The sequence below is a fragment of the Eucyclogobius newberryi genome, unplaced genomic scaffold, assembly GCF_026437365.1.
Source record: "Eucyclogobius newberryi isolate DKJ021-1_F unplaced genomic scaffold, fEucNew1.0.hap1 SCAF_8, whole genome shotgun sequence".
Taxonomy (NCBI): domain Eukaryota; kingdom Metazoa; phylum Chordata; class Actinopteri; order Gobiiformes; family Gobiidae; genus Eucyclogobius; species Eucyclogobius newberryi.
Genome location: NW_027316500.1, coordinates 20,947,699 through 21,088,192, shown reverse-complemented (window position 1 = coordinate 21,088,192; position 140,494 = coordinate 20,947,699). Strand labels below are relative to the sequence as shown.

At 40.8% G+C, this 140,494-nt stretch overlaps 11 protein-coding genes across 18 annotated transcripts in view; 2 read left to right on the top strand and 9 right to left on the bottom strand.

Annotated features, from left to right (window-relative positions):
- The window catches only part of chrm3a (cholinergic receptor, muscarinic 3a), a 120,188-nt gene extending 108,927 nt beyond the window's left edge, over positions 1-11,261 (bottom strand). For all 3 annotated transcript variants that reach the window (XM_072436700.1, XM_072436701.1, XM_072436702.1), the window contains exon 1: positions 11,088-11,261. The gene's annotated coding sequence lies outside the window, so the exon portion shown is untranslated. The remainder of the gene's footprint in view (positions 1-11,087) is intronic.
- Positions 11,262-42,933: 31,672 nt separating this feature from the next.
- Positions 42,934-76,927, bottom strand: ryr2b (ryanodine receptor 2b (cardiac)). Its single transcript, XM_072436960.1, has 104 exons — positions 76,813-76,927; positions 75,779-75,898; positions 75,585-75,689; positions 75,282-75,356; positions 75,127-75,205; positions 74,825-74,937; positions 74,565-74,682; positions 74,383-74,479; positions 74,242-74,316; positions 73,978-74,134; positions 73,743-73,904; positions 73,576-73,684; positions 73,314-73,507; positions 73,126-73,243; positions 72,950-73,045; positions 72,706-72,824; positions 72,447-72,580; positions 72,115-72,356; positions 71,834-72,026; positions 71,536-71,752; positions 70,437-70,541; positions 70,245-70,348; positions 70,023-70,106; positions 69,707-69,866; positions 69,413-69,560; positions 69,101-69,309; positions 67,565-67,742; positions 67,202-67,410; positions 66,870-67,056; positions 66,421-66,556; positions 66,218-66,341; positions 65,983-66,143; positions 65,742-65,901; positions 65,579-65,665; positions 65,257-65,483; positions 64,953-65,166; positions 64,314-64,877; positions 64,043-64,243; positions 63,842-63,956; positions 63,625-63,762; positions 63,267-63,543; positions 63,079-63,193; positions 62,867-62,999; positions 62,067-62,170; positions 61,853-61,988; positions 61,534-61,720; positions 61,261-61,366; positions 61,057-61,177; positions 60,796-60,965; positions 60,504-60,724; positions 60,301-60,391; positions 60,094-60,228; positions 59,856-60,013; positions 59,706-59,784; positions 59,548-59,637; positions 59,208-59,342; positions 59,013-59,090; positions 58,844-58,919; positions 58,655-58,775; positions 58,481-58,593; positions 58,263-58,339; positions 57,870-57,988; positions 57,666-57,715; positions 57,530-57,590; positions 57,210-57,457; positions 56,905-56,986; positions 56,689-56,819; positions 56,315-56,617; positions 56,011-56,248; positions 55,829-55,916; positions 55,660-55,740; positions 55,432-55,593; positions 55,301-55,363; positions 55,065-55,193; positions 54,092-54,204; positions 53,894-53,990; positions 53,412-53,536; positions 53,279-53,321; positions 53,149-53,202; positions 52,980-53,079; positions 52,077-52,156; positions 51,832-51,908; positions 51,669-51,742; positions 51,494-51,574; positions 51,322-51,410; positions 51,001-51,129; positions 50,818-50,922; positions 50,610-50,691; positions 49,281-50,545; positions 49,152-49,201; positions 48,647-48,773; positions 48,469-48,555; positions 48,218-48,406; positions 47,974-48,104; positions 47,855-47,897; positions 47,377-47,507; positions 47,016-47,076; positions 46,602-46,748; positions 45,780-45,914; positions 44,714-44,870; positions 44,540-44,604; positions 44,058-44,158; positions 43,253-43,304; positions 42,934-43,098 (listed from the first exon to the last, which is right to left on the bottom strand). The coding sequence occupies exons 1-104, from the start codon at positions 76,858-76,860 to the stop codon at positions 43,003-43,005; spliced, it is 14,646 nt and encodes a 4,881-aa protein (XP_072293061.1). The 5' UTR covers positions 76,861-76,927; the 3' UTR covers positions 42,934-43,002.
- A 460-nt stretch (positions 76,928-77,387) lies between these two features.
- actn2b (actinin, alpha 2b) lies at positions 77,388-90,929 on the bottom strand. The gene is made up of 21 exons (XM_072436955.1): positions 90,783-90,929; positions 87,528-87,642; positions 87,326-87,445; positions 87,171-87,257; positions 87,000-87,087; positions 86,798-86,876; positions 84,319-84,400; positions 83,910-83,995; positions 83,733-83,825; positions 83,200-83,430; positions 82,785-82,932; positions 82,528-82,678; positions 80,498-80,606; positions 79,637-79,777; positions 79,177-79,359; positions 78,959-79,093; positions 78,700-78,879; positions 78,482-78,628; positions 78,338-78,403; positions 78,093-78,251; positions 77,388-78,002 (listed from the first exon to the last, which is right to left on the bottom strand). The coding sequence occupies exons 1-21, from the start codon at positions 90,912-90,914 to the stop codon at positions 77,844-77,846; spliced, it is 2,691 nt and encodes an 896-aa protein (XP_072293056.1). The 5' UTR covers positions 90,915-90,929; the 3' UTR covers positions 77,388-77,843.
- A 286-nt stretch (positions 90,930-91,215) lies between these two features.
- On the bottom strand, positions 91,216-100,795 carry p4ha1b (prolyl 4-hydroxylase, alpha polypeptide I b). Of its 3 annotated transcripts, XM_072436959.1 has the most exons (16): positions 100,555-100,795; positions 96,313-96,389; positions 96,072-96,168; positions 95,817-95,968; positions 94,970-95,107; positions 94,657-94,896; positions 94,327-94,544; positions 94,071-94,247; positions 93,825-93,895; positions 93,389-93,454; positions 92,706-92,805; positions 92,567-92,620; positions 92,431-92,496; positions 92,205-92,273; positions 91,989-92,085; positions 91,216-91,894 (listed from the first exon to the last, which is right to left on the bottom strand). In XM_072436959.1, exons 1-16 carry the CDS (start codon positions 100,575-100,577, stop codon positions 91,824-91,826), a joined length of 1,716 nt encoding a protein of 571 aa, XP_072293060.1. In that variant the 5' UTR covers positions 100,578-100,795; the 3' UTR covers positions 91,216-91,823. The 3 variants fall into 3 exon arrangements, with proteins under 3 accessions (XP_072293060.1, XP_072293059.1, XP_072293057.1); XM_072436958.1 differs by lacking the exon at positions 93,825-93,895 and having other exon boundaries at positions 93,389-93,459; XM_072436956.1 differs by lacking the exon at positions 93,389-93,454 and having other exon boundaries at positions 100,555-100,793.
- Positions 100,796-101,759: 964 nt separating this feature from the next.
- LOC140351519 (serine/threonine/tyrosine-interacting-like protein 1) lies at positions 101,760-103,375 on the bottom strand. Its single transcript, XM_072437370.1, has 4 exons — positions 103,246-103,375; positions 102,944-103,115; positions 102,585-102,721; positions 101,760-102,499 (listed from the first exon to the last, which is right to left on the bottom strand). Exons 1-4 carry the CDS (start codon positions 103,373-103,375, stop codon positions 101,847-101,849), a joined length of 1,092 nt encoding a protein of 363 aa, XP_072293471.1. The 3' UTR covers positions 101,760-101,846.
- A 1,480-nt stretch (positions 103,376-104,855) lies between these two features.
- LOC140351098 (uncharacterized) lies at positions 104,856-107,294 on the top strand. The gene is made up of 5 exons (XM_072436762.1): positions 104,856-104,979; positions 105,051-105,106; positions 105,287-105,488; positions 106,143-106,443; positions 106,526-107,294. The coding sequence occupies exons 1-5, from the start codon at positions 104,962-104,964 to the stop codon at positions 106,930-106,932; spliced, it is 984 nt and encodes a 327-aa protein (XP_072292863.1). The 5' UTR covers positions 104,856-104,961; the 3' UTR covers positions 106,933-107,294.
- Positions 107,295-108,377: 1,083 nt separating this feature from the next.
- On the bottom strand, positions 108,378-111,612 carry ecd (ecdysoneless homolog (Drosophila)). Its single transcript, XM_072437064.1, has 13 exons — positions 111,296-111,612; positions 111,100-111,217; positions 110,877-110,964; positions 110,591-110,769; positions 110,321-110,513; positions 110,111-110,239; positions 109,901-110,026; positions 109,738-109,823; positions 109,556-109,659; positions 109,175-109,403; positions 109,013-109,074; positions 108,757-108,929; positions 108,378-108,667 (listed from the first exon to the last, which is right to left on the bottom strand). Exons 1-13 carry the CDS (start codon positions 111,492-111,494, stop codon positions 108,434-108,436), a joined length of 1,920 nt encoding a protein of 639 aa, XP_072293165.1. The 5' UTR covers positions 111,495-111,612; the 3' UTR covers positions 108,378-108,433.
- Positions 111,613-111,852: 240 nt separating this feature from the next.
- Positions 111,853-118,068, top strand: fam149b1 (family with sequence similarity 149 member B1). 4 transcript variants are annotated; one of them, XM_072436499.1, is made up of 16 exons: positions 111,853-112,422; positions 112,496-112,609; positions 113,317-113,461; positions 113,804-113,952; positions 114,076-114,219; positions 114,590-114,751; positions 114,833-115,014; positions 115,097-115,236; positions 115,592-115,660; positions 116,026-116,135; positions 116,242-116,463; positions 116,584-116,698; positions 116,777-116,902; positions 117,058-117,139; positions 117,218-117,355; positions 117,440-118,068. In XM_072436499.1, the coding sequence occupies exons 1-16, from the start codon at positions 112,376-112,378 to the stop codon at positions 117,517-117,519; spliced, it is 2,025 nt and encodes a 674-aa protein (XP_072292600.1). In that variant the 5' UTR covers positions 111,853-112,375; the 3' UTR covers positions 117,520-118,068. The 4 variants fall into 4 exon arrangements, with proteins under 4 accessions (XP_072292600.1, XP_072292602.1, XP_072292599.1 ...); XM_072436498.1 differs by having other exon boundaries at positions 111,855-112,422; positions 115,094-115,236; XM_072436501.1 differs by lacking the exon at positions 115,592-115,660 and having other exon boundaries at positions 111,854-112,422.
- Positions 118,069-118,123: 55 nt separating this feature from the next.
- Positions 118,124-120,165, bottom strand: dnajc9 (DnaJ (Hsp40) homolog, subfamily C, member 9). Its single transcript, XM_072436502.1, has 5 exons — positions 119,823-120,165; positions 119,014-119,154; positions 118,634-118,888; positions 118,469-118,555; positions 118,124-118,393 (listed from the first exon to the last, which is right to left on the bottom strand). Exons 1-5 carry the CDS (start codon positions 119,994-119,996, stop codon positions 118,292-118,294), a joined length of 759 nt encoding a protein of 252 aa, XP_072292603.1. The 5' UTR covers positions 119,997-120,165; the 3' UTR covers positions 118,124-118,291.
- Positions 120,166-120,627: 462 nt separating this feature from the next.
- Positions 120,628-125,605, bottom strand: ndnfl (neuron-derived neurotrophic factor, like). The gene is made up of 3 exons (XM_072437087.1): positions 125,379-125,605; positions 123,363-123,487; positions 120,628-122,681 (listed from the first exon to the last, which is right to left on the bottom strand). The coding sequence occupies exons 1-3, from the start codon at positions 125,555-125,557 to the stop codon at positions 121,270-121,272; spliced, it is 1,716 nt and encodes a 571-aa protein (XP_072293188.1). The 5' UTR covers positions 125,558-125,605; the 3' UTR covers positions 120,628-121,269.
- A 6,040-nt stretch (positions 125,606-131,645) lies between these two features.
- sparcl2 (SPARC-like 2) lies at positions 131,646-137,159 on the bottom strand. The gene is made up of 9 exons (XM_072436921.1): positions 136,978-137,159; positions 136,578-136,650; positions 135,379-135,451; positions 134,641-134,752; positions 134,420-134,538; positions 134,186-134,340; positions 133,076-133,188; positions 132,292-132,386; positions 131,646-131,959 (listed from the first exon to the last, which is right to left on the bottom strand). The coding sequence occupies exons 1-9, from the start codon at positions 137,019-137,021 to the stop codon at positions 131,898-131,900; spliced, it is 846 nt and encodes a 281-aa protein (XP_072293022.1). The 5' UTR covers positions 137,022-137,159; the 3' UTR covers positions 131,646-131,897.
- Between the last annotated feature and the right edge of the window lie 3,335 nt (positions 137,160-140,494).

The window sequence follows — 140,494 nt, the reverse complement described above, 5'->3', positions numbered from 1 at the left end:
TTCTGAGTGTTCATGGTCTTCAGTGTACTCTAACATAAACACTACCTGTGTGGCAACCAATGTGATTTAAACTCCCAATGAGGAACAGAAACACCCCCAAATAAACTTTAGAATCAAACAACAGACAAAAGAAATATGTAAGTCTGTGACTGTTGTAAAGCTTTCTGTACCGTTGGCTTAGACGGTGCGGCTGTGGGACTAAAGCCGCGACAGAGCGAACTGCACCTCGGTCTGTGTAAACACATCATCAGCTGTGCCACTTCTCCAAAGTTCTGTTTAAAGAAGCTCCTAAACAAGCTCTCGCACGGCTAACATGGCGCCTCCCCCAGAGCCCTGCCACTTCTGCACCTTTCCTTTGCCACTTTCTTTTATACCAGTGATTCATATTCCATAAATCAAGCCTTGTATTTTCGTATGCTTACACTGTACACTACAACGCCTAAACGACAACCCTGACCAGCCATTTGGATGTATATGTAATAAATATGTCTAGTGTAGGTTATGGTTACACGGACAGAGAGCCAATAAACAGTTTCCTATTGGACCAGCTTTCTCCTGCCAAAAACTGTGATATGGAGACGTACCAGGCATCCATCTTTCTACTTTGTTTCTGGCCTGCGTTTCATCCCAGGAACAACTCGACTGCTTGTAATAGTCACTCTAGCTGCTCCGCCCTATCTCCTTCTTGTTCCTGCAGAATCACGCACTCCGCTGTGTCCGTGTTGATTTAAATTGAACGCGAAGCCACGAAAGCGCTCGCACAACGTTCCTGTTGAGAAGCCGTCTCGATAAGGCGTCCCCGCTGTTTGTTTTTTGCACAGGGCTTGCGACGCTGATAAGGAGGGACCCAAAACCTACCTCGCACCGGTCATGCTACTGAATCACCTTTGTGTTTTTGCGAAGCCACACTTTGCACGCATTCCTGAGACGAGCGCCAGATGATTATCGCTCAGCTAAATGGAATTAATCCCGCGGGAACTGTTAGAACTCACACCAATTCATTTCCCAAACTCTTCAGGCCAGGAGAAGGCGTGAGTCCAGGAATTACCGTTTGTTTGGATGTTGGAGTGGTTTTAAATTTGAATGTTGTGGCACATGCTGAGATGAAGTATTTTCGAATATCACAGCCAAGCTACAGTACATGATTTGTTGTGTATTATACTATTTTAAATAATAAATAGGGAGGCAATGGTGTCAATGCTGTTCCTTCTACTGCAGGCTACTGTGTATTGATGTGTGATTTGTATACATGTGTCAGCATTATTATCAGAGTAGTAGGATTTTAATTTGCTATATCAAATTGTGTTCCGTCATTGATTGGCTGACACTTCTATTCTGTCGTCCTTTGTTGATACAAAACTAGAATGTCCTCCAGAACTGGTGTGATTGGAGAGGTCAATGAGGGCGGAGTGTCCAGCAGGAACAGAATAACATTTATTTGTAGATGTATTATTTTTATTTATCTATTTATTAACCTTTATTTAAACAGGTTGAAAAAAACAACAACACCGAGCTCGTTTTTCAAAGGTCTGGATTATTAATTACTGTTTTCATGGCTGATGCAGATTTTTTTTTTAGAACTGACAGCCAATATGTATACACAGTTGAATTATAAATGAGTGTAAACTCAGTCACCGCCTATACAGTACACCGTTGTTTATGCGAAAACTATAATAATACTAGTAATACTAATACTAAAAAAAATACAATGTCTATAGCGACAACCACTGCCCTGGTTCATCAAAGAAAGCATCGTAGACATATTTATTGCTGGCCTCTCTGTGCACTGAAGTGTTCAAATAAAGCTTCATGCATTTCTGTCAGTCAGGTGTTCTGCCTAATACTACATAAATAAATACAGCTCTATGTATGCCTGAGCTTGAAGGCCAGTACAGTCAAAAGTGCAAATATCTCTAATCGCTTCGCAAACATAACATTTATAGTACTGTAGTCACGTTATATACAACTCACTGAGCAGAATTACAAAAACATGATACATTTTTCAGTACATTCTTTCTTTACTCCTGACACTATGTAATAATGACTCTTACACACACAGTACAGGTTGTGAATCATCCGTCACATCGTCATACCGACCTGCTGATTCAATTCCATTCCTGACACACATTCTGTATCTTGATTGTAACCGTCTTATTGTCTGTGTTTGCTGCTCCCAATTTGGAAATGTTACAAAATCCCAAAGGAGCGTCTGCCTCTGTTTTGGATTTGAACCTGAGCCGGTAAACATCCAAAGTAATGAACCCGACTCTTGTTTAGAGGTTTGCGGCCAGGATTGCAAATTGGTGCAAACCCGTATTTCCATGGCGCCTGAGCTGCCTTATCTGGAGCCGTGTTATGTCAGTGGAGCAACCTGACTCCTGGCCCGCGGCTCTGTGCCTCATTGACATGGATTAATTTTCTTCGTCAGAGTTTAGCCAGAGGGGCCGACTTCTACATCGCACTCTGGGCCAGTACAAGTTCCACCACTCTCAGACTCCTTCTCAAATGTCAATCACTGTGAAAAAAGTGGGAAATACTCACAGACGGGTGCTGCTTTAAAGTGCCTTTGACAAGTTGGGCAAGTCGTTGAACTAAAATGCAGTTCAGATAAATATATTTTGAATTTTGCTAAAAAAAAAAATATCCCAGCATAGCTCATTTCTTAAGGTTTATGATTTCACTTCCTGTTTGTAATTAATGACATCACACAAGGAAATGACCCTACACTGGGCAAAAACTTTTTTTTTTTGACAAATAAACATATATGAGAGCACCTTTATCAGTTTTATTTGTATTATTGAATTAAGACTTAGACAGGAGGGTGAAACAAGTTGTTCCTTTGTGTAAATGATGCATAAACTTTGACTAGAATGTGTGTGATGTCACTTCCTGTCATTTTTCTAAGGATTTTTTGACTTTGCTCCACAAATATTAATTTGATTAGTGTAATACTATAAATCATGTGTACAACAGGTATAAATACACCAAATAAAGTCAAAATTAGAGACTCATAAAAACCTGTCACACGCACTTTAAACTGCCGAAAAGCACTAAAGTGTCACGCTTTGCACCTGTTCCCAGAAAAGAAACGTCAAAATGCAAATGTGAGGGGATGTTCCACTTGGATGACTTGTAAGCATAGCTGTTCATCTTACTTTGGTGTTTGACATTGTGTTTGTGATATTTTTACAGTGATGAGAGAGGTGCAAAGAGGGGATTACAAAGGAAAGGTGTAACGTAAACGCGCACTAAAGCAGACAAATATGACACGTGAATGGACTTATAATGAAGCACGGCTGTGTCAATAAATACAAACCACAGGACAAACCACAACTGCTGATTGCACTGCAGAGTATACAGTAAAAGCAGAATCTAATGCAATATTCATTTACAATTTACATCAGCTTTTTGGTAAATGGCCCGAGTATGACTGACGCTAATGCAAACCCAGACACAGAGGGGTCGTTAAAAGTATTGAAAAAACAGATATTAATCATTACTGAAACAAGCTTCGATATTAGATACTCATTTGAGAAAGTAAAATTACAAAATCAGGACAAAATGTATCCTTTCCTGAACTGTTTTGAGCGTTAACAGAGCGTTAACAGCCTCCTCTACCCCACTGACTACACTTCTTCCCCCTGTTACATCCCCATAATTTTCTTTCTACTTCTTCTGTCTTGTTTATTTTATCTGTACATTATTGTGTATTGTACGTGTTGTCCCCCCCTGTCTGTAAATACCCCCCCCCCCTTTTTGTATATGTCAAAGCGTCTTTGGGTCCCTGAAAAGCGCTATATAAATTTAATTTTTTTTTTTTAATAAAATAAAAAGATTTAACTAGTACAAGACCATGTGGTGACATATAGACAGTACTATTATTTGTGTTTAAATATACACACAATTATCTAAAAGAAAGTATTAAGTCTATTGAGTTTAATTTATTTCTCTTTCCGCAACTGCAACGTGCCAGAAAACAATGCAAACAATAGCAATCTAATTCTGAATATTTTTGCTGAGGTCGGGCGGTCTTACTCTGAGGAGGGTGAGGACCTACGTATGAAACAGAATAATAATAACAGTGAAGTGAAAAGGAATATTTATTTACGAGGGCGTTCCTTGCAGTACCGAAAACAAAATTCGATCAACTTGTTGTGTGGCCATTAATAAATGATTCTGATTGTGGTGGAGTGAATGTGTGTTTTGGCAGTTCCTCCGTTGTGCCCTCTAAATGACCAAAGCAAAAGCAGATCACTACAAAGAATCCAATAACATTTTCTAAAACATCAAGCAGAATGAAAACTGAATCATGATGCAATTCCTGTGTCGCCAAGGTTTTCATTATGTTTGAACTGCATCTTATTATTAAAAGTTTTTGACAAAAGGGCTGAAATACCAAGAGATGAATCCCATATATTTCTGAATATGTTTGTAAAGATCCAAACAAGCTGTTTTTTTTATGCAGAATAAGACAGGATACAGTATTTTGTTGTTTGTGGAGGAAATTGTGATTCCAGCCTTCTCGATTTGCAAATTACGTCAATACTTTTTCTCTTGAATCTGCTCAAATTGCCTATAAATGTCTTGTTGAGGCTCAAGTATCGTACAAAAAGTGAAAACGAACTACAAGTAGTGCTGAAATATCACTTAAACCCGTGTTTGGAAGATTACACACAACATTTGTATCTCTTTTTGAGCTCATAATAAAAGTTTGAATTATAGTTTTTAATTGTAGACATATCTATAGTCCATATTCTAATTTTGCAGTTCTTCAAAACAAAACAAAACAACAAACATATGATACATTTTTCAATATACACCGCTCACTTTTAAATGTATCGTGATAAAATTGAAATCGAGATCCGACTTTTCTGACCAGCCTTACGCTACTAATGGTATTGCTTTGGAGAGAATGTTCCACAATATTGCTTGAAACCTTTCTGTCTCCATGGTGACAAACAGGTGACACCATCAGACCAGGTTCAATGTCGGATCTGAGGAGAATGTTTTCTCAAGGCATTTGTGAGCAATAAACTCGGCCGCAATGAAATAAAATGTGGAAAATCTCCATAGAGACAAGCAGGTAAACAGAGAAGTTACCAAGCCTCGAAATAACGGGCCGGATACGGTCAATGACCGGCGCAAAAATCAGTTTTGACCGACTCCAAAATCAACGCTCCGGACACAATGACCGACGCCAATTTTTCGCCGTAATATATATTTGTAATAGGCAAAAACAGCGCGGTGAACATGCCCAAAGCGATTCCTCTGCACAAACTCGGGCGCGCTGTACTACAGACCACGATTATTGCTGTAGTTATACAGCGGAGGAAGGCAGCGGAGCGCATGTGCGCGCGCATTTCTGTCGCTTAAGTTTCGTTTTGACAGACATGCCACTTCGCAGTCTTCTCGCTTCTCATTGGCCGAACGGTGTCCGTGATCTAATGTCGATGAAAGCGGGAATCTGATTGGCCGCTGCGTTCGGTTGTACTCGGAAATGCCCGGTCTAATTTTGCGCCACAAGTGATATCGAGGTTGGCGGGCGTCAATCTCCTCAGTTCGCAATTCAGTCTTTTTAAAGTTGTTTGCAACAAAAGCTGTAATTTTGCACATTAGGGACAATGTCTGTAAATACCCCCCCTTTTTTATATATGTTCAGCGTCTTTGGGTCACTGAAAAGCGCTATATAAATAAAAGTTATTATTATTATTATTAATGTCAATTTGGAAGTATCCAAGGGCCCCAAGGGCCAATGTGTATATGTTAGTAGTTTATTTTGTAGGCTGTGATTTTATATATTCCACAATATACTCCTTTTGTCAAATGCTGTAAACAGTATTTATTTTGTATCTAAGAAACAATATTATATTAAATTAAACAGTATTAAAGATCATGATCTCTGGTTTATATGATTCAGTATTTGTGCTCTTCATATCAAATAACAGATAAAGTACTTTAAATTGTTTTACATGCTAATAACCAGGGTTAAAACAACACATTTATCTTGTTCTTATGACACCGCGATGCCGCGCGCGCTTGTGGGCCCCTGAAATTGCTGGGGGGCCCCTAACTTTTTCAGGTAGGGGGCCCCCCTGGCCCCTAACTTTGAAAATCTATTTCTCAGCCTGTAAATGATAAAGAGACATGTTAATAAAAGTTCATTTTTCATTAATTATGTTATTCTGTTTTCCTTTCCTTGTGACCGATTCAGAATTAGCCATGACAGGGACGTAAAAATAATTATTTCAAGGCTTGAGTTACACAGTGCACTTTTTTACATGGGATGCAGTAAAGACACCCCCAGAAACTTTAATTGCTAATATTGCAAAACGGCGTTGACGTTTTGCAATCAAACTAATGAGTAACTAATCATATCTACATTTACAACTGTCCAGACACCATCACCGGAGCGATAGACCTTTCGAGGTGAAAACAAACATTAAACCTCGCAGCACGATTATGAGCAGAACGTTAATTTACCGATCACTGGAGTCAATCACACCCATGAAACTAATCAATCTCACTGCTACATATCAGCGCTTTTATGTAAATTACCAACTTGTCTCAGTAGACGTGCCCGACACAGCGCGCAGGTTACATCTTACACACGCCGTTTTGTACAGAAACTTCAGACAAATCTCATCAAAAACCCAGCTGGCTGCTACTCCGCACTGAAAATACCTCAACAGGTTGGCACAGCAGCTAATCAACACCTCTAAGCAGCATGGAAACCCTAACGTCCCTTTGTCTGTACCCCTGAAATGATCCTTTTAACAAAATCTGATGAGACGGTTCAAAACATTCGAGAGGCGCAAAGAGATCTGCTTTTTTGAGAGATGCTGGCCTGAGTTAGAGTTACATACATGAGTATAAAAGCTTCAAAACTACACTTTCGTTAGCGTGCGAGCTTAAAAGACAATCGACTGACTTTGAAACGCACTTGATGAGACGCTCTTCAAACGGGAAAGGGTCGACAGACTGAAGCAAACAAGTTAAAAGAGGCGGGAGACATTTTTCAGCTGCAATGAGCCAAACACTTCCTGACATGATTTTAAAAGGAATAGCGTACAGACAAAATGTTCAGAGAGCCATTATGACAGGGCTATAATCATAAAGTAGTTGCTATTATAATCAGTCAGTGAGTGGACTTCAAACAGTTTCCATTTAGGATTTAAATTATAACAAACACTTGGCGTAGCACACGACGACAGACTGCTTCAGCCCTTTTTGAGTTTTTGCTGATAATGAGTAATACGTACTCAAGCGATCCAAGACATTTACCACAACCTGATCACTTTAGTGGAAGCAGCCTGCAAATGAAGATGCCTACATCATCCAAAAGACTTCCCATCATGCATAGGGATTACCTTTAAGTAATCATTTTGTATTCAGCGCATGCAGCATATCACCTTGAAAGTATTGCACTAATATATGAGTGTCACTGTGTTATTTTAAAAACGCATACAGCAGCACAGCGAGAGGCAACGTGATTTTAGGCCCAACTTACCCCGCTGACACTTTTACGACATCCACATCTAAAGACACGGTTTTCTCTTTATATTGAGGTGTTTGTTCTCACGAAAATATGGGCAATGTTTACCGAATGCATAGTTTCAATATGTTGTAAGACAGAGAGCCCTCCTCCAGTCGTTTTTTTACGCAAGGCTTAAGGTGTAATCGGACAGGCTAAGTGAAAGCACCTGGACGAGGAGCAACAAGATGGAAATGATAAAAATGTGCCCGGGGAGTCTGGAAGCACAAAAGAGAAATCCCAAAAATCCCATCATGTTTGGCTACTGTTCACCCAAATGATTAAGATGTCTGAAACGAAGCAAGAAAGTACGATATTATTAGACGATAATGAGGATCCGTGATTGATCGATAGGCCAGAAGTTTCATTTCCCAAGCATATTTACTGAATCAATACTATGCTATACGCTAATAACATATGCATGCTATAATTATTTGCACACAGCTTGTGAAAACTCCTGGCAGATTTTTTTCTTTCAGATGTGCAGAAATAAAATGCTACAGATTCACTTTCTTTCAGCTGTATTTTTTGACCTGAAGAGGAAATACATATTCCAGAGGCGCACACTATCACTTTTTTTTCCCGTCTTCCGTTCTCCGCGGACAGCATCGCTCTCCTTTACCTTGAAACGCTCCCAGAGGACGTCCAGCGAGGATGAGAGGCCAACTCGTTACTGATACACCTGAACTGAGAGAGCACCAGCGACTCGTATACAAGCCATGAATCAAGAGTTGTCAGGCTTATTTATTCTGTATGACAAAGAAACACTCATAAGAAATTCAGTTGCAATGGCACAGCGAGAAAATGCAGAACATGCAATGGTGTGGATGGATATACTCCTGCGGGCGAGTGAAACAGCTGACACACTGCGCCTGGTGTGAACCTTTGTAGTTATCGCCGTTGACCTCCTCGCTGCCTCCCAATCACCTCTCCTTCCCCGCTCATTATCCGACCTTTGAACTGTCGCCACATTATCTCGATTCCTGTGAGTGCACGTGTCCGCGCCGCTGTGTGCTGGACATACACAATATCCTACGGCAAACACGCTCGGGCAGCGACGAGCACCTTGTTGCTCCCAATAAGGCACAGCTCCCAGCCAAGACTGACAACGAAAGGTTAGTGACTGATGACTGCAGGGTTTACGCAGGTTATGTCGGCTGTTAAAGAGACGTGATTGCCTCCACATGACAGAAAAAAACGTCCCGCAGTGGAACAAAATGTAGCAACATCAACAGTGATTTGCATAAAAGCAGTAACAAAACATTTTTTTCGCTGCTTTCCATGTCTGAACAACAACCGCATGACAATCGTTCTCAGTGTATCCAAGCAGCGTGTGAGGCCAGTGAGGCGTGTCAGTTTGTCTTTTCACACTCTCAGTGACGCTAAACAGACGCTACAAATGAGGAATGACAACGCCAAGCCCCAACAGCGGACGGGGAGACAATGACAAACAGCCGAGGCACTCACCTCATAAGACTTTGCAGTAATCGCACCTCAGGCAGTGGGCTTCAATCAAATTCAGTCCGAAATGCGTCGGAGCTGAGGTGGGCCGACTCTCCGGACGCTAATTGACTCTATCCGGTGTCTCCGTTACCGTCACACAATCACCCTGCTATAGGAAGAGCGTTTAACATGAGACAGTTCGAGCACAACAACAGGGAATCGGTGTAGTTGTTTTGATTAGTGAACATGAATGGAAAAGTTGTAACCCGCACGCTTCTCTAAAGATAGAAGGGGTCTGCTTTCCTCTCATGTGGTCGTTATGCCTGTGGAAGTGGATTAAAGTAGCTTTAAACATCAAGACGACCTTTAATGAAACCCAATGGAGGAGTTAGCCCGTCTGTTTGGCCAGCTGACTCCCGTAAAATCCCTATCCATGTCTCCTATTGCCGGCACTAAAAGTAGCCTGGTAAAGCCTGCCCCTGCACGCTGTCGGCCCGGGGGCTGGGGTCGTAAAACAACTCTCTTTCAATCACTGCAGGCTGCCGTGTTTTCTTTTTACAGCTGTTTGTTTGTAGATACATTATTTATGGTTGTATCTGCAAGACTGGTGGACAGGAAGCCAGATAACCAAGACCTGGTTGAAAATGTGCAACATGGTCAAATTTCACATGAGTGGAAGCGTAATAATGTTAACTGAAATAAACTGCGGCGCTTAGAAATTTCACAATATTATGCTCTATTCTGTTTTTGTTTTGCCTCTTGAATTCCCGAAACATCTGTCGCACGCACACAAACAAAACCAAAAAGGCACAATTTGATAAAAAGTTAAAATGGCCCTAAGCGGGTTTGATTTCAGCCATCTGGACACTTTTGCAACACTTAGATAGAAGAGATAGTAAATTGTAATAACCAAGAGCTGAAACAACAGTACGGTATATTTCCATTGAACATTTTAGTATCTGACATCTGCAGTGGTCAACGGCGCAGCGCCCTCCAACCACAGACCGTTTGGGAAAGTCACCGCGATGATCAATAAGAGGGGCAGCATCATGCATAACACAGCCATCTATCACGCCAGCAAAAACATGAAGAGAAACATTACTCAAGTGATATTGACTGGGGCTGAAACAATACATCACACTCAAGGGTAAAGGCTGCTGTTCACCTTCCTGCTCGGGTCTCTGCTTCCTCGCCTGTAGGAGCGCTCCACTGAGAACCAGCAATGGAAAGTCATAATCACCTTAACACACTCCTTCTCACCAAACAATGCAGTGCAATCACCACGACGATGCCTCTGCGCTTGGACAATGGCTTTGTTGATATATTGACGTTAAGATATGTTACATTGTTGAAATATGCAACAGAATCAAACGTTAAACTTTAAATAGTTTTGTATTCAAAGTAACTAGCACTCTGAAGGCTATTTGCAAAATTTGTATGATGAATAACTGGTCAGGGGCTGAAGGAAAAATATTTGCACCATGGCACAGATGCCATTTGCTCTGCTTTAACTCATTATCCAGTACAATGTCAAAGTACCCCGAGGTCACGGAGAGGGAACATTCCTTCACAGAGCCTTCTAGGGACATCATAAATAATCACTCTTCTCCGTTCATGACAGCACGACACTGCCATGTACGGCCGTCTGTAACAATGACAAACACTTCATATCTGATCAGCCAAATAATCACGAGGAGACGCGTGAGTGCGCTGCCGCTTTGACCAATGCCTTTTTGTTTTTTTTATCTTTTCACTAAATTAACTTTCTAATTATTCTGGTTATACACGAGAGGGCCATTGGTCGATTTTAATTAACTTTAAGATGCAGTGCTGTTTGGCAGAGCGAGCAGCACGCGGGCGGCGCAGTGGAATGGTGCAGACAGAAGCTGTGAAAGGTGATGCTGAGGGAAACCCCAGCAGCTCCAGATACTCACACTCTCTCCAAATGTGGTGCTTCAAACCAAGAACAATGGAGCTTTCTATAGAAAATCTGCTCATAGCCAATTGCAATTAAGAAGAGTTATTCCGAGTGCGTAAAACAAAGTGCGTAAAGTAAGAGTGTCACGAGTTTATCGACAGATTCTACGCATAAAACTTTGCATTATTCTCTTACCTTGATATTTGGAGATGCGTATGTCAGGAGCCGTCTTCAAGTAGAACGACAGAACGGAGCAATCCACTCCAACTTGTCACCGGTCCGTGTTTGGCACAGCAGCGGACAAGTCCATCCAGTCAGATGTAAAAGGCTTTAGTTTAGGATGTAGCTCACGCAGTCCGCCACGTTCTGCCGCCACGAGCCGCAGATTGAGCAGAGTCGGGTGCGAGCGGGCGCGAGGCGCAGCGGGAGCTCCAAGGGCGCATCGGTCCCTGCGCCACGATTGGCCAGAGCGCGTGACGCACCGGCAGGTGGCACAACCCGCTGGATGAAACACACGCAATTCAACCAGTGCGAGTGCCGACGGGAGAGAAGAGACTTAGAGAAGTCATAGAAGAGTAGAAAGTGTCATGATGAGAGCAGGTGTTTTGCCTGACGACATCCTGTTGTCCCACTTTGCGCCTCGCTCCCCACAGACTCAACACATGCGGCTTTTCCGTTTTAATAAGGAGCTGCAACTACTAAGACATCAAGCTGTTTCGTTTTGGCACAACAGATTGAGGCATTCATTTGGCAGGAGAAAGTTGTCTTCATTATCTCTCAACATCTGCGGTCCTTAAAGATTTTTGGACCAAAAACTACCTCTAAAAATAATTTGCCTTTCACGTAACGGACTGATTTACCTGATCATCTGTTCCCTAAGCTACATTGTCTAGTGTCTTAATTGGCTTACAACAAAAAAGTGAAAACTAAAAGTTGTAGACAACCTATTTACTCTAGCAAAAAAGTGGATTTTCATGCTACAAAAAGACAGAAGTCAGCATGGGGTCGTAAAGACCACGCCCAACAACGGGCCACAGCGTAAACCACGTGTTCCAAGTAACGTTGTTTACTGTCCAACATCAAAATAGGAGAGAAGAAAAATATATTTTCACATTGTGATAAGTAAACAGTTTCAACAGGATTTGGATGATATTCTCAATTGTTTTTAAAGAAACTAAACTGAGGTGTAAATGTTTGTTTGTCCCTCTTAAAGGGGAGACATTAGGTGCCTTTGGGGTAAGCAAGACCTGACTGATACATCAAGGACATTTGACATTCCGGTTTAACCCTGTTTTGGTCTCATTGGACACTTCAACTTTTGTCGACCATCCAGAGCTAAATACAAATGCGCCTATTCTGGTGTTCCCTTATTAGTTCACTCAGATAATTCCTGTTTTCACCTACTTCCTACATCTGCCCACTTCCCTGTACTGACTTGTGTTTAGTCGTAAACTCCAGGTTATACACAAGAATGTTGTGTGACCCTTTTCCAAATATCAAGGCAAGTGAATAAATGATGGTGAAAAAAACAATGACATTTCGGGCTTATTAGTTATGCATTTTTAAACAGGAAGTCAATGATACATTTAGCAGATTATGAACAAAACGTAAAATAAGTAGTTTTTTTTGAAGACATAATATGTGTCCTTCAAACCCATAAAGGTGTGAGATAAAAGATTTAGAGAACCCAAGCAAACGTTTTATATTTTTACCAACATAAATAAGGAGTAAGTGGAAATTCCTCATGGACTGTCTCTGAGCCAATTACAGGTTGCTGTGGAGACTTGTGGAGCCTGTGCGTCCCGTGCAGGCCATCCAGCAGCCACATCTCTCCACTGCAATACATCTATATGAATATATGGAGCTCTCATGGACAGAAATAGGATGTTGAGCCTAGCTTCCTCTGACATTTATAGCACTCTCATCAGCGTAATGCCTAGAAGCTGATTTGACTCTTCATCTGGACGTGTTGCCCAATTAGAAGCTGGCTGACATCCTGTGATTAAGGCGTAAATGCTTCATCTTTCGCAGGTGTTCTCGAGATGTGTGAAATTCAACCTCCGTATGAGTTTTCATAATGATGCTATAGCGCAATAAGGTTTTTTGTTGTATGCAGGGGAAGCACGGGCAGATGCTGATGTATTTCCTGGGTCATGGAGATTGTGCTGGGCGTGCGGTATCAGCTAATCTAGGCTATAAAAACAAATGTGCAAAGGTAGCATTGATTCAAAGGTGATGCAGATAAATCAAAATAGAATAAAGGCAAATATTGACTTGAAATCCAATTTATTTTTAATGAGGATATGCTGATTGAGCAAACATGTCAAATTAGGCTTGGAAATTGTGTGTGGGACGCTGGGGGAAACTCAAAATGTATTATCATAGGTTATGTAGAGTAAACAGCATGGCCAGGGTTGAATAAAATATAAAGCTTTTAAAATGACTGTGTAAGACATTCCAGTGTAAATAGCCAAACTGGTGTAGGAATGTATATTTCAGATTATGAATAATAAAAACTGAAGTAGAAGCAGGTTTCTAGTTCAGCTGTGTTGCATACAATAAATACACGCTCAGTGTCAGGCCTTAGCATTCAACTTTCTGCAATTTCACACTGTCTGACTCCTGGAGAAGTGCATGAACACACCGATAACTGAGCCACTATAGCCTACTGGGCCACGCAGACACTTTTCACTTAATAATAACCTTCCCAACCAGTGCCATCTCAGGAGTGACAGCAAAACAGCGTGATTACGGCTCAAGCAGCAAGTTAGCAATACATTCTTCTCCAATGCTTTGAAATTTGCAAAATACTGTGTCTGTTTATATAATGAGATCCAGGAGAGAAGCTAATAAGGACAACCACTGTTCAGGAATACGTTTTTAAAGCTGCAATAGCAAATTCAAATGTTGCAGCCTCGAGCAACACAGTAAAAATAAAGTATTTGTGTCAACTTAAGAAATGTTTAGCATGAAAGCATTATTTGACTGCTCAGTGTTTTTGTGCATGCTTTGGGCGTAAAAGTCAGTTGTGGATTTTTGAGAGGAAGGTCTCTTCAACCACCCAAAAAAGGGGTCAATATGTGCGGTGCAAGGGAGCAGCCAAAGTATCAGGTAAAGGAGCTGTTTTTATTCTTTATCTGTCTCAGATTGTCCACAAGGGCTCCGCGTGAAATCTCCTGGCACCACTGCGTCGAATCAGGGAATCAGAACTGGGGTGGATTCCAGAAGGTATTCCCATCTTGCAAATATCCCCAGGTTTGCAACGAGGCATTTTTGGAGATGATTACAGCCTTTGAATCCCGAGTTATGGAAATATTAGTGGAAAACTCACAATCCAACTACGCCAAAAGAAAAAAAAAATCAGATTTCAGCACGGCTCGCTGTGTAAAATTATACATAATGCAAACCAGGAAATAAAATGAAAAGAAATAAAGAGAAGCATAGACTTATTTGAGTTTCTTTACAATTCAAAACGTTTTTTCTCCTCAAAAATAATTACGACTAGTAACCTCAGGGTAATTACTGCTTGTGTATGACTCTGGAGCGTGTCCTTCTGTTGACGTGTGTGATGACAGTTTACGAGCTGAATATCACCATCAATATGTCTTTTCTTCAATAGTTCGCTTTCCTCCCACCTTTCTGCTTAATAATATGACTTTTTTCCATTTATAGGCAGGCACTCATCCTTTCTCTTCACTGAAATGAGTAAATCCTTTCCCCGCGTCCAAGGAAATCCCACGTTTTAGCATTGACCTTGATCGCAGTGAGACTTGACATACCTGCTGTCGTTTCCCAGACTTTTGCCAGCTGTTTGCAGAATATATATAAGGAGGACGTGCACTGCTCTGTTGCCCACATGTGGCATAAGGCCTGTCACCAGGACTTTTAGGCTTTTTGCCTTGTGACTGGGAAGGATTTCAAAGCCTTGATTGATACAGAGAAGTATCTCTATCGGCTGCTGGCTGCAAAGTTCTCATTAGCAAGAGGGGGAAAAACAACTGAGGGCAATTGTCGAGTGCATGAAAATGTTTCCAAACCTGCTGAAGTTTGGATTGGATGTTAGAGTCAGAGGGGATGTGTGAAGGGCAATCAGGTGGTAATCATTCAAGAGGTCAACAGCCTGTGGTGAGCGCCCCGGCCGTGTTGTGTGACAAAGAGTAATAACAGTCAAATTGGTTTAAGCAGAGACAGTGTGCAGCGCTCAGCACAGGCGCGCTAACACAACTGATGAATAGTTAGAGCCAGACTACGATCCACTTAGCTCCAATACAGTCCCCGATGCTTGGCTTTAATTAAAACTAAGGACAGAAAGCGTGGTCCAAACGAGCCAAGATTAGATCCAGGACGTGTTTGTAATGAGAAGTAGAAGTGATATACTTAAAGCTCACTAGATTACTCTCAAAGGTGAAGAAATCCCACTGCAATTCTTTCATTCAAATTCTTATCTGAACTTCAATGAGTTGGGAGACTGTTTTTTTTCATGGCCATATGTTTTGTTTGTAAATGTAAATAGTATTAACAAAAAGAGAAGTAAACAGATAAAGGAATGTGAAACATATTGAATAGATAAAAGTTGTCACCTAGAACAAGGCCAGTGGAGATGAGTGTGAAAAATACCTTCAGTAGATTGAGAGTCCTTTTTGCAGTCGAAATCTTGCATTTTCTTATTGTATTGCTTTCAAAAAGGATACAGTATGTTTTAAAATGTGAGATTTTTTTGGGTGGAAAAACATTGGTAGAATATTTTGTTGTTTATTGTCTGTAATCATTATTCCTCAAAGAAAAAAAAAAGAAATACAAATCTTGGAGGAGGAATCACGACAGAGACAGTGCTGAATCATCTCACGTTGAGTGTGATGAAGTTACATATTACGCAGAGCAAATAGCATTATTGACAGCGCTGTAATGGAAGGTCTTCAACACTGAACCTGCTGCATAGAATAATCAGTTTCATTCGGGATTTGGCTGACACAAGCACAGGTTTTACTTTTTCTCTTTTGTTTTTTCATAACGAGATGTATTGATCAACAGAGATTATTATCATTTTTGAATACTTGTCCAGCTGCCCCTTTTTGCAGCATCTTTGAAAACATTTTGAGCACTTAAAAATGGTCGATGTAATTATGTCTTTGTTCAACCGTAATGGCTACATGCAAAATAACAAGTAGCGTCAGCAAATAACACAATTACCGTATTTTCCGCACTATAAGGCGCACTTAAAAGCCTTTAATTTTGCTTGTGCTTACTGACCTCGAAGCGATTTTGTGTGGTACACGTTTTGTTTCACTCAAAGCACTTTATATATGAAAAATTATTGAAAATAGACCATTCATTAACAATGCGCCTTATAATCCAGTGTGCCTTATAGTGGGGAAAATACGGTACTTGCCTCATACTTCGCCCACATCTCCCTACCGTCTCATCTGTCACTATTGCCGTCAACTATTCATTCATAACAACAGTCAGATCAGAGAGCGTTTTAAATACCCAAAAGGCAAAGCTAATTAATTATCGCTATCACTGTTATGGAATAAGTTGTGAGAAAAAGCTTTCGATCTGATGTCTTTCCTAAGCTCACGGGCACAACGAGCACGCTCCGAGACACAAATATTCTGCAAATGTGTCACTTGTGCCAGCAATTCTTATTCATCCATTGTCTTAGCCACACACAGGGGATAGAGTGCAGCTTCTCCATGCCTCAGATAACTCAGCAACATGGCTCATAGCCCCGGAAGGCCCAGCTGGACTAATTCCTCAATTGCATCCCCAAAACGGGGATTTTCTCTCAATAACATGCAACAACCACCGAGGCTCCCTGTTTTGCTCAGTATACCATGCAGAAAACGCTTGCACGCCACATGTCATTTTGTCTTGCTCCCAGGTCTGCTAACTTCTTAAGATACTGCGCAAAACTTGTAGACAAAAAACAAACCAAAAACAGAAAAATCCTCCGTAGAATTTTTCATTACAGAAAGGCCAACTGGGGGTTGTTGTCAGTTCAGAGCACTGGCGAGGTGCGTGCGAGCTTTTGATAAGGAATGGAAGTGTGACAGTGCGAAAACAAGTGATAGAAAAATAACACAAAGTAACAAAGGGGAAGGATGGATTGGACTGAGAGCCGTTTTGGAGCTGGGAATCCCTATATGTCCCGGAGTGGAGCTCAACCTCAAAAGGCTAAAACGAAAGGTGCTCATCTTTTTTGTCTCGTGAACAGATTCTTGGCTTTGGTTTTTTGACATCCCAGACTTCCACATGTGCGAAAATACCCAAGCGATCTAGATGATGGGCAAGAAAAATCGCGTAAAGCAAAGACAAATAGAGAAGTGCAATGCAAAAACACTTTAGTGCGTGCAAAAGAGGTGCGGGGCCTCCGTGTGTCAGTCGACAGGCCTGGCTTTAAGCACATCCGCACACTGGTGTTGGCCTCTTAGCGCTAAAGTCAGATCAAGAGCTGATAAATGTCTAAGTCCTTCAAAAGAGAGAGCACATCTGGTCTTGGTTGTTAAATTCATATTAGCCTTTCATGCTGGACTAATCATAGCCATCCAGTGCAAGCTTATTCTGGATAATGCGGGATTATACTATTTGGATGGACTCGCAGACAGACTCATCGTGTCTCATTACCTCAACAGTGGCAACTCAACCTATGAGTAAGATGTTAAGTCAACAAGACTTCTCCATGAAACTTATTTGCCCTTTTCAATTTTTACCAAAAATTCCAGTCAAAACAATGATACAAGAAGCAGCACCTGAGGCCCTACGCATAGGCTGTTTAAGCCGTCCAATATGCCGCCAGCATATAAATATAAAAGTAAATCCTTGAATCCGTATTTTAAATATTTACACAACCGTACAAAGCAAGCAGAGATATATGCATGAAGCTGTGCGAGTAGCGCCGTATGGCTGCGATCGGGTTGGAGCTCAGTGCAAGTGGGAATTGGGAAAATATGCTCCAGAGGTACGTCTGCTGTTACTGGTCATGTGCGGAGCAGAAGTTTAGGAACAGTGTTATAATTATGGTTAGAAAAGAGGTTATGGTTAAGGTCAGGAACATGGGTATTGCTACTTGTCTTATCTAAACTTACACAATGAAATTCAAAACTAAAACAATGAGAACATGTTTTGTTTAGGACTGTTCTGAAGTTTACACACATTGTGGAAACCTGAGCTAAGTCATCACTTCAGTTCACACTAGAACCACAAAAGAACAAAAGACTAATTTTATGGACGTTAGAGCTGCTTACTTTGTCCTCATTTATGGCCTGAAGAAATGCACGAGATTATAGATGATTATCACTTGTCCCTAGGTGAGCTGTAAATGCTAGTCTTTAAAAATTAACTGCCTTTTCATAGCCTACGGGCCCAGGACACTAAATAATTGGTGGCAATAATGACTGAATTATTGGCCTACATGCTAAACAAAGGTCTTACAGGTATTCAGACTTAAAGCATCATTCAACCAACTGTTGTGGCGGACGTTTATATTTTTGTATCTCACAATTGACAAATGTATTTCAGAAATCAGCAGAAGTAAGTCCCGGTAGCTCAACAGTTCTATCCTCTTTGAAGCACACTGACATTCTGGAAGTTTACCATTCATTTCCCCCACAGACCTTTTGAAGGCGCGACAGAGGCTAACCATGTGGTAAGAAATGTCCATGTCAGTGTAGGCTATTTTTAAAGTTAGGTGTTTGTTCTCCATGACGACCCATGTATGGCTGGGCCAAGTAATACCATACAAAATATATTCATATTTGTTTATAACATTTTTATAAAAAACATAAAAATCATTATATATTTTTTCTGCTAGACCTTGTCCTGACTGTGGATCTTGATTTAGTGAGCAGAGAAACCGGCTTGAAATCAACGGTTCCAACAGTCCAGACTCTGCTGCACTGTACCCCAAATAGTATTCCTTACAAGTCAAATGTTTAAATGTTAAAGTTTATTAAAACAAATAGTAATAAAGTGTTTTTTAAAGTAAAAGTAACATTTACCAGACTTAAGTCTGTGTTAATTACAAAGTAAAAACTATTATAACTTTCCTTTGGATAGTGACATTACTAATCTAAAGTAGTAACTATAATGCTTATTGATTATACAGAGGGACATCTGAGTCCTAGTTTTCCTGTTTAAGTTATCGCAATAAAGCAACATCTTGTGAACAGCTGTCTCTCATTTAGGACTTTGACGTGAGACAATTTGTATTATTTACGCTACTTTATTTCTTAGCCTTCTAATCTTCAGACACAGTTTTAGTTTTTTAACTCACTGATTAAGAAACAAACCAACACAAGTGAAAAATATTACCTTCTTGGCACAGAAGTAATCAAGGTTTAAAGATGGATGTCAGGAGTCAGACACTAAATTCTTTGATCTGTTGTTCGTGTGTGCTGGAGATGACCTATATTTCTCACTGAAGCTGCAAGATGAATCCTACTGCTCCTCATATTATTATTATTTCTTCTTCCATACAGTTAAGCCGTGTGATTAATATAGAAAGTAACCAAAAAGTCTAGATCTCCTGTTGATCTTTCAAAAGCGAACAAATCATTTTATAAGATGTCAGCAATGGATTTGTTGCGGCAGGATAATTTCAAAGGGGAAGCGTGCGTTTTTTGTTTGTTTTTTGACAGTGGTAACAAATGGGAGTGTCGACAAGCATTCATCAACGTGAGTGACTTACAGAAATTAGATGTCATAGCTGAGCTGCGCCAAGAAGTCTATTTAAGTTAACAGTGACAAGCAACTTAACACAATAAGCAGCTCTAATTTCTATGAATGAAAATTGACAGTCACTTTATCTTAACCCTTTGGGGAAATCGGCTGGAAAACAAGAGCAAGCCAAATAAGTGTGGAGTGGAGTAGAATTGGAATGTTTTGTCTTTTTCTTTGATCATCATAATGTGGACAATAACTTTTACTCCAAATGAAGAAAAGCCAGCGGGGCCCATTTCTATCAATAACTCATTACATTGGAGCTGCGCTAAATGTAAGATATTTTCCAGTGTTTCCCTGAACAACATGCCCTTCAGATATAGAAGTGCGGTACGGTTGCCCTATCCAAAGTTAATTAGAAAAGTAAATTGACTAGGCTATGAACCATTCGTAAGGCCTTTGATTGTGCTGTTGTTATGAAGCAAAACAGTGCTTAAAAACGGGTTAGCTCCAGTTAAGTATAGTACACATGCTGATTATTATTTGAGCTACTGTAAAAGTACAATTCAGACATTATAGAACACACTGTGCAAGCATGTAATTAGTAATCATGACTTTCAATAATGACAAGCTGTGAAAGTAAATAGAGCTCTGGACGCCACGGGACTAAAATGACCAAAAACGACATGCTGCTGAGTGTCTTTGTCACAAAATTAAACCGTAACAATGATGTATCTTCAAACTAAACAGATTACAGCCCTGGGTGCGCTTTTAAAGAGAATAGATTGCGTAGATTGCGCCCTAAATCTGCAATATCCGGACAGATAATTAACTTTTTACCTTCTTATATCATCAAAAAGGGTCCCTCGATAAGCAACTTTAAACAGGACGGTCCAGAATAACAGCCACGTAAACAGCAATATCAAACATGTTTACCACTATTCCTATTCTCTCACACATCCATACAGACCTACTACAATACATATCCACGTGTTTATGACATCTGATTAGGATATCCACAAAATCCAGGTATTTTCCCATCTTTTAGTGTGTATAGAAAAACACTTCCTAACAGTTTATATCAGCGTACATTCATTTCCAAATTTCCACTTCAGCCGACTTGCAAAGCCCATTTGGGCTTTGCAGCCTGTGGTGTCCCGTGAGGTGAGGATGTGGTCTGCTGAGAGCGAGGAGGCTCTGAGGGACTGCTTCAGCACCACTGTCTGGACTGAGCTTCACGGCCATGGGGAGGACATCAACACCATCAGAGAGTGGATCACGGACTACATCAACTTCTGTTTTGAGAACATTGTTCCCTCCCAGACGCTGTTTTCCAAACAACAAGCCATGGATTAACCGTGAACTGAAGGCTCTGCTGAAGGAGAAGAAGAGAGCCTTCAGGTCAGGGAACAAGGAGGAGCTGAGGACTGTGCAGAAGGAGCTGAGGAGGAAGATCAGGCAGGCTGAGGCCGGCTACAAGAGGAGGATGGAGGAGCAGCTGCAGCAAAAGAACATTCAGGGAATGTGGAGGAGCCTGAAAACCATCTCGGGCTTCAAAATCCCCCCTGCCCAGACAGAGGGGGATCTACAGTGGGTGAATGATTTAAATGCTCACTTCTTGAGGTTTGATCGGTCACCCGCCCCTCCCCCTGCACAGCTGCATGCTCCCTCTTCCACAGCTGGACAATGCCCTGCATCTGTTCCTCTTCGCTTATCTGCCCCGGACCATCAGCTCCCCACTTCGCCTGGACTCACCCATCCCCCCAGCACACGGTCCCCCTGCCAACCACTGACTGTCACAGCAGCACAGGTGAGGAGTGAGCTGAAGAGGATTAAAGTGAGGAAGGCAGCAGGACCTGATGGCATCAGCCCCAGGCTCCTTAAGTCCTGCGCAGATGAACTGTGTGGAGTTATGGAGCATGTCTTCAACATGAGCCTGAAGCTGAGGGTGGTACCACAGGTCTGGAAGACCTCCTGTCTGGTACTTGTGCCTAAGACACCGCGCCCCAAAGACCTCAACAGCTTCAGGCCAGTGGCTCTCACGTCCCACCTGATGAAGACACTGGAGCGGCTAGTCCTGGACCACCTCCGCTCCACCGTGAGCTCAGCCATGGACCCGCTGCAGTTTGCATATCGGTCTGGCGTCGGAGTGGAGGACGCCGTCATCTCCCTGCTGCACCGCTCTCTCTCTCACCTGGAAAAGCCTGGCAGCTCTGTGAGGATTCTGTTCTTCGATCTTTCCAGCGCTTTCAACACCATCCAGCCGCTGCTCCTGAGGGACAAGCTGGAGACGGCTGGTGTGGAGTATGACCTGGCAGAGTGGATCCTGGACTACCTCACAGACCGACCCCAGTTTGTGAGAGCCCGGAACTGTGTGTCTGACACTCGGACCTGCAGTGTGGGGGCGCCCCAGGGCACTGTCCTCGCGCCCTTTCTCTTCACCCTTTACACTGCAGACTTCAGACATGACACGGACAGCTGTGTCCTGCAGAAGTTCTCTGACGACTCTGCCATCATCGGACTCATCACGGACGACGATGATGCGGAGTACAGAGGACTGGCGCAGGACTTTGTGGACTGGTGTCAGCGGAACCACCTCCTCATCAACGCGGGGAAGACCAAGGAGATGGTGGTGGACTTCCGCAGACACCACCCCACTGCCCCCTCGCCAGTGAACATCCAGGGACGGGACATTGAGAGAGTGGACTCATACAAGTACCTGGGTGTTCATCTGAACCACAAACTGGACTGGACTCATAACACAGACGCATTGTACAGGAAGAGCCAGAGTTGGCTCTACCTCCTGAGGAGACTCAGGTCTTTTGGAGTGACAGGGCCACTCCTGAAGACCTTCTACGACTCTGTGGTGGCATCGGCCCTCCTGTACGGTGTGGCCTGCTGGAGCAGCAGCATCACAGAGAGGGAGAGGAAGAGGCTGGACAGAGTCATCAAGAAGTCCAGCTCCGTCCTGGGCTGTGCTCTGGACTCGGTGCAGGAGGTGGGGGACAGGAGGGTCCTGGCTAGATTCACATCTATGCTGGACCATGAGTGTCACCCCCTGCAGGACACTCTCTCCGCTCTGGAGAGCAGCTTCAGTGAGAGACTGATCCACCCTCGATGTGTGAAGGGAAGGTTCCGTAGGTCTTTCATTCCTGCTGCTGTCAGACTTTATAACAAAAACTGTTAGTACTGAACACTCGCAATACTGACCTAACCATGTGCAATTCTGTCATATGTGCAATTACTGTGAAATTCATGTGCAATCTATGTGCTGTCGTGACACATATTCATGTGCAATTACTGTCGGGATCACATGCAATGGTATTTATTTATTTATTTATTTGTCTATGGGAGTTTTTATTTATTTATAGGAGATCTTCTACTGAAAGTGTTTTTCAGACTTCCTATAAGTGATCTGTTCTGTTCTTCTGTATCTACCTCTGTATCTACCTGCGTTGCACCAATGAAATTTCCCCATGTGGGACAATAAAGGAATATCTTATCTTATCTTATCATCAATACACAGCCCTAATACCAGGGGAGGAAAGTAACAAATACTCACGTTGCTGTAATTGAGTATATTTTGGGGGAGATTGTACTTTTTTGAGTATCTTTTAAAACCTGCATTACGTGTAATTATGTTTAATTTAAGCCTGCAATTGCATTTCAAATCATCGGAGTTACTGAGTCCTTTCTACACCCACAAACACACAGAATACTACTACTACGCCAAGTAGCAGTTGCCTATTTAGTGCATTTTACATAATTCCAGTACATTTTTTCACCACTTTAAAGTTTTAATAAAGTTTTTGAACTGTTATGAACCAACGGTTTAAGCATTCTTCAAATAATAAACAGCAAAAAAGTCAATGCAAAAATACACCTGAAGCTTAATCAATGTCTGATTATGCGAGCTCATTCACACAGAAAACCATTGTTCTGTCAATCTGGAGCTTTGTAAATCCAGTTAAAGACTCTGGCTTTCTTCTGCCTTCGATAATTTGTACATCCCGTTATTAGACAAAGAATAATCCACAATCTTTGAAATTCAGTTAGCTGCCAATTAGGAATTTGTTGGCGCACGCCAGGGTCACATGGCATTATCTCCCGGAACTTTATTGTAATTGTTAGAAGGATTTTTGAGTTCCGAATAACAAAATCCCAAATGATCACATAAACAGAAATAAAGAAAAGAAGGACATAGAAATAATGCAGCCAAACAAAACAACATGGCACAGTGAAACTAGTAACCCAGGATGTCCAATCCACCCTGCATGCTAATTTAAGCAGAAAATAGCAGTATGTAAGCAAACAAACGTGCTTGAACCAGTCATTTGTGGTATCGTTAAATAAACAGATGACATGATTGTAACTTTTTTAACCCCGGCAACACTTCTTGTTGACAATGTGAGCCTTCTTCCTGGAAACCTGTTTTTGTTTGTTGCTCTTTGAATTCGTTGCAGAAGCGTCAAAAACTTTTTGAGCTGTACCGTGTGTGGGCCCCCAGAAGAACTCATCCAGTATCCTGTGTGTATTTGTACGTAACAATGAACAATAGCCCACCGCTCACACAGCGCGGAGCCGAGTGTGTTTATAATGGTGCCTCTGTGTTATTGGCACTGTGTCGAAAACTGCCAAGACACTGGCAACTCGGCGCACGGAGCGGCGGGACGTGCAGGTGTTGATAACATCTGGGAGCAAACGGCAGGGCCCACCAGAGTAGAGCGTGCGGAGCAGCGGCAGGTGGGCATGGAGGTACAGGACAACGAACGGAGGAATTCATTACTGTTATTGCATTGTCAAAAGGATTTACAATAGTATAATGGACTCTGATACTCCTAGGTGTAAGGTGACAGTATTTTGGTTGCAGTGGTTTGGCAAAAAGCAATGAGTGAGGTGGGAATTATAGAGACATTTTAGATTATATTGTGATGTTGTTTTGAACATATGCAAAATGTTAATATTGAGTGTGTTGTTTATAATAAAACAATGCTAGAAAAAGTAAATGCAAATGTAAAAAGTGATGTTGTAAACTTTTAAAGAGGGGTGTAACGTTCTCGCTATTGTGATTTGTCATAAAATTCCACTTTAAATCATGGCTCACTTGTTCAATCTTGCCTCAATACTGTTCTTTAATGTCATGTTTGTCTTTGAGAGTCAAAAAAGCACCGTACTGTAAGTCTGGTGTTTTATTATTACTATTATAGTAATAATAATAATTAAAACTCAACTAAATTTAAAGGCACGTTTTTATGCACTTCTGTTAAATTAAATATTATTTTAATTAATCAATATCACCCACCTCTAACAGGGCCCGCTCAGTGCAACCAAGAAAAAAATACGGTATTTAAATGTGACCACAGTTATTGCCCAAAAAATCTGGCAGTTCTCTGAGCCTCCCAACATTTATCACCATGAGGTTAATCTGGTGTTATTCTCATTTTGTAAACCAATCATGGAGTCACACAGCATTGCATCATGACCACCCACATCAGTTTGGAAAAGACCAAAGTCATGTAATAACTTTCACGCCAGTTCAATTATTACTAAATGTTCAGTAGAGCAACAGTCATTTATAGTAAATAAATCAATGCCATAAGTGCATCTCTTATGAAAGAGTACAAACAGATTTTCTTAAATTCCGGTTTGGTGATAATCTCTTTTTGCTTGAATTGACTTAAAACATCAGAGAAGGATTCCATGACCTTATTACCAGCCGGTCATCAGCTGACATCCACTTTTCATTTGAGATGATTAAAGCCTTCACGTTTACATTTCACTTGGAGTGGGCATGTTATACAAATCTGCGCTGAAGTCTGCTCAGTGCTGGACTGAGCTCAGTGTTGGACTGATGTTTCAGACTTAAGAGCTTGATGCAACATGCTTTTACATTTGTTTGACAGTGTGACAGTCAGACTTAGTTAAGTTTGTATGACTCTTCACCAGTGGGCCTGGCTTTGTGAGCAGGCTCCACCACTTCAGGGGGCAAGGCAGAGGTCAGGCCGAAAATGCACCAGTGCCACTTCGAGGGTTGTAAAAGATTAAATAATTTTAGAATTGCAGATAAACTGAGACATGCACAAGAGTCTAATGTTCTCACTGAGAGCTTGATTTAAACAGCACGGTGGCAGAGTGGCTACCACTTTCACCTCACAGCAAGATGTTCCTGACAGGTGTCAGTGTCCTACACAGGGCCCCAAACCTCCACCAGGGGCCCACTAGCCAGGCCCCAGCAGCCACAGCCGACCACCGCTCCTGGTCCAGAGGGCTCCACAGAAGATCGCTCCTAAGTGTGATAAAAACAAATGGAATAAATAAAAACGAACAATTCAAGTTAAAGATAAGACCTAGAATGTAAGATAACATCATCCATCCATCCATCCATCTTCTGCCGCTTTATCCGGGGCCGGGTCACGGGGGCAGCAGTCTGAGCAGGGACTCCCAGACTTCCTTCTCCCCAGACACTTTCTCTAACTCCTCCGGGGGGGATCCCGAGGCGTTCCCAGGCCAGCCGAGAGACATAGTCTCTCCAGCGTGTCCTGTGTCTTCCCCGGGGCCTCTTCCCGGTGGGACATGCCTGAAACACCTCCCGAGGGAGGCGCCCAGGAGGCATCCGGAACAGATGCCCGAGCCACCTCAGCTGGCTCCTCTTGACGTGGAGGAGCAGCGGCTCTACTGCGAGCTCCCCCCGGAGGAAACTCATTTCGACCGCTTGTATCCGCGATCTTGTTCTTTTGGTCACTACCCAAAGCTCATGACCATAGGTGAGGGTAGGAACGTAGATCGACCGGTAAATAGAGAGCTTTGCCTTTCGGCTCAGCTCCCTCTTTACCACAACGGTCCGATGCAGCGACTGCATCACTGCAGCCGCTGCACCGATCCGCCTGTCAATCTCACGCTCCATCTTTCCCTCACTCGTGAACAAGAGATACTTGATACCCTGAGATACTTGAACTCCTCCACTTGGGGCAAGGACACCCCACCCACCTGAAGAGGGCAAGCCACCTTTTTCCGGTCGAGAACCATGGCCTCGGATTTGGTGGTGCTGATTCTCATCCCAGCCGCTTCACATTCGGCTGCAAACCGTCCCAGTGCATGTTGCAGGTCCGGGTTTGATGGAGCAATCAGGACAACATCGTCTGCAAACAGCAGAGATGGAATCCTGTGGTCCCCAAACCGGACACCCTCCGACCCCTGACTGCGCCTAGAAATCCTGTCCATAAAAATTATGAACAGAACCGGTGACAAAGGGCAGCCCTGGCGGAGTCAAACATGCACTGGGAACAGGTCTGACTTACTGCCGGCAATGCGAACACAGCTCCTGCTCCGGTCATACAGGGACCGGACAGCCCTGAGCAAAGGGCCCCGGACCCCGTACTCCCGGAGCACCCCCCAAAGGACACCCCGAGGGACACGGTCGAAAGCCTTCTCCAGATCCACAAAGCACATGTGGACTGGTTGGGCAAACCCACATGAACCCTCGAGCACCCGATGGAGGGTATAGAGCTGGTCCAGTGTTCCACGACCGGGACGAAAACCACTCTGCTCCTCCTGAATCCGAGGTTCGACTATCGGTCGGATTCTCCTCTCCAGTACCTTTGAATAAACCTTACCAGGGAGGCTGAGGAGTGTGATCCCTCTGTAGTTGGAACACACCCTCCGGTCCCCCTTCTTGAACAGAGGGACCACCACCCCGGTCTGCCAGTCCAGAGGCACGGTCCCCGAACGCCACGCGATGTTGCTGAGACGTGTCAACCAAGACAGTCCTACAACATCCAGATACTTTAGGTACTCAGGGCGGATCTCATCCACCCCCGGAGCCCTGCCACCGAGGAGTTTGCGAACAACCTCAGTGACTTCAGCTTGGGTGATGGATGAGCCAGCCTCCGAGTCCCCGGTCTCTACTTCCTTTTCGGAAGACGTGACTGAGGGATTAAGGAGATCCTCAAAGTATTCCTTCCACCGTCCGACGACATCCCCAGTCGAGGTCAGCAGGGCTCCACCCATACCGTAAACAGTGTTGGTGAGACACTGCTTCCCCCTCCTGAGGCGCCGGACGGTTTGCCAGAATTTCTTTGGTGCAGACCGATAGTCCTCCTCCATGGCCTCCCCGAACTCCTCCCAGGCCCGGGTTTTTGCCTCTGCGACAGCACGAGCCGCGGCTCGCTTGGCCTGCCGATACCCGTCGATGACCTCCGGAGACCTACAATCCAGAGTGGCCTGATAGGCATCCTTCTTCAGTCTGACGGCATCCCTTACTTCCGGTGTCCACCACCGGGTTCGGGGGTTGCCGCCACGACAGGCACCGGTGACCTTGCGACCACAGCTCCGAGCAGCCGCATCAACAATGGAGGCGTAGAACATGGTCCACTCGGACTCAATGTCCCCAACCTCCCCCGGGACATGGGAGAAGCTCTCCCGGAGGTGCGAGTTGAATACCCTACTGACAGAGGGCTCCACTAGACGTTCCCAACAGACCCTCACAATGCGCTTGGGTCTGCCAAGTCTGTCCGGCTTCCTCCTCCGCCAGCGGATCCAACTCACCACCAGGTGGTGATCGGTTGACAACTCTGCCCCTCTCTTCACCCGAGTGTCTAAGACACGCGGCCGGAGGTCAGATGACACGACAACAAAGTCGATCATTGACCTCCGGCCTAGGGTGTCCTGGTGCCATGTGCACTGATGGACACCCTTGTGCTTGAACATGGTGTTCGTTATGGACAATCCGTGGCTAGCACAGAAGTCAAATAACTGAACACCGCTCAGGTTCAGATCGGGGAAGCCGTTCTTCCCGATCACCCCTCTCCAGGTGTCACTGTCATTGCCCACGTGGGCGTTGAAGTCCCCCAGTAGAACTTCGGACTCCCAGTTGGTGCACTGTCCAGTACCCCTCCCAAGGACTCCAAGAAGGCCGGCTACACTACTGCACTGCTGTTCGGCTCGTAGGCCACCACAACAGTGAGAGACCTGTCCCCCACCCGAAGGCGGAGGGACGCGACCCTCTCGTTCACTGGGGTAAACTCTAACACGTGGCGGCTGAGCTGAGGGGCAATAAGCAAGCCCACACCAGCCCACCGCCTCTCCCCGCGGGCAACACCAGAGAAGTGGAGCGTCCAGTCCCTCTCGAGGAGATGGGTTCCAGAGCCCAAACTGTGCGTGGAGGTGAGGCCGACTATATCTAGTCGGTATCGCTCAACCTCCCGCACAAGCTCAGGCTCTTTCCCCCCCAGCGAGGTGACATTCCATGTCCCCAGAGTTAGTCTCTGTGTCTGGAGATCTGGTCGCCGAGGCCCCTGCCGTCGACTGCCGCCCAGATCTCTCTGCACCGGCCCCTTATGGATCCTCCTGCGGGTGGTGGGCCCACGGGAGGGCGGCCCCACGTCGCTCTTTCGGGCTGTGCCCGGCCGGGCCCCGTGGGGTAAGACCCGGCCACCAGGCGCCCAGGCCTGGCTCCAGGATGGGGCCCCGGTGACGCTGATCCGGGCGACGTAAACTGCCTTGTTCTTGTAGTCATCATAAGAGGCTTCTGAACGGATCTTTGTCAGACCCGTCACCTAGGACCTGTTTGCCTTGGGAGACCCTACCAGGGGCTTGAAAGCCCCCGACAACATAGCTCCCGGGATCATTCGGGCGCTCAAACCCCTCCACCACGTTAAGGTGTCGGTTCAAGGAGAGAGCAGATAACATCAGTTTAAAAAAATGGCAGAATTATACTACAACATATTTAAAACCATATGCCTAAAATACATTATTAAATTAAATCAAGAAATAAAACAAAACACATGATAATAAATATTAATCAAAAACTAAGGTAATAAGATGGGTTCTGAGCCTGCTCTTGAAAACATGATCGTTCTCTTGAGGTTGGATATGAAAACCGAGAAATGACCCTGATTGTTTTCCAGACTTTAGCCATTTCCTTTGTAACTGAAAAGGTGTAGATATGTGTCATGTAGACGGTAATGTGGAATTGTCAAGTGGATTGATATAAACTTATAAACACCAAAAGCTGCATCACCTACTTTCTTGTTTACAATGTCTTTCCTCTCTTTTTACCCGCGTCCACCTGCTGTGTGGCTTTGAACCCTTTCATTTGCTCTTTAGTCGCCCTTTGATAGCACCTGCTCCTTTGATTGCCTTGGTGCTTTGTATTTTCATGAATACTACAGTATACATACCTGATTATGCTATGGGCTAGTGAATACATCCAGGCATGCCTTCATAGTTGGGGCATTCTAAAATACTTTAACAAGCTACACAATGCTAAAAATAAGGGCGGTAGATTAGGCTGTAAGGGTTTGCACGCTGGCTTTAGTGCATAGTCCGTGTTGTTGTGACACAAATTCATTAAATATATGAGCCTGAGCCTGGACTCAAATTGAGGAAACTCTACAAAAGTTGTCCACGGCAGCTTTAAATAAACAGTTGCTATAGACACTGAGGGTGAAATGTTTGTGCTTCAGATCCTCTAAATGAGGCCGTGGTGAGCGACCAATTAGTGCGGCGTACAACAGTTAAAAATCTCATCGCCCGCTGTGCCAATCATCATAACGCAATTTCAGCTGACAAATTAGGTCCAATTTACAGAGACAATTAATGTCACTAAAAACAGAAACTAGGTTTACCCTTCACACCGTCTCATGAGACTGTAACTGCAAACTATGTCAAATGGCAAAAAACACATTTGATTGATCACTTTTTCTTCAGGAGTCGTTACAGTAAAGTGGGTAAAGTAAAGTTCATAAAAATGTAAGATGGAGAGAAGGATTATGTGCAACTTTCAAGTCAGAAGATGATGTCCACAAACATTTACAGTGTATTGGCACTGGTCCAATGACTGGGACCTCCTGATAGTAGACTGTCTATAACTAACAAATAGATAAACAGGACAGGATCAGGAGGTTTACTCAGAAAAAGATAAATATATCAGTTCTCAGACTAGATCCACAGATTGAGAATGACTCTTGGATGAGAGTCAAATATTTATTTATTTTAAACAGTGTCCACATGACTAACACTGAATCTCTTTCTACAACATCTATTAACATTTGTTTTTGATGTCGTTTAAAAAAAAAAGCTGTCATAGTCACCAGATCATTCAAGTCATTTGGTCTAGATGTGTCTCTTCTCTGATCTGTTTGCTCGAGTTTATTAGCAGTTAAATCTTATGTATTCACCTAAAATAAATGTTTAAAGATAAAAGATATGTATGGCAGATGCAGTCTGTCCACCTATGTGTTAATAAGACAACAACATCTGGGCATGCACAGATTTCACCCAAATTTAGTTCTGACTCAAATTTGGGAACGACAGTGCCTCTAAAAGCAATGAAGTCTAAAGACAAGTGATTTTATTTCTTTTTATATCAATATTTCTATTTTCTATTTATTTTTTTCAATTCATTTTGTCCACATCATGTTTAAAATCTGGGCATTCAATGTTTTTGAAGTGGCATTTCCTTTCCAAAACATATATATACTGTATTTTTGAGCATGAAGACAGGACAGTTGCAGCATGAAAGGGAGAGAGACGAAGCTCAAAAGTGGCATTGTAATGTAGGCCACAGGTCAGTAAGTGAACACTCTGCCGCTCTCAATAGCAGGTAACAGGCTGTCTGAAGCTTATTGACACTGGACAAAGTGTCTGGATAAGCTCCCGGTGAACTGGATGTGTGGTTGCATGTGTGTTAGTTTACCCAAGTGATAAAGGCACCGAATGAGCAGGGGTAGATCCTATTAGAATGCTAATCTGACAAAGAAAGTAAAGTGTCGGGCACTGATAAGACGGATCAATGTAGCCACAAATACTGCTGTGAGGATGTGGACTCGGGAGGATCGCAGGCTGCTACGGTTGTCCCCAAATCCTTTACAAGCACAGTTATAGTTTCATTTCAAGTTCTGAAATATGAAAATGTAAATGAAATGGTTGACGTGAATAAACCTCTGGCTGCCATCATGGTTTTAAATTGATTTTGTAGCTGCCCGAGGTATTTCAGATATAGCTTTTGCACTTGAGTGAGCATAACCAATATGGAAACGTTTTCTAATTTCTTTTGTCTTATCTGTTTTGAATGCCTCTCAGAAGTAGTTATATGTGCCAGCAGGAGCAATGTAAAAGTAGTCGATACCCTTAGTTTGAAATAACTTGTGTGGTGAACTTTTTTTTCCATTTTTTTCCATTAAAAACTTATAGAGGAGCGTTTGTGTCGTGTCATGCAATACAAGACGTTACAAGCTTTTGCTCTTTAAACTGATAACATTGTGTATCATGGTCCTCTGTGCAAAATGTATTCTTTGCATGCACAATTCTGAGGAACTTTATAATGGACTGCTGAAATATTCATGACGCGAGCCTGCGGTGCGAGGCAGATGGGGATGTAAGTTGGATGGGCCAGCTAATGCTGTTTTGTTCTGAAGTTAAACCACGGTGTCCCGGTCGGCGGTCGCTCACTTGTTTATTTTGTCTGAATAGTTTGAGAATCACATGTAGACCACAGCTTGCGGACAAAGTTGCCTGTTTGTCATTATTTTTCATTGTTTATGTGGCCCTTTCAGTATTTTCATGCTATACACTTAAATAACAGTGAGCGGTGATTCTCAAACGTGGTACTTTGGGTACTCGCAATTCTACACTTATGAACATAATTATCCTCATTTGCCTAAGATCTGGTTTAGATCTGCTTTGGTCAGTTTAGTCCAATTTCAGACCTGGTTTACCCTAGTTTAGACCTGACGAAGCCCTTCTCTGGCCCGGGTTTTTAATCTGGTGCTACTCAGAAAACCAGATGTTTTATTCACTTGGAAAACTTGGAAACCACTGAGATAGAGAAAACTGAATATAATCAGTAAGAAAAAGCCTAGTGAAATATTGGCTTTAAATAATTATATCAAGTAACTTTTTATATTGTATTTATTTGTCCAAAGGAAATTATTTGGGTTAATTTATAGATTAATCTATTGAAAATGTATATGATTTAAAGACAAAAACATCAAATCATAGTTTTATTTAAGGCAATTCAGTCATTATAAATTAGCCCAACATAAACTAAACTACGTATTTTATTCTGTTTTGATTGTTTTATAGTTTTCACATAAAAAACACAGAGAACAGACAGAGATGCAAATAGAAAAATAGTTTCTGTATAAAATCAGCTTTTCATGTGTCCTCTTTTGTACCTGTTCCATTTGTTCCAAAGTCAGGCAAATTTGTCCATTTTCACATTCAGTGCAAAAGTGAGTCTTTCCCTTTTGTAAATGTTCAAAGTGATCTCAGTCCAGTCCTTGTCATCCATTTCCATCCATTGTTCTTGTTTTAGTTTTTTTGCTGCAGGTATCATCCCCATGGTTGGAGTTTTACATCTAAGATACTTTGTATTAAAGTCACATCGAAGTAGAAAACAGTCTGTTGTGCCTCATTCATCTCAGTCGGGTATTTATGACTAATAGGACAGTCCCAAAACACACGAGTCACATGACAACCACAGTTTTTCCAACAATTAGTGTTCATAAACTAGCTATTTTAAAAGTCATTTGCATTTTTGTAACATTGTCTTTGACTTTGCCACGTGTAGTCTCTCATAAAAACAATATACTGAAACTAAATGAGTAAAAGTATTGTTCAAACTGAAATAACGTTCGTAAATATTGCCACTTTAAACCAAAAGTACAGCATTAGCCTTTGACTCTGCTTGGTTCAGCAAAATGCGGTGAAACGCCCTGAATACAAATTGAGCATATTGCAGTGTAGCGTGTCTCTTTTAATCTTCGCAGACAAACAGATCGGAGCGCGGCGTCCCAGAGCTTAACCCTGGCACACGGACTGCTCGGTTTTCATAATAACTGGTGGTTTCTTTTGTATGTTGTGTACCTGAGGAGGGGATTAAGGCGGAGGACAGAGACACTGGACATATGGCAGTGATTTTGTAGGAACAATCAGTGCAAAACCTTCTTATCATAACCACAGAATGTTCTTGCAGTTGGGCCATCGTGTGACGTTCTGCAAATCTGAGCCATAGGCAAAAAATAATGCACAAGAATATTTTCCAAAATATATCAGCGAGCGCCCCTCTTCATAACCTCCAAATCCTTACTATAGTGAAAATATTAAAAAGGAAAAGCTCAAGGCATGTAAGTTAGACTCTGGAGTGGATTCTTCTGTTAAAAATGGTTTTGTCACAGGAAGTCTTTACAATCTATTTGAATTCATCTAAAGACTTTAATACATTTGGGAGCAAGTTTTGAGGAAAAATAATCTTAGTTGACCTAAAATGCTTAATGTGTATTTGTCTTGGCTTTGGAATAGCTGTGTTGTCAAGGGCAACGTCTCAGTACAGTAAGTATGATGCATTGACAAAGTGTAACATGCAATGGTGGCATTGGTTTTGACATTGATGAGCTTCAGAAGTTGAAAGAATTTGTTTTAGGTGAAAACGAAGATCACTGTCGTCAATAATGTCATGGAAAGACTGTGTCAGAAACAAGAACAAGAAGCAAATTAACATGCAGTAAAATATTGAATGAAATACTAAAGGGAAAGTAACATTTATTGAGCACACTTAGGCCCTGTCCTAATACTTGCACTTGCACCCTTCAAAAGCTTCTTCTTTTGATCTAAGATAAGATAAGATATTCCTTTATTGTCCCACATGGGGAAATTTCATTGGCGTAACGCAGGTAGATACAGAGGTAGATACAGAAGAACAGAACAGATCACTTATAGGAAGTCTGAAAAACACTTTCAGTAGAAGATCTCCTATAAATAAATAAAAACTCCCATAGACAAATAAATAAATAAATACATAAATACCATTGCATGTGATCACGACAGTAATTGCACATGAATATGTGTCACGACAGCACATAGATTGCACATGAATTTCACATGAATTCCAACAGCAATTGCACATATGACAGAATTGCACATGGTTAGGTCAGTATTGCGAGTGTTCAGTACTAACAGTGTTTGTTATAAAGTCTGACAGCAGCAGGAAGGAAAGACCTGCACTTCACCACGATGCTATTTAATGCATCCAAGAGCGATGTGGACTTCAGGTAAGTACATTCCCCACAATGCATTTCATTGGAATGTTTTCAAACAGAGCAGCGCTTCTGCTTCAGCAACTTGGCAGCGAGAGCTAACAATGTCCAGCAACAACACTGTAAAAACTTTAATAATGCAAACTAATCCGAGCTCTGGCTTTGTGATGAATTAAACTGTGGTTTAACAACACCGCTAACAGCTGTTTAGCGCTGCTGTTTTTCTTTACCGCTTTCACAACTTTCACAATTAGCACCGTTGCTTTCCTCTGAAACCCATGGACACAGGACTTATGCTTGTCTCCCTCTCAGTGCTTGGACCGGCCATGGCTCACGTTCATCTCATTTGATATATAAAATATTCATATAATTTCCCTTATATCTGGGGACACATACAGATACTGTTTATGACATTTGAAACACAAATATATACATTATCTACATACATTAGATTTGAAGTCGAAGTTGACTTTTTCGCCCATTGGAGTGTGTGCACCTAACATGAACATGAACAACACACACACACACACACACGCGCACACGCACACACGCGTACGCACACACGCGTACGCACACACACACACACGCGCACACGCACACACGCACGCGCACGCACACACACACACACGCGCACACGCACACACGCACGCGCACGCACACACACACACGCGCACACACGCGCACGCACACACACACACACACGCACACACGCGCACACACACACACGCGCGCACGCACGCACGCTCGCACGCACACACACGCACGCACGCACGCACGCACACACACACACATACACACACACACACACACAATAGGGACTAAATAGGGACTGAATAGAGACCAAATAGTGACTAAATAGAGACTAAATAGAGACCAAATAGGGACTAAATAGAGACCAAACCCAGAACTAAACCCAGAACTAAACCCAGAACTAAACCTGGACTAGAACAGGAGCAAACCAAACCAACATAAGGACTAATCTGTACTCAAACCAGGCCCGGACCAGGACCAGAAGCGTGTCCCATCTGCCCCTGCAGTTGTGGAATGGGTTGATGAAAGGTCACACCACATGGTCTGGGAATCAAACCATCTTTATATATTCCAACATATGTCGGCGACCTATTCTACTACTTATGATTAGTTTACCAATACATTCCATGTTTGCAAAGTCACTTATGTGATGGATTTCTGAAGAGGTAGACTCCATTGTGTTTAAAAGGAAACCATTGCCCCTAATAGACTAGTTATTCTAAACTATCGAAATTGTCTCTCGAGTTCAACCTCACAACAACTGCAAATTAGCCTCTGTATTGAAAAATTAATAATAAAATTGGGGGCAAGAATCCCGTCTGACTGTTATTACCGACGGAGGCAGGGAAGAAAGCACCTGTGCCGGTCTCATAATTCAAAATTCCGTGTGATGAAGACTTATCAATCAGGCTCGGCAGCGGCAACGTCCTGGATGAAGTTTAACAATGGGAATATAATGATGGAGATAAGCTAGAGGGACAGGCCACGGCAAAGCAATGACTCGGCTGTTTACTTTGAGAAGACCTCCCCGGGCCAAACGCACCGTGAACAAAGAGCTTCGTCAATGATTGCGTTTGATTGCGGTGGGCTGTTTGGAGTGCCGACGCGCCGACTGAAATTGCAGTTATAACCGAAAGCTCTAATGGATGTGATGTGGTTAAATAAGAAGGATTCGCAGCAGGATGGTGTAGTTGGGGTTATTCTGTGCTTTCCGGTTCATAAGCTGTGATGGAGTATAGTGGGAATAATAGTACAAATTTGAGGGGAAAAGGGAGTTCGATGTGGGACAAAGTGTAAAATACAGGTAATATAACAGATAATATGAAAAATAAATGAGATAAATGTTTATAGGAAGTGTGACAGACAATAAAGTGTTTCATATCCATCATCTGCATCAAATACATCTAATTTATATTTAATATCAACAATAAATACAAGAGCAATTTATTTTTTATTTTCTCATTCCAGTGTTTAATTTCATCAATGTTTTGTGTTTATGATAAGTGTTTATCACTGTCATATTTTGCTCACTAAAACTAAATAAAATATCATATAAATTAATATTTTTTTGGGTTCTTCAATACTTTTTTATGTGCTACTTTTTTGTGCTCCTGAATCTGTACTTTCACTTAATTAACAAATATCCTTTTCATGACTTGAAGTACTGATATTTTTGTCGAATAATACAAAATAAATTAATGAAGCGAAGGAGTGGAAATAGATCCAAGTTACATTTTTCACTCACAGAGCTGCAAAAACAAACTTAACGTCCATGAAACACGTCTGAATAAAGTATTTCCCATGAAGTAATGACGTACAATTTATCATACACAATTTTGATGTATTTTATGGTTGGTTGGTTTAATGCCAAAACGATTATGATTTAATTTGACAGGATATTTCTGTTGACTTAAAGGGGACGTGTAGTGAATTTTTTCCAGTATTGAAATGTAACATATGTTGATCATTATTTTACATTTTGGTAGTTGTAAACTGCAATATTGATCTAAAACCACTTAGTAATGTAAAGAGCTTCACTGACTTCCTGTTCAAAACTGCAGAACGGTTAAGCCCCGCCTCTTCATACTGCCATTTCACTGTAACAACAGCAGATTGTCGTTTATAAGGTGTTATTTTTGAAAATGTACTGCATGTCTTCCCTTCTCTTTCACCCCCTTTTCACGCTGAGCTGTCCTCTATAATGAAGCCTACGGACCAATAAAATCTATACAAATAAATGTAGTTAGAATTAGAATCCTCCATTACATGTGTCACTCAGAGTTTTATTTTGTCAAATAACCGCAACTAAGTATAGGGATAGGGAAGTATAGGGATGTGAGCGGAGATAGGGGGTAAGTGAAGGCAGACATTTTCTCATAACTTACGCATGGAACCAATTTATTCTAATGTAAGAATGTTTTTAGGTACTTTTGTGACATTAACAAAACCTTCTGTCTCGCCTTGCACTTACTGTCTGAAACATATTGGTGGCTTAACTGTATTATCCTTTGTTTCTTTGTTTGCTGCTGTAAATATGCCTCAGGTTACAGCTCAGTGAAAGCTGACTCCTGAGGCATGAAGTGGATAAGTGTGATAATAAAGCGTGATAATAAAGTGGATAATATCTGCTTGACAACCTTCAGTTTATTCTGGCAGCTTGACCTTCATACTTTATTTCGTCTTCTGATTCATGGCTACTTTTTTTTTTATCTCATTCAGAGCGACTGCACAGAGAAATGACCTTGATATTAATGTTGGATTTAGATTGTGAGAAAATGATTTAGCCATTTGTGCAACAGGAGATATACTTAGCAATCACAGTAGTGAGTCACAAACCTGATTTATGCCGTGTAGTTTGTAAAGGCCAAGACTCATATTTTAAACTCGAAAATCAAAAACACTATTGACATTCATGCAGATCATAGTACAACAAGTTAACAATCATAACAGGATTGTCATTGTCTGTCTTTCATTCGCCCTGGTGGTAATAGCAATTATTATTACATTTAAATCTTGTTTTAATCAGGTAGTTTTCATTGTTTTTATAGATTTCAGGGACCAAATCACCTTCTCTCTTCTGCCTCTCTCAAGTATATTTGTATAATTTTACTCTGTGAATTAGCAAAGTCCAAAAATACAATGTAGAAAAATTGTCTCATTGTAGATTAAAAATCCCCCACACTATCTGTTTCAACAATTATAGAACAATCAGTGTTATGTTAGATTTTTGGGTGAAAAATGAAATACAAAAGGCAGAATTAAACTAGAACTAGTGGATTCTTTGGTTTTACTGTTCTATGTTTTATGTTTTGTTTTTTATATCTTTGACGGAGCAAACTGAACAAATGAATACTTTGTTAACTGTTGTATGTCATAAAACGCAGAATAATTGGGCAATGTATCAAAATGTAGATGTATCAGGAACATTGTTTTGAAGGGAAAATGTAATATCAAGTACTGGTACATTATTTATACTTTTTTAAGTTACAAAAAGAGCTGATTAAAAAGAGAAAGTAATATTTCTGAACTTTTGGGATGACATTTCACATTTGTCTGCTAATCAAACTTCTGTTGAAACTCAAAAACATAACATTCAAAATTGTAAAAAATATTTCTAAATAAATACAGTGGATTTGGACGGATGAGGAATGATTGTAAACCAGGTAAAATGTGAGTTCAAAAAGCCCATATCACCTCACAAAGCCGTTGAAAAAAACAACAAGAATAACTGAATTACCGCCAATGCATTCACTTTGTAATTCATGAACAATTCTTTTGGGGATTTGTGCAATATCTGGCCTTGCTGCTTGATTGAAACCATTACTTCCTTTGCCATGGTTTTATCTTGGCTTCATTTGTATGTTCCAGGTGTTGACACTGTGGTCATTTTCACCTCCTTCTCCACCGAGCAGGCCAAACCATCTGCTGTGCACGGTGGCCATGTCCAGGTGAGTGCTTATCATACACCCCAGACAGCCAGGCGTTCTGTTTTTCAAATACGCATTGTGCAGTTGGGAGAAATAAATCAAACATGTATCTTTAATCTGCAATGACATGTCGGGTAATAGCTTTTTATTGTCAGCAGAGGAGGTAGAAGCGGTGAGCACGTTTCAATATGCAACACATAATGAACGTATTGACTTTAGTGCCATCAGGCCAACGTGCTCGGGTTGTGTTCAGGCAGCGGCTCCATTTCTGCCCCCATCTATTTTTATTGCACTTGAAAGGGTTTTAGTGACAGTCAAATAATCTGGTCCCATCACTCTTGACAAATCGAGCCCTAAAACTCAGGGACATGTCATTTTGCTGTCAAGTAACCTGGAGCAACCTGAAGATGTGTGTGGATACAACAGGGTTATTTATAGCGGGGAAACAGTGCGAGCTTACCAGCATTTTAGTGGTGCAACAAGGTAAAAAATGTCATTGTTTTGCTGATAAAAAGGATGACCATTGCTACCTGGGAACGTCCTGGGACACGTAGAGTACAGTACAGTATGACGACGGACAAGCCACATTTGCACATTGTCACATTTATTGAGTTGGCTTGAGAGAAAATAATAAACAAGATCAAATGAGGGAGATAAAAATTGGAAACATTAATCAAGACTTGTGTTTGAATTGGGTTTTGAAGAGGGTTTTCATCTACAACGCAAATCAGAAAATGATGATGAATTAGTTCCTTCATGTTTAACCAGTGCCTGGAGGTGTTGCCAGTGTTGGGAAGGATACTTTAACAATTTATTAAGTTACAGAATACTGAATACCGGCATTGAAATGTGTTTCATCACGTATTCTGTTGAATGGTCTAATCAGAAAACTGTATTCTGAAGCTTTATGTTTGAAGCTGCATTTATGTATCACAGATTATAGAAGTCAATATTTTGGGGTCGATATGTAGGGCCAGTTTTGATAATTGTATCTAAATTTAACTCTTTGAAATGTATCTGCTTCTCTTTCACTAGTGCGAAGGCAACTTTGCACTCCAGAGTTCAAATAAAGTGAAATGCCTTTACATTAGTCAGGTGGAAATGAATGGCTGCTATGTTCTAAAAAAGGTCAAATATCAGATATATAAACGATATATCATTGCGTCTGTGATGTTGAGCTGTGTTTTCTGTTTCTCACCAATAGTGCAGTTTGAAGCCTAAATTGCATAATCAAGTACTGCAATGTATTATTTTGATTTGACTAAAGTAAGTTCTGAATACCACCGAATGAAATTCAAAATGCGTCTTCAAAATTAGCATTCTGAGTACGTATTTTATGTATTTCCCAACACTGGGTATAGACAGGTGTGCCTTGAAAAAGTGAATGGATTCACACATGAATTGAATAAAATCATTTTGGAGTATCCGGAACATCAAACCTTGACAAAAAAAGAAACCAAAACTGCCAAATGTAAAGAACTAGTTATTGTAACTGACATTATCTGCCACAATATATATATATTTTTAAGAAGGTATGATTCATTAATATTTAAGTTTGTGGTGTGCTGTGGTACATTTTCAACCAAAAAAAACAACAAAAATGGTTGTGTTTTTTAACCTTTTTGAGACGATTATGCTCCTGGAACATCTGCAACATGAAGAAATCCGCTTGACCTTTATTCAAAAAAGTCTTACATCTCAATTCTCAAATGAAGACCCCCATTTTGCAAAAACCAACAGCCGGCCAGGCAGATGTCCAGGCAGCTGTGGATACAAAAACACATTCAATCTGATCTTATTTGATTCGCTTTTACGCCCCGCCAACATAGACACTACTGACTTAAGCTCAATTAAGGATGATTAGGAAAAATATGTAGTTGCCATTTTGTATTAATAAAGCCAGCACCTGTCGTTTACGTCATTATATTGGAACGCATAAGAGGTATTAATCCCCCAGTTTAGCTGCTACTGAATTGAATTGAAGTGGTGGGTCCCCTGTCTGCGGGGATATTCGTTCAATGTCGACCCTTCTTTCTTTACAGCAGTCTCATTGAGTAATTGGCTTTCTCTTGGCGTGCCGTCCAATCTAAATGGTAATTCACAGGGGCATTCTCTCCTCGCTGGTGGTGGCTTGCTTACTTGAGACAGGAGGAAAAATTAGAGTTGCTTTGGAAAAGTGAAGAGAGTCTGACAGACATAGCAACAGACAAGTATGACCAAACTCTGCTTCCAGTCCAGACCCGAGACCGTATATAGGCTGAAGAGAATAAAGTCATCTCCAAATGTTTGAGCGCGACTGCTATTTTCAGTATTTGTATGCGATTGGAACGGGGCGCGTGTAACTTAGATTTAAAAGTCTCCGGGTGAACGCAGATGGAAAACAGGTGCAAAAGGACTGTACGATTTTTCGCCACGGATGATGAAATGACTTGACCGTAAAGGATGAAAGAGGCTGGGTGTCCAAAAATGACCAGAAACGAGGGGATCAGGTGTGAGTAGTGGTTTCGGAACAGCAGTGGAAGAAGTACTCCATTTTAAATCAAGGTTATAGGGACAGGAGCAAAAGAATAGACGAGTAAAATTGTAAGTAGCACATCAAAAATCTATTGAAGATTAAAAATGTACTGTCAAAGAGGCAAATGTGGTTATTTTGATCAATAATAATGCTGATCTTTGAATCCATTTCTTCCTTTTTTGAGTAATGTGTGTGTGTGTTTGTTTGTTTCTGTCTGTCTGTCTGTTTGTTTGTTTGTTTGTTTGTTTGTTTGTTTGTTTGTTTGCTCAAAGCTCGGGTTTGAATTTAAAACTTTTACGCAGGATGTCCACTCTCAAACGTAGTAAAGTAAAAGTATATACTGTAAAACTTACAGTAAAAATACCTAAAAACGTTACTGAAGTACAGTACCCATACTTTTCTTTTGTTATTTGTTACTTTCATCTGTTTTGGACTTCTCTACAGTCTTAAACAGAATAAGATTAAACTTAAATCCCAGACTTTGCCTTTATATAGACATGTAACTAGTTTATCCACGGTCAGTCACATGATATGCACGGTTTATCTGAGGGAAATTCTTAGATTATCTTTGGACGAGGACAAAACATGAATTGCAATTTGTTTTTGATATTTTGTTATCAATTTGTGCTCGATTGTTGTTGGTGGAACATGTTCTTGAGTTGAACTATTGAGAACAGAAATGACGCTGGAACAAAACAGCAGATACTGTATTTCTCTCTGTATGGGAACTAAATCTCATAAAAGCACATGTGTTTCGTATCAGCGCATGTGACGTTGTGTAAATACGAGAATTACAGTCAAATTAACGCCCTCTTTTGGTTTGGGGAAAACGCTGGCCACGCTAAGTCATCATAAAATAATACTTGGCTCCAACTGTCCAACATCCATCTTGTCATCAGTGGACGAGCTCTGTAAACTGACTTGGGTCATTCTGGGTCGTTCAATATTTTGCTGGGAACTGAACCTATTCCGCTTGATTACGGTCTGCGAATGTCGTGGTTGGATGTTTGTGGTGCGTACGTCATACATGATTGAGGCGAAGGTTAATTCTCAAATAAATCTGAATTGAATGTGTAAAAACAGTGTGATTGTCAAGATTAAGTACCACATCAAGGCGATTTATATATAGATTTAATACAGTGCAGAGATTTGGACGTTTTCCTTGATTACATTAGACTTAAACCAGGACAAACCAGCATCATGTGTTTTAAAAGTTGAGGCACGCACATAAAAATAAGATCTATTAAATAAAATGTGAACAAATAACAAAACAACTACAAGAGAACAGAAAAAATGAAATAGTTATTACATTTTTGAGTGGATGTGCAACTGTGATCTATATCCACTTTGTTCAAACCAAATAGATAATATTGTGTGTCGTTCTTCCATCTCCGTCAATCGAACAACTCGAGCCTATTGAGTAGTCTCAAGGTCTCCCATTTCTTTCATCCCAGCTGATCCTCATATTGCTTACGGAAACAGTCTCCCACAGGAAAGAATTCCCAGCTCCGCTCCTGGTACATTTTCCAGACATAGGATTCCTGGCGAAGTCGACAACAGCCGTGTAAAGTGAAACTGCGGTCCATAATAGTGTAAATAGTGCATTACACAACTCACTACTAACTCTAATTATATATTCATGAAAAATCTGTTACGTGAGAAACATTTAGACCATCAAACAGTCAAGACTCGTACCTGTCCGGTGTACTCGGTTTCATCTTTATTAATGAGGTACATCAGGAAAAATCTGCAGAAATAACATTATTCATCACCAGTAAATAGTGATTCAGACCAAAGAGAATTCCAGTAAATCTCAGGGTATCCATACTAATGTGACTCAATAAGCTCGTGCTGATGGCCATTATTGATGCAACAACAAAGAGTGTTGCCTTTGGAAGAGGCATTACTCACACGGCCATAAGCTCAGGCGTTTAGGTGAGCTCTAGGTCGACAACTTTCTCCCCTCATGTACATCTGAAGAATATTACACCATTGTACTCAGAGGAATGTATGTTTTTTGAGGTCAGAGACTACAGGCAAAGCTTTTTTATTGATTTGATAGTTTGCTTTCTCCACATATACTGTAAGCTTTTTCCTGGTAATAACTAAATTGTCCAATCTGCTGCTAAAAATGTTTTACTATTTCATTTCATCAACTTGCATCCGTACAGTTACAGTATATGGGACATTGGACATACACCACACTTTCCAATCTTGTTTTTAACACAATGTTGGTGTATTTCACAGAAGGATTTCTTGATATTGAATGAGTTTGATTCATCAAATTTTTAGCTCTAAAAATTTATGTCAATTTTCAGAAAGATCTTTTTAAACTGGGCTCTATCAGTGCGACAGATATCAATGAAAACATCAAATAATGAACAACTTTGGACACATTTTACACAATTAAACTAAAGAAAATATTCTCAAATTGATACCTCTAAGTTATTTTGTTTCTTCCTATTGACGTGCAGTTTGCTTTAAGTACAAAACTACTCACAGATAGTTGGCCAAGTTATGATCCTGTAACGTGTGGGTCTCAAAGCCATGAGGGATTGAATCAAAATATTCACTTCCAATGCCACATATGAAGCACTTGGTCTGCAGAAGAAAATAAAGCAGATTATTATAATCAGGCAGAAAGGTCAAAATATTCATACAATACTTCTGGATAAATTATATTATTATCCCACTAATCCTGCCTCATATATGTGTGATAAGTCAGTCTTAGCTGTGACACTGGCATTCCCAAACAAGGACAGTGGGAACGACTGTAAAGATTTCTGTGGACTTTTATTATTATTATTTGAAAATAAATAATTTGAAAGGAATTCACATGAAGTTTGAAGTAACGTTTAAGAAAAGAAAAGACTGCCCAAAGGAGTAGCTCAAATCTAGACAACACACAATTGTGGTTAAACTAATAAAGTGAGTTAGTTCTACACATATAAAATGTAACAGCATGATGTGAACCAACCGTACCTCCATATCCTCTTTGACTTGCTCCTGTTGGTCACGGAGTTCACCAAAAGCATCAATTATTAAACCTAAAAATATGTTGCATCATTGTTACATGTCTAATTACACAGGCTGTGCATTGTGAGTATTTGTATGTTAATTGTGGCGTGCATACAAGTAGTGAGCTCAGTGACTCACCCTGGATAATGGCGAGGAGAATAACAATGACAAAAAAGAAAAAGGTGATGTCAAAGATGATGCGCTCCACCTCAAATTCATCTCCAGCCGGGTCCTCAATCTCGTCTCCAATCCCTCCTCCCGCCCGCACTCCCACATACATGTGGAACATGTAGCACTGCAGTACACACAGTGACAGACAGCCTTGTGATTCAGACTCCACCAAATAGAAAATATGATCTTGATTATCGTATAATTTATATATTAAAATGAGGAGAATTGTTTGGAAAAAATGTGATATGACTTAATTGTCTCCATATGCTTTTTCCTTATGACTTATTTAAAAATGCAGTTGTACTACTTCATCTGAGGAATCTGAGGAACAAGTGAAGAGTTCCTTTGCAAAAACAGATAGAAAATAGTAAATTAAAACAGTTTTTCCTTTGATGTGTGCCATTTCTGATTTTATATATGTTTTTTTTTATTGCTCATTGTTTTATTTTACACCGAATCACCAAAGCAAGTTCCTATGTTTGTGAATTTTGTTCATTGGCAATGGCAATAAACCTTTTCTGATTCTGATTCTGATTCTGATGTGCCATTTGAAAATGTGTCAAAGACTTTTTCAAAAGCTGAGTCTATTTTAGTTGAATAAAATGTTACTCCATTCATTATTGAGCAAATCCCCTCAACTATACTGCTTTTATTATGTGTAGAATAGAAATGGTATCAAAAACAAAACAAAAAAGTACACATTTTTGCTAATTAGCTCTTCAAGTGTACTATTAACGTCAGAAGTATAATCACATTTAAATAAAAATAGATAAATAATGAGCAGTGCAATGGATTGTAATAAAACGCTGTTGCGATCCCCGACAGACAGTGGAGGACAGCGTGTGGTAGAATGTGAATACGAACTTTGAGAGCTGTGAATTCTCTGGAAAAAAGACGACAGCCAAAGGATCAGTGTGAAATCTTTCAACCTTCACAACTGGGAGTGTTGATGTTTATGTAACAAAAGGAAGCTCTGGATGAAAGCAGCGTGGAGATAAAAGGATACAACACAAGAGGCACTTTGTGGGCTTACATTCAGCATGTCGTTGCATTTCATGTCCATGCGCTCCTCGTCCTCACTCTTGTTGTAAAATTTCCTAAAGAAGTTGAAGGCCACGACGGTGTAGAGGTAGACCACCACCGCCAGCAGACCCACAGTCAGGACCAACTGAAAAACATATGTACCATATTTGGCACCAGACAAAAAATGCATAATAGAGACAAAAAAAACATATATAAGTCACACTGGAGTATAAGTTGCATTTTTTGGGGACATTTATTTGATAAAATCCAAGACCAAGAACAGACATTTAATCTTGAAATGCAATTTAAAATAATAACAGATTAGAGAACACGGTGAATAGGTGTACGTATGCTAACGCTAACACCTTCAGCTACATGACGCACAGAAAAGTGTCTGGTATGTTAACGTAACATATTAACAGTAACTATAGCATAAAGAACATGCTAACAAGTTTACCAAAGCATCAGTTTTACCCCAAATCACTAAATCCATTGAATTCTTCTTCCTCTGTGTCACTTCTAAACAACTCCACAAACTCCAGAGGAAGAGGAAGTGCAGATTCTTCTTCTGCGTCGCTTAGAGCCTAGAGCGCCCTCTTGAGGTTGTCAGTGTGAAAATAATCAACATGTGACATGCGGTTTCCAGTGTGAAAATAACAAATAATTTCACATATAAGTCGCTCTGGAGTATAAGTCGCACTCCGGCCAAAACTATGAAAAAAGTCTGCATTTTTGGTAATTAAAATATGGTAATTCAAATACTGTGAGTGAGGAAAAGATGGAAACAAACTCGGAATAAGACCCTGCTGTATTCGAGTTTAGTCGGACGCACCTGCTTTCCATTGTGTGTGACAGAGGTCAGTATAGTGCGGAGAGTCTTGAAGCCCATAGCGATGTCCAGAAGGTGAACGGCAAAAAAGAAGTTGTTGTAGTGACCCAGAACGGACACAACCATGTACCAGGCCAGGTACAAAAAGGACTGCGCACACACAAGGCGGCGGGCAAAAGAGATGAGCCGATCAGATAAAGACAAATGTGTATTTTAGATAAGAAAGACCACAGGATATTACAAGCACACATGCAATTGTATCAGATCTCCAAGGAACATTCAAATTTGACAGCTCCTAACACCATCAATGTCAGATTATTTTGTAATGTCATTTAACAGCTGGAAATGCTATTGATCGTATTTGTGTTAGAGAAAACTCGAGGCATAAACAAGTCGAACAGTATGGAAATTGCTTACTCTGTCTGTTAGTATGACTCCAAGCTTCCACATTTGATACTTGATGTCAAAGGAGGAAAATCTGAAGTGGAAAAAACAGATACAACAGTCAAACATTGAAAAATCAGGTCAAATTGTCCAATGGCTAAATGTCTGATCACTCTAGCAACAATGTGTTTTTCAAAGAACAGCGACGCGTGACTGGGGAACAGAACGTCCCGTCCTACTTAAAGCTTTTATGTTTTGGGACTTATTTCCTGGCGAGTTATGTCAGTAACATTTGTTTATACAGTTTGATTATAGACATCAGTTTTTACAAGATTTCATGTGATGTGATTATATTTATATCATTTGTTAAATAAATCATGCAAGGTTCACTTACAAAGATCCCAAAGCTGCTCTTTTGAGCTTCTTTTCTTTCCTTTGAGAGTTGAAGTCTAAAGAAGCCTTGTCTAAACCTAGAAGTTCACTGATCTTCTCACTGCCATATAACGCTCCATATTTTTCCACTACCTAAAAGAATAAAATCAAAAAATCAAAAGTCGTGACTGGAATACATACAAGCTGCAGTTAAAGGTGCACAGTGTACGTTTTCTAGTGAAGGAAATGATCTTGTGGTTGTGCCCGAAATGTTCCAGGGACTAAAATATGTTTAGCCATAAAAAAAACACTTGTAACTGAATAAATGCCATACACTGGAACATTCCAGGCAAAGCAATAACATAACTAATAGACAAGCAAATGGCAGAAAACATAGTGCACCTTTAAACATGCAGAGTAAGACGGCTAAATGCATGTAAATAACACACTATATAAAAAGGACTTACGTAATATTATAAGTTTCATTGTGTAAACCTCACCTTCCTCTTGACAAACTTATCCCAGTAGTTACTTGGATATGATCTAAAAAGACAAATTCATGTTGGTGATATGATGACATTTTCTTCATTATTTAGCGTGTGTGTGGCTCTGAACATACGGAGTATTAATGACCAGCCGGTCCCACTGTCCTTTGATGTCCTCGTCAGGCGGCTGCACTGTCACATACAGCCCATCGAACTCCAGCCGCCGAGCCACTTCCTTCTCACGCTTGAAGATCACCAAGGGCACCTGGCAATTAAATATTTCATGCTTCACATTTCGCTCCTCGGAAAACATGTCCATTTAAAAATAAAAAATCACTCTAGTCCGATCATATACTGAATGTAGTTTCTGGTGAATACCTTAAGGCAGTAGTATCCAATAATGCAACAGAAGGAAATGAATGTATGTGCCACGGCCAGGAAATGGAGAGATGGCTCCATGTATCCACTGCTTTCCTCCAGCACAAAATAAACCAAGCCCTCGTTGTCAGCGGAGGAGTTCAGCTCTTTGTCGTCTACGTTTTCATGCGTTTGAGGCAGCGGCGTCACCTGTAATCAACGGTTATTATAATGATGCAATGTTAAGTATTGCGTCTACATATGTACATTACCTTATAAAAGAGAAGGATGAAGTTGATCGCAAAGGTGATGAACAGAGCAAGAAGGCGAATATTGTAATAGTTCCGCGCAAAGTAATTCTGAAAACAATGAAAAATCAGTTTGTACACTGAAGTGGAATCGTTCTGAGTTTTAAAAGAAGACGAGCGTGACATTTGTAGTGCGTATTACCAGCACACTCTTGTTGTAAGTGTTTATTGTCTCCCACAGCACAGAGGGCTGTCTGACTCCTTCCTCTGTTTTATTGGAGCAGCGCTGAGATGTTATATTCAAATCTTTCTGTGCAACATCCTTCACGCTGTGGATTTAGAATGACAATAACATTGATGAGAATAGTTTGAAAGGTGCACTATGTAACTTTTCTGGTGGGAGGTCCGCTTGTCTCCATGGAGATGTTTTTGCTTTGCCTGGCAGCTTCCACAGCGAGACATTAATATACCTTGAATCTTGCATTCATTTAATTGCAGGTGTTTTATTGCTCAAAAATACTTCATGTGTTCTTACTGTGAGCAGGCTCGGCTCTTCACATATCTGACCTGTAACTGCTTGTCACCACGGAGATAAGAGACGTTTAATGCTACACTGGAACAGTCCAGGCAAAGCAATAACACGGTGGGAGGCCCTTCACCAGAAAAATGACATGGTGCACCTTTAATATGGCTGAAATGTCCCATACCTTTCAAACTCAAGTGATTCAGTGACATCTGTACATTCATGTTTCTGTTGCTGACAGAAACAACACAAATGTCAATAGTTTACCATGAATGTTAATGGGCTGTATGACTGTTTGACAAGATGGCACTACCTGATGTTTCCTGACAAAAGCACCGGTGCCTGGTCCTTGTGTCGTTGACGTGAACAGATCTGTGACACTGGCGGAGCGCTCTTGGGTCATAAGTCTGTACAGACCTCCATCCTTCTTCATCTGTAATCCAAATACGTCCGACACGGCATGCAGAGGTCTAGAGCAGGTCAAGTGTCCAGTTTCTCTCAGCTCCTCCTGAAGAGAGCGTCTGTCTGAATGTGATTGTTTGTGCACGTTCTCTGACAGTTCCATAACCTCGTCAAGAGTTGGCTCCACAACATCACCGAGGAATTCAGCCACACTCGTGTTTTTGGCGGCTTCTATGAGTCCACCACTAATGAACACCACGTAAAGCACGTACATTGCACTATGGACTGAAGCGTACACGCACTGCAGTAAAGCTGAGAAGATGTGGTGTAATATATTGAGTACAGACTTTAAGATATCTCTGGGGGTCATCTTCATTAGCATCCTGAGATTCTTGACTGACAATAAAGACAGGAGCAGAAACACCCACTGAAATGCAAATAATGTCTTGTCGCTGTCTAAGGACTCGTTTTCACTTTCTGTTACATTTTTTTCAGAATTCCTCTCCTCGGCTTCAGAAGAAATATTCGACGCGAGTTGCATTTCGAAGATGGTGTCCTCGCAGAAATTGACAAACATCTCCATTTTCTCTTTATCTCTGCTTTCATTGACCACGTCGAAAATGAACTGCCTCTTGGACTCTTTGACTTGCGGTTTGTCCCACTGTGAGCGGCTGGATTCACTGATCTCAAAGTAGACACGTTCAACGCGCTTTCCACTGCCCACAATCTCAATGCGTCCTAAATAAGGCTGGAAGTATCCCAGGACGCATTCCGCCAACTCCAAAAATGTCCCGAGTCTCGCATCATGAGGCATGTGTTCAGACAGGTTGGTGAGAAGAACAGAAACGCTGAACCCAATGTCTTCAGCCGGTTTGTGAAAGCGCTCCACAAATATCTCATAATTGAGGATTTCGTTCTCATCCGTCTCGATGCAGGAGACAAGAAAGTGGGTTTCCTCATGAGAGAAGCGGTTGCAGGTTTCCATAGCTTTCTGAAAGTCTTTTCTGGAGATACAGCCGCTGCTATCGGGATCGTACTCCCTGAAACCGACCGAGGTTGTAAAGTCTTTGAGTTTGAGGAACATGGCGAAGAATGTGAGGATCATTTCCACATTGGCTGAGGACTCCACTAACATATCAACCATCTGCTTCCCAGTTGTTCCATTCACCACATTTCCTACGGTAACACAAATAAGATAAGAAGTGTGCAATAAACACCCAGGATTGTATAAAAATCTTACCTTCAAGCATGGAGAGCAAAAATACAATCATGTCCTTTTGTAAATCCATGAACTCCTTTAAAAGTTCAATTTGCCTTGAATCCTGTTTAAAATATGTCATTTTTACAGTCAATATTCAAGCGTTAACCCCCTTATTTTTTCACAATTAACATTATTCTCTTCAAAAAACCACCACATCACATTTCTAACATTAGCTGAGCTGCTCTACCTGAGATAGCTTCATTTGCATATGTGCGAAAACATGAAGAAAGCCGACGACAGCGTCCCAAAGGCGACTGTGTGCCAGACTCTGCTGGTTGCCAGTGCATGGGCCCTGAAGGTGAACACATGCATAATACGTGTTCAAAAGTAGACTGAAACAACAAAGATAATTGTTTAAAAGCCGCCTAACCTGTATGTATTCAGTGAGAGTGTTGAAGACTTGCTTAGCCACCTTGATGGCATTTGAGAAGTTTAACTGGCCTTGTACATCAATCGCAGCCTTTCCAGAGTAGTACCAGTAAAAGTCACTGATTGACTCCTGTTCGACAAAACAAGTTAAATTTAGTTTATTATCATTTCAGATTTTTTGTTTAAACATCCTTTTGTTTCCTGTTTAGACATGCGATACTTCTTTCCCATGCTTTTCCCCTCTATCCCTCACCATGTATTACTTTATTATCAAGAAAGAACAGAAGTAAAAGTACATCTAACATGAAATAGTGAACAATACCTGTAGTCTCAGTAAATAATCCACAGTGGATATAATTATGTTGACTGTCATGTTATTTCCGGTTTGTGTTCTGAGGTAATTCTGAAAATCTAAATATTGTACACAGTAGTTATTTCAAAAGTGTATTTAGTTTAATATCCACTGAATCTTGTCAGTGATGTCAGTGTAATACCTGAGTTATGTCCTTCACATAAGAGCTGGAGGAAACGGAAGAGGTCACAGGTCACGTCGTTGTCAGGTATCGCAATCCCAACTGACAAGTTGATATATACATTTTGTCAATTTTAGTATATGGGATTTAGTCTCTTTAATTTACCATCCCAGTTTTTACTGGGATGAAACAATACCTGAGCGTTCGTCCATGGCCATGCCTAATCCCTCCGCCTTGTTCTGCCGCTCAAAAGCATTCAGATCCAGAACACTGGATTATAGAAAGGCATTTGAATAAGCACCATTTTCACACAATAATAAACAAAAATAACCATGGCAATATTCTGGTTATTTTCAAACCTGCATGTGCACATGAGTCGAGCCAAACTTTGGAAGAAATCTACGTCTTGCTTTGCTTTCAAATATTCAAGCATTCTCTGGTTAACAAGAAAGTCAATCATTAAACAAAAAATGAATACAAAGGCCACTATTCATTTGTATTCCATTTGGATTATTTAGAGAGGATTATTTACACACATTTATTCTGACAACACCACTGAAATATAATGAAGCTATAATTGAAAAGCATGATTTAGGCAGAGCACCTGTTGCACATTAGCATTTCCTCCATTAAGAAGAGCGATTCCCAGCTTCAGCGTGAGGCCAATCAGGGAGCCGCCTTGTCCTGATGAGACACGCAGAAGACTTCAGTGTTCGAAGTATTTTACAAATCAATCCCTCATTCATCCAGGAGTGATCCATCGTAGAACAAGTTTCAAAGCTCGTCATTTTCAATCTAAAGGAGGTCCTACCTGCTTGCCAATGACCGATGTTGGCGTGCTCGTTTATGAAAGAAGGGGCAAGAATCAGAAAGTTAAAATCAATCAGATGTTTAATGCCTACCATGTACAAGAATAATACAGATATCAGAGCGCTTACCAAATCTGTCCCTATGCAAATATGACCGGCGTCTTACACGGGCGTAGTCCGGACGCGCCGAAATCCCTGCTCTGCGTTATATTTATAACATTCAGATATTAGGCAAAATATGTGGTTGACGCCTCCTTTCAGTCTGCTTCCATGAGCTCTTTCGCACGACTGTGGCCTTGATGTTTGCAGCTACTCCTGGAAGGTGTCCGTCCTTATCAGAGAATGTCTCAAAAGGAGCAGTGAGTGTCTCAAAAGGACAATGGACTATGTGTTGTGCGTATCAGGAGTTAACCCAAGTGTAACAGTCTAAAATGAATATAGTTGATTATACAATATAGTAATGGTTAACATATTTAGATTTCCCTTCACCGATCTTGTTAGTTGTTATGCGCTGAGCAGAACAGGGTGGTCAGTACTATCATGGGAGACCGCTGGAGCACCAGGTACCACAGTGGGGCGCTAGAGAGATTGTTGTTGCGTCCTTAAGCAAGACACTTCACCCATAATGCCTTGTAAAGCGCTTTGACCAGATGACAGCAGTTGAAAGTTTTTCTACGATCACAGTTTTTTCTTAATACCTTTGCTTGTGCTGATGGTTTTTAAGACCATCTCTGATGCACCACGATTATGCAGTTCTGCCTGTTGAAAACGTAACTTCTGCTTCTCCATTTCTTTTTCCTGCCACAAAGAGTATCTGAAATTACTAATCAGATGAGATTGAAAATGTAAAAATCCAGATTTACATGCCTCAAAACTTTGCACTGACTGCTCTTCATCATCGTCTTGTGCTGTGCGACAACTCTGGTATGTGTGGAACAAAAGGAGTGAGTAAATTAATTATAATAACCAATAAAACAACTTTTAACAGTAATTTTACCTTCGCCATTAGAGCAAAATAAGACTCGCAAAGGTCACCGTTTCTATTTACAAAAACAGAATACACACAGTATGTTACAATTGTGTAATAGCCATAGACAACGTAAATGTCAGTAAATATAACATAGACACACCTCTCTGTCAGGGCACTTTGACTGAAGAGAGTGATCAGTTGTTGCAGAGGATCGGCTGGTGTGGCTCGATGCCCAAAGTACTTTTCCTTCCTGTCACCCCCAGACTCCTGCACTACCACCGCACTCTGCCATAAAAAATACTTAGATTATAAAAGCTCTGATGTGTGCTTATTACTAATGAGCCATTAATCATTTCCTACAACACACAAGAGGCCCATATAAACATGTTTATTGCTTGCATTTTAACAAGCCAAAAATCATCATCAAAACTCATTGCCACACAAACAAACATGAAATCATTCTTGTCAGTGTTGATTTTCAGTATTTTCCATCACTCAAACATATGCCAGTTGTCAATAACCACTGAAAATCACAGTTTTTGCGTAATTGCGCCATTGAGATACAGTGTACACACACAAAAGTACATGTTTTGCGACAATAATGTTCCAGTAATGAACAAAATACAGTTTATTTATACTCACAGCCAAATCTTCCACAAGCTTCTCCTCACTGCTGTTGTACTCGGTTAAAACCCAAGTCTTATTGTATCCTTGAAGGAAAAGGTTAATAACTTTGTGCCTGTAAAACATGACAAATACATGATCTTACTTCAGATGTAGTCTCACTTATAATGATGTGTTTTCATGCATATTTATGTATCATGTTTTCTCATGCCGTACCTCGGTAGATTGTACAGCGGGGTCATTCTTAGGCAGGCCACCACAGCTCGCTTTCTTTGTTTAGACAAGACATTAATCCATGTTGATTTTTTGGTTCGCTGAGGATTTTCCACCTAGACTCAATCCAAAAATGTTCAGTATTGTAGAACTTCTGTACTTAAAAAAAAAATGTTTTAGGCTACCCCAAATAAATTGTCTGTTTGCTGTAACCCGAGTCAACATTTTTCATCTGGCTGGGTCGGTAGGCAAATTCTTATTTTTTTTTACTTTGAAGGCAAAAAAAAGATCCAAATTTTGCCATTTTTTGAGTCGGAGTGACCACCAGGGGTCAGGCTTCAACAGTTAATGACGGAAAACGTCTCTATCAACCACTCGTGAGACTAAATCTCACGATTTTAAGATATTTCAATCGACCTTTTGTATGCCACTATCCTTTATTTTGGTAGCGAAGGCGAGCGGGGGGATATGCGGGGGACACGGGCGCCGCCATGTTTGTTGTGATGACGCTGCTGGGCATGTTTCAATCCCAGAATGCATTTGCGTAAGTCAAATTTCACACCCTAACAGAGAAACACATGTCCTATGGAGAGTTGAGTGGCGCCAACAGAGACAAACCAATTTTTAAAAAGCAATATCTCGGCTTAAGCGCGCGCTCTGTTATGATACCGACGCATGCGGAGGACTGAAAATGAAGACTCACATGAGTTGCGCGATGCGTTCTCAGTCCTTTGAGATGAAAGACAGGTTTATCAGCGCGATAAAAACGTTCGACATGGCGGATTAGGAACGTTTTTTCAACAAAATTATGATATTTTTTTTCCACTCGGCTAGTTTCATAGTGGGTCGGTCGGGTTACGGCAAATAGACACATTATTTTGCCTAGCCTTATTGAAATACATTTAAACCATATGCAAGTTGTAACAGGATTACTAAAATATTACACAGCATGTCACAGTCTGATGTGTTGTCTCACCTGGTCCAAATGATAAAGAACTTGAGCTACTCGAACAATTCTGTGTGTGGTTTGTAGTAGGTCTAATGTCGACCCTTGAGTCTTTGGACAATCTGAGTAAAGGGGCTTGACCACTGGCAGCTCCGGGGTCTGTAAACACAAACACAGTTCATAATTAGTGGTTTGCTTTTAAGTTATCAATTGAACTTTACATTACATACTTGTTGTTATATTGTGGTGCACATTTTTATATTTACCTTCCTCTTCTGACCTGACAAGCACTGAAATATACGCTTGTGAATCTCATCCTTGGTGTTCTTCTGCAGAAGTGAAAAGCCATATTACTTTAGCGCTCTCAGAATTTCTGAGCATTAAAAACTGAACCTACCAGTAAAAAGTCCTTCCTGGCCAGATTAATAAGGTCATGGTCACTTAGGAAACAGACGTTGAGTCCGACAGGGAGCAGTCTCTTCACAGAGGCCACAATGAGGGACGTTTGAGTGCAATAACGATCACCTTTTCTCTTTGATCTCTTGTTTTCTTGGTCAAACTATGTCATAATGATGATATGAAATAAAATGTGACAATTTCAACAAAATGTGTAAGTTTCTCTCACCTTGGGAATGTTCTGTACCAAAAATCCCAAATTGTTGATTTCATTTTGGACCACATAGTTTTGTTCTTCCCACTTTAAATTCTGATAATTACACATTGAATATTGTCACATTTACTGGGCAGTCAAAGCAAACGGGTGCATCACTGTTCAATGATTGATTCATACTTACGTGAGATTTGGCCCAGAATATAAAAACCTCTGCCACCATGCTGAACAGCTGCTCCGCATCAGGATCCATTTCTGTCAGCCAGCTGGCTCTGGAGACAAAGGAGACATTATGTATTTATGCAATAGTTGTACACAGAATGTATGAACTTGGAAACATGTACAACAATTTATGTCATGTTTTACCGATGAGAGTCCACATACGGGATGAGTATCGGATAGAAAGCATAAAGGTCCTGGACAAGCACACTAAACTTCTCTTGTATCTGGAGTTGGTCTTCAGAAACACCAATGTCTTTTGATTTCATTTTCTCCTCCTCAAGAAGAATAGCTTCTGCTTTCTTCCTTAACTTGTCCATTAGTGGAACAAAATTCATTTTCAATAGCTTTGAACTGGATTGGCATATGATTGGCTGTGAAAAAACTGAAACATCATTATTAACACTTGAAAACTGCCATCACATAAGAGGGTAAAAGTCACCTCCAGTACCTGCCAGTTGTTTAGTCCAGCCTCCCCGACTGTCCCCCACATTATTTTGGATAATGCAAAGGATGTGCCCGAGCAGATCACTGATGAGTGCAGGAGTGACAGAGGAGAAGTCTGACATACTTGGCTGGCTCCAGTGAGACATGTAGCTACATAACATGGGCAGGAGGACCTTGGTGATATGCATGTAGTGAGCCTGGCGGGCAGCTGCTCCCGCCATCACCACCTTCTCCACCTCTGCCAGCCCCTGCAGCAGAGAGGGTAGATGAGGACACGCCTCTGCCACCTGCTCAGGCAGCCCCAGCTCTGACAAAGAACCATCAGATTAGAAAGTCGTTTAGGATTAATGATATGCTTTAGTGACTTGGGCCGAATACCTTCTATTTCAGTTACACTCATGGTGGTGTAGACAGAACATGGGTTGTTTTGGTTTAATTCAGGCTCAAGAAAGGAAACAGGGAAGGTTTGGGAGAGGGCGGCCAGACACGCACCGGCTGATGATTGTGGCCTAAATGAAAATAGACAGTGACATTACACAAACTGAGAGGGCTTTCCTTCAATCAAAGAATCCTCTACAATACATAGAAAAATACCCCTCTTTCTGAATGCTGCTGTTTGTACCGAGAGAGTAAAGAGAGTTGAGGATCCTGTAACAGGAAACCTGGATACTTCCCACTGCAAAAAACAGTGATATATTCAGGGGAATATATTGAATTCATGCTCATGACAAGGAAAGACAATGAAACAATATTGAAAACAAAAGTACTTTCAGTTGAAATGGGGACATTCTTCTAGGATTTTAGGTGAGACAAAAATGCCCACATTTATTCACACACTCTTCTATAAATAATCAGTGTGTAAAATATCTGTGAAAAGACTTTACACTTTAGGTGTGTACCTAAAATATCGGAGCCAATTTTAGTGTTGCCAAGATGCTTAAAGAGGGAGGTGAGAGCAGGAAGCAGCACTAAGGTCGTGTGGCTGAGAATCCCCACCACTCCTCTGGCCGACTGACTCCTGCTCTGAGCCAGAGGAGCCAAAGTCACATGCAGGTTTTCCACTGTCATCTCCAGGTCCGCTGCAGCTGCATCCAAAAACATGTGCAGAGATCCAAAGAAAAAGTCTTTGGCTCCATGCAGCAGTGTCCTGCAGCAACAACAAAGTGTTGTAAGAACTGTAAAGAAATGTCCAGATGTGACTAGAGCGCCCTCTAGCTACCTTGCATCTAGAGACTGGGCTAAAACTTGGAGGCAGCTGGTAAATGTCAGAGCTTCATTTCCTGAAAATATACAATTGAAAAGACTTTAAAAAGGGACGTAAAACCAAATAAAAGAATCAAAAGAATCAGTCTTACCAAAAAGTGTTATTCTGTGCCTTATTAGTGCAGCAAGCTTACAGAAAATGCTAGATGACGGAAGAACAGATACACAAATAAATATGCTACACATTATTGAGCACTTGAGCAAGATTTATATTGTGTATATTCTTTAAATGTAGATTATTATTTTCTAGTTTGTTTTTTTATAACAAAAATAGAACAAAGTGTTTTGAACCATACCTCACAATTATCTCTTTTTCTTTTGTTGATGCATAAATACTAGTGCCAGAGCAGAAAGAACTTGAGATGAAATACAAATGATGATCCTTCAGATATTCTTCCAAAAGAGGGAGGACAACCTGTTGAAAACGAAACAGCCACTCAATTCAGATAATGGTGGACTACATCAAGACTTTATGGTCATGTGATCTGTGGGATATTTCACCAATGTACCACTCCAAATGGAAACACTTATGTAGGTTTATATAATACATGTATTCAATATACTGTATTACATCATCAAAAGGGTGTGTGGATGTGCATGATGATGGTTAAAGCATAATATAATTTAAGGAAAAATAAGGACAATTAGTACATTATAGTGTAAAGAGAACAATATGTGAAGGAGATAACCTTGGGGAAGAAACGTATTGTTTGTAGATGTGAGGCTTTGTCTCCCTTAGCCGTGTGTCCTCTGACGTGCATCACCTCTGAAAAGAAAGGCATTATCAGTGAGGGGTAAACACTGAAATGGAATAGAGAAAGAGAATGTGCAAAGTACAAACAATTAAACAGCTACACAATCACAAGTAAACATGAATATTAAACATAACACTTCAATGAAATATTACCTAGCTCCAAAATATTCTCTTGAGCAACATCTATGAGATAAACAAAGTGTTGAAGAAGAGAGAAGCCAAAGCAGTTGGATGTGGCTGGAAAATGTGGGTCTGTCCTTTTCTCTCTGTACAATCAATAAATAAATGTATTATTATGAAATATTTTGTTCATTATTATTAACCAACCTCCACACTGTGAAACCATTCAACAGCAAGAACTTCAGAACATCCTGAGCCTTTTCTCTAAATCTAATCTTCTCTTTTGTAGACAAGCTACTGTAAGGGACAAGTGGAGAATGGCATCCTCCTACATAAAAACGAATGAACATGAGTCTTTTATGAATACATAAAGTATTATATTCATTGTGTTTTTACCTTTGTCTTGAAAGTGAACTTTCTTTTTCTTGGCCCAGACATTGTAGTGGTTTTCTGCCAGCTGTTCTAACATTGCCTTTAAATATCATATACAATTAGAATGTTCAAGACTAAATATAATGTGTGTGTAATTGTAGCGTGTTAAGAATAAATGCAACAAATAACTTACACACTGATCCCAGGACAAGGTGATGCTGCTCATATCCATTGGCTTTGGGCTGAATGTGGATGCACCTTCAAACGACAGCTAAGGCGAGTAAAGTAAATTTGGTTCATTAATGCCGCTCGATGAATACAACTAAGCAAATATTGTTCCTTTGAATGTGTTGATTAATGGTAGGTTTGAATCTGCTATTGAAAATACCTGAGATTGAGAAATCCTACGAGTGCATGTCCGTTTTCCAAACACATCTCCTCCTTTAGTTCTGTCTATCGTCCAGCCAAACGCCAGCATCACCTTTAGCGTTTCCTTTATAGAGCAACGATATGCTTCTTTATCCTGGAATATCGGGAATATGAATTTAAGTAAGTAAGTAAGTAAGTAAATTTTACTTATATAGCACCTTTCACAGACAGAGGTCACAAAGTGCTTCACAAAACACATAAAACAATAAAAACACAAAAAACTTACAGTGAACAATACATATACAACAATGTTTGCAGAGATTGAAAATAAATGTGGCATGTGTGCTTTGCGGTTGTACCTTTTCAGCAAGAGTTCTGTACGGTTTCAGGCGAGGATGGACTTTGGCATTTTCACACAGCTGCTCCCCGTGCACCCAGCCGGCTGTAAACTATTCACATAACACACATTTAAGAATTGAAGACCACAGAGAGAGAGAGAGAGCGATGCATGTGTTACCATCTCCAGTGACCACTTCTCATGAGAATGTTCTGCATACTTGTTGAGAACAGACTCCAGGCGCTCGGGCACTGACACACTAGAGCAGAGAACACACGCTTCAACTAGAGTCACAGGCAGCTGATGGCCAGAGCCTTGACAGAAACATACTTTGAGGTGTCCAGAGGCTGAGGGTCAAAGTTTTCATCAGTGTCAATTGTGGCTTTTCTGTCTGTCAGGAAGCCGGGATTCATATCGTCTGGAGGCAAGCTCCTAGCAACAGTTGTGAGGCACTGAGCACCCAGCTTATATAACTGTGGTTCATAAGACTGCAAAGAGGAAAAGTTATGTTCACGTTGTGTTCATCCTTAACATAATAAATGTACCGTATAAAGGAAGTGAGGTTTACCATTTTCTCCAAGACATTGAAAACGGTCCAGAACAACTTTCTGGACATGTGACCTTCTTCTTCAGAAAACACATCTTTCCCCACTCCTGTCTGTAAATAATACTTCCACTGCTGCTCGTAGTGTCTGGTCAGCAGCTGCAGCAACAAGCATTTGGTTTAAATGTTTGTTGAATGCTATAGTAAAACAAAGAAATCATCAAATACCACCTTTAGCTCCAGTTTGCTGTGTTCTGAAAGATGAGCGATGTCGAATATGAGCTGCTGCAGAAGCGGCTGCATTAAAACTGGATTGAGTTTACTATGAACAAACAGGTACATTGATTTACACTAAAGACTTGTTGACTTTGACATGTCAGTAAATGTTAATGCTTAAAATATGAGCACTGTTTGAGGACTATGAAGTTATTTACCTGCATAAAGCCAACAGACATTGTTCAGTTGTGTCTCCCTGGGCTTTGGTCAAGCTCGCAGCCTTGGAAAAGCTGTATAGAGCTAGAATAAAAGAATTTAAGAGCGGGGCATGTTCCTCTAAATCACAAAGGAGAGCTGAGCATTTGGTAAGCATTGGAAGCATCGCAGTAGTTATGTATCTGTTTAGGGACAGGGCCATGTCAGATGATCCAAAGTCATTCTGGAAAAAAAATATTATAACAATAATAATGTCTGAAGCAAAATAACACACAAATACAGTAAATCACTCACAGTGTCAAGTGAAACTGCAGCTTGCAGATCGGGCAGAAATCCAAACTCTAATAAGTGCAAGAGAAAAAGTTGACTCTCAATGCCATAAACTCGGGCCATGAACAGAACCATGGAGGCCTTGTGATCTGGAGAAAATACTGCAGACAAGTCAGGCTCATCCACTTCACCATCTGAAAACAAATACAAATGTGAAAAGATATTCAGTTGGATGTACATATGTAGCCGTGGTATACATTTTTGTGACAAAATGGTTCAACAAACCTTTAGATATTGAAGGCATTTGAAAGGGCAAACTAATGACACCCTCAAGGTCCTGAACAGGAATGAGGGATCTTAATATTGCCCGGATGCGAATGGCTTCTCCTTTTCCAGCTTGAATGAGCTAGAAACATATACAAACGTTAGAGCATTTAAACATTATCTTTATGTTTACGTAGTGGATTCTATGCAAATATGAACACTTGCATGCATCTCAGGAGCACACCGGCCCAGAAGGTCGATAAGAGATGAGTAGAAGGTCATTATAGCATGTCCCATGTGAACGAAGTCATCATCTAAGTCCTGAATATCACTGTCAATAAAGATGAGAAAGGTAGTCAATTAAAACAAAAACAAAATTACATTAAATGGCTTTGTCTTTACCAAAATACCAACACAATATATGTATGTCAAATTATTTTTTTTTTAAAAGTATGTCCTTGTTCTGAACAACAATAATGATAATTCTGAATAACTGACTTCTTTTGGTTGAAGTGGTTTTCTGCATGAGGCCCGTCCATAGACACGTCCTGGGACACCCTGATGGCTTCCTCCATGGCTGAGAGGAGGCCCTGACCTCCTTCTCCACGCAGAGCAGGCCCAAAACACTCAGGCTGGTGAATGAGCAGCTTCAGCACAACATACGCATTTTCCTCCACACTTTCACCTGTTCAGCATTTAACAAGAAAAGGCAGCATTACTCTATTCATTACTTTAACTGCAGTAAATATGAACAGAATGTACTGAGCTGAGAATAAAAGTGTTCAGCTCAATAAAAATACATATATTACATAACTACCGTTACAAAATACGGTAAAACGGAGGAAATCCAAGTAACGCTCTCCCTCCACAGGGTTCCACGCAATGTCAGGATATCCATTAGCAACAAGCATGGGACAGCTCTGGACGCCACAATGTGCAAGATAATTAACCACCTAAAACAGAAACAGAATGATTGCATATTAATGAAGTGTACCACATTAGTACATGTCGCACAACTACACATGAATTACCTTTTGTAGTTCACATTCTTGTAATGATAATGCCAGTTCATAGTTGTCCATGACAGAGGCGGCTGCTACATCCAAAGGAGTGGCACCTCGCATTGAGGGTGAAGCTCAGAAAGAACACAAACAAGTGTATTTGTGTCATGTAAAAGTGTCCTGCTAACAATTGTAAAGAAATCATATTGATAAATACATTTGCCTGTGCCTTGGTTTTCTGCTATTTTTGATTCATTTTACTAAATACTATGATAATAATTGAATTCAAGACAACTGGTTGTTTTATGAGCTATGATTCTCATTGAACTAAAATGCAGTTCAGATAAATATACTTTGAATTATGCTAAAAATTATAAAAAAAATATCACTGAATAGCACATTTTTTAGGTTTATAATTTCACATCCTGTTTGTAATTGATGACGTCACACAAGGAAATTACCCAGCAAACACTGGGCAAAAACTCATCTAATGTCACTTTTTTTTATTTGACAAATTAAAAACATATGATAGCACTTTTAATTTGTTGACTTAATGTTTAAGAGTCAAAAAAGTTTATTTGTGGAAATTATATATAAACTTGACTTGAATGAGTGTCACTTCCTGTCATTCCTACAGATTTTTCTCAATTGGTACAAAACTATAATTTATAGTTAATAGTTAATATATAATTTATAGTTAATTTGTAGTACAGGTACATTTACACCAAATAAAGTCAAAATGAGAAAATCGTAAAAACCTGTGATTTGCATTTGAATGATTTAGTTGCGTTTTAAGGGACACCAACATCACACACAACATAAAGACTTACCTAGTCCCACCTGACTGTGTTCAAGCAGATAGCTCAGGTGGTCAAACAATGCTCCTTGATTTTGGCGGCTGATGCGGCAGAAATAGCAGAGGAAACGACAACAGCCTGCCACCATTTTTGGAAACATGATCTCCTATAAACAAGCACAAACATTTACTCTAAAATATACTGTGTAAAGCTTGAATATATATGAAGAATTGAGTTTCTCTTACATTTGTTTTCCCTTCTCCCAAAACATTTACCATCACTTCCATTACAGTTTCATGCATACCCAGAGCCCTCATTAAATTTGGATGTTGATAGAATACTTTGTTGTTTATGATGTCCCTGTAATATGCAAAATGAAAGACGACGAAGCAAAAACGACACTAAACAGACTATTGCTCCTCTCATAACGCACCCCAGTTTATCAGTCATCAGTTTCTCCTCCTGCTTGCCCATGCGCACTCTGAGGAGAGACCGTATTTGACACAGAGAGGTGAGGAGAGCTGTGGTGTCCTCAGCAGATGCCTGGCTTATTGTGTACGTTTTAGAAAGAGCTTCTCCCATTTGGCCACAGACACCTTGATACTGTCGATGTAACAAGGAGAAAATGGCCTTCACCAAGTCAGGGTCATCTATTTTAGCTTCTGACGCCCAAAGCATCGTTGTCTTGGAGATAAGATCAGCAAAGGATGCTACACAAAATGTAAATATCAAAATAATATCAGTGAAATTATGTATTACTTAATGAATGCAAAAAAAAGAAAACCTCTTACCAGGGTTTTGGACTGAGGAAGTCTCATCCGTGGATGACTTTCTCGCTCCACATGCTTGAAATATCAAACTACAAAGTTGATCTTTTATAGATATCTCTGCATCTTCATCATCCTCTGAGCCTCTGTCTAATTCTGGGCCTGCAACATACCACATATTCAAACATTACTTTTTATATATTCCTTTTTCTGAAATCAGAAAGCGAGTGTAGGTTCTAACCACAGTGCTGTTTTAAAAGATGGTGGAATTCTTTCAGAAGCTGCTGAACTTCCTCTGGGCATGGACAGTCCTCACATTTCGTATCTTTGTCTTTAAAGCTTATCAGCATGTTTATCTGAAAAGATGGAAATAAGTGTAGTTTAAAACAAGTAAAATCACATATTCATGAATAGAAGTGATGATGTTTTTTAGCTTGCTTACCTGTTCTTGTGGAGGGGATCGGAACTCCTTTGTTTTACGAGCAGTGAGTGCAACCGACATGTGAAGGGCCTGCATAACTTCATCATATCGAAATCTCTGGTTTTCTTGAAGCTGCCCGACAAAATTGCAAGAAAATGCAACAATAGCTTCAACCCGGTGGCGCACTTGACAATCACAGAGGAAAGATAGCACCTGACAAAGCTGAAAATGAATTCATGAGAGACAATTCAAATATTGTAATAACTTTCATAGTAATAAACAGTTAGTATACCTCAAATTGCACAGCTTCTGGGAGTTTCATATGAAGCAACCCAAAATTTTGATCATTCTCCAATATTTGTTCTTCATTGTCTTTTTGCTTTGCGAGTTGCTCTTCATCAGAAAAAGCTTGTGGTAAAAACAGAGTGAGAACTCGCCTCAAGTCGGCATCCTCAAATACTCCCATCACAAGCTGAGTGTAAAACAATTGAACCAGTGGAACCAGCAGAAGCTCCACGCTGCCCCCTGCAGGATCTCTCAGGCCGTGAGCCACAACACTCACAGCTGCAGAGAGCATCTCCACAGTTACACACTTTAGTTGATCTAAAGGAATTTCAGGAGAGTCAATAAAAACTGTTCTTGCTTCACTTTGAGCACTTTTGTCCTCACGAGTCTTCACAAAGGAAGGAGTAGAAAAGCACATCTGTGGTTTAAGGGTTGTGGCCAGTGTTCTTGGAATATAGCTGCCGTTCACAGTGTTGGGATTAAGAAAGATGGCACAGGCCGGGTCCATCATAGGAAGAATGTATTCTCGGTTCGTCAGCAGACATGCTGAGCTGTGGCAACTGAGATGAACCTAAAATATATTCAGATAGTGACTTTTACAAGGTGAATTTAACACAATTACTGTACCTCATTATCATAAAATTACCTGAATAAGAAACTGGTAAAATGCAGAGCGTAGCAATCCTGGGAGGCGGGAATTCTGTAGGACATAAAACATCTGGGACTGGTCCACTTGACTACAAAGGGCATGGCAAATTCTGGTGTTCCCCAGGGCACACAGAGAGGAGTAGAGGAGCAGGGTGTGGTAGTGAAACATCAGCAGGTCATCGTGTTCCGAGAGCTCCAAAATGTCAATACACCTGTGTGCAAAGAGCATTCAACTGAATATGAGTAAGAACAAGTACATTTGCTTCAATTGTTACCTTACTTTAAATGCACAAACATCTTACCTGTTTTCATCTGGGATCTGAAGTGACATCATTTGGTTGGACTCTGTGCATTGCACTACCCAACCATGGCAGTTTTCTGTCTGCTCTACCAACACTTTCAGTGCATTATCTGGAACACGTGTCCAGGAAACTTGACACAGTTGTTGGACTTGTAGCCTTTCAGGGCACTGAGGAGTCGTGTCCCACCTGAGGCTGCGAAACAAACCAGCTGACAGGGGCATAACGTTCTGAAACAGGTGTGAGAAATGTTTAATGTAAAAGACTTAAGTATAATAAATCATTTTATGATTAAATTAAGTCAAAGTTTTAAAAAGCTATTTACCTTACTATTGCCCAGTTCAAACTGAAACATGCTGTTTGTTGTTGGCTTGACAAATACAGCAGGGAAAAGCTTTGTACTTGGCTCTACCTGATTATATTTTGTCCAAGTTCAGATGAAGCACGATTAAGACAAAAAAAAAAAATCTGACAATGGAGTATTTTACCTGATAGAAGGTTGTCGTTTCAATTCCACTGGAGGTAAATGTGAGAAGCCCAGTCGCTGTATCAACTAAACAGCTAATTTCCAAACCTGTGCTTCTGCGACTTTGAGACAGACCATTGGCCTCTCCGGCACAAACCATGTAACAGTTACAGCGCCTGGCACTGGCAAAAAAACAGACATGTGAGATGTAAACACTGCCATTTAGAATAATGTGCAGTGTATAATAAGGTTGTACACAATACCTTTCCTGGACCTTCCCACTATCATCACCAAGAGTTACAGTAACAGTGTTCACCTTGTCAATATCGAACGTTGTGCTACTTTGATGAAAGTCGGCTGTCACCCAGCCAACCCACACACACGAGGGCGCTTGGCCGGGAAGAACTCGCACTGAATAGTAATACTAAAAGAAAAGGTTGTCTTCTTGCATTATAATGTTTAAAACATAAACATAAAACATTGATGTTTAAGGTTTACTTTAGAGGTCTGGATAAGATGACTCATGTTGTCTTTGTCAGCTATGTCAGCTAACACATCCTCCAAAAGCCTCGCTGATGAGTTACTGTTCACTAAGCCTGGTTTAGTCCTCTTCAGCATGAACCTGAAACAATATACAAAGTAAATGTGAATTAAGTATATATTGCATTCTATAATTGATTAGGAATCAAGTTGATAAGAACTTTTGTTTGAGCTTTGATGTCTTGTCTTGGCTGTGATCCTTGTGGTGATTGAGCTCGTCTCTTGAACCAGTAAAGTTGTGGGCTGACTTCATCAGCACTTCAAAGTCCGAATCCATCTCCTCCAGCTCTTTTCTTGCTGTAGAATATCACAAGAAACACTTGAAAACATTAAAATAGCAACTATCTGTTAAGGGCATGTTCCCACTTGGAATTATTTGGTCCTATTTTGAGCCCAGTTTAGTCCTGATGTAGACTTGGTTTACGGTCACATTCTAATACTAGTTTAGATCTGATCTAGTCCCTTTTTAGTCCCAGGTTAAAATCCTAATTTTGTTTTATTCTACGTGCAAATGTGAACACACCTTAAGCTGCAGTATTCATCCTTTAAATAAAATAAACATTATTTCTGGTGAATTCTGTGGAACAAACAGATTTAATTGAGCAAATACCTGGTGACAAAGAGCTGGGGGCCACAGGGGGTATTGTTCGAACTGGGCTGCTGAGGACTAAGGCACATTCAACTGACATGTTTAGACGATAAAAACATGTCTCCTTCCTGCCATTCTGATGGGAAAATGACCGCTGAGAGACTCTTAGACTAGGCACAGAATCCTTCAAGTTACTCATTCTCGTAATCTACAAAACAATTACACACACATTCATAATATTGCATTGAGTTTATACGGTATTTTGTTAATCCAGATAAACTTGATCGATCCACAAGGGCAAATAGTTGGACGTAGTGTAAAAATCACACATTACAATGTAATAATAAACGTACATGTAAATTTGTGTCGTCTGGTTTTATGGAAGTGAATTGAGGCTGCCACCAAGTCAACCATAAAGACGGATCGCTGGACATGTCAACAGCAAATGGTTTGTAGCCCTCCTGCAAGCCACACACAGAAAAATACCGCAAAGAATCCGGCTCAGAGCCTAAGTTAAGCTTTCCCATCTGGTTCACTCCAAGACCAACAACAGGTAACAAGCCTGTAATAAATCAAAAATAACTTATTTAACACCTGGCTCATGGTGATTAAATTAACAAAAAATATATAATGACCGTAATTAATAAAACTGTCTATATACACCCTCAACATTATATGTTATAAGTATTCAGACAGCAAATAAGCAATAAACAAACCGTCATCGATGAGAAAGTCTTTGGCAACCAGTTCAGAACCCTTTTCATTAAACAGCAGCTCTCCATTAAGAGCGACCTTTATAGTGCGTTCAGTCATGTCCAACATGCAGCCCACCACATCCCCTCTGTGCCACGGTAATGTCCCGAGTGGTACTCCACCCTGGTGATACCACTGGGCCTGTTCAAGGAAGAAAGCTTTGTTACAACTGCATTTAGTAATGCTTCAAATCAACTCTATTCATTTTCATGCAATTCCTTTTATTTAAAGCCCAGTCCAACTATAGACAAAAATATTCATATCCCTGGATTTTTCACATTTTGTCACGTCATGACACCAAACTTAAATAGAATAAGTAAGGTATTAACATTTTTTTGTGACAGAGCAACACAAAGTGGCACACAATTGTGTAATGGAAGGAAAATTATACATGATTTCAGATTAGAAATAAAAACATAAAAACTGAAAAGTTTAGCGTGCAAAAGTATTCAGACCTCCTGAGTCAACACTTGAACTGCAATTACAGCTGAAAGTCTTTTGTGGCTTGTCTCTACCAGCTTTGCTCAACTACAGACTGACATTTTGGCCCATTCTTTTTTGAAAAACAGCTCAAGGTCAGTAAGATTTGATGGAGCGCTTTTGTGAACAGCAGTTTTTAGATCTTACCACAAATTGACAATCAGACTTTGACTGGGCCCAGGCCGGGTCTACAGGGGTGCAAAAGGGTGCGTTACAAACTCATTTAAAACCATTTATCTTCTTTGTACCCCTTTGAAATCCGGATGCACCCTCTGTCAGTTGGGTCTAGACATGGGCCTGACTGGGCCAACACGTAAAAATGTGTTTTCTTTCAAACCATTCCATTGCAGCTCTGTCTTTGTGTTTATGATCGTTTTCCAACTAAAGGTCATTTGCAGACGCCAACAGTGTTTCTTACAGGATTGTCCTGTATTTGGCTCCATCCATCTTCCAATCAACTCTGAGCAGCTTCCCTGTCCCTGCTGAAGAAAAGCAGTAGTTTGTAGTTGTGCCATACTCTTTCCATTCCCAGATGATGGATTGAACAGTGCTCTGTGAGGTGTTCCAAGCTTGGGACATTTTGTTATAAATATCTTATTTATAACCTAACCCTGCTTTAAACTTCTCCACAACTTCATCCATGTTTTGTTTGACCTCATGATGCCGTTCTCTCCCCAACATTCTCTTTACAAACCTCTGTGGCCTTCACACCATAGCTCACTTTTATACTAAGATTAGGTTACACACAGGTTTAGATATTAGGGCAACATTCAATCTTTCAGCAATCACCCGGTAACTACTGTCGCACTCAGGCATGAACACTTAAGCACACTATAATTTTCAGTGTTTTGTTTATTTTTCAATCTGGAAATCATGTGTAATTGTCCTTCCATTACGCCAGTACTTTTTATTTAAGTTTTTGTTCGTGATGTGACAAAATGTAGAAAAGTTCCAGGGGCATGCATACTTTTGTGAGCCTCTGTATAATAATGATACTATGAAATCTGATTAGAGATTACCTCATCTCCACTGAACACAAAAGCTTGGTCATCTGAGCCAAGCTCTCTGTCTGGAGCACAGCCCGGCCTGGCCCAGCCCACTCTCATACTTCCAGCTGTCAGTATTTCAAATTCAAAGTACCACTTCCCGTCAGTCACAGCATATGACTTATCTGTTCTGAACACCCGGTAACTCTCAGCAGAAACAAGACATGGAGTAGAGGATGAAGCTGCAAAAAAATACAAATCCTCTTAATTCTCCTGATCAATGAAACAAATAGTTAAATATTCACATTAATATGATAACAATACTAAACAGAGAAATAAACATACCCCATTCCTTTTTAAATGACTGTATGCTGTATCCATAAAGCAGCAGGATACAAACAGTATCTCTGACCCGCTCCCTCTGCACTCTCCTCCTTCCTACATCCAGCTGGAGGAAGGGCACAAGGTACGGGCTCCTCTTGGCTCTCACATCCTACAAACGGCAGCAAGTCAGGTGTTTTTATATCTTTGTCTTACTTTGAGCAAAATGTCAGTCCCCACAGTCAAATAAAGCATAATTTATGTTTAATTTCAATTTATTCAAGGTCATATTGGAGGTTTGTATAACTAGATCTGAACCTGTTGAGCTCCATAGGCCCATCCTTGCTTGATGTGCTCCTTGGCCCATACGTTGTGGTCGTTTTCAGATAAAAAATCCACCAGTTTTTCAAGAGTTGGACTGAGTGAAACACCACTCAGATCAAGAGGAGCAGGTTTGTAACCATTTGGTAATTCAAACCTGGAAAAAAGCACATACTGGGTAATTGCGTTTGTGTTAGTTGACATTAAATATAACTTGGTTTAAAAAATGTTTTAGATAAAAACATTCATCTATGTATTCCCTGCAGGTTTTAGCAAATCTGATCAAATGTATTTGACATCAGGCAGTACTTACTTGGATGAGAGAGTAATATATTTGAGTCTTTCCTCAGCCTGCTCATCAGACAATAGAATGTGAAAACCAAGGGCAAGGATAGTCCTTTATGAAAAGACAAAAGAAGGATTAAAAAAAGCATATTTATTTAAACAGGATAATCCCACTGAGACTAGCCTCAGTTCTAGCCTTTGACTATGTACACATGGTATGGTACATTATGTTATTATGGAGAATACTGACTTGAGAGTTGTCTCTGCCATTTCAATATTTTGGTTTCTTTCAAGATCTGTGAGATTAGAAAACTCAACCAGACAGGGATCTATCTTTTTCTCCTCATCTTTTACCTGTCAAAATAAAAAAAAATGTATATGTTGTGCACAGTTACTGCAAGATTTGTTTTTATTTTTCTTCCATAGTTCAATATAAGCTTACAATTCCACAAGTCCATCCAAGTTCAATTTGATCCAAGACCCAAAGTTCATGGAAATGTTCTGCCATATTTCTTCTGATATTTTCGAGTTGAAGAGGCAGTGTAGTCTGGAGGTTTAGTAAATACATTAATTCAAATAATGTGTGTGTGTGCGTGTGCGTGTGCGTGTGTGCGTGTGTGCGTGTGTGCGTGTGTGCGTGTGTGCGTGCGTGTGTGTGTGTGTGTGCGTGTGTGCGTGTGTGCGTGTGTGCGTGTGTGCGTGCGTGTGTGTGTGTGTGTGTGTGTGTGTGTGTATGTATGTATGTATGTATGTATGTATTTATGTATGTTTGTATTTATGTATGTATGTATGTATGGATGGATGGATGTATGGATGGATGTATGTATGGATGGATGGATGTATGGATGGATGTATGGATGGATGGATGTATGAATGGATGGATGGATGGATGGATGGATGTATGGATGTATGTATATGTGGATGTATGGATGGATGGATGGATGGATGTATGGATGGATGGATGGATGGATGTATGGATGGATGTATGGATGGATGGATGGATGGATGGATGTATGTATGGATGTATGTATGGATGTATGTATGTATGGATGGATGGATGGATGGATGGATGGATGCATGGATGGATGGATGGATGGATGGATGTATGGATGTATGGATGGATGGATGTATGGATGTATGGATGGATGGATGGATGGATGTATGGATGTATGTATGGATGGATGGATGGATGGATGGATGTATGGATGGATGGATGGATGGATGGATGTATGTATGTATGGATGGATGGATGGATGTATGGATGGATGGATGGATGGATGGATGGATGTATGGATGGATGGATGGATGTATGTATGGATGGATGGATGGATGGATGTATGGATGGATGGATGGATGGATGGATGTATGGATGGATGGATGGATGGATGTATGGATGGATGGATGGATGTATGGATGGATGGATGGATGGATGTATGGATGGATGGATGTATGGATGGATGGATGGATGTATGGATGGATGGATGGATGGATGTATGGATGGATGTATGGATGTATGGATGCAGAAAAAAGAAAGGCATTACCTTACTGATGTCAGTTGGATTTGGAATAAAAACAACTGGTTTGCTAAATGCAGTCGGGCCAATGAGCTGTGTTCCATCTTCATGGTCAAAAATATATGTTTGACATTGTTCTACCCTCAACTTGGTTTTTGGCAGGAGAGCTTCACAACATTGAGTAAAACCGGGTGGAGGCAGGAACTTGAATTCTCCATGTTTTCCCCCAAACAAAAAACGAACCCTAATCCAACACATTTGTAAGGACTCTACACATTGTAACTGTTTGTTATTACAGTGATTTAAGAATAGTTGAATGACTCACCTGACTCCTGCTGACAAACTAACCACAGGAAAAAGGAACCCATCCGTGTGGAAGTTCTCCAGCATCCCCTGAACAGGCAGACCATTGACTCGGAAAGAGATACATGGAGGACTGAGGTCCAGACAGCAGCTCACGACATCATTGTCTTTGAGCAAATGAGGAAAAGGGGAGTTTACTCTGCGCCCAACTGAACCTGGATAAACAAATTAAGTTATACCTCCAGGAAAGTCATTTGTTGTACTTTGTTGCATCTTGTAAGACATAAATGAGTTGGACCACACCTGACCATAAGTGCAGTCCATCAAAACCAAAGGAGCTAAGGTCATCTCCGACCCCGTTGCCTCCCCAGCCGTCCCCTCCTGAAGGCCGCGGTTTGTAACTCTGAGTGGAAGCCCAGCCCACTCTCAGGTGTGTGGGTTCGGGTGTGACAAAGTGCTCAACATGATCAACGACAAGCTCATAGTACCACTTCCCATGTTGGGCAGAGCTGTCTTCCATTGACAGAAAGATGTTCGGTCTTATACTGGAGCGATAAAAGAATAGTCAAATATTCTTTTAATGAATGAAGAGGAAACACATGATCAACTCGTACTGTGCATGTTCCAAACTTTACCTGATGACCTGATTAACAAGACGCGTTTGCAGCAGCAGGTCTCTGTATGGCAGCAGGCTGTCAGAGATGAGGTTCTGATTGGAGCGGACCGCAGTACCATGGCACACGCACAGACAACAGAGCACCTCCAACACCTGGAAAATACACGGTCAGCTTCTTGTTTCCAAATAAAAGCACTAAAATCTGATAAGGAATGGCATGTTTTATCATTCAGTTCATATTCTGAACATTAAATTGAGTGGATTGTATCACGTATTACCTTGTGGTTGTATCCATTCCTGTCCAGAAAACTGACTATGGACTGAATATGTTCTTCTTTGATTATGTGGACAGCTTCAGGACTTTCAAGAAGAATAAAGTGAAGAACCTCCAAGATCCCTACAAAATAAAATATGTTAATTGTAAGCATACAATACAAAATAAGGTTTGTGCGAATGGAAGTCAGAGTGAAGCTAGTGAATTGTTAAACCTACTGAATGTGAGTTTAGTTTTGCTATTCCTACCAGAGGAGGCTTCATGGTGTTCTAATTTGCTCACGAGCCATTCAAGAGAGACGGAGAATTGTGCGCAGTTGGCACAATTTCCTCTGATCAATGCAGCTGAGAAAAATATAAAAAAATAGGTTGGCAAAACATAGGTGACATACTGTCTGTCAATCATTAAATTGCATGTTCCTCACCAAGTATTTTATAAAAGTGCTTGATGATCTCCTCACTCTGCACAGCCTCAGCGTCGCAGGACACTTCACTGTACTGATGCAGATGGTCAATACATTCAACCACTACGTTTATTATCCCCTGAGGAAAGACATATGCGCCATCAAAAACATGCAAATGATGATTACATTCTTCACTTCTTTAACTGTACCTCTTCTTGAAACATTTTCTGACGTTTTCTTAACTCGCCCACGATTTTCTGTTTGGCCTCAGTGTCTAACTCGTCAGGTGGTGGCTTAAAGAACTCAATTAGATCCAGAACACTGCACATCACTGTCTTTATCAGAGGAATATCAGAAGATGAGGGAAGTTCCTGTTGACCATCCAGTTTCCTGAAGAAAAAGTAACAGATAAAATACACAATTACATTTACAAAGTTTTTTGTAAGTGCTTTTCTTACCTATTGAGGCTGGTAAAGAGCAGAGCGGCACTACGTATGAGTCTTGCAGTGTGAGAGTCCTCATTCTGAGATCGGGACAGTTTTAGCCCATCGTCCATGTGGCCCTCGCTATGTAAGATGGCCTGAAAAGAGGAGCTATTTGAAACATTGTTCCCTGGGACTTGTTATGACTAGATTTACCTTACGATGACCACTCAGGGACCCAGTTGATTTAGCATCAGAGCTATACGTTAGCCACAGTCCAGAATACACATGCTGAATAAAACATGTCGAGTCCCCATACTTTATCTCCGCTGTTCCCATTCCAGTGACATTTGTGTTTGGACAAGGCTCAAGCTTCTCCTAAAAGAATGAAACAGAACACGCATCCAGTATATATGTAATATCTACCAAAAAACATTTTTAAATGTCTAACCTTTGTAGATCTGAAGCAAAAAGCTGTTGTTCTGATGTCAGCATTGTCTCGATTGACAAGATGAAGCCCATTCTCCCCTGTAAAACCCAGGTACTGCCCAGTGGTCAAGTGGCAGAGTCGGAAAGGTTGTGCCCAGTGTGTGTGACTACCACTCCATCTAGGATAGGAGAAAAATTAAAGTTAGATATTTGTTCTGTGGACCTACAGAAAACATGTAAATATTAGTAATAAAAGGATTGGAACAGCAAGAAAAAATGCACTTACACAACTTGAAGAATCTCTAGTCTCCAAAGAGAGCAAGCGCGATTAGAGGCTGGGCCGGTCTCATAATGCAATTCCCTGCAAATAAGAAACAGTAAATCCACAGATAAACCAGATATTTCACTGACTTGTGTTCAAACTGACCTCTGAAAGTCCTGCCCGAGCTCTCCAGAGGAAACAGTCAAACATGCATCACTGTGGCTGTGCAGCAGGCGGAGTGTGTCTCCCCCTCTTAAAAATCCTAAGAGTTTATCACCGTAAGCACACACACTCGGGAACAGTCCATTTCAGGAGATCAACTAACTGCATAAAGTACTAAAACTTGCCTTGAGCGACTCCTCCACCTGAACAGATTGGAGCAAGACGCCAGAGACTCTGCTGGAAAGCTACAGACACCACGATGTTGTCATATTTATTGTCAGAGACGGCACCAGTGGAGAGATGCTGAAATAAACAAGCAGAAACCTAGAAAGTGAATGTGAAAAATATGAAAGTACAGTGTGATTATGAGCTAAAGATGGTTTGCTATTTTAGTATTTGAGTCATCTTGTTAAAAAATAGAAATGTTATGAAAGTGAATACTTACCAAATACCTTTCTGATGAAATGTTAACTAATATAACATCATCTCCAACACGAACCTTCTCACCATCTGATCTCTGTCTAGATGCAGGATGCACTATCCACCAACATGTTTCATCTAAAAATATGTTTTAGATTACACAGAGGCTTCTCAGAAAATGTTTCAAAGGTTGTCTTCTGGAGATGGTGTAAAAACTCAAGACGTTTCAAATGGAAGTCGTCTAGATGACAATCTGTGAAACCATTTCTGCCTTGGACCACTCAAATAGATGCTGCTTAATCGTTCAAATCAGGCATACTAAATTACCTGTTTTATTATCTTGGAGACCCACATCAAACGCCAGCTTATCAGTTGAAGATTGAGACGAGAACATGCAGCTCAGATACTGGAAGGTAATTTATTGCTCATATATAATTACACTTTGCTACTCGGATATTCTATCATTTTGGTATGCCACTTACCATGCCACTGTATGAATGAAGGAATAACAGCGCCTGCCCATACAGAAGTGTGCGATGGCTGCCATCAGCTCCCATCTGAAATGACAGAAAAGTATCATTGCAAACCAACGACACAAAGTAAAGTTATAGTGACGTGCATATGTGCAATGACAGGACCTTTAAGCCACACAAATATTACAGTGAATCTAAAGATGAAAGATTGAGGGGATTTGTGTTTGTTCTTATGAGCTCGAACGCCGAACATTAGAAACAGCCTTAGATGACGCTCGCTTTAAGAGCAATACAAACATTTTAAATTCTCACCTTCTTTGATATTTGTTCACTGTGGGCCAACATCTCCTGCAGAGCCCGGACAGAAAGACACTGAGCCAGCACAAAGCCACACAGGGACAGGTCCGGAGGAACATTCTGAGAAAAGAAATATGAATGTAAATAAATATACTGAATGAATCCCTGTTTTAAGACATGAACAATGTCAAAATGAGCCATTTCTTGACCTTCGAGTTGGAGGTTGGCTCAAGACAACAGCGTCTGCTACCGAAGCCTTCAGCTGAAAGACACAGCTTCACAGGTTCTGAGTTACAGGTGAAGGTGCTCTGCAAAACCACTTCATCTCCCTGAGGAAAAATACACAAACAAGTAAAAAACAACCATATATCACATATCTTTGTCATTAATATTTGTTTCATGAATGCACTCTTAATTGTCACTTGTAGTAAAGATAAAATCAAACTTTCCTGTGTCTCGACTTTGTGCACACGTGTTATACTTCCATATTGGGAGTTTACTGGACAATCTGACCCCTAATTCACCCTTCTGTCCACTCATGATATCAGCAAAACTCTGCTACTAATCAGCCACACTCCCAGCACTGATACACCACAGCAACACAATCAGTAGCATCCCCATTTGAAAAACGTGTATTGAAGTTTGTTTGTGAGTAATTGTTGTAGCAGATCCTGTTCTCCTCAGCTGATTCTGTAATAGTTTTAAAAGAGGCTTCGCAGACGATGTGGATCTATTTCTTAGTGAGGAGGCTCCTGATTCCCACATGCCCAGTCACAGACACTGTTCTCTGTGACATGCTCGTATCAGGCCCTGAGATAATGAGCCGTCAGAGGATGTCTGACAGTTAGTAATGTTCAAGAGAGAGGAAAGGTTATTTAAGAACAAAAACTTTCAAAACTTTATTAACTTTGGCACTAGTCACTGTAGTCTGTGGACCTACACTTCACTTCAAAGTCACTATATTAAAATAAGTCACTGGGTCTTATATATTATACAGCATTGTCCACAGCAGTCTATAGCATTATGCATTTTCATAGACCTGCTGTAACAAGGACGTTTGCATGAATTATAGATGATTGACATAATATGAATACATGATCTAATTAACATGGCTAATACAATGAATTTAAAACTGTACAAACCTGTCTGTGAGCTGTTTTACATTGTAGACTTATGCACCTGATGAATTGACTTATAGCTTGACACTCGTCTATTGAGTAATTAAAAGAAGTACAAGACTTACCAGTCGTAGAAACTGAAATTCTTCATCAGTGTCCCCAGTGTCAGTCATGTTTTCATTTTAGACTAAAGCTGTGGAACACTTAGAGGAATAAAAGACTGATGCCTCTGCCCCGAAGGAGTTTGACAATTGTCTCCTGAGATTTCTGAGACCCGGGACTCAGCCATAGGCCCACTGTTTGTGGGCGGAGTCTGAGGCAGGTCATGTGGCAGACTCTAACTGTCAAGAAAGAGAATCAAGGGACCAGAAGGGACCCGTTATCGGTATGAAAATATGCCAAGGAAGTTCCAATCAAGTCCAAATTTAGATGGAAGCTTAATTTCTCATAGACATATTTTATTGGTGTAGTTTTTTTCCATTAAAATTGTATATCATAAGACATTGTAATAAGCATGTAGTGACCATAGACTGTATTGTAATAACCCCCAGGGGTCCCCACACCTCACTTGGAGCACCACTGGTTTATGTAATATGCCTTGACTGAACATGCTGCCCTTGATCCAGAGCGGATGCTTCAATGACTAAATCAGCATGTTTATAATAAAGTGATTATGATTATGATAAAGACAACTTACACATTCTGCATTTGTGATGATTAAGTTATTTATTGACAATTTAGACTGACGTAGCCAATGCAAAATGCAAAAACATCCATTTCAATAGATAAAAAACAAGACTTGCAGTTTGTTTGCAGCTGATTTACTCGTAGGCCTAATATGTTACAAGAGATAATAGTGGATTGCACAAGTAAAACTTCTTTGCACAAGTCAATGCTATTGTTTGTTTTCAATTTTGTCAAAAGCATTATTTCTTTGACTATAATTAGACTGATTAAAATCATGTTTATTACACCAGTAATGACAGAACATGCAGACTTCACATAAGAATGCACAGCATGAATGTGGACAAACAATGTTACAGCAGTTCTAATGGAAGCAGTTTGGAACTAGCACAGATGAAACATCCTGGTTGTATTTCCAATGATAAAATCCTCATGTGATGGAGGGCTTGGTTAATTAGATAAGGGGGTAAGGTTAAAGATCACTCTCCCCGTAGAGGGCAGTGGAGAAGGCAGTGTAGTCTAGCGCCCCTGGTGGTGCTCCGGGGCCCTTGTATGGTGGCATCCTCATAATGCAGTACTCTGCCTGCTCAGGGGGGAGCTCCCTTCTCAGCTCCTCTACAAGTATGAAGGGCTGCAAAGGAAAATCGTGAAGATTAGCGCTATTCAATAAAGATCCATCCAATTACCAGAAGCCACACAGTAGTGCACTGCAGACACGTGCCTTGTCAGCTGCCAGGATGCGGAAGGACGCCACAACCTGCTCAGCAGTGTCTGTGTCTGCAGTCTCTCTGGTCATAAAGTCAATAAATGACTGGAAGGACACAATTCCAGTGCCACTTGGGTCAACAAGCAGCATGATACGGGCAAATTCTACCTCTCCCTGTGGGTCAAAAGGATAAGGATAGAAAAAGTATAGTGAACAAGCTGTTATATTTAATGAGGTCTCATTTTTGTCTAAAGATTTACCAAATCATATCCCATTGAGATCAAACAAGCTCGGAAGTCATCAGTTTCCATTGCACCATTTTTCTTCTGAAATTTGTCAGTGTATCAAAAACAATTAGAAGAAAGTACATGAGAAACTATTTGCATAAAGAAGGCTCAGGTTACCCGGTCAAAGTGATTAAAAGACGATCTAAACTCATTCATCTGCTTCTGACTGATGCCCTTTGCATCACGAGTCAAAATCTGGGTCTCAATCTCATTAATAGTACGAGCAATTGTGGTGAGGAGCAGCTCCCATCCAACACGAATGTGCTGTTCAAACATCCAAAACAAAAAATGAGTCAAATATTATCCAAACAAAATGCATTTCCACCCTTTTATACCTCCATAGTGTAGTTTGTGTGTTTGTTGTCGAACACCAGTGACTCTTGAATGAGCTGGTGGTCTCCTTCCAGCTTGTCGATGTTGGGTTTGTACGCTACGATGACATGTTCACACTGTTTGAGCTGGGTCATCTGGTCTTCAAGGGCGCCACCTATCGCCAACGAGCAGTGTCCAATTTCCTGTTACCACGATACATATTAGTGGACAATTGTTAGAGTTTCTTTTATAAGATTTGTTAGTGTTTCATCTACAACTGACTTCCATCCTGGTTTGTATCCAAGGAGCAATGAGATTAGCCTGAGCCGCAAACTGACGTCTCAGCCTTTCATTGGAGTGCTGTCGGGCCATCTCCTCCTGGAGCGCACTGTCTCTTTGAGGAACCAGGTTTTTCACCTACAAAACGGAAGAATTTGATCATGTGCAATGTGTATTTTCTACATCCACAAAGTATTCATGATGAAATATTTTGGTTCTACCTTGTCCCATTTATTAAGCAGTTCTTCAGTTGTGATGGAGCTGTAGGGATTGACCAGAGCAGCCTTGATCCCGTAGCTTTGGGAAATTTTCTGCACCTCATTGTGGATTCCTAAAATGGCCTGTCTCTCTGCATCAGCCTCAGGTAAAGTCGCTTTGAACTGCTCATGAGCAGCAATTAGGCTCTGAAAATATGAAAGTAAGAAAGGTAAGAATAAATAACAATGACAGTAATTATTTTATTTATTTATTTCATGGAAGAAAAGCATAAAACTAAAACATACTAGAGACAATTTAATAGATTGGGTAATTTTTTAGAAATGACAAAAGCAAAATAAAAGGTAAATAAAGGCACAAAAGCTTCTAAATAATAACGCAATTTAGTTCAGTTTCTTTGTAATTTGTATTTTCAATTCTTGCTCTGTATGATTATAAAAAACATTAGCAAAATGCCCCGCTCACCTGAACCTCTTCGATAGTATGGACTATAAACATATCCTGCAGGTCCTCCATGGCTCCCTCCATCCAGTTATTAAACGGCGCCGACCTCTTGGCAAACTCCAGGAACAGCTGATCAATTGTCTCCAGCAGCTTCTCTGTGCGCTAAGACAAACAACAGCATGACAGGCGTCACTTCTATATTTTTACATCTTCAAACTCCCGATAACACGGCTCCTGTCCAACAACAACACAACCTTCATACCTCGCAATGAAATCCAAAAACAAACATCCCCCTCACCTGTTTTGATGACTAATCCCAGAGGGCATACCATTGTTCTGGCCTTGTTAACCCCTGATTCTGGCTGGGTGCACGGTGACAGGGAGCAGGCCCCTCACATCAGCGGGGGACATTGGGAGAGTGACAAAAAACAGTTGTCTGTCCCTGTCAGTCAGACTAAGCCTTGGCTTTTTTCCCCGAGCCCTCACACATTTACAGGTTGGAATAGGCCAGTGTATATTATGGGAAAGGCCTGGCAGACACTTTGCTCCTCACTTCCAGAAGACAAATCAAACTGTTTTTTCTTCTTGCTTTAACTTCCAAGTGACACATTTCATTTGAACAGTTAGCAACCCACACATGTTTGGCAATTAAATATCTAAATAAAACAATTTGAGTAATTTACGCTTCTAAAATGATATTGATGGCCTGAATTCAACAAATTACACAATGTATAGCACTGTAAAAGTGAAACATTAGCAAACTCTAGTGGTGGTAATGGTACTGCATCATGAAGTTACTTAGCTTTTCTATCTTTTAGCTAATTTAAAATGCATCACTCTGCTCAAATATTTAAGTATGAAACAAATGGGTTATTCGATTACCTCAAGTGCCTCTCTTCTCTTCTGAGTCAGTGTTCCCAGTCCGTCCCACAAATCACAAATGCTTTGACAGCGCTGGTTTACTGCAGCCACATCATGGTATTCAAGCTCACTAAGAGAAACAAAAATGTATGCTGTGTTATTAAAATGAATATAACATAAAGTAAATGTTTTACATATGTGTCTCTAGTTTAATACTTGGTCCACAGCAATGTTATAAAATACTGTTGTGCAGTTACTTATCCCCTTGATTTCCAACTTGAGCACCTGGGTATTTCTGGGTAGAATGTTATTTCAGACATTCATTTTATTTAATAATTCACCATTGGAGTGTCCTGACAAACCGCTGCACCAAAAAAGAAAGCAAAACAGAACCAGAGGGTGGCAGGGACATTATTTGCCACGTTTTAGATCTTTTTTTTTTACTAAAAGGTGTGATTTGGTCATGTTTTCGTATGTGCTGTGTGGCAATGTTTTTTCAACCAAAAAAGGGGCACAGCGACTCAAGCAGTTGAAAAACACAGCTTTTTCCAGATGACATTGCTAAACATTGAAGACAGCACAAATGAGGGCATTTATTGCACACGACAACAACCAAGCAAAGTGACATTTAAAAGCATTGAGGTTATTGGTAAAATACATATTCCTGTGGCCTATAGTTCTGAGCAGGAAGAGCCTGGTCCTCAGCTGCATATTTCAATCCCTGAGAATGGACCTCATTCCTCTGGGTTCTGCCAGTCTTTCTGGTTCCTATTATATCCCACTGAACATTGTGTCCAAAAGGCAATTGCCCACTTCATAAGATGCTAGTAAAAAAAAATTGTATTGGGTAATATTGTTCAATTTCTAGTTGATTGCGTCCACTGTAGATCTCCCCAGCTCGATAGCCACGATATGGATAAGAATGTTAAGTTCCTGGCATTGCTGCGTATAGATGATCTTCTTTCCTCATGAAATTCTAATGATCATAGTTTCCTTCATGCTTCTTGCTCGTACCTGGTTGAAACTCAGCTACGGGATGAGAATGTCTGGACAAAGTGTGACCAGTTTCTCAGGGACAGGATCAGCCCCTGTGTGAGGGTCTGGGGAGTAAATGTGAGTTTCAGTGTTTTGCTGTTTTGTCAGATGGGAACATGTAAGACACAGCAGGATGCGATTGTAATTCCAACCTATTGACATATATAATAATGGGAATTAGTTTTGGCATGTTTTTTTAATTGGATATTTACACATAAAACATTACTATAATTAGCTGGAAAACGAAGGGCATTCCAGCTGAACTCTGAAAAAAGGAGCGACAGACTGCAAAAGGGAACAATTTAGATTTAGACACAACCTCAAAATGAAAAAATATAAGAAATAGAAACCAAGAATTTATTTTGCTGATTATGAAATGGTGTAAACTGAGGAGCTCCAAACTTCTAAACAGGTAACCATGGAAGTGTGCAACTGACATCTGACACCACCCACATTGGCCACATCTCAATTCTCTCCTCCCTTTCTCCCTCTATTCCTCAGCTGTTAATCATATGCACCATATCTATTATTATTTATCAGGGCAAAAAGCTCAAAAAGGAGGCAAGCGATAGAAACCACAGAGGAAACATGAGTAACAGTTCAGGACGCAGACAGAGGATGGTGAACAAGTTAATAATCTCATAATAAAAGGACAAAAAACATGTTCAAGCGTTTTTGTCTGAATACGAAGACGTTGATCTGGCTTTGATTTGAAAATCCTGGAGAAAAAAAATATATAAAATAAGCCTAAGTATGCAGCTGCCCCATTGCTCGCTTCACCTCCTGGTTCTCTCCTCGCTCTGTTTCATCTGTGGCAGGGGCTTCCTCGCCCATTTCCTGTGGGTGAATTGAGAAATCGAGGACGGAACGAGGCAGACAGAAGAACCGGCCTCATTTCCTAAGCTGGAGTTAAATGTTAACTCCAGTTTAAGCCAATAAACACAATAATCAAGTATTAACATTTACAGTTTCCGTTCACTGTAATGTCAAGCGAGTGATTCGAGTGAAATTCCTACTTAAGTTCCTGTGCAATGGCAGCAATCTGCTCCACTCTGTCCTGGTGGGCGGCCAAATCACTTTCAAAAGCCTCGTGCTTGCGAAGCAGGGCTCGCACTTCCGTCAGGGTGGCTGTTTCGTAGTCCTTCTGAGACAGGATCTCCTCCTTACCTGGATCACACATTTTCAGCAAATAAATGCTTCAGAATGAAACAAACACTTTCCGATGATAAAGTTGTAATGATACTGTAGTCAATAAGGGAAACGTTTGACCTACCGCTGGCCCAGTTCTCATGGTTCGATGCTTTTTGACGGAACTTCTCAGCCAGGTGGTCCAGTCTTTCCAACCTTCGAATCTCAGTCAAAAGCCACTCTTCATAACCTTTCTCTGCCTGCTCCAGACCCTGCCAGGCGCTAGCTATGTCCTACATAAAAGCCAACGAAAGAAACTGTCACCAATTTCACACAATGCAATGCCCTTCACTAAGACAGGCACTCCATCCATAAAAAGTCAGTTTATATTTAGTTTAAAAGATTTCCTGATCCTATTATTATTAGTTTAATTTAATATATTTCACAGAATACAGGAAGAAACGGACTCAGACTTTTTTTTAAAGAACATTTTCATATATTTCTATGCACAAATGTGTACACCGTTCCTTGTGACCAGTGTGTTATTGCAATTGACTTACAGATACCAACTTCCCCTCAGAGGGCATGAAGGCGGGCCGGTTGCTGATGCGTAGCTTGGTTTGCAACGTGTTGAAGTTGATTTCCAGCTGGCACTTCTCCTGGACCTTGGGGGGCTTGTGCTGGCGCCTGTAGTCCCTGAAGTCCTCCAGCTTCCTCAGCATCTCGGACATGGTCTTCTCTGGGGTCCGGTTCTCCAGCCAGGGCGTGGTGCGGCGAATCCACTCCAGCAGCTTCGACACAAGAGCAAAAGAGCAATGAGGCACGGAGTGAGTGTCAGTCCCATAGCTGCGTGTGAGAATAGCAATTATCTTTTCATATCTATACAATCATAAAAGTCAGGGATAAACTATGATCTTAAGGTTTGACCTCCTTTTTAAGCCCCGTGAATGCAATTACACCCTGCGAACCTGCTCTGAGGAATTTATTCAACTCTATACCGAGAAGTTCAAAGGTTTAATTTAACTTTTGGCTCTATTTCACAAGGTGTCATCAGCACAGTTTTAACATGGAACTATTTCTGTTTTTACTGTACCTCGCTGGCCAGTTTCTCATATTCCTCCATCATTTTCTCATTCTCCTGGTTTACTCCCAGCACTTTACAGATCCTGTTGGCTGCAGTTTCGGCCTAAAAGAGCAAAGGTAAATGAACAAATGTAAAGCATTAAAGAGGGGAAAATGTACTCATATTATAGATACTCTAAAGGCCTACCTGCTCAGCTCCGGCAAACGCATGGTAAAAGCAAGACACATAGGTCATAATTGCTCTCTCATCAGGCTTGGGGGTATTGATAATATCTGAAAAAGAAGGGATCAAATTATATAAACATAAAGATATATATATATATACGAATGTTTCATGGTACACAAGGTCCTCTACAGTCCTAAAATTTAGAGTCAGATTTATCAAAATGTTGCTCTCCTTTGGCTCATTTATTGTTAATTACTACAGTAGCAATGGTGGAGTCCAGTTATGATTTACTATTTCTGGTTTAGCCCTAATTTAGACCTATGGCAGCACTTTTTTTGGTGGTACTTTGGGAACCACTGATCAACATTATTTATAGAAGAGAGTAAAAGTCACCGTCACAGTTTTGACAGACATTTTAATTTCCCAGTACCTTCTGCATCCAACATTTTGGGAATGTCCAGGTGTTTCTCTGCAATGTCAAAAGCCAGGTTTAGGTTCCCCAGAGGATCATCCTAAATAAAGAAGCACAATTCACTGGGCAGAAATGTTTGGACTTAACATGCCATGGTGCTGACCTCCATGCTATAGTGTGCTCATTATAATACTCTAAGTCTAGAGAATAAGGGAGATGGCGATAAATGCACCTTTGCAGTTAAAAGAAGCAACAACAACAACAACAACAACAACAACAACAACAACAACAACAACAGCATAATACTGACCACAACAGACATCAGGATATGTGTTATATTATTCAGATTTTAATTTTAAAAAACATACTTAGCTATTTCATTTTTGACTTAATTCTAAACCACTAGCAATTTCTAACTTTAGACATACGGTATATTTATTTATTTATTTATTTTCCCGAGGGCCCGAGAGTCTGAGCCAGAGTGCAATAGACAACAGCTGACATGGAAAGCCCTTCCTGCTAATGGGGCAGTGGCCAAAGAGAGTGCGGAGAGCACAGGGATCATGCTATTACAATTGTCTCTATCTCTGTAGCACTGTCTCGTAAAGCGCCGGGGTGAGAGTGACACAATACATGACAGGGCCAGCTGCTCTCAGATCCAGGCAGATACAAGGATAGAGTAGGCCAATGACGAGATGGATGATGGGGTACTCCAAAGTCAAAATGTGTATGTACAGTGCCAGTAAATAAAAGTAATCTATGTTGGAGGGTGCTGTAAAAGCAGCTTTGTTTGGGTGGTCTCGCTATAGCCTATGATCAAAGCGTAGGTTTGATATGTTAGTGTCATATGAAACATCTTGGACTCTAAGGACCTCAGGAACTGGCCTCCTGCTGGTGCTAAACATGGGGAAACTGTGTTTCAGTTTTATGGAACTCAAATCCTGTCTTTGTGAGGTTGTGTTCAGATCTACGCTCAAAATGGTTCTGTTTAGCTGTGCCTGAGGGAATTTTACTGCATTTAACTATTTTAAATACATTTCATTATTTATGCTTTTATTTTTTGTAGTGTGATTCATATTGTTTTGTGTATTTGATGTGTTTTTATGGTTCTAAATCACTTTCAGTATGAATTGTGCTCTACAAACACATTCTGATTGATTTGATATTGTGCCTTTACTTGGTAGCTTGACCCTTGCATGTGCAACAGCTTCACACTGAGCGATGAAGCAGGGACAATAGAGAGAAGAACTAAGAGATCTGCAGGGACTAGGCTCATGTTTCTGTGACTATTCCTGGTCAGCATCAAGTCAGGTTATTGGAGAGCCATCATTTCACTTACTGAGACCAATGATGACAGGGAGGAATAACAATAAATATACCCACTGAATCACTACTTCCCAAACAACAAATGCCAGAATTATAGACAGGTGTTATGTTTGTTTTTGTTGACAAGTAAGATAACATTTAAAAATGCTTGACAACCTCATTATTAAGTTAAAGGATGGTCTAAAGGATGCTGGGACATTTGTCTAAGGACACGGGATGCTGGGACATTTGTCTAAGGACACGGGATGCTGGGACATTTGTCTAAGGACACGGGATGCTGGGACATTTGCCAAGTCCCTATGAACATTGTTTAATCTGTTTTTCACTGTCGCCCCTTGAGGCAACTGCTGTTGTGATTTTGGGCATTACAATAATAAATTGAACTGAATTGAATTAAAGGAGACATATTATGCCAAATCAACCTCATCATTAGTTTACTCAAAGTTGTATTTTGATTGATTCGTATATGTTGGAGTTGGCAATATAGGATGTATTGTATTGTCCTGCATCTGAGGCTCGAGTACTCAGTAAATCCCTGTACTTTCTGTGATTTGAAAAAATAAGACAAGTAGAGATGTGTCACGTCAAACTTTTCTAAAATAAATACATGCAAATGAAAATCGGCTGCTTGTCACAGTGAACTGTCACTTTGAAGAGCTTATCAGCGGGGCTGTTTTGAACAGGAAGTCAATGGACGTGTTTCTACAACTAAGCCATTTTAGATCATTATTGCGGTTTTCAATTGACAAAATGTTAAATTATGATCTACTTTTGTTATAGTTTAATAATAAACACCTGAAAAATAGCTTAATATATCATCTTTAAGAAAACATGTAATCCAAACCAGTGCATGGAGCTGTTCATTCAATCTATCATGCAAAACTCTTTATGTTTCGAGTTGTAGAGAAAGTGACTAATTCTTTGCCCTCTTGCTTATCAATTGGAACCTTTTGAGATTAAAGTCATGCACAAAAACATGCCGCATTATATCATATAGCTCATTTCACAAAGACAAAACTATGGGAACACAAACAACTGACAAAAAATAACACAGTGAATGTTTAGCCCACGGTGCAGCCACTCATTATTGGCACATTTGTGAAGAATTGGCTTGTTAGTGTTTGGGGGCTGGCACACACAGCACCCTGTTATCTGTCTGAGCACACAACACCTTGTTGAGCTTAGAGTAATCGATGAGGTCGGGTCTGTGTCTGTGAATCAGGGCGCAGAAAGCCAGGCCGTCCTTCCAGCTTCACCGAAGAGAACCAACAGTCAGGTCCAATAAGGATAATGGCTAAAGCTACAGAGTCTAATTCCATACAGTTCAAACATACAACACTCATAACATAAAGCCCAGCGCAGCATTCGCTCACCTGACATGGAAGTTTTGGACATTGACATTCCTGTAAGGGGCAGTCTTTCTCTGACACCACAAGAGAAGACCTTCCTTTGCAGATGTTTCTAAGCAGGTACAAGTATAATGATATTAATCAATATTTCTATATTTGTTTCTAAACTATTATCTTAGTATTTTGTGGTCTTACCTTCAACAGAGATGTCCTGAATGGCAAAGCGGAGGATGATGGTCCAGATCATTCCAAGGGTCATTTTTACGTTTCCATCAACAATCTCTGAAAGAAATGCCAGTTTATTGGTATCTATGGTTCAGAAACAACAAACTGTGCTTGATTAGAAATACCTTCAGCTCCGATAGACACTAGTTTGACGCCTTTGCTTGTAATAAAATCCAATGCTTTGTTTACATTAGCAATTTTATGAAACCTCATCTTCCCTCTGTCTGGTTTGGGTAACCTTTCACCTGAGACAGAGGAGGAAAACCCCTTTAATGTTCAATGAGATCACAAATCACTGCATCTTCATTCTTAAATTTAAATTCTGACCTGAGATGACTTCCAAAAGGAGCATGAGCTTGAGACCGTTCCTCAGGTCCTCCTCGATATTGTCAAGCTGTGTCCCAGCTTTTCTCAAGTGAGAGTTGCACCAAGCTGTAAAAGTCTATGTAAAGAACACAAATATTAGAATTGTCAACTTAGTCTTATGTAACTGTTGTGAGAATGTAGAGGAAGCGTACTCCAGTGATGCTGAAAATCTGATTAAACTCTCAGAATTGTATTGTGAAATTGTGAAAGATTAATGCACCCAATAATTTAATTGGTGTAGGCAAATTAAGCAATATTAAGAACTGACAGAATAAGTAATCCATAAAGCAATCAGCAATCATCTTGATAACAATATTCAGACAGTATGTTGAAAAAGAGCCTGTGAATGTCTGGTTTGAGATTCAAGTCTAGCACAAACCATGAAGGGACTGTAAAATTAACCAGTGTAGAAATATCACTTTGCATCCTTGCTTGGTGTTGTGTATTTGTTTGGTCTGTTTTTGCAGTAATTTAAGTTTAAATTACAAACAATACACATTTGCATATGCACAAAACAAATGTGATTTTATACTTATTTTAGTGACTAATTGTCACTAGTATTTTCAGCACAGTTTAGGGTTTAACTTTAGTTTATGTCCTATACAGTAGTGATTTTACAACACAACTAACCGTCACATGGAGCACAATAAACTGTGCACCAAGAGAGGGCCCAAAATTGTCCCTCGCTCGCCTGTAGTAGAGTTCAGAGCGAACAGCACTGTATGGATAAAAGCTGAAAGCCCACCACATTCCGACTGATACAAGGTGTTAAATTTAGAGTGCTCTGGTGTGCTTTATGATAAGATAAGAGGGAGGAAAACGTCCACAGGGCTGAAAATGTCACGTGGAGACAGACTGCGTCACTCTGCATCCCAGTATTATGAGCAGGTCCGGCTGCAGATAAGAGATAACCTTATCATAAACATGTATGGTGTTCCTCCAGGTGACACCTTTTATGTCCGGCATGATGACAGTTGGAAACGCAGTCCAGTCGGCCTTTAAAGTCAAGCACTACTCAACTACTGTGATGTAAGCCTGCTGTTACATGCCTTTATAGTTTGGGTCCTCAACAACATTTTGAGACGTAGCAGTCATTGTATATTTTAGAATAGAAATATTTTTGACATCTTAACATCCAGCCACATGGGGTCACTCACATGTTCTACTACGGTCATACTGTAGAGTCAGGCTGTAACAGGATAAACTACCAGTGTACAAACAATAGTGTTTTTTCCTTCAAGAATGGTGTTTGAAATGTTCCCCCTGCTACATCGTCAGCCAATACTCATTTGACCACAGTTCCAAAAAGCTGCTGCCCACCCTAACCATTCTTTCCAGCACTTCTGCTGAGCAGTGACGAACGATGCTAAAAATATTTATGAATCACATCCACCAGGCACTATGTCACTGAACTGGCTCTTTAATTGTGGGCCACTTTATTCTAAAAACATTTCTTCTGTCAAATCCCAAAGACCCTAACGATGAATTTTGTTGTATGTCCCTATAGAATTTTTTTTTTTATGAATTGCAGCTGCTTTTTTTGGTATTTTAATGAACTGGTGCGATCTGATTTGGTGTAAATAGGGATATGTATATAGCACAGTTTTATTCTTTACTGCCTGGTGGCTTTATTCATTATCATTATGTATTGTTTTAATACATTTATTGACCTTCATTTAACCAGGAAAGTGCCACTGAGATTTAAAATATATTTTTCAGGGGAATCCCGACCACACTTTTGTCTTAAATTAGATAGCATTTTTGGTGTACTGTTCATTTAACGACATGTCACCCATGGGTGCTTGCCAATGCCACACTCTATTTAAGACGCATACCTGGAGCTCATCCTCCATTTACCCGATGAAGGCCTAGTGTATAAATATTGTTTATGTCCAAATGAACAAGTATTTCAAAATGGCTTTGGTGTAAGGAAACCACTAGAATAAAGCCTTTCCAGAAGATCATCATAGCATGTGTGTGCACTGAAACACATTCAGAGGCGGCTCCTGGTGGTCCCAACAGAAAGCCTTGTCTGACATTACTCACAGTTAAATGTTAAGCTTGGTGTACAATTTATACCTCAGCTTTTAGTCTTAAATAAACTCTTGGCCAGTATTACCATAGAGGAGGGCCCATTTCAAACAGCTGCCTGCTTCTCCAAGCAAAGACAACTTGTACTCCAACTTTTTATCTTAGGCTCATGGAAAACAGTCAGAGGGACCACAATATACTGATTTAGTCAGAGATAGTTTGTCTGATTTCTGTCATAGTAAGAATTCTGTCCCTAGGTGTATCACTCAAAAGCAGTCAGAGTCTATATTGAGATGTGCTGTAGCTGGTACAATATTTATGTCTATGGTTTCTATAAACAAAAGGATTCCTGCACCAAGGACACCGGATTAACCCTACTATAAAGCCTTTTGGTCCCGGGGTTAAATTTAGATGCAGTGTCCGTTCTGATCCCAAGAGCGTCATCATGTGTTGGCGCGTCTGTTGACAGGCCGCATTCCGCTCCTATCAGCCGCTGGACCGCTGCTATTGTTAGTGCGCACTGCATCTGTCCTCCTCCTGCTCCACCGCAGAGCCAGAGGGCCTGACCACAGACCCCATGGCGCAGACCCCATGGCACAGACCCCATGGCACAGGGGGAACTCCAAAGGATCTGTCCATGAGGGTTCTTACCGCCTTTGCAGATGGAAAGTGGAGAGTTCTCAAAAAACATACACGCCGACATATTTCATTCATTTAATTTTTGTTTTGTTTGTTTAAAATAATAATAATAATCAAATTCATTGCGTTTATGTTTTTATTGTTCTGATTGATTTGTTTGAAATTCTTATTTTATTTTGTGACTTCTAGAGCAAAGTATTTGTTCAATATTGCTATTATGTGGAGCATTTTGGAAACTATCTTGTCTAAAAAAATATGCTATACAAATAAAGTTGGATTGGGTTGAACGATAAGAACATTTAGACCTGACATGTAACAAAAAGGTTGGTATTTTTTGTGTTTGGTAGATAGAGAAAACCCGCAAAAATCAGTTTATTAAAGCCTACTGTACCTCACAATCGACATATCAAAATGAATAGCAGAAAATACGCGAACAATTTTAAAATCAGTCAAACTCAGTGCTCTTCAAAGACTCATTAGTCCTCGTTACTTTGGCTCGCGGCGCGTAATGAACCATTTTACGCGCGTCAAGTTAGTCCGACTTACTTTTCTTTGCTGTTGTTCCCAGGCGGGGTCCAGCAGCATGTCCCGGTCCCACTCATCCTCCTGTATCATGTACTCGTACTCGTCGTAGCCATTATCATAGCGCACAATAGTCGTGTCCATTTGGCTCATCATGATCACGCGCAGTGGCAGATTTGTCTTTGACGCGCTGAAGTGAATAACGGTAACGGTTAAAGTGTCCTGACTAGTTCCCCTCACAGTGCTGCTGCTGCTGCTGCTGCTGGCCTCTCACGCGTGCCCTTGTCCTCGACCTGACAGACGTCTGGCCCTGGTCGCCTCAGGTCAAAAGGGACGGGCTCATTAGTACTGGACAGTCACGTGACGCGGTCTGAACTTTCCCCAAACTCCCAATGTGCACCCAGGTCCCCACAGGTCCCCACCCATAACGGCACAGAGTCACATAACAGAGAGCACGATATCAAAAACAATCTTTATTATAGAAAAACCTCCAGAGATTTAAAAAGAAAAGTGGGACTCATAAATTAAATCCATAATATATTCAAACACTCAGGGCACAAATGATTAAAAACAAAAACATAGCAGTCAGTAGAAAGTATTTAGGTGTAATGTAGAAGCCACATTATTGTATTCCAATGTATTCGTTTTGAGATGAGACCAAATATGATAACTTGAAAAAATAAAAAGCTAGGAGTGAGTTAATAGCAGTGCACTTTATGTATGACCTATGATTCGAACAACCTGAGTCAAGTTTGGATTTAAAAACAAAATAAAGCACAGGGGGAGGGTTCGTTTGGAGTGTAGTGTGTAGTTTAGTGGGAAGAATGATCCAAAACTGCAAACATGCAAGGAAACGCTATCAGTCCGCAATGCTCGGTGTAACTCTAAACAGTCTCCGTGCTCTGACCCAAGCTGCGTAAACCAGAGGAGTGTTTGACAAAAGAGAGGCCCTTTGGATTCCAGCTGTATCTGTGTGTCATAAGCAGTCTGCAGCAGTCTGGATGTGGTCCAGGGCGGGTCAGTCCAAGTGACCACAGGGAAAAAGCAGTACGATTTCCATTTTAATCACTCAGATTCACTCAGGCCACATGGTCGCCTCCATTCCTGACCTCTTTCATGAATCCATTTGTTTGATACTGAGAACAAACATTTAAACATTTAAAATAAGTAATGAAACAAAAGACATGGAAGTATAATGCGATCATATATATATCCTTGAATAAAACTTACCCCATTTGTTGCCCACGAGGACAGGACACGCGGCATGCCGGGTGCTATAGTCTCCTTCACCACTAGCAAACAAGTTGTACCAAAATACAGCACTATTCTAGAAAAAAAGAGAATAAAAACATATTAATATTATATTAAAACATTACATTTGGAAATAATGATTTGGTATTAACTGGAACAGTTTATAATGTTACAAGTGATAAGTAGTATACACACCTTTTGAGGCCAAACTGCTGCTCCAACATCTGGAAATACTGTGGCTCCACCAGCTGAAATATCACTCATCTAAAAGAGATATGCAGTTATTTATCTAACAAAACATGTCTACATTTGGATAACTTTAGTGTTAGAACTTTGCAATCTGCCACATTTGACTGCTACCCACATGATTCTACTCTGACCACAGCATTGGTCAGAATATTTGAGAGGATCCCACACTTACATAGAACAGCCATGTTGCTATACGGTTCCCAGTGCCCAACTCTTTGAAGGCGTCCGGCTCATCTTTCTGCGGAGAGAGAGGTATGAATAAATTGGATGCCGTTTATAACCATTGTTAATCTAAGCTTAGCACTTACCCTTCCAAAGTCAAAATGGGGTTCATATTGTCCACCCATCCCATAATTGGCCACCTAGAGAATATATACATTTTAAAAATATATATATTTATATTCAAATCCAAGCCAACGTGTTGGCCTTAAGCTTAAGGACATTTACCTGCAGCTCCTCAGCTGTGTCCATTTCCAGGCCTGTGATGTCCTCGATTCTTTCATTGAGTATATCAACAACTTGATCATCATCAACTGTAAGCCAAGCACTTAAAAGCAAGCAAAATACACATTTAGCAGTCATAGTGTGAGACGCAATTAATACCACTAGATGACAGCAAAGGTGTACTTTAAACATGCAAAGCACATTCATTCACCTTTAGCTTATTCCTGGTAGAGGTAGGTCTTTTCGTGCAGCTAAACTGCCAGAATCAAATAGCTGAATGTGGATGAATGTATTTATGTTAGTGGGATAAAGCATGCCGATTAAGACATTCAAACATGCAAAGAATCAAACACAAGCCTAAAAAACGATTAGAATCTCCAATCAGCTCAGGATACCAGGCTTCTCTGTCACCAATTCCCCATTTATTTGGGATAACATCAAGATAACAAAAGACAAAAAATACATACATCTATTGTTTACCAATTTGGTATGTAAGAATTTATGAATGTTTGTAAAAAAACAAAAACACACATCTATCTGGATCCCATTAGCTGATGTGAAGTTGCAGAAATTGTGCATTAATGTGTAGGATTAAGATACTGTAAGATACTGTGAAGTACAATACCATTACGTGGTTTATTGCTAAAAAGGAGCCGCCCTGCTGTTCTGACGCCTGTGAGCCTTACCTCTTGGAGACTCTGTATTGGGCAGTGGTAAGTTTCCCAGTTTGAGGGTCATGCACCGTGGCTCTCCTTAACTACAGTCGTTCCCGCAGAACAAGAAGTGGAAAAGATTATAGAAAGAAAATGTATTGTGTGACAGACAGAAAGAATGGAAAGGGAAGAAAGAGACAGATTGTAACTATATTAATATGGATTCACACAAAGTTAAAGTTCTAGAAGCCGATACATGTAATTAACACATTTGTTTGTCAATTCTTTTTCAGACTCCTGTGCAGAAATTTCTCCAATATCTTGTAACATTCAAGAAAAAAAAGGAATAATTTAAAAAAACAATAAAAAATATATTTTAAAGTACAGGAGTCTTGAAAAAAACACATCAGACACAGAACACAGCTGAGAGCTCAACTATTTTCTGGGGACGGCCGTGTCTCTGCCTTACCTTTTGCTGATTCGATAAGGGGCCGTCTCCAGGACGCCTGTGACGGGGTTGGAAATGGTGGCTCGGCGTAGCTGAGAACCAGGAATATGATTTACCCCCACACAAACTCATGTGTGTGATTAAACCATTGCACAAGCGTACAAGCCTTATGTCACTGAACCGTCATACACATTGACACGTGATATCGCTTAATTCATTTCCATTATTGCGTTTGACTACAGGATTGTAAGAAGAATAAAAACCTACCCTTGGCTTTGCGAGCTGTTTGACCTTCTCAGTTTCTTCATCAGAAATGATGTTAAGGTAGCGGACAATGTAGGGCTTGTCCCACTCATCCTGCTGTTTGACAGGGGCCAGCAACAGTTTGGGGTTACGGTTGTTGTCATGGTAACGACAGAAGAGCCGACTCTGCCTGCGTGGCGTCTGTGGGAGGAAATGAGTTGAATAGTGCAAGTGTGTGGATATTTATTTTCTAATGAAACTCTAGTCAAAAACTGCTTACCATTTTAATTCCTTCCCCTCGACAGAGCATCTCGTACTTCTTTCTCTCGGGAATGAGCTTAAACTCGGCCTTTGCAGACCTCTTCGTCTTCTTCTTTACTTCAACTTTCTCTGTTTCTAGTTCTTCCTTTGTACCTTCTTCCTCTGCAGCCTTCCTCTGCTTCTCCAGTTGAAATTCAAAGTATTTCAGATTACCATTGGCACGCTTGTGTTCTGGGTCTAAAAAAAATATATATTGATTGAATAATTTCTCATTCTAATGCATACAACATGAAAATGGTCAGTATTATTATTCAAAGATTCATGCTGGTTTCAAAAATGAATTACTGACCTAAGGCAAGCAACTGTTTGGTGTACTCGAGGGCTCTCTCCATCTCCCCCTGCTGGTAAATAGCGTAACTGAGGTAGTCGAGCACAGACACTTTGTCCAGAGTGGACTCTTCTCCGTCCTCGAGCTGTTTCAGGGCCTGCACCATCCACAGTTCTGTGTGGTAGTAGTCTATATCAGTGTAGGCCACCTTTCCAAGCTCGAAGCAGTCCTCCGCAGTCATGTGGCTCTTGTATGTCACTCCTATGGACAATAGAAGGCCCATGAATAACTCAGTAGTTGTGTGGTGATATGTGAAAGCTAGATTATTCCTGACCGGGTAGATCGCCTGTGGAGATGGTGTTGGAGTCCAGCTTGTACGTGTCTTGCAGTCGAAGAAGGGCTTTGGCAGCTCCAGTCTGGTCCTCATCTGAAGGGAAGTACTGCCTTTGAATGGTCAGGTTGGAAATAAATCCTGCAGGAAAAAGAATGAATTGACAACAATCATTTATATAAATAAACATTATCAAAGTGTCTGTGACCTGAGGTCTCATTTATAAAGCTTGCCTACACACAACACATATATGTGAAATAAATCAAACTTGTATTGTGTGCTGGGCATGTGTGGCACACTACGCACAGTCTGGAGTCACGAGAGACACTCGTGGAAAAGGCACAGACGTGAAGAGAGTTTGAGGAAATATGTGATTCATTTTTTTCTGTCTTGAAATGTAGCAGGAAATATTGCATTCAAACTTTTAATCAGACTTCCTCATTTAAGCTGGTCCTGAGTCTTTTTCACTTTCATCATTTGTTGTCATCTCTAGTATTTGAAACAAGCGCATTTTTTCTAACGTGTGTCCAATGGAGGTTATGGTACACTTTATTGTCCCTATAGGGAAATTTGTCCTCGGCATTTGACCCATCCAATTCCACAAAGGCATCTCCATAGGAACAGTGGGTGCCAAAGTGAAGGCCCCGGGAATTCATCTCCAGATCTTTGTGCTCGGCTTGGTCAGAACTACCTTCGCTGGAGGATTTTTAGCTGTAGTGCATGTTTTAGGTTGATGGGAGGGAAACCCAGAGGAAACCCACCCAGACACACAGATAAACAATCAAAAAGATTCCTGAAATAGTTATACAATTATAAATGCAAATGTAATCACAAAACTATTGGTACTTACCATCTGTGGTGTCGCTTAGCACAAGACTTTCCAGGTTTCCCCACTCAGAATTAAGCCTTTTTACCAACTTAAAGGCATTTACAGGATGTCCCAGGAAAGCCTCTGGGTCTTTAGTGGCCGTTTTACTCAGGGAATCCAGTTTATCAGCCCACCTGAAACAAACACACAAGGTACATGTTATTTTTAATGCTTATAACAAACAAGTTTAATGAAAGACATTAATTTGCTTAATAATTAGGAGAATTACAAACTTACTGCTTAATCTGTGCAAGCTTGTTCTCCTCAGCTTTAATGTAATCCTTCAGTGAAGTGACGAGGTCCTTCTCTGTGTAGAGCAGATCAGTCATCTGGCCTGAGGAGACAGGGATGTGTGTTTAACAACGACATAAAACACTTATCCAGCCATTGTTTGCATTTATTTCTATTTAACAACTTTTCTTTTTTTTTTTGGAGTATATATATTAACTTGCACTATAATAATGTTTTATATTTTTACCTATGGATGTGTAGAAGTCTGCTGAGACTGACAGGAGACTGCTTAACAACAGTAAACACCAGCACAGTAGCTCCATTCTGAAAGAGGAGAAAAAAGCACAGTATATTAAGTGAATAACACACATATATTAAACAAAGATGCATTTAATGTTAGAATATCTCTTGACCAATATTTTAGCATTAGGAAGTCCCATGCCCACTGACCCAAAGGTCTGTGGTTCGAGCTCAGGTCCACGTGATGCATACTGTCATTGTGTTCTTTGGCAAGACATACATTTATAACTTACACAAACTGCCTTATATTTAATACAACAGTAATACACCACATGAAAGTGAAAGTCTGGTTTCAGTGTGTGACATGAGTCTAGACTACTAAGGAGGGGCCCTAACCCATAATCACAAGTCTATACAACTAGAACTGTGGAACAGAGTGAAATATAAATACATTAAGTTAATGTAGTCCAAGGTAGAAATATGTTTTAGAAACGTCTTGATTCTAAAACAGTGTTCAAGACTACCTCTGAAACTTTCTCTACCATGGATAAATGGTTAAAAGGTTATCCAAATGTAATAAACCATAGCTTTGGTAAACATTCACATATTAAAAGTTTTTAATTTTTATTTAATTAATAATAATATTCAGAAATTCTGCGATTTGTTCTACATCACATGGCATAATAGACAAACTGCCCAATCACGTGACCTGTGGAAATATAGACGTTGTGACATTCTGAACAGAGACAAAAGTCAAACATGATTTGAGGAATAAGACACTTGAGCGATGCAATGTTACTATTCATGGAGCAGGAGAAAATAGATCTGTTTTGTGCTTGGCCTGTGAACACCTCTGAACACTTTACAAGCCACACTTTTAAATGTCTACTAAAAACACACACACTCATTCTGTCTGCATTTACAGTGTGTGTGTGTGTGTTGTGTAGTGAATTTGTAGCATGGTGTGCAGAGTGTGTAGTGAGTGTGATGTGTGTGTGTGCACGTGCAGTTAGTGTGTGTGTAGTGAGTGTGATGTGTGTAGTGAATGTGATGTGTGTGTGTAGTGAGTGTGATGTGTGTAGTGAATGTGATGTGTGTGTGTAGTGAGTGTGATGTGTGTAGTGAATGTGATGTGTGTGTGTAGTGAGTGTGATGTGTGTAGTGAATGTGATGTGTGTGTGTAGTGTAGTGCGAGTGTGTGTGTAGTGAGAGTGTGTGTAGTGAGTGTGTGTGTGTAGTGTAGTGAGTGTGATGTGTGTGTAGTGTAGTGCGAGTGTGTGTGTAGTGAGTGTGTGTGTAGTGTAGTGTGTGTAGTGTAGTGTGTGAGTGCAGTGTGTGTGTGTAGTGTGTAGTGAGAGTGTGTGTGTGTGCAGTGTGTGTGTAGTGTGTATGTGTAGTGTGTGTGTGTATTGTAGTGTGAGTGTGTAGTGAGTGTGTGAGCGTGTAGTGAGTGTGTGTAGTGTAGTGTGTGAGTGTAGTGTGAGTGTGTGTGTAGTGTGAGCGTGTGTGTGTGTGTGTGTGTGTGTAGTGTGAGTGTGTGTGATGAGAGTGTGTGTAGTGAGTGTGAGTGTGTAGTGTAGTGTGTGAGTGTAGTGTGTGTGTGTGAGTGCAGAGTGTGTGTGTAGTGTCAGTGTGTAGTGTGAGTGTGTAGTGTGTGTGTAGTGTGAGTGCAGTGTGTGTGTTGTGTAGTGTAGTGTGTAGTGCGTGCGTGTGTGTAGTGTGAGTATGTAGTGTGAGTGCAGAGTGTGTGTGTAGTGTGTAGTGCGTGTGTGTGTGTGTGTGTAGTGTGAGTGCAGAGTGTGTGTGTAGTGTGAGTGCAGAGTGTGTGTGTAGTGTGTGTGTGAGTGTGTAGTGTAGTGTAGTGTGAGTGTAGTGTAGTGCGTGTGTGTAGTGTGTGTGTGAGTGTAGTGTAGTGTGAGTGTGTAGTGTGTAGTGTATAGTGTGTAGTGTGTAGTGTGTAGTGTGTGAGTGCAGTGTGTGTTGTGTTGTGTAGTGTGGTGTAGTGTGAGTGTGTAGTGTGTGTGTAGTGTGTGAGTGCAGTGTGTGTGTAGTGTAGTGTAGTGTAGTGTAGTGTGAGTGTGTAGTGTAGTGTAGTGTGGTGTAGTGTGAGTGTGTAGTGTGTGTGTAGTGTGTGAGTGCAGTGTTGTGTAGTGTAGTGCAGTGTGTGTAGTGTAGTGTAGTGTAGTGTAGTGCAGTGTGTGTGTGTGTAGTGTAGTGTGTGTGTAGTGTAGTGTAGTGCAGTGTGTGTGTGTGTGTAGTGTAGTGTAGTGCAGTGTGTGTGTGTAGTGTAGTGTGTGTGTAGTGTAGTGCAGTGTGTGTGTGTAGTGTAGTGCAGTGTGTGTGTGTGTAGTGTGTGTGTAGTGTAGTGTAGTGCGTGTAGTGTAGTGTAGTGCAGTGTGTGCGTGTAGTGTAGTGTATTGCTGTGTGTGTGTGTAGTGTAGTGTAGTGCAGTGTGTGTGTGTGTAGTGTGTGTGTGTGTGTGTGTGTAGTGTAGTGTGTGTGTAGTGTAGTGTAGTGTAGTGCAGTGTGTGTGTGTAGTGTAGTGTAGTGTAGTGCAGTGTGTGTGTGTGTAGTGTAGTGTGTGTGTAGTGTAGTGTAGTGTAGTGCTGTGTGTGTAGTGTAGTGTAGTGTAGTGCAGTGTGTGTGTGTAGTGTGTGTGTAGTGTAGTGCGTGTAGTGTAGTGTAGTGCAGTGTGTGTGTGTAGTGTAGTGTAGTGCAGTGTGTAGTGTAGTGTAGTGTAGTGTAGTGTAGTGTAGTGTGAGTGTGTAGTGTGTGTGTAGTGTGTGTGTAGTGTAGTGTAGTGTAGTGTAGTGCAGTGTGTGTGTGTGTGTGTAGTGTAGTGCAGTGTGTGTGTGTGTAGTGTAGTGTGTGTGTAGTGTAGTGTAGTGCAGTGTGTGTGTGTGTAGTGTAGTGCAGTGTGTGTGTGTAGTGTGTGTGTGTAGTGTAGTGCAGTGTGTGTGTGTAGTGTAGTGCAGTGTGTGTGTGTGTAGTGTGTGTGTAGTGTAGTGTAGTGCGTGTAGTGTAGTGTAGTGCAGTGTGTGCGTGTAGTGTAGTGTATTGCTGTGTGTGTGTGTAGTGTAGTGTAGTGCAGTGTGTGTGTGTGTAGTGTAGTGTAGTGTAGTGTGTGTGTGTGTGTAGTGTAGTGTGTGTGTAGTGTAGTGTAGTGTAGTGCAGTGTGTGTGTGTAGTGTAGTGTAGTGTAGTGCAGTGTGTGTGTGTGTAGTGTAGTGTGTGTGTAGTGTAGTGTAGTGTAGTGCAGTGTGTGTGTGTAGTGTAGTGTAGTGTGGTGCAGTGTGTGTGTGTAGTGTGTGTGTAGTGTAGTGCGTGTAGTGTAGTGTAGTGCAGTGTGTGTGTGTAGTGTAGTGTAGTGCAGTGTGTGTGTGTAGTGTAGTGTAGTGTAGTGTAGTGTAGTGTAGTGTAGTGTAGTGTGAGTGTGTAGTGTGTGTGTAGTGTGTGTGTAGTGTAGTGTAGTGCAGTGTGTGTGTGTAGTGTAGTGCAGTGTGTGTGTGTAGTGTAGTGTAGTGCGTGTGTGTGTGTAGTGTAGTGTAGTGCAGTGTAGTGCAGTGTGTGTGTGTAGTGTAGTGCAGTGTGTGTGTGTAGTGTAGTGTAGTGCGTGTGTGTAGTGTAGTGTGAGTGTGTGTGATGAGCAGCAGTGCCACGTCTTCGCCCCTCCCCGCCTGTCCGAGACTCGTGTGCGCCCTGAACACCGCAATGGACTCCCAAAAACTTTAACCTGCTCCAACCTGTCAATAACCTTTCCACCTGAGGCAAAACGAGGGCCTTCTCTTCACACAAACACAAGTTTTATCAACCAGAGCAAAGCCGAGTTCATTCCGTCTTGTTATAAACACATGGTTTGCTGCTGCGTAGCCGCTTCGGAGGCGGTGATGGTTTTGCAGGACAGAAGAGCATCATCACGGTGACTGCACAGGAATGCACTGAGGACTATCAAACCTGCGCCATGACCTGCACACGAAGCCTGGAGAATACCAACATCATGACTTAACATTTGTTTTGCAGCGCGATGCAAAGCGATCCCGGCCGGTTGGAGTTGTGAGCACTGATTTTCTGACGTCAAAGTAAACTTTTCCACCTAGCTTAGCACCGTTAGCTTGCTCACACATAGTTGTTATTAAAGCGACAAAACGGCTAGCCCTGCTCACATATGCTAAGCTAACACTGCCTTTACTCTCCGTTCTGTCTGCTTGTCCACAGCAGAGAGTTGTCGCACATTTAGATGAAGTTTTCACCTTGTTGTGGTCGTGGAGAGCATCTCGCGGCAGAAAAGCCTGTCCCCCGGCGGTGTCTCCTGCTCCGTTCAACGACGCGTCAGAGGAAAAAAACACACAATCCGCCTGAAATTTAAGGTAATCCGCGGGCCATGGATGGGCTGGAGTTGGGCAAGTCGGTGCAAAAAAGGCTACGTGCAGAATCTCACATCCAAACTAGAAGCTTCGCGAGAGTCAGTGGGCTGTCTTTGGGAAATTGCAGGGGAGGTACCTCCTCTGTTGACCGCGGAGAGACACCCATGGGTGAAGCTCAGGGTGGGACTCGTGTCTACGTCCACACGAGAGGGTCACACTGTCACTGCCACGCGCAATAAAGGGATCAGAGCCGTGTTTGTGATCATGATGGACGCACACTTCCAAATTTAGACAGTCTTATTCTGCTTCATTTAAGATTTTAGTTCCAAACACCATGGATCTCGAGTATGCGAGGCAGAGGGGTTCCAGCTGCTGCTCTGTGGGGTGGAGTTTGGGCTGAGTTCAAGCCTAACTGTCGTTTAACGGTGCACTAGCTATTCTGGTGAAGGACAGACAACTGTTTGTTTCCATGGAGATGTTATTGCTACAACTGGATTGTTTCACAGTGTGGCATTAAATGTGTGTGATCTATATTGCATTTGTTTTCAATTACAGATGTGTGTGAGGTTGCAGCAGATCTGCATTCAAGGCAAAGCAAAAACAGATGTACTCTCCACCAGAAAAGTTCCATAGTGCCACTTTAATTTGATTGGGGACTTCTAGCCAAGGTTAAAGGTGTATGCTGCCACCTCTGTATCTGCCTTTAGATCAAAAGGCGACCTGTCATCCATTAACATTCTTGCACATTTTTGCCTTTGCTCAAATCAAAGACAAAGAGTCTTGTTAATTTTTTTATTTATCGGCTAATATATCACCAAACAAACATCTTAACTGTACACATAAAGAAGTTAGAAAAAGAGCTGTAAAAGTGTGATGCCATGTTATTTAGGCATAGCACAAACACACAGTAGGAGTTTGTGGATGAACAGGAACAGGACTACTTGGTAAACATTTGGAGGTGATACAATAAAACTATATATTTCCTTGTTTTATGTTGCACCTTAACGCCGAGACAAGTTCCTATGTTTGCGAACCGTGTTCAATGGCAATAAACCTTTTCTGGTTCAGATTCTGATAAAGTCTCAAGAGTCCTCGTGGTACAAAATTGTAACATTGTTTAGTTCAAGTTCTCATTTGATGATTTGAAATTGTTACAAAAATTATGTTTAAATCCACTTTCATCTGCGAATGTCATCCAATGAGGTGAGTCTGCGCCCAAAAAGCTGTTCCTCATAAGTCAACAGCTGCTGCAGGAAGTTTATATTGGGCGCTGTGCACGCCCTCCTCTCCTTTAACCAGCGCAAAGCATGCAGCAGGGACCAGTGCCTATGCTCCATGAGGAAGGCTAGTGTCAGGGCCGAGCTGCGACTCTTGCCCATGCTGCAGTGAACTAACACCCGGCCAGCCGGCACCTCCTTCAGAGCCTGATTGATGAATCTGGAGGCCAGAGGTAGTGCCTCCACTAAGTCCTGCTGAGCATCGTCGCTCAGGGGCAGCCTCAGGTAGCGCAGCATGTTGGGGAAGGCGTCAGGGCTGTTGGCTGTGGCATTAACCACATGGGTGATGTTGAGATTCTTAATGATTCTGTAGTTTTCAGCCTGAGCCGCTGATCCTTGATACAGTGCCCCCTCCAGGATCTCTGAGGGGTAAATGGTGAGACTGTGGCGCTCTGGTTCAAGAAAAAACATACAAGGAGTGCAGAGAAAGGGATAGAGGGTGTTAAAAGCTGAGAAGCCTCCCAGGAGAATAACAGGGTCCATTCCCAATGCACTGAGCTGGAAGAAACAGCGCTGGAGGTCAGGAGCGTCTGCTCTGGCCTTCACACTGCCCACTGAAACACATGCATTTACATAAACGGTTGCTTGTGTGTTCATTAGTAATTGTCTTTGATATTTAAGTAGAAGAGTGTCTCTGACCTGGACTGCTGCCTTCCTCTGCATACAACAGGATTATGGAGTACTTCTGCAGCTCTATACAGCTGATCAGACAGCCCAGCTCAGGGTGAATCACTGCGACACTGGTCCGCGCCGTCACCATGTGGCTGTCCTTGTACCTGACACATCCATTCATACTTTGTAAACATACTGTGACTTGTACACTTCGATTGTGAGCATTTGGATTCTACTTTATACTTTATGTGTGTACTGTAATATAAATGGATGTGTTACTTCACTTGCATTATCAGTACATTTTGAAGGATTAACATTTTGTGCACTATATTTCACAGAATCACAGTAGTTCGAAGACTCCGAGGCATCCTGGCTGTAGCACCCACCTCCCTGCGCTCCTGCAGTCCAAGATCAGAATATAATATGGATCGTAGAGCGCTGGCTGGCCTTCCTCAGCATTCAGAAGGTTATATGCTTGTAATGGGGTGATGTAGCCTCTCTCTACAAGTGCAGTTTCTGGAAGCAAGGGCACCAGGATTTCCTCGGGCTCACACACGTCTTTGAGATAAATTGTAAGAAAAGTAAGTTTTTGACTTTTTGCATTTGTTTACATGCTTCGTTTCATTTTTAGACACCACTCTGCTTGTACTCCTAGGCATTTTGTTCAACACAAACAAAGCAGCCTTACCTTTATTCTGGATGGGAATGATGGAGGAATGGTCACTGTCTGTACTGTTGACCTCTCTGTCCGAGACACTGTTCACAGTTTGAATGGTGCTGACGGCCTCTCTGGAGCCCACTCTGCAACTGCTATTCATTCTGATACAAACACACAAACGACAAACGTAATGCCAGTACATAGCGATAGCACACGTTGATACCACAGCACAGCAGTTTGAAGAAGAAAGTATGTGTTTTACCTGGACAGTATTACGCCCATCTCGTCTAACTCCTTTGGCAGATGCATCAGCTGTTCCCACCTGCCCTTCATTAGAAGAACATGCTATGCAGAAACAAAAACCCGGAACATCTTGGAGAACATTTCCAAACTGAAAAGATTTGAAATCTCACAATGCAGTATTTGTTTTAGCTGGTCACTGCCGTGTCTGTCCTGCCCTTAATTTAGCTGGTGGTCTTGGAAACAGTAAGTTAAGTGCTTTAGAGGGCCACATGGGAGCTGGAGGTGACAGCTGCCTGTAAAGAGACCCATCAGTCCTTGTTCACACAATAGTTGCTGCCATTTTCAAAGAATATTTCAAAACCGGTTGTTCCACTCAAGTAAATTTATCACCAAGAACATATGAAGATGACCATCATATGGTTGTTTGCTTCTTTTTAGGACACTCAAAAAGCAGTTACTGTATGAATAATATCAAATACCAAAATGTATTAACGCCTTTTCATGTCTTCTGTTACCCTCCTCCTCCCTACGGTGTTCGTCTGCATGCTCCCATGGATATAAATGTTACATATTATTCTGAAGGGGTAATTAGAACCTTTGTGTGCTCGAGTATTACTGCTGGCATTTTAGAGCCTTGGCATTTAAAAAAAATAATACTTTGATAGATACATTAGATAGATATAGTTGAGACTAGATCAGGATTTTTTTTTTTATTGACAGTCAAGTGACCCATCAATGCCAGGGGAGGCGGAGCCAGGGAACACATGAGGTTCCCAGCTGTTGCCATAGCACAGTAAGTGGACAATTAGAGCCCCTCAGTCCGCTACTGTGTTTGCACGGGTCTATGGTTTGCACGGACCCTGGGCTCTCATGTAAACACACCTGTTTACTTTAAAGGCACATGCAGGCACATGACTCGGCTGGCCATCCTATAAGATATTCCTTTATTGTCCCACATGGGGAAATTTCATAGACTATGAGTCTATGAAGAGCCGGAGGGCCACAAAGGGTCCCAGGGTAAAGGGGGGTCATGTTTTCTAATACAGTGGATCAATGCCACACACCGTTGCTAAAGTTTGGCACTAGGGCCAAGTGTTTAGACTAGGTCTGTTTATTGTAAATAAATGGGCTGGATTTCAAACAACATCACACTAAATTTCTGTACTTATGTTATTTATTACAACCTACGTAAAAAGATTACAACTGCTACAGTATTGTATATTATACATTTATGACTACTAAAAGTAAGTCCTGCACTAACTTTAGAACGGTTAAAAGCCCATTACTTGATTATAAACAGTTGTGTAGTGAAAAAAATGTAGGTGCAAAGTCCACTTAGACTAGTGTGAAGAACCAGTGAGGTATTACCAGCAGCACAGAGACGGACAGACACGGGCAGGCACACAGCTCACGAGGGAAGCAATGCCTTTATGCTGGGATTTCACATGCTGAAAATGAAATAGGAAACTTTTGAGCTTAGAATTAGAAAGATGGAGTACAAACATGATGTCTGACATGATGGTAAGTCTTGATTTTATTTCAAAAGCTTACGTCTTTGCTGAAAGCTATTAATGTTCAATCTTGTTATACAGAGAGTCAGCCGTGGAAAAAAGATACATTCACTGAATGAATACATTTTATGTAACAGGTAACACTATTTACTACTTGCTATGTAAATTTATGTTAAATAATGTCTTTAAATAATAACATTAGGTAAATAACACCAGTTGATTAATATGCATTTTTGATTAATTTTACATGCAATGTTCAAAGATATTCACATAAACATAAAACCAGTCAGATTAATTTTGGCACTAATTTCTTGCAGTTCAGCTCGATTGAAACATAGTGGGAGTGTCTCGCTTTTGAAGAGTCTTCTCTCCAATCCTTGTCTGAAGCCTCTAGTTCCCCCTCTGTGTCTCCTGCTCTTTGTGATTCATGGCCTGGGAGATAAGCTACACAACTTTGTGGCCGGTATATTCATACCACAATACCACTATCCATACGCAGTGTCCCTATGCTTCGGACAGGTTAGTATAGTACATGCATATTAGTAACTAATATTGTTAATCATCAGCCAATCCGAGAGGGATTCGGGATTTAGTTTGTAAACTTTTAAGTGGCCTTGTCTGATGTTTGACTTTGAAGGACAGGTCATAATTGGGGGAGGAGTGTGGGAAAGGAAAAATCTATTGTTGAAAATGTAGTGGATTCTATAGAAACAAATAAAAATCATCCTATACTGTACACACATGTATTGCTGGGTCATGGCTAGACTCAGTAATTAAATCAATTTAGGAAACTGATTTGTTTTGGGGGGTTTTCAAATTAAACTTGATGCTGCCCCTACACTGACAACAAATGGGAAAATGCTTGTAAACTCTGAATGGTGTACAGTATGTACGGTGCTATAAAAATGCATTACATAAAAACATGTCTGGCTTTTAGACTTTAGATTTAAATTGTCCCAAGAGGAGGTAGAGCTTGTCTGACAAATATACACAGACAAAACAGCAATAGACATGTAATGACTGAGGGATCAGGCTTCTAATGCAGGCCCTTCTGCATCTGAGCTATATGTAGTTATTTTTTACAGATAATGTGACACCAGGTGTGGCAGTGTATGTTCTAGCATTGTTAGTTTCTTGTGTTTAAGTTTATTGACCATTTATCCTCCTTCCTAGGCTGTGATCGCTCTTTTATTTTTAAATCTGCCGCATTTGTTGGGTGTGGTGTCCCTTCAGAGTTACTCCAGAGTCCTTGGTGAAAAGCTGCTTGTCCCATCTATCTGCAGCAGCATCTATGGCGTGCTGTCCATGTGGGCCAAGGCCAACTGCTCAAACTCTGGTCTTTTCCCCCTTGTTATGCCTCTGCTACCTTTGCTTATTATGCTTATGAGCTTCCTCCTCAAGCTGCCGTCTCCACTGTACATTCACATCTCTGTTTTAATTTCCTTCTTCGGTTTGACTATCTTTGTCACCACAGGTAATGAAGTACATTTTATTGGAAGTTCAAACTGACCATGTCTGCAGAACAAATTGATCTTTCAAAAACTGTCTCGTTTCAGTCGCCCACAGTGTGCCTGGTGTGGACATTCTGGAGTACATTTATGCACCTCTGGCATTGATACTCTTCAGTGTTTCTCTGATTTGGCTGGCTAAAGTGTCAGAAGTCGAACGTCAACAGCCCCTGCATATCCAAGCCTCAGTTTTTGATATCTACTATTGTCACTTGGTCAATCAGAGCGGGGTCCTGGGCATCTTGTGGCTGCTACATTCAGACAATCCGTGGCATGTTTTGAGTCAGGGCAGCTGGCACAGTCTGCTCTTTCATGGCTACTTGCTTGCCATTCTACTTTTGGGAATGGCGCTCAATTTTGTTGTTGGTATAACTGTCTTATGTTTCTCACCTCTGGCTGGTGCAGTTCTCCACTCTGCATACCAACTGACTCTGCCTTTTCTACAATATATATAATTTATGTGAAGAGCACTGTTGCACATTTGAGACTTTACTGTAGGTAAAAGGGCAAACAGGTTGGATGTTTGATAAGCTAAACTTAACTTGTTTTCATAAAGCATGTTTAAAATAGGTTCATCAGTATTTTGTTCTAAATGTGTGAAACTCATGTTATGAAACTCATGTTATGAAACTCATGTTATTAAACTCATGTTATGATCTTTGTTACAGGCAACGTAGGAAATCAGGCATCTGTGAAAGGAGGGCAAAGTAGAATAGAATAGTAAAGATTTAAAGATTGTGTGAGGACCTTAACCCATTCAAAATATATAATGATGTGCTAAGCTATTATTTTTATCATTATAAGCATAACTCTAATAAGATAAGATATTCCTTTATTGTCCCACATGGGGAGATTTAACAGTTCAAATAACAGATTTATACTGGTAATGAAAATCAGCTACTTTGGCTATTTATATGCTTAGTCTCAGTTTGTTAAGCCATGTTCTTTAAACTATTCCTGTATTCTAAATAAAATGGTAGCCATAAAGCAATTAAATCAGATAAATCATAAATAAATCTTTTTGTATAGTACCTATCATATCAATTGTTTCTGGCTGTTTTTATCGTCAATTTATAATCACATTTGAATGATTTTTACATCATCTTTGTTCCAGATTAAGGCTAAAGGAAAAAAAAAACATCTGATAGATTGTTTGCAATGCCAATTCAATTTATTTTGTATTTAAATTTAGAGCGTTTAGCTACCTAGCCCCTGTATTATGGACACAATCTCTTCAAGCACATGAGTCCTACTGTGCGTTCAGAGACTCTTGGGACCACCAGAAGGCCAGCATTTTGAGAGCGAAGAGCTGTTACTGATGGTACTATAGCATCTTTGAGGTAGGATGGGGCCATGTCTGTAGGATTTTAAATTTGATTCTAAACTCGACAGGAGCCAGTGAAGAGACTCGTGCACCAGCGTGATATGTTCTTTTAGTTCCTGTTCCTTATTAATAACATCAATAAATTATCTATTTCCTTTTCTATATCCTAAAACACCAGGAGTGTACAATGCCTGGATTATAAACTTTGCCTGTAAAAAGTGCAATTCAAACATTTAATGATAATAAAATAATTTTAAGCTAGTATGCGTGCCCTCAAAGGATTTACGAGGGTAGTAGACATATAGGTAACTTCTGTATGGCTCTTAATGACCACTGAAAAATCAATAAGGACAAAGATAAGATTATGAACAGAAAAGTAGCAAATTGTGTATGTCTGAGGTCACTAGTACCAGAGGATAGGTAAACATAGTATTCAAGAGTAAGTCATTATTTGAATCTGGTAATATTTAATCTTGCCCTTATGAGTAAAGTACAACAGGACTTTTAGTTTTTCAGTTTTACTCAAAGTTGTACAAATCATTCACTGAAACAGGACATAGAAAATTACAATCAACATTACATAGAAAAATTAATTTATCCATTCAGCAATACAAGACCAATCTCAGTTTGGTTTATGAAGGATCAGAGTTGGGTGGCAGGTGTAAACCCAGACTCTGCAGCAGGTTAGATGCAGGTCCAGCCAGACCGGACTGAGAGCTGAGAGACTCCAGCAGATTTGTGACTAGATTCAAGTCTATGTCTAGAGGCTGAATGTCGTCTTCTGCCTCTGCAACTCCTTCATCCCTGTTGGAACTATCTTCTGCAGAAGAGTGAGAGGTGCCATTCTGAGGATCTGCCTTTTGAGTCTGAAAAAAATAAAAAATATTAAACAATTTAAAACGGTTTAGAAATAATGTGATAAAAATAGAAAATAGGAAAAACTGCTTCGATGTACCTGATTAAAACTCTGTCCTATATTTGTGCCCATTAGCTCCTCATCCATTTGGTCCATATACTTCTTAAGACTATTCAATGTCTCAGACCCAGTCATTTCAGATGGAACAGAAAACTCTTCATCTTCATCATCCTCCTCCTCTAGGTCATCTGAATCAAGCTCATCATTGCCCCCTAATTTAAAGCAAAAATGTAACTTTGAATTTTATTTTCATTTTCAAGCGCGTAAAAACAATATCTAATCACGGATTACATACCCAGTAGTTTGTCCACTGCACTGACCATGGAGTGTGGATCAAAATGAAAAGGCTGACTGAAGCTAGAGAATCAATGCAACCAAACACAGAATAAGAAATTATGCACCAAGTACCCAGAACCAACTTTTTTTGTGTTCACTATTCTGAGAAATGTCTTCTCACCGAGGCAGTTCAGCTCCCTCATGAGATGACATGGAATTCAGGAAGTTCTTCATTCCTTGACTGACGGCTACCAAACTGTATCCAGCATCTTCTTCCACTTGGACGCCAACTGCTTCATCTTTGCTACAGCTCACACAGGATTTCTGAATTTCCACACCAACACATTCTTTGGATCTTTCTTGTAACATTTGTTCCAAATCCTGTTCTGTAATATCCAACCAGCTGTCACCTATGAAAGACAAAACATAGAATATAATTTAAAACAATGCATCTCATGTGTTTTACATTCCATTAGTTCCTAGTGTTTGAATCCTGTTCATTGACAATGGCAATAAACCTTTCTGTTTCTGACACTAGTTTTAAGTTAGTTATTTCACTTACTGTCCTCTGGGGGGAGCTGTGACTCCTTTTCTTTGAGCTCTTCCAGGCTGAAAGGAGAAAGATTTTGCAGCAGCTGGAGAACCTCGTCACCTGGTGATAAAGCCCTAAAATACATTTGCAGTTGCATATGTTAATACAAAAAACAAGGATACTAATCATAAGTGTCACCACAATAGACTTACTTGAATTCTGAATAGACTGATTGTTTGAAAAAGTGTTCAGCTCTGTACATCAGATCTTTGTGAAGAGAAGAGCCCTCAATTTCTCCCTGTGAAGTGAAGAATTTAAGATTATGTTTTTGTGTTTATCCCTGCAAAACATAATATTGCATTGTGTTTGACATACCCTGAAGTAGCCATTTCTTTTCAAACATTCAATGAAGCCCTTCCATTGAGGGTTACAGCTAACTGGAGCGTTAGGCTCTGAAGATGGCATCCTGGCCTTCGAACACAAAACCTCAAAACCGTGTGCCTACAAAGATTAAAGGCCAAGTGAAATTACTGTATAGGTAGTGTTTACAAAGTCAAAGTTAAATCAAAATTTGTACTTCCTTACCAATTTCATGCCCAACTCATGAGCTTTGTACTTGAGATCTGAGCATGGAGGCAGCGTAAAGCCACTCCTACGATCTGGAGTGAACTGTTGCTGCTGTAGCTGAGCAAACAAGCAACGCGTGAATTTCACCTGGAAACATACAATTTTATTTAAAAAACAGTAAAATATGGTGAAAACAAAAAAAGAACATAAAACAGTCAGGTTGGATACCAAAGTGAGGATCCGTGTATCTGGTGGAAACGTCTTGAAACTTCGACAAGCCTGGAGATCGACTGGGTCCCGCAAATAAAATGCTGACACGGCTGGAGCCACAAGATCCGGACGTTTTGCTAGTACCAGTCCAATGCGTGCGGGTATGAAGCAGTAGGCGTGATGCAATTCTGTCTGAATCGTCTCTGGATACCTAAACAAAAATTACATTAATATGCATCTAAGGTATACTTTAACTTGTAACTTGCTTGTAGAAGGATTTTTATTTACCCTTCAAGTCTCTTTTTCACTGCAGTGGAAATCTTATTACTTGGACGACATGCTTCTGGATTGGATAACAGCAGTGACAGGGCTTTGGTCAAACTTGGTACCTCATCTTTTGGAATACCTATTGTATTTGAACGAGCAGGGCAGGGAATTATGTGCAGGTCCCCTCTATATATAAACACCTGTAAAATAATGGCATTGAAACTGGTTACCAAATGGACATGAATGGTAGATTGAATGAACTAATAATATATTTATACAACAATAAGGAATGATGGATATAGCTCACTCTGTTTTCACTCGTATCTGGATTCAACCACTTGGGTAGATAATCTGCGGCCTCAATTAGAAGAAATTCTCCATCATTATCTTCAACACTGCAAGAAAAACATCCAGGTAAAAAAAACATCCACCTACTTGTGTTGCAACACTGCAATTTCCCCATTGTGGGACAAATAAAGGCTTATCTTGTTGATTATCCATGTTTGTTATTGTGTGCCCTAATACCATACCTGACTGCAAGCTCTGGGAATGCTTCTGTTATTTGCTGAAGAAGGTAAACTATAAACCACTCATCCTCCACATTATCTGTAAATTGAGTGCTTCCTCCCAGATGGGCAGGAACATCCCCTAACAAAAAAAATGTTTACTTGATTAATACAAATCACATGGAATAACATACATTAACAAACCATGTGTTGAGGTTACCTTTCTCGGGATATAACTTGAGGTTAAAAGGCTGATGGTGCCAAATATACTGTGCCAGGAGCGATGCAAACTTGCCCAAAATCTCCTTAATTAAATCTGAAAGGCGCTTTTCTGCTTGATTAGAGTCGGAAATTTGAACAAGAAAGAGTTTGTACTGTACAGTGTCCTCTTGAGCCACTCTCCTTTGAAGCACGTCCATTATTTTATATCTTAAAATTAGGTTAACCTAAAATGGAACAGCAAACTTAGCTCTTGCACATAAAACACTCACAAATCCACGAAAACGTTCCTCACACGCCACATTTGTTTGGGTCCGACGGTGTAATTTGCTCGACTCGACGCAAGAAAGAAATTGCCATGGTTCCCACTTTATTTCAACACACCATTCTGTATGTGTCTAAACTAACCAATTCCTATAATAGTCATCACATATTATGCTCATGCCAGCTAATGTTTTATTCTGCTGGGAACATTGTGATCGCATGGAACAAATGGGGTGCACTTAACAGAGGGGGATATTTTAACAGACGCACAAAACATCCGCAATGCAGTGTTAAAGTTGTAGTCCGTTGAGTCGTCCGCTGCCGCCGGAATTAATGGTTAAATTGGACAAAGTAAAATACATTTCCCATAAACCCACGGGACCCTGTGCCAGTGTATCCATGACAGCCGTTCGCTGTTGTTGCGCCAGAAAAGGGGGGGCCCCCGTTAATGCAGCGGTCAGCCAACTTTGGTCAGTGCAAAATGTGACCCTTCATCACAACCTTCAAGAGATCTCCACCTGAAGCCGCACTGAGCTGTCAACTGGTAAACAAAAAGTCTGTGCATTCCTTTAAGTGTCTTTTTGTTCTCGACCATGTAGCTAAAGGATATTCTAGTAGCCCCCGACGGACTGTAGCTAACAATAACGCCGATCAAGAGCCGAGCTGCTGCTGCTGCTGCTGCTGATGTTGTTGTGCACAGCCTGCTGCGTTACGCATCACTGACGAGAGCGGACATGTACAAGCCCAGTTTCAGCTGTGATCCGCGGGGCCAGGCTGTGGTCCCTGGCCTTTGAACATACATGACACACCAGGGAGAATGATTTCGCGATACAGCAGAAGACCAGTATCGCATAAACTTGAAATGTAAGTAAGGACCAAAAAAGATGGGACCGAAAGATGATTTTGTAACAGATTTGGTTTTGTTTTATGCCTACAGTCGCGGTTTGTCTCGGAGCAGCCTTGACCACCCTCTTCCCGAGGACGCAGATGATGACCATTCTACCCCACGTTACCTCCATGACCTCCAGGAAGGGGCCTCTACTCTCAACAGGTTGACTCAACAGACTGTTACACACATAGATCTGAGCAAACCCGCATACAATGATTGTGGTATGTAGTCGACTAAAGAATAAAGAGAAAAGCTCTCAAAATAGGATGCTATGCAAAGATAAATATTACAATACAATACAATACAAAGAAATACTAGTTAACAGCAAGTGAAATTGCAGATTAAACTGTCCATTCACTCCCACAACAACAGAGAGGAGTAAGCATGGAGTTTGCTGCATAAAACCATATCATCTTACTAAAAATTGAGTCAACTAATACAAAAAAATGGTAGTCGAAGTAAGACGCCATTGACTGATTAATAGACTAAACAAATAAAGGCATACAGCCCTAAATATTGCTGAATGTGAATTGTGAATGCCTGTGTTTCGTAATATTAAACCTTCTCCTGTGGACAGCTGACTCTCAAGTATCATGGTCTGTGAAACAAGGCACCAGAATGCTCCTGATAAATTGATATCACATAACCTCCTTAAGATGCAGGCAAAAGAATAAACAATGAGCCGGCCTCTTAGAATATTCAATCACTCTGACATTTGCCCTTTATTTTCCACTTCATCACTTTTCATTATCACTTTCCCACTTTTTTCCTCAATGAATGAGAATATGGCAATAATGACTCAAAGGGGAATGGCTGCGTCATTACTTTTACTTTTATTGACTGGTGTATTTTTATGTATTTGTGTGTAGCTCCGAGACATCTGCTGCATCAGTCCACTCAGACTGTTCGACTATTATCACCGTGGACTTCAACCAGTCCTGGTCAGGTCTTCATAGTTCAACAGGAACCGGCATCTCCACAGAGAGGAGCTCTGTTTTCTCCTGGGGCTATGATGTAAGCGTCACAAACTAAATCTGTGTGAAAAAGGCTGTTTGTTGAAGTGTTGGTTCAATTTGCACTGCTTAGGCATTTCTTCATATTTAGTTTTCATAATGTTTAACCATTTATTATGCTGTCTTTACTAGTTTACAATTTCTCTACGCGCTTCACACTCAAAATGCTAATTCACATCTCTCAAACACTAATTAATATTCATGCTGAACCTGTGAAATAAGTGTCCTCACTAAATGAACAGTGTGCTCTGTGACAGCTTTAGTCATAGGCCTGCTGCATGAGAATAACAACCATCGCCTCCTGCATTATTTCTCTGTTGGCGTCTGTGTTTCTCTCCCACAGGAATTTGACAAGGCTGCATCGCGGCAGGTGCAGCAAATGTTTGAGGAGATCGACAAAGAGCTTTATGAGGGTAGAGGCAGTGGGGGAGGGATTCTGCCAGGTCTGCAGGAGGAATGTCAACAATGGGCTTCACAATTCCCACATCTTCGGTATGATTTATGTGTAACAAATCCCTGTCCATTCCGCTTATCACATCGATAATTAGTAGTTAATAAATACTATGATGTTATTAAACATTTCACAAATAAGATCTGGTTTTGCGTATCTTACAGAATCATTGGCAGTCAGTTGGTGTGTCCCACTGATGAAGGCTTCCAGTGGTATTCCATTTCAGGAAAAAGCAGTTCATCTAGCAGCCTGTCAGCAGTCAAAGAGAGCGATGTCAAATCCCCAGAGAACGACCAAGGCAACACAGAGTGAGCCTTAACAACTCTACGTTCCATTTCATATTCCTCTCATTTGGACTAAAATGCCTGTGTCAATCCAGAAATGTCACGTTGAAGGTCTATACTTCCTGCTGCAGTGAGGGCATCTATTATTAAACAGCCCTTCTCTGCTCAGTGAGTTTTTGACCTAGAAGATCCAGCTTTTTAATTAAGTTTGTTATTCAAAGTTAGTCATGGGTTTAGTAGTGACATGGAGGTGATAGTACATTGATTAGTTTAATATTTGCACATACTACCGGTACTATACTTTCCATTTGCCAAAACTGACCAAACTAGAAGCAAATTGGATCATGTTGAATTACAGAGTGAAACTATTTTATTTATTTGTATTTTTTTTAAGGCTGAATGTTCAAGGTACAAAAGCATTGCTGAGAAAACCCTCTTCATCAGAACTAGAGGAACTTCCGAGGACCTCCAGCGGATCCTGCAATCATGACAAATCCAAAGTTATAGAAGTGGAGGGTGTCATGGAGGAGTACCTGGCATTTGATAGCCAGGACGTGTAAGTCCAGTTCATCAGTAACATCTGTTTATTGTCGCATTCAATGTTTTTTTTTTACACTTAATATCATTGTTTCTGTAGGGATGGCGAAAAAGGGCCTGACAGTTCCGATTCTGGGCAGAGGTATCACTGCCTGCCGCCGGTTTCCCCGTACCGCTGTCGGCGTCAGGCGGTGCTGGACCTGCTGTTTGATGATGTGTGGCGGCAGCTGGTCGGGTCGACAAAAGAGCTTGTTCAACGACACTGGGAAGGGTGCACTTTGAGTAGGCCTGGGCTTGATTTGTTTGTTTATTTGCAAGTAAAGCAATATTACAACAGTAAATTTGGCTCTGCAATTTTCAGTAGACGACGAAAAGCTTTGTGGAATCTTAAGCCCGGTCCCACAAGAATCTAACCATCCGTTCATGCTGCTGTCCACACTGCCGAGCACACTTCCCAAACTGGGTCTGGGCAGGGTGCCTCCTCTCACAGGCTTACCAATGCAGGTCAGTGGCCCAATTTCACTACTCTGCATTTAATTCACATCTTTACAGCTGTATGGGCTGTAAATCCAATCTAGTGACAACAAAGTCATTTCTCTTTGTCCTTATAACCAAGTTTGAGTTGCAAGTTTTTATTCATTCTCTTTCAATCTCTAATACAGCATGTTCATTAACCTTTCTCCCTGTTTTCTTCCCTCCCTTTTCACTGATTCACTGGTTATATTGTTATATAATTGTCACACAAAAATGAAACCTCACTTTTCTTTATTCTGTTATGTCTTCTTTCTGTTTCAATCAATTATACAATTATATTTATGTTCCATTTTCACTTCCCCTCTTCCCTTGGTCCTCTTTGAAGAACACTAAGTCAAGGGGCTCAAAGCACAAGTCCAGGCGGAAAACCAAAAAGCAGACAAGGCCTCCCAGTGTATGTCATTTTCTCCCTTGGAGCCAACACTTTAATGGAGGCTCAGTGTCATTAGAGTATGTGAACAATATGTGCTTGTGCCTGTTGATTAACTGCTGTCAGTCACGCTACTTTTTAGATGTGTTTTCTTTTAATTACTTGACGGTGGAATGCTTCATTCTTTATTTCGGCATTGTTTTATATTACAGTTAGTGGCCCACATGGTATTGGTTTGGGGAATCCTGTCATTGCATGATCAGTAACAATTAATCTCTTTGACATTCTTCACAACATCATACTAACACAATTGATAAAGCATTTTCTATGAGACCATTAACTTCTTATTTCTCATTTGTCTTTTCCATCCCAACATCTGCTTTGTCTAGACTGTGAGAGCCCCCGTTGGAGCAGCGGCACAACACAACCTGAATGACCTCATTGTCATCCAAAGCATACCTCTTCAGCAGAGAAATCTGACTGCACTGGATAGGACACCGTATGTCTATGACAAGTCTTTACTAAATGAAGCAGTTGTGCTCCAATTCAAATGTTTGTGTGTTGCCGTACCACCATTTAGTCATCTAGTTGTCTTTACTCTGCAGAGACCCAGATGAGAGGATGTACCCCAGGCCAGGCTCTAGTGCAGTCCCCTCAAACAAAGCTCGTCCTCGACGGATGTTGGAGCAGAGCTCGTCCTCAATATCTCGCCCAGCACAGTCAGCCCGGCGCAGAAACCCACCTCCCCGCACGCTTCTGCCCCTGGTTCCTTCTCTGAGTCACTCTACAGCAGGCTCTATGGATGAGATCATCCGAGGGACACGCTTGTGAGGAAAACTCTTTGTTTTCCTATGTAGTTGCAATTTATGAAAAAAAAAATAAAAGTTTTGAAGTCGACAACATATGCATATACTAAACTAAATTCAGAATTTTCTTTTCTTCTGCAGGCCCACAGCAAACACGTCTTCATTGCTGCCACTGAGCAGAAACACCCTTCTTCCCCCCATTGGCACAGGGGATCAAGAGACATCCCATGCACTACAGAACTTTAAACCTATACAGGTACTTGAACAGGACATTAAAACCAAATTGTATGAGGTTATATATTTTATGAACCCTGCTTTTTTCTTATCTGGCCAGCGTCAGAAAGGAACCTCCAGCCGCGCTCACAGTGCTGTAAATGAAGAAATTGGCAGCTCTGTACCAAGAGATCGTCACCACCTCCTCGATGCCTTCTCTCGTCCTAACACCACCCACACATACAGGGTAAGGTGCACTTACACTTATCACCCCATCGCCACACCTCATAATATCAATGTAGAGTGCTTCCCAGCCATAGGCACTATATGCAGAAGAATTATTAGATTTAGTTGTGTTCATGTTCAAGTTAAATTGCATTAATCTTTTCTTTATGCTCTCAGTCAGACACTCCTTATCGCCGCTCCTTCACTATATTGGATAACATTGGTCAGGGAAGGCCAGGCAGGGCCTCTGTGGCAGCAGGTAAGATCTTAATACTTGGTATATTAATCCTGCTACTAGTTTTTGATTATTATTCATGCTTTAATGTGATTCCGCCAGATGCTCTTGGTATTGGTGTGACTGGTGTTAGTCTTGGAATCAGCAGCTCTTCTTTTTTGGACTCATTTTCCCACCATCCTTTGGGCCACTCGCCCATCGAAGATGAAGATGAACCAGATTCATATGCAGCTGTCCCCGGTTTGTCGATTACAGTACTTGACAAAGTTGTACTCTCTATGCATCAACTGTAAGTAATTCTTATGCCATTCCTTTACCAAATAGGTCCACTGATGCCTGTGTCCATCCCACGATCATATACTCGAGGAGGAATTTCATCCAGAGCTGGAAGACCTGGTTTATAACATCTGTACTACCTTAACATCAGCCATTTACAACAACTACATCAATAGTGCCCTTGAAGCATATATTTTTTGTAAAACTAGCAGGTGTTTTCAGATCTATGCTGCTTAGAAAAATCACATTTTACAGAGGGATTTCTGTGCCTCTAAACAGGAAACACTGTCTGCCAAAAACAAAACAAAATTTCTGCTACAGTATGAGCTTCTATGAGATCAATTGTGATGCGTTTAAAATGTAAATGTGTATATATATCTATCTAGATTTATGTTTGTGTACAGTATATTGTTAATTGTACAGTTTAAATAACTATGCAGGGAATAATGTTCTCTAACAGGGAGAAGCACTTTTTCAAAGCTCAGTTTAGTACTGTAATTTTATACACATTTTTCAGAATGCATTAGAAACAGACCACTTTCTTTTGCACATATGACAATATGTGATGCCACATTGCCGTTTATGATTGCCCTTTCTTGCATTTTCCCCTCACCATCAGGGCCTATGTAAAAAACAATGGATAAGTTGCAACAATCATTAAAAGTGATTTACATGGAGTTGATGGTAATTGTGGACAGTATTGCTCAGTCATGTAACAAAGCTACAAACCTGTTGTTCATTTCTTTTTTATTAAACCCACATATTTAAATAATTTATCTGACTTACAAACACATGCACAAACATTTTGAACTTTTGACATAAGTGTGTACAGATACCACAAACATGAACAATGTTAAAATGGCACGTATGTTGAGCACATCTCTTTCTGGACCACAACCTTCACTTTTTAGCTTTTTTGGATTTTCCAGCTTTTGGAGCATATTTTTCCTCCAAGTTGGACAGGAAACTGTTGAAGTTCTTGTCTCTGGATGTCTGTCTTAGCTGATCAAATGAATTCAACACATTATTTTTTTTCCACATACATTTACAACAGAAACAAAATGTCACGAGACTCACCTTAATCATCTTGGTCAAACTATCATCTTCATCGCCGAGCCCCATTTCTTTCTGCATTTCCTCAGCTTCTTGTCTCTCTTTATCAGCCTGTTGAAACCCCAACAATATTAACTGCCTCTTAAGTACATTTTTACAAATACAAAATTGCTCCGTCACAATCCATACCCTCTTTCTTCTGGTCTTTTTCTTCTTTTCACTTTCTTTAGTGAAAGCATGGAATGCAGCCACTTCTTTTTTGTCAATCGCTTCCTGGATGATACTGCATATTCTCGGCTCGTCGTCCGCAGAGCAGCACAGGGTTGATTCCATGATAGCATCCATGTTTCCCTTGTACTGGACATAAAACTGAAGAACATCCTGCCGCTCTTCATCTGTGCCTTTGTACTTTTTCTCAAACTCTACGATATCTTGCACCGTGATCTGATAAATTAAAGACAGGACAGATGTAAATACAAGGATGCCATCATACTGACAGTTGAGATGATTCCTAGGAAACATGGAGTCGTCATGTTAATAACTGAAATCCCCCCCGTGTGTCCCTGTACCTGGGGGAAAAGCACTCTCCAGTAGTCCTCCCAGCAGCGATCATGGCTCAGAGCATCAGTCTCCTCATCCACAATGCCCTGCTCGTCATACACGGTCTTCTGTTCTGCATCACTCAACACTGCATACACTTTCCCCAGCACCTGAGAGACAGCAAAGCCAACAGTTACAACTAGGGTAGGATTTAGTGCTGCACAATATCTCGCTAAAGTATCTCTTTTAATACATGGAAATATCATAAATGGCAAAAATGTCCAATATAGTGCAGCACTAGTAGGACTGTTGCATTTTGGTGGCAACTTCTTTGATGTTAAATCTACAACATTGTAAATAAGGAATAATAGTATCACATTCCAACACAAACCTTTTAAAAGGAAGACAGGGAATACAAGCTATTATGTTTTTTTATCCAGGGTCTGGACTATACCATAGATAATATTTTTGTTCATAGTAAACTGCAATACTGATCTAAAATGTATTACTAAAAAAACAGGTTCATTGACTTTCTGTTCAAAACTGCAGAACTTCAGTGGCATTTCACCACAACACACAGGAACCTGAAAACAGGAATTTTCTAAGCATTCTCAGTTGCAGGACAATATTGGATTACACATGCACGAGTCAATCAAAATATAACTGAGTAACCTATTGATGAGAAACACCGTAGTAACAAAAATACATTGGAGTGGACTTTGTAGAATATGTCGCCTTTAATAAGGTAAAACAGGCTAACACAAACTAGCTGTTGTTCTAGCTTGGTTTGGCTAACGTTAGCTAGCTAACACAGCTTATCACAGCAAATGGCAACAACCTGGAATTTCTCCGTTGCCAGCTCGTCGTCTGGGGCCCGATCTGGATGAACTTTGAGGGAGACTTTGTAGTAGGCTCGTCGTATGTCGGCCTCTGTCGCTTGCTTTGAGGTCCCAAGCACTTCATACAGGCTGGAGGTCTTGAAGAGCTCGTTACAGCGCTCGATCAAACCCATAGTTACACAAATACGTTGGAGCTAAGTTGGAAGGTGGTTTTCTGGACAAGAACACTGTTCAGTTCAGGAAAAAAGTCTTCAATTGCGCACTTGTTTCCAAAGTTTACATTTCTGGATGCGTACGGCTCAGTTTGGCGCGCTGGATGATGGGCTCCTCTGCGTGAGCACGTTGACGTGATGACGTATGAAGTTTAGCATTTCCCCATTCGCTGTTGGTAAAGTGACGTAGTGGTCTGCTGTGCCGCGCCGCGACTGTGTGTCCGTCCTCCGCTGATAGAGCCATGCTCCTCCGTGCTTCGGTCAAATTTTCTTTATTTCTTTTTTAAAAGATGCTTTTCTTTTACTGTATTACCCTCAAAAAAAGTATATTTTTGTGCTGCAACTTTACAGATACAATTGGTATCCACCTTTCATGGCATTGTAAGCATGCTGTAAGTAATGTGAAAGATAATCTATGTCATGATGTTGTGATGTTTGTACTGTATACTGTATCATATTTTATTTAGATTTGATCAATATGCATATTATTGAGCGTTTCTTGCATGATCAAACAACTGAAACGACCACCAAGCCTACATTTCTGTATACATTATACATACAAAAAAATATTTTATTCAATCAGCGTTCCAAATTACACAGATAACTCAATATTTTATTGGTGCAGTTTAAAGCAGCACGAGATACATCAAAGACAATAAGGCAAGCCACTAGCCTATTATCACTGTTTCATGCAAAAGCAGGACACAAAGTACACATTGACTTTGAACGAAGTATCTTGATACCCATCTGTCTCCAAAAGCCTGTACAAGTTGCTGAGTTAAAAGCTACTGCACACTTTTCTCAGTTATTCACCAACCATTGTCCTTCCTGTTTCTGTTTGGCACAGTCTCTGTTATGTTTGTGTTTATTTCATCAGAAACTACTATATCCATTGTACTTAGAAACACAATAAGCACTTGGACTACTGGCACAGAATTAAATTGGTCAACAAAGTAAAAAAAAAGACAGAAGCTGTATTGTAACTTGTAATGAACATTTTGCTGGTGTGAAGATCCCTCTCCAGTGCCTTTATCCTCATCCTATCCTCTTGGATGGGTCCAGTCCTAGGCCTCCCATGTAACCATTGTTTCTCAAGAGGGAACAGTCACTTCTGTTGGAATTATTTCCAAACTTTCATATGGCTTTTTGCATAGCCATGTTTTTACAATTTGTTAGGGGTCAGCATTCCCTTAAACTAGGACACTCTGATCCTTTTCCTGTAGGGGGCGGCAGCTCAGCAGTCTCTTCTTGTCTTTACCATCTTGCTGGTGTATTTGATGGGGATCCCCCAACGTCTCATTAGATAGACATCAAACACATAGGCCATTTCAGGCTCCAGGCCACTGACCACAGCTGTGGTGACAGCACGCCGGGGATTGAGCTCCTGAAAATATTTACAGAGGACCCTCTCCGTGTCAGAGCGGGACTCTGGGCCCAGACAGGGCGCATTCAGAGCCAATGCCTTACCAGACTCAGCTTCCTTACTGTCTAACCTTCTGCGATACACGCAGTAGAGGCTGCGCTCCTCTGTCCCCATCCAGGCTATAGTTACACTATTACATGTGCGCAGCTTGTTGAAAGACTTGATCTGTAAAGTTGACGGCAGAGATGGGACACCTCTTTTGTGATAGGCAGAGGATGTCTGCATTTTCACTGAGGCTGTCAGTCCTGCTGGTAAAGCAACAGGACTGTTCTGTGTAGGAGTTCCTTCTCTCTCCAAGTGTATCAAATATGACGGACTTCCCTGGAGCCAAATCTGCACCAAATTTCGCCCCACTTTCTGAGTCTCCAACACTTGACCTTTACTGGACACAGTGACCATGACCGTTTCGTCTCTCCCACAGCTCTGCAGCGTGAGGAGCCCACTCTGCTGCCAGCCTCGTGGACAAAAACTGAAGAACTGCTCCGAGTTGAAGCTCCTGTCTGGAAAGTTGACCCACCGGAGTTCCCCTTCTCTCAGAGTGGTTACATCCGGTCGTGCCTCTTCGTGGGTCCGCGCGGATGCCCCTGTGTACGCCACGCTGGTCTTGTTCAACTTGTCCATCACAAAGACATCAAAGTAATACTGAGTGTCAGGTAAGAGCTCAGATACAGTGCACACGTTCTCTGCGCCTTTACATACACACTGCATGTCTTCAAACTCATCAGTGTTTCGGGGGTCTGGATAGCTCTCCCACTGCTCCCACCACCACTCCTTTAATATTGGCCACGGTGTCATTCTTCTTTTCTTCTCATTCCTATTCTGGATATCTTCTAGCTTTCTCCGGACGCTCTCCTGCGCCGCACACACGCTGGGGTAGTTGATTTTGGAGTTGACCAAAACACAGTACTCGTAGGCTTTCTGCGAGTTCAGGGAAGGACTTGGCGACCAATTCAAAGAGACGCTGGTCATCCCGACTCCGAGTGTGTGAACATGGGTGTCGTTTGGGAGGAGTGGGAAGGCTCCGGAGGGTCCTGCACCATCGTGGAGGTACACAGTGGCTTTGGAGGTGTGCTGTTTGGAGCGCAGTCTCAGGATGAAGATGGAGGAGTGAGGGTCAGAAGGGCCTGTAAAAGTGTTCACTGAGTTTCCAGAAAAGCGGTGGATTTTCTCCTCGGTGCCTGGACCACGCCACCAAACCTCTGGCGTGCTCTTTTTTGTAATCCCTGTGAATGATAAGAAAATATAAAGATATGGTTTATGTGTGTTTCTTAACTCGCTACGGCTTTATTTTGACAGTGTGATATATAACTGCTATAACTTTAGAACTTTATTGTTAAATGTAACCCAGAACTAATAATAGAGTATAAGTCTGACGTAATTTTTTGACAGACGGGTTTCCGAACTGCTCACCGAGGTGTAATATCTAACTTGGTTTGAATCAATTTGAGGAGAACATTAACATTGGAGAGTGACTAATTAAGTTGATTGAGAGTCCACAGGCCCGAGGGTCATTTCGGAAATAACACTGGGTTAATGAGTTGTCACTGTAAACTGCAATAATTCTTGTGAAAGTCTTATTATTCTTCTGTCTGAAATTACATTGGAAATCTAATAACAAACTACAGCCAGTCCACTTTATTAAATGGAATTATAAAAGTGAAATTTACTACACATATAGATTTTTTTCTCTTCTCATAAAACTAATATTCCTTTCATTAGGACAAGGTTAAAAATGTCAATTAATAGAAATACATATATTGTAGCCACTATGTTAGAACGTTTAGGCCTAGTCAGTAGACACAAAATATCAAAATGGTTTAATTACATTTATGAAGTAAATACATCTCTTTTTTCCCGACAATATCAATATTGATATGGGCACGGTGTGCTTACGATCTACTCACACTGCAGACTCTTGAATGGCTTATCCTTCAACGTCCGTGCTGCTAAACTCCACTCAATCGGCAAATTACAGGGACTGACGGTCACTGACATTCCTGACGTTTTCGTCTTTAAGGTGAAATACAGCCTGCAAAAACAAGGGAAAGAATCTAAGTCACTTTATATGACTGTGGTTTACCTGCTAAAAATAATCATCACCCATTTGAGAGCAGATCAGAAAAGGTGACCTCATGGTGGATCATGATAAAGCTGCTCTGACGGATATCTGTTTTTTTGCTGGAACTATCTGGCGTCATGCTCAGAATAGAAACAGTGATGTTGCGTGCGGTTGTAAATGCTGATGATTTGCATATCGGATTGTAGTTCAATGACAACTCAAGGACATTTGTCACTCACATTGCCGTGTCTTTCATTTGTGAATGCAAAACGCCTTCTTGTTATCATATTATACAGAATAAACCTTTTTGTCCCAAAAGTCTCTATTTAGCACTGTGCAATATGCCTCTCTTTCATGGAACACAGCATCTCATGCAAATTAAGTAGTTATGTGGTTATTTGTTAATAAATATTTGTTCTCCCTTGCAAACACCATTATTCATTATATTGTGCAGATGGCGGTCGTTCCCAGCAGATGTGCGACACTGTCATTCTCAAGGGCACTGTGAGTCTTATTAAATAGGGTGATTAATTAAAGAAGAAAATGTTGACATTATTTGTTTTGCCGTTCTGCAATGGTGGACAGACTGCTGCACAGACTGCTGCTCACAGGGAAGATACATGTTGCAATTTTCAGCTACCCCATATTAGAGGTTTTTGGCATGGGGCTTTATGGCTGGGGCCAAATGGACTACCTTATGCCTGCTCTGCAGTGGTGCTGGATGGAACAAGTCAAAGAAGAGGTGGTGATTTTGTGTGGGGAAATTGTTCTGAGGATGTTAAAGGAGACATATTATGCTTATTTCAGGTACTTTGTATTGAACAACAACATAATAAAGTAGATCATGATTTTATGTTTTGTTCAACACACAATATTGATTAAAATGTCTTAGAATAGGAAATGTCTCAGACTCCCTGTTCCCCAAACTTCTGAATTAATAAGCCCGCCTCTTCATTATAGGATTTCACTCTAAGCCTTTACAAGTTTTGATTTATGAGAAATAAATGTTCATGTATCAGTCTTAATTTTTCAAATAATAATAATAATGATATAGTACAGGGATGTGGGCGGGGATTCTGAGCACTCGAGCCTCAGTTGCAGGACAATACAGGAATACCCAAACATGCAGAAATCAAGTACACATTTGAGTAAACTAATGACAAGGAACCGCTGTTACAACAAGATTAAGTAAATGATTAAAGTTGATTTTGCATAATATGGTCCCTGTTTAAATCAAATGTGTCATGCAGTTCTGTCCAGGGTGAAATAATCACTCCAAACATGATGCTTTCCCTAAATTAGTCTAGAGACAACCAGTTGAAATGTTTCCAACTGTTGAACAAATCTTGTATTGGGATGCACAGTTATTTACCATGGGCACAGCTGAGCTTTTGCTAGCTCGCTAAATACGTACTGTGTGCTTTGGATTAATGGCGTGTTGACATACATGTATGGTGGAGGCTGGGCATTTTTTCACGCCATCATCATCTTTTTGAAATCATAGCATTAGGGATGAATTAATAATAATAGTAATTCATCGCAACACCACACATACAGATTGACATTCATGCATTCTTGTCCTTTTGCTGTGATCAAATTATTTTATTAGTGTTACCAATTTACTTATTTAGTCTAGAAGGCTCCTGTAATTAAATAATAACATACCCATCACATACACATTGCACATTGACTTTATATTAATAGATTTAAATGGAGCCATGTCGTTTTGACTCACCTCTCATATGTCTTTACAAACACACTTTCAACAAACACATTTCAGAAATTAGCTTTTTTTGTGTGTGTCTGTTTTAAGATCACCCAAGAATACCTAAAGTTGTAAATATTTCCCCTTTTTCCTCACCTGACAATCCTTCCTTTTGGCAGCCGTAATTGGGTGATCTTCCCCTCTGGCAGCCATGTGGTGGGTCGAAGAGGCACCTCATTCTCTGGTGAAAGCGCTGATCGGACTTGGGGCCAGAAAGAACTCCAACACAACATCAGGACTGCTCCAGAACTCCAGGACAACGAAATAGGTATCATTCTGCCTTTACGGTTGGATTACTGATCCAAACACACAAGAGAGAATAGTAACTCCAGCTTAACATTTGTAGAGTATCCGTAACACAAACAGAAAATGGACCAATAATGATTGGAGAAACTTTTAATCCTTTTCCATCCATCCATCCATTTTCTACCGCTTGTTCCCTTTCGGGGTCGCGGGTGACTGGAGCCTATCCCAGTGACTTTGAGCCTTAGGCGGGGTACACCCATAGACATTACAAACAACCATTCACTCTCACATTCATTCGCTTGGGCCAATTTAGAGTTTTCAGATAGAATTATTCATGCAAGGGAAATATGACTCAGAAATGTGTGTGCTGTACGACCTGACATTCACTGTAAAAAAGAGGACGTTAATATCACTGTGAAGTCGCTGCCTTTACAGCTACAGTGTGTTGCTATTTTTAGTGATGGGGTTCAATTAGATATCTGTTATCCTGGGCCTCGTTAGCAGCCATTTGATTAAGCGACAGTGATGTTATACTGCTGAGAGATACTCAAACAACACCTGGAGTCACAACGAATCAGGGGGATCTGTCCGTGCTTTTTTATTTCATTATTATATTTTTAAGGATTTATATATACCAGTTTGTATTCAGCCATAATTAATTTTATTCTTTAGAAATATGCTACATTTACGGTATCTTTTATCTTTGCCATAGTAAATCATCTAACCTTAACTGAAAGAAATGTACCTTTATTTGGGTACAGGACAAAAACGACTACTTTGTGACTAATTTGTGACCTGTAGTTGAACGTATTTCACTTTGTTGGCAAGAAAAAATTGCTGTGTTAATACCCAACGATCCCTGCGGTTATAAATACAAATGGGTATTATTTTTACGGCTGCCTGTGTGAGTGGCAGCATATTCCCCTTTGAATGATTACTCCCCAGCTCTTCCCCAGAGAGAAACACATTTGTTCAAAGTCACAGTCATTCTACCCCCCCTTTTCCCTCTAACAAGGTGTATCATGTCGGTACGGTGCCCTATAGATCAGATGACAATCACAGCAGAACCACGGAGGCGGTAACGGCAAGAAGTCACACATCTGAGCCTTTTTGGGCCTCAGGACGCTCCCACATGCAAACTCTCAAACTGTGGCAAAGCTACAAAGTCAGGCAGTTGGCGCCTTCTCATTATCTGTGCACAGAAAAGCAAGTGAACGACCCATAACGCTGAGGGAGATCGAACTAGGAATAAGTCGAAAATGTCGGAATAATTAGAGGAGATTTATGAAAAAATAAAACGTATCAAATATTTCTGTGTGCTGCAATATGGCTGCTTTAATATTCACAGTTTTAGCGCTGCACGTGATTGGTTTTGTGCGTGTGTGAGATGTGTGACATTTTAACTTGCAGCACACCCCCTCATTGAGTCTAGTTATAGAAGACGTGTCGCACAAAAAGGCTTGGCACGGCTTGTTACTTCAAATCTTACCCACCGATAAAATATGCATACGGCTCCCCGGCAAATTATGGCCAATTGAATTTTCATAAGGCAAAGCGGCTGGGTCTTGCGGAGACGAGAGAGCGAGAGGGAGAGAAAGGGAGAAGCGGCTTTGGTGAACTTAACTACCGGCCTCTATAAATAAATACACAGTCTCTTTAAATGCAGCAGCCCAGGACTTTGATGGTCCCGCTTAGTGCCTTTTTCCAGCCACTCCATATTATAGAGCACACTTACTGCATTTACTCTTGCGTGCATTTGCTGGCCACAGTATTTGTCACCTCTACTCTTTTTCTTTTTCATGCAACAATCTGATTTACAATATAGATGTGTCTGAGCAAGGCATTTGCACCTGTGTCCCTGGTGGTGGTCGGGGTTTAAGGGAAGGGGGGGTCGACCAAACGCATGAGACCAACAGGAACCTGATAGGATTTTACTGCTGATTGTGTACATCACATTGCACATGCAAATAGCCAACTACATAAAAGATGTCTTGCACTTTCTTTGTCCTTGGTCTTTGCAAACTCAAACAGACTTTTTTACACAAACACAAAACTTAACTAAGAACTGGCAGATATTAAAGAGCAGCTCAGGAAAAGTGAATTCCATCTTGTCTAAGCCATTTACCCGTAGACCACACATGCACAAAAGAAACAAGTTGCTGACTTCCTGCTCCTGTGGAAATTTGAGACACACACACGCACATACTCTCCCACACTCCACAAGGACAACATTTGCGCTCCTTACTAACCTCTTCTCCTCTGTGTGCAGGCTCTCCCCTCTACGGCGCTTGAGCTGGGAGTGCGGGATAGGATCAGATTGAGAGACGGAGTGGGGAGGATGGATGAAGGAGGAGGAGGAGCGACAGCAGGTTGTTGTCGGCTGTTTGGCTTGCTCCCATGGGTGCTCTCTATAGCTCCCAGTAGTTTTCAGAAAGGTGTCCCATGTGATTTGATTGTGGTTGTCCTTTTTCTAGATTGCCCCCCTCTCGCGTTCACACACTGGCTGGTCCGGTTAAAGACTTTGTCAAACAGCTTTCTCTTCTGTTTACCTTTGCCGCAAGTGATCCGAGCTCACTTGCAATTCAAATGGGCTCATGTGTGATTGTGTATCTGGATGTGCTATCGGAGAGAGAGAGGCAGTGAGTGGGCTGCCGCTGAGGTCACTGACAGGGGGTGGCGGTGAGGAGAGGAGAGCGCTCAAGGGGAGAAGGGAGGCGGTGTAAAAGTTAAACGCATTAACCGTTCTCCGGGCCGGTCTGATAACATCTGTATTAACACAAGCAGCAGGCGGCGTTTTGGAGGTTACATCGTCTTTGGGGGCTTATCTCTCGTTCTGTCCCGGCTTGAAACGTTCAAATAGAGCAATGGGCTTTCAAATAATGAATTGATTTATGTAAATATTTCGAGGACTTGCTTGCTTGGATGAAAAAATAGATGTGCATAGCAGTTTATAGTGAAGTCTATTTTCTATTTGTGCAGGATATCTATGCCGTAATCTCATGTAAGGGCGAGAGATATTGACAAAAATGATCATCGAGATATTTTTTACATTATCTCGATAACAATATTCAGACTTATTTTAACAATGCTTCAGGAATGTGCAGAAATATGCCTGTAAATGTCATGCCTGAGGTTCAAGTCCAGCCCAAAATGTAATTGGATCATAAAATGAACCACAAAAGGGCAGAAATATAATATTTAAAAGTCGGAATTAAGAGACGATGCATTCGATATTCTAATTTTGCATAACTTCAAAACAACTATTGCAATATTATCACATTTTCAATATATGTCTCAGGTGCATCAAGAAACTGTATGATTTTTTATTTTTTATTGCCCTGTAGGCTTTATTAGGCCGGACAGTGTAGCATGAAAGGGGATGAGGAAAGAAAGGAAATTAAAATTGTCAGAGCTGGAATTTAATTCACGATGCTGTGTATTAATTATTATTTATTCATCACTGACTGACCTTTAGCTTATATATTATTTACCTGTGCTATGGGCCAATATTTAGGTGGTGATTTTTTTGGCGCTCCAACAATGGTCTGCTGTAACTGAGCTGAAATAACACCTCATTAGAAAGAGCAACAGCCAGAATAATTTGTTGCTCGTATAGTTCATTATTTTATTTCTATCTCAGATTTCACATCAGGACTAATTGTAAACCTCTAGCCCTGACTGACTGAAGTTGCCAGGAGACAATGTGATGAAGTGGCAATAACTGATCCAAGGCTGTCATTCACGGCTGCTCCTCGATAGGACGCTCGTATTAAAGGCTTTATGTTCTCCCCTCAAAGGTCAAGTACAGATCTTGAAGGACTCGGGGGACTTTCATATCCCGGACTCCTAAGCTCCGCCCACTCATCTCCACACAATGGTGGCCCTCATGGATGGAGCTCTCCTTCTTCCACCTTTTAATCAATATCATTAGTGAGAGGGAACCTGCCAGAGGGGCCTGCTTTATTGTATGCTAACTCCACCTGTCCATTCTGCCTTGGGGCCTTTCCCCACTCATTCACCAGGTACTTCAGAGTGGGGCTATTGAGGTGCGCCTGAATGGGATCTACTCCTCCCACTGGGAATATTGTCTATTCGCATTTTCAAATCGCAGAGACCTCTTCTCTCTGCCTACAACATCATTTTACAGACAAGAAATGTGACGCTTGATCACTATTAATAAATGTATCACTTTAGTGGCCGTCGTCTTTTTCATCAAGCACCCTTTGCAGCAGCTCGACTTCCTTTTCAAAGCCACCAGTCTCCTCTCTCTCCATCCGCTGGCCCACTTTACAGTTCCTAAGAAGTTCTGAAATTCTGCAATCTGGCAGTGTGCGATACGCCGGTTGCTTTTGAAGATGGATGGTGATTAACCTTACACAGATTACTACTGCATACACAACTAAGAGTACGAGCTGCCGACTCAACTTTTCAAAGACTCTCAGCCTTTCTATGAGCTGTGGCCAGTTTGGAGTGGACATCTGCGTGACATCTGCCGGACCTGGCATAAACGCATAGGCTTGGGTGACAAACACACATCTCTCCATCCTCCTATCCACTTCAATCATGAGTGGCCTGAATATGTCTTTTGATGTCACTGCACCCCTTTTGTATGTAGCTTTTAGTCATTTAGCCATACAGTCGCCGGACAAACTACATTTAGTCGTTCATCAATGCAGAAAAAAAACAAAAAACCTTCATCTGTCTTAATTGCATGAAAAGAAACAGCATAACTAGTCTTTTTCATCTATTATTGATGCCTGCTTATGAGGCATGCATAATTCATTGGCTTGTCTTTATGACAGCCGTGTATTAAATATCATGTTTGAGGGTCTAGGGTAGGCCCGGGCTGTGTGCTTTTCAGTGGCACCGTTTCTTAATTTCTGAGTAAAAAACGATTTGGACATAGCTGTGGAAGAAAGATAGAACTAGAATGGCTGTAATTTAATTGGGGGTAATACAAGGGGACAGGGGGCGAGGATAAGGGCGTGCTAGCTGCCTAAGGGTTAACTAGAATCTTTATTTTAACAACGTGTCATCACTAGTGTCCATCTGCTCCTGTGCTCCCAGAATCCCATGGGAACGTGGAAGTGTGAGAGTACCATGAGAGATGAGATCAGCGCAGAGAAAATGGAGGACTGGGCTTTGGTAATAACCAAACAGCACGTGGCAGGAGGGGACAGTAGGTCTGCGGCGTGGATGGCTGTATGTGACAGGAAGCAGGATTAGGTGGATCAATCTACAACTGTGTTTGTTTGTATGGGGGATGGAAGGAGTGTGGTAATGAGAGGGAAGGGGGAGAAGACACAAAACAAAGTAGCAGTAGGCTTTGGACCTTCAGGGGTGGCCTCATGTTATTTCTCTGTGAAAAGTCTCCAGGGTAAAGTGAGTGATTGAGGAGATGTTTATTGTTAGAGGTTGTTTAGAGGTGAACTCTATTGAAACACATCTGTCTGTTGACTGTGCTGCCATTTTTCTCTAAAACGATGCCAGAGTTTCTTGAAAGTTTATCGGGGCTTATTACACAAGTATATATTTTTTCTGAATAACTGTTGGCAAAATGATCCTAGACTAGTGCTTTCCGTTGCACCCTCATATCGTATATTGAATGAGTTGGTCTCTTATTTTCGTCCTTTTTTCCATTGCCCCACTACTTGCCCCTCCTCTTCCTTTGGGTGGGATAAATGTGAAGACTAATTAGTTCAGAGAATCCAGTCATACCAAAGAAGCCACCCCAGGCCACACATCCTTCTATTGATCTCGCAGCACCAGTGCGAGCGCACGCATTCCCTGTCTCGTGTGGACTTTCCCCAAGCAAATAAACAAGATGCAAGAAGAGTTCTGAGGGCAGCATGTATTATGAATGGTTCATACAGACAAAAAGTAAGCTCGCAACATGCATGCTTCTTGACCTTGATAGAGGTCAAATGTTTCAAATACTATCATTTCTATCACATGCTCATAGATGCTTTTAACAGAAGCAATGGTCGGCTATTGTTTGGCATTCATCCGCGCTCTCTCCGCGCTCTGTCTATCCTTCATTTCTTATCCATTTTTCATACCATTTCTCTGAATTTACTTTCCAAGTGCAGCATGTTCTCCCGCATTAAAAAACTAACTTTCTGCTCTCAATGTCTTCTCCTCCTCTCTTTGTATCCCAAGCGCTGTCTTATTCTTCCTTCCTTATCTTTATTACCCATCCACTTTGTAATTCCCTCTACACCACATTATCCTTCGCCAGCGCTACAGTCTGCCTCGTTCAAATGGTTACTTAAGACGCGCAATGTTCTTATCTTAATATTTTATTTGTACAACCACCTGGGACTATCTTCCTGTTAAAAATTTTATGATGGATAGACAATATAAAATAACTCAGTGTTTAAGGTCGTCTTCGATGCGTGTAGGACACAACTTGTGAGAATCCATTTTGATCGCTGTGAAGAGAGCAGAGGAGAAATATTCACATCATTAATCCCACTGAATCAATGTGAATCTTCCCTGTACTTTATGACATGTGGGGTTCTGCAGACTCCAGTGACTATCAAAATATGGTGCACTTTTAATAATTTAGCTGATTTCAAAACTTTTGGGACTCTATAATGATTTATTCACTCAGTAGAGTTTGGTTCAGGCTGCGAAAAGGCCATAAATTACATCTAGCACTAATGAAAAGCAATCTACATTATCCTTCAAAGCTTAGTGTACTTTATATGTCCTGCTTACTCTATGTTGAATAGTATACTGTATGTATTGACATGGGACATACACATGAAGTGGTAGAACCAGGCTTCAGAGTTAACCACCAGACAATTGGTCCATTCTCTCAGGGTCACCTTCCTGTTCCTGTCTCTGTCACATGATCTGCAATGACACATGGCACTCTATTATTTAACAAACTACCTGTTTTACACTAGCTATAGCCCAAACATATATGTATATATCTATATACACATGTAAGGATGGAAGACTACACTAACAGCCATGAGCAGTCATTGTCTTTGACTGCACATGCTCTAAAATCTCTGAAGGATATTCCTTCAATTTGTGTTAATCCACAGCAGTGGGAGGCACAGTGGGTAATAAACATTATCATTGCTGGGAATAGCTTGACATTGACACAGCCAGATTTACTCTTACTAAAACCATCAATGCAAGCTGGCACAGATCTGAGGGATCTGTAGATGAGACATCGTGGATGAAATATACAACAAGAAAGAGTTGAGGATTAGTTTGCTGTGAAGTAGGGAGCAATATGGAGATGGTGATGGAGAGGTGGTCATTCCTTTGGAGAGGAGGAGAACAGGAAACGGGTATTGGCACGAGGGATGAATGGATAGATGGCATGCAGCGAGAACAGCATGGTGGGAGGTGCAACTTAGTCACAGAGCGGAGGCGCTTTGTGACATTTTTAACCCTTGATGTATCAGCAATTACCCAGAAAAGAAGCATATTGGTCTGTGGTTATTACTCATTTTCTGAAGCTTATTTTCATTCCATGCATCATCAGAACTATAACCCCAAACGTTGTGGGAAACATCAGAAGGACTAACTGAAAGAATGATGTAGCACAGTGCTCCAGAGGCATCCTTTTATAATGCAGCTTCTTCAGGTCTCTGCGGCTCAACTTTCTGTCTCCGTTCCTATCCAGTAAGGCAAATCTTTGCTGAAAAGAGGAAGAAAAACATCAGATACATGACAGACACTTAAAGAGTTTTCTGTCAAATCTGTTGTGAGTAGGAAAATTAACTTACTAATATGAACTACTTAATCTTAATATTGTAATTAAAATAGAATACAGTAGAAAACACATTATACAACTGCTTAATACAAAAATATGCAATGTATATCAGTGCATTTACTTAATACTACTAAGATACTCCACACGTTATGCAAATGAACAATGTGATAAATAAATACATGGCTATTTTCCCTATATGATTTGTGTAATTACAGAATTAAGAATCGTATGACCTTTTAAAGTAGATTTTCTTTTGCCACGAGGCTCTATTGACTTTGCTCAGCAGAGCAGGAAAAGGGGACGGAGCGGGAGGAGACACAAGGCACAAACTTACAATCCAAAGACATGCTGTTACTTCCTTTACAATAATAAACACAATTTACTACTTGCTGTAAAATATGTTACAAAGCACGTAGTTTATATAATCTGTAATAAAGTGACATCATCTTTACGATTCGGTATTATCATTATTGCAGATTGTGGGGTCAGGGTGACTCAATGGACCATATTCAATTACCTCATTATTCAGCCTCCCATTGAATAATTTAGTGAATATTGACCAAAAACTATTTATACAAGCTGTTCTTGAAAACCATCATCCTGGTCTGTGGATGACCACACCACTAACATTGTCCTGGATGTTAGTATTGTTTTCTTGAACTTGGGCACAAGTGCCATTATGTGGTCCAGTGCCAACTTTATGACCTGCATTCAATTACACGCAGGCATATTTAGCCCTTAGTGTAGTTTCTGACAATACTGTTATGGATATTGTATTAGCCTTAGTTTACCCTGGTATAATTTTATTTCAGAGATGAAATATAAGCCGATTTTTAGTACCTTCCTGTGTATTGTTTTATATTCTTTAAGTTAGAGACTTCTAGAGTTTAGTTGAACTTTGTCACACATATTTCCCACACACCTGTGCGAGCTGCATCCTCTGCGCATGACTGAGGCAGCTCTGTGTCGGTGCGTCAGGTGCGTAGAACTCTCCCATTCGGCTGAGCAGCAGGAACCAGTCCAAGAGGCGGTATGGAAACTGGCCCAACTCCTCCTGGGTGCAATTAGCCCTGGGAACTTGATCAAGGGGGACAACATTACTCAGGGGTGCAGAGTGGAAATAGTGTGTAATGTCCTATGTGCTTCACGCCTTTACCTGTGCAAGGTCCTGCGTGAGCCAGTCCCGTGCGCCGTCTCTTTCGGCAAGATTCTTTATGCAATAAACACTCGTTATCATATGTTTTACCCACAACGCTGCACACTGGCGCCCTCTGCCTTTAAACAAGAGTCATAGCATACTTATATTGCGCTGATATAATAATATTATATCAGTCTATAAATCAGTCTATGTCTATAAAATTGTGTCGTATTTCTTACCTTGAACAAGTCTTAGGACAGATACACTTTGGCACAAGAACGCCTTTCACTTCCACCACTTGGCACCAAGATCCCACTGGAGAGCGACACTTAAGAAGCTCACAAAGCTTTTCTGAAATAACACATTTATAATTATCTCCGGAAATGGATGCCTCAGACTAAATTAACTAAACAGGACATTAAAAATATACTAAAAGTACATATCATTCAAACAAAAATAATAATGAAAATATGTATAAATTATTCTAGTTCAGCAACTCCATATTAAATGTTTCTTCTGATTTAGTTCAATATTCCAATCTTGAGACAAGGAGATACACATTTAAAAACATTTGGGGCGTCACTAATTGCATTTGTGTAACTGACATGGTGTGAGAGAGCATTGAGGTCATTCTGTTTATGACTGACCACCACATGATCCACCAGGCTTGGCTTTATGAAATAAGATAAGATAAGATAAGCCTTTATTTGTGGGACAAATAAAGGCTTATCTTAGTCTTATCTTATTGAAATTTTAATGTTGCAACACAAAGTGGGTACAGAAGTCAACAACCAAGATCAGATAACTTATACAAAACTTTAAAAAGCACTCTTAATAGAAAAGCTCTTATAAAAACTCATTAAAAAAAAATAAAACTCATATTCTTAACAAAAAGTAAAACAAAATAATAAAAATCAAGAAACGACTTGTATCCACTGGTGAACAGAAGGGCCCTGTACAGAATAGAAATGTCTTACCGGGCTGAACTCTGCCAATATAAGGTCTAAGGGACTCCTCGGCTTGTCTCTGCCTGCGCTGGCCTCTTCCTCCCTGTTCCAGACACGTCAAAGTTTAACAAGGTCTGATGATGTTCCTCATGTCACAACCCTCACTGTGAGATTTTTCTTTTAACTTCTTCCTATCATGAATAAACATCTTGTCCCACATGTGGTACACCTGTTCTTGAGAGAGCAACAGTTGGCAATAGAAAGATCATCCTGCAGTAAACACTAATGTTTAAGTGCATATGGCAGGTTAAACAACTCTTGCACAACATTTTAATTAACATCCTTTTATTCATTATTTTGCTAAGAATCTTGCTAGTTGTTTGGTGAAGTTTATGTTACTGACAGGCAGCAGCTGTGGCATATGTAGAGGAAATGCCATAACTATTGGAACCATACTGTAAACAAAAGCTTGTCTAATTTATACAGTAGTTATTATTTGACATATAGTGCATCAGTGGGTCCTTGCAGAAAAAAATCAGGTATTCCTCAAGGACAAATAGATATATTAAAATGCCATAAAAAAGCCTCTTGTTGTTTATCTGGATGTGAAATATTGTCCATGGTTTTAAAATGTTCATCCGAGGCACTTTAGGCACAGGTCAAAATGTGTTGTCGTATCACTGTATGATAAAGGACTTGCATTTCAGCTAAATTAGCTTCTTGAACGTAAATTGTCCCTGCATTTTAGGTGGAATTTTGTATATTGGTGTCATAGATAGATATTCATTTTTAGAACTCTTTACAACATACTACTTGTAAAAAATTAAAAATGATAAATTGTAGAGACAGATTCACCTCCTGATACGGGGAAGGGCCTACACTCCATCTGCAGATTGAGAATGACTCTTTGATGAGAGTCGAATTGTTTTGTTATTCTAAAAATATAGACCAGATGACTACAACTTAATCTTCTACAGTGGAACGCTCTATGACCCTGTCATATGGACTTTGGCCATTGGAACATTAAGTGTGGAAAGCGCTCAAGTGGTATGCACCTTAATCTAAGACTTATATTCAACATCTTTGTAGTCTACGCCTGGAAAACATCTGCCTTGAAACATTTCCATATGAGCAACACGTACTGTATAACCCCTTTGTGCCTTTTTACATCCAATTGTTAAAACAACAAAGTACAACATACCAATTTAATAGTATATTTGACAACTTACCATAGCTGTGCCTGTAAGTAGCAGAAATAATACAAGTGTTAAACTCCGGCTTTTGCATGAGATGTCCAGTGAACTGCAAGAAAACAGTTGTTATTTGCACCAAAAACATATATTATAATGTGGCCTTTTCAAATACTATATGATTGAATGACTTATTTTGATCAATAAGCAATGACTTCTTTGCCAGTGCTCTTTACGGACATTCAGCTGTCTGGTGCATAGCAGGAAACAGTGACTCTCCCTCAGTCTCAAAATTCAAAAACACAATTATTTTCCATCACAGAGGAAATGTGGAGTAGAGTTACACAGAAAGGACATTTAGCTTTCACTGGAGGAAGTGATTACTGTCTAACAAGTCATTTTCTCTTACAACCGGAGCATGAAAAAAGCCACATCTTACCCAGTCTGTCTTGCGTTCTGGATATTCTCTTTCTTTTTCTCCATGTTAGCAGCGGTCTGATGTTTATCTTCCTCTGCAGTGTCTCGAAGAGTTTAAGAGCCTCCTCCAGCAGTCTTCAGTCCATTTTGTAATAATTTAGCTTTTGCGCTGCTCTTTGCTTATTAGAATGGCATAGTTTAAGCTGATGCACTCAGAATATAGGACACTGAAACTACTGTAAGTGAGAGAGAGAAGTGGGTTTTGAGAGTGGATGTATGTGGTTTTTATTTAAGCTGGCACTACACCACAAGATTTACAGCCCAAGGGGGACATATGGAGTCTTAAACATTCCATTCCTTGAAGCCTGTTTTATTATCTAAATTATATACCTTATGCATATACACGCACCACCCAATAGGTACAATTCAACCTGTATTGATGTGTGTACTGTTTTACTTGACAAATTGAGCCAACAGACGTTAAATTAAATATTGGTGGGAGACTGCACTCTAGTGGTAATGTGTTACAGCTACAACAGATTAAGTTTCTAAAGTTTTTAAAATCTGCCCGACATAAATTATTTAACCCCTGCTTCTTAACCCTTTGGAGTATAAACAAATGGCTGTACTTCACTTTTGGCCACTAATATCTGATTTACCTGTGCTCAGAGGAAAATCAGTTTTTAAATCCTGCCTAGAATTTCTTTGACCAGTATGAGGAGGACTAAAGCTGATGGTAATATAAGATAAGATAAGATAATCCTTTAATATCCACACAAGGGGAAATTTCGTTGTTACAACGCAGTAGAACAGGAGGAAAGGACAGATTATAGGAAGTTTAAAAAAAAAACACTCTTAATAGAACTCTTAGGAAATAAAATAAAATAGATAAATAAAAAATAAAGATAAAATAAGATAATAATAATAAATATAGCCGCAAGCGGCAATGATCGGCCCTCGCTACGCCGCCGCCACGCCGCAAGAGGAGGGGGCGCTAACGCGCCCCAATTGTCCTTTTATTACGCCTACTGCTGAATCTGTGACGCTGTCACATCTTCTCCCCTTTGTTTTACCATCAAAAAGCTATTTTATTTTGAATTCTTGGCAAAATGTGCGGCTTTGCTGCACAGACACCGTGACTCTTTGAATAAAAATGTGGATAACTTTTGATGGTCCACCCCTGAAGATGAGTCTCACCAAATTTCAGGTTAATATGTCTAACGCCCTAAGAGGAGTTTGTGAAAGTCTAAAGTGTAAACATGTTCTGGCGATTTCCCCATTGGAATAACATGGAAGGTTTCGGTCATCATTACGGCAACGCCATAACAATTATGACATGGGTCTCATTGACTTTTCTGATGGGGATGCCAAAATTGAGTTGTGTGTCAAATTTCATATAATTTCGCAAAACTAAATATTTAACCTCCATATAAAATCTGTAGGGGGCGCTGTGGCTCCAAATTAATTTATTTCACTTCAAGTAGGTTTAGGGCAAAGAGTTTAACAACTGATTCTAATTTGACGCAATTCGGACTTTATCTGCGCAAACGGCAGAAATGTTAAATTTGGGAGATTTCTGAAATTCTTGCTACAGTTTGCGGCTTTGCCGCACAGAGACCGTGACAGGTATCAATGTAATTTGGATAACTTTTGATGTCCCACTCCTCAGTAGCATTTTCACCAAATTTCAGCTTTTTAGGGCCAACGCCCTGGGAGGAGTTCGTAAAAGTACGACGTTTGGAAAAACTCCGAAGTCATGTTTAGCCATTTTTGAAGCAATATGGCCGACATTTGGTTGGGCGGACGGCGTTGCCGTAATAATATTTTTTACTTCTCTTGTCACCATCTACCTCTGCGCCAAATTTCATGATTCTACGATCAGATTTTTTTTGGGTCATTTCCCATCTCTCAATGCATTTTTGGTACATTTGGGGGCGCTGACGCGCCAATTTTTTTTATTTTAGAAAAGGGAAATAGCCAGAATGTAGAGAGGCACGATTTTTAGAGGTGTGCAAATTTTTGTGACTTTTCGTCAATGTTCACTGGGTGAAAAATAGGGGGGTTGGTCCCGAGAAGAAGAAGAAAGAAAGAAAGAATTAAAGCCGCAAGCGGCATCCAACGGCCCTCGCGGGCCGCCGGCCTTCCGACTCTGCTCTCTGCATTTTACAGAGATGGCGCTAACGCAATTGTCTAAGAACTAAGACAGCGACACATTGGACATGTACAATGCTGTGCTTAACCAGTGCAAATGAACACAAATGTCGGTCAAATGTGCAGCTCCAGCGCACAGAGACCGTGACACTTGGAATAAAAATATGGATAACTTTTGATGCTCCGCTTGTGTAGATTATTTTTCCCAAATATGAGCTTGATCGAGCTATTGCCCACAGAGGAGTTCATTAAAGTGTGAAGCATAAATGTGAACATTTCAAGGATTTGGCGTTTTTCCCATTTGTGACAGTATATTTGCAGCTCCACGGCACAGAGACCGTAGCACTTAAAATCAAAATATGGATAACTTTTGATGCCCCATTTGTGTAGATGATTTCCCCAAATATGAGCTTGATCGGGCAATCGGCCTAGGAGGAGTTCGTTAAAGTGTGAAGCGTAAAAATGTGGTGATTTTAGAGATTTCGCTGTTTTCCCATTTCTGACATATATTTGCGGGTCCGCCACACAGAGACCGTAGCACTTAGAATCAAAATATGGGTAGGTTTTGATGCCCCGCTTGTGTAGATGATATTCTCCAAATATGAACTTGATCGGACAATCGCCCTAGGAGGAGTTTGTTAAAGTGTGAAGCGTAAAAATGTGGTGATTTGAGCGATTCTACGATTTTCCCATAAGGATAACATGGGATGTTTCTGTCAACGCTACGGTTACGCCGTACAAAATATGACTTTGGCTCTCATACTTGTATGATCAGGATGGCAAATTAGAATTTCGTTCAAAATATCATGTCATTTGGAAAAACTCTATTGTTTATAGGCCACTCTGAAGGCCAAATAGTCAGAATTCTGGGAAACGTTTGCGGCTCCGTCGCACAAAGACCGTAAAAGTTATCCTTAAAATTTGGATAACTTTAGATGCACCACTTGTCTAGAGGACGTACACCGATTTTGAGGTTGGTGGGCAAAACGCACTAGGAGGACTTCGTTAAAGTGTAAAACATAAAAATGTGGTAATTTGAGAGATTTTGTGGTTTTCCCATAGGGATAACATGGGAGGTTTCTGTCATCGCTACGACTACGGCGTAAAAATTTAGGCATTTTTGTGATTGGCTTTTGTGATCGGGACGGCAAAATAGAATTTTGGGTAAAGTTTAGACAATTTTGGTAAAACTAATTTTTGACCTTCAATGTTAATTTAAAGGTCACTCTGTAGGGGGCGCTATCACTGCCATTTCAATTTTGTCAGCCTAAACTGGTCCAAACTAGAAAGTTTAACAACTGATTCAAATTTGGTCCTAATCGGACTGGTTTTGATCAAATGGGAGCAATTTTTAGACCTGCAATATTCCAAAATAAGTTGTCCAACTT

Excerpts from the sequence above, each read along its gene's own strand:
- ecd (XM_072437064.1), bottom strand. The coding sequence starts at position 111,494 with ATGGACGTGCTTCAAAGGAGAGTGGCTCAAGAGGACACTGTACAGTAC. Across the intron at positions 108,930-109,012 it reads TGCAGTGGACAAACTACTGG|GGGGCAATGATGAGCTTGAT; the intron begins GTATGTAATCCG and ends GCTTTAAATTAG. Across the intron at positions 108,668-108,756 it reads TAGGACAGAGTTTTAATCAG|ACTCAAAAGGCAGATCCTCA; the intron begins GTACATCGAAGC and ends TATTTTTTTCAG.
- sparcl2 (XM_072436921.1), bottom strand. The coding sequence starts at position 137,021 with ATGGAGAAAAAGAAAGAGAATATCCAGAACGCAAGACAGACTGG. Across the intron at positions 133,189-134,185 it reads AGAGGATGCAGCTCGCACAG|CAAAGATTTGCCTTACTGGA; the intron begins GTGTGTGGGAAA and ends TCCTCTTTTCAG. Across the intron at positions 131,960-132,291 it reads CTGGTTCTACCACTTCATGT|CGATCAAAATGGATTCTCAC; the intron begins GTATGTCCCATG and ends CTCTCTTCACAG.
- LOC140351098 (XM_072436762.1), top strand. Across the intron at positions 105,107-105,286 it reads GAATACATTTTATGTAACAG|TTCAGCTCGATTGAAACATA; the intron begins GTAACACTATTT and ends AATTTCTTGCAG. Across the intron at positions 106,444-106,525 it reads GACTATCTTTGTCACCACAG|TCGCCCACAGTGTGCCTGGT; the intron begins GTAATGAAGTAC and ends GTCTCGTTTCAG.
- ndnfl (XM_072437087.1), bottom strand. The coding sequence starts at position 125,557 with ATGATACCTATTTCGTTGTCCTGGAGTTCTGGAGCAGTCCTGATGTTG. Across the intron at positions 123,488-125,378 it reads CCAAAAGGAAGGATTGTCAG|GCTGTATTTCACCTTAAAGA; the intron begins GTGAGGAAAAAG and ends TTGTTTTTGCAG. Across the intron at positions 122,682-123,362 it reads GCCATTCAAGAGTCTGCAGT|GGATTACAAAAAAGAGCACG; the intron begins GTGAGTAGATCG and ends TATCATTCACAG.
- LOC140351519 (XM_072437370.1), bottom strand. The coding sequence starts at position 103,375 with ATGAATAGCAGTTGCAGAGTGGGCTCCAGAGAGGCCGTCAGCACCATT. Across the intron at positions 102,722-102,943 it reads GACTGCAGGAGCGCAGGGAG|GTACAAGGACAGCCACATGG; the intron begins GTGGGTGCTACA and ends TGGATGTGTCAG. Across the intron at positions 102,500-102,584 it reads AGAGGAAGGCAGCAGTCCAG|TGGGCAGTGTGAAGGCCAGA; the intron begins GTCAGAGACACT and ends CATGTGTTTCAG.
- dnajc9 (XM_072436502.1), bottom strand. The coding sequence starts at position 119,996 with ATGGGTTTGATCGAGCGCTGTAACGAGCTCTTCAAGACCTCCAGCCTG. Across the intron at positions 118,556-118,633 it reads AAAAGACCAGAAGAAAGAGG|GCTGATAAAGAGAGACAAGA; the intron begins GTATGGATTGTG and ends GGGTTTCAACAG. Across the intron at positions 118,394-118,468 it reads GTTTGACCAAGATGATTAAG|CTAAGACAGACATCCAGAGA; the intron begins GTGAGTCTCGTG and ends TCATTTGATCAG.
- ryr2b (XM_072436960.1), bottom strand. The coding sequence starts at position 76,860 with ATGACTGACACTGGGGACACTGATGAAGAATTTCAGTTTCTACGACTG. Across the intron at positions 75,206-75,281 it reads TTCATTCATACAGTGGCATG|TATCTGAGCTGCATGTTCTC; the intron begins GTAAGTGGCATA and ends ATTACCTTCCAG. Across the intron at positions 66,557-66,869 it reads CCCCAGCTCTTTGTCACCAG|CAAGAAAAGAGCTGGAGGAG; the intron begins GTATTTGCTCAA and ends GATATTCTACAG.
- actn2b (XM_072436955.1), bottom strand. The coding sequence starts at position 90,914 with ATGATGAGCCAAATGGACACGACTATTGTGCGCTATGATAATGGCTAC. Across the intron at positions 79,360-79,636 it reads ATACTATCGAAGAGGTTCAG|AGCCTAATTGCTGCTCATGA; the intron begins GTGAGCGGGGCA and ends TCATATTTTCAG. Across the intron at positions 79,094-79,176 it reads TGCTTAATAAATGGGACAAG|GTGAAAAACCTGGTTCCTCA; the intron begins GTAGAACCAAAA and ends TCCGTTTTGTAG.
- p4ha1b (XM_072436959.1), bottom strand. The coding sequence starts at position 100,577 with ATGCTCTCCACGACCACAACAAG. Across the intron at positions 95,108-95,816 it reads GCTAAGCGACACCACAGATG|GATTTATTTCCAACCTGACC; the intron begins GTAAGTACCAAT and ends TTTTTCCTGCAG. Across the intron at positions 94,545-94,656 it reads CAAACAGTTGCTTGCCTTAG|ACCCAGAACACAAGCGTGCC; the intron begins GTCAGTAATTCA and ends TATTTTTTTTAG.
- fam149b1 (XM_072436498.1), top strand. The coding sequence starts at position 112,376 with ATGATTTCGCGATACAGCAGAAGACCAGTATCGCATAAACTTGAAAT. Across the intron at positions 112,423-112,495 it reads GTATCGCATAAACTTGAAAT|TCGCGGTTTGTCTCGGAGCA; the intron begins GTAAGTAAGGAC and ends TTATGCCTACAG. Across the intron at positions 112,610-113,316 it reads GGGGCCTCTACTCTCAACAG|CTCCGAGACATCTGCTGCAT; the intron begins GTTGACTCAACA and ends ATTTGTGTGTAG.